General features: G+C 32.5%; 11 protein-coding genes and 1 long non-coding RNA gene across 30 annotated transcripts in view; 5 read left to right on the top strand and 7 right to left on the bottom strand.

Moving 5' to 3' along the window:
* The first annotated feature begins 1,008 nt into the window (after positions 1 to 1,008).
* Positions 1,009 to 8,424, top strand: LOC107898079 (protease 2). The gene is made up of 11 exons (XM_041090879.1): positions 1,009 to 1,356; positions 1,979 to 2,262; positions 2,377 to 2,571; positions 3,373 to 3,719; positions 4,491 to 4,782; positions 5,638 to 5,796; positions 6,325 to 6,690; positions 7,209 to 7,274; positions 7,438 to 7,486; positions 7,667 to 7,790; positions 7,983 to 8,424. The coding sequence occupies exons 1-11, from the start codon at positions 1,056 to 1,058 to the stop codon at positions 8,065 to 8,067; spliced, it is 2,268 nt and encodes a 755-aa protein (XP_040946813.1). The 5' UTR covers positions 1,009 to 1,055; the 3' UTR covers positions 8,068 to 8,424.
* A 35,109-nt stretch (positions 8,425 to 43,533) lies between these two features.
* LOC107898882 (receptor kinase-like protein Xa21) lies at positions 43,534 to 45,838 on the top strand. Its single transcript, XM_016824448.2, has one exon. The coding sequence runs from the start codon at positions 43,848 to 43,850 to the stop codon at positions 45,615 to 45,617; it is 1,770 nt and encodes a 589-aa protein (XP_016679937.2). The 5' UTR covers positions 43,534 to 43,847; the 3' UTR covers positions 45,618 to 45,838.
* Positions 45,839 to 53,518: 7,680 nt separating this feature from the next.
* On the top strand, positions 53,519 to 60,935 carry LOC107898881 (helicase-like transcription factor CHR28). 4 transcript variants are annotated; one of them, XM_041090876.1, is made up of 11 exons: positions 53,519 to 53,728; positions 54,669 to 54,857; positions 54,975 to 55,594; positions 56,036 to 56,107; positions 56,234 to 56,311; positions 56,426 to 57,332; positions 57,666 to 57,796; positions 58,536 to 58,793; positions 59,248 to 59,838; positions 60,007 to 60,216; positions 60,501 to 60,935. In XM_041090876.1, exons 2-11 carry the CDS (start codon positions 54,740 to 54,742, stop codon positions 60,606 to 60,608), a joined length of 3,093 nt encoding a protein of 1,030 aa, XP_040946810.1. In that variant the 5' UTR covers positions 53,519 to 53,728; positions 54,669 to 54,739; the 3' UTR covers positions 60,609 to 60,935. The 4 variants fall into 4 exon arrangements, with proteins under 4 accessions (XP_040946810.1, XP_016679936.2, XP_040946812.1 ...); XM_016824447.2 differs by having other exon boundaries at positions 54,669 to 54,878; XM_041090878.1 differs by having other exon boundaries at positions 53,520 to 53,728; positions 55,232 to 55,594.
* A 3,644-nt stretch (positions 60,936 to 64,579) lies between these two features.
* On the bottom strand, positions 64,580 to 66,328 carry LOC107898880 (protein ASPARTIC PROTEASE IN GUARD CELL 2). The gene has a single exon (XM_016824445.2). It carries the CDS (start codon positions 66,201 to 66,203, stop codon positions 64,749 to 64,751), a length of 1,455 nt encoding a protein of 484 aa, XP_016679934.1. The 5' UTR covers positions 66,204 to 66,328; the 3' UTR covers positions 64,580 to 64,748.
* A 3,965-nt stretch (positions 66,329 to 70,293) lies between these two features.
* On the bottom strand, positions 70,294 to 76,028 carry LOC107898879 (probable protein arginine N-methyltransferase 6). Its single transcript, XM_016824444.2, has 13 exons — positions 75,571 to 76,028; positions 75,026 to 75,091; positions 74,648 to 74,716; positions 74,178 to 74,213; positions 73,814 to 73,879; positions 72,654 to 72,722; positions 72,427 to 72,504; positions 72,146 to 72,224; positions 71,902 to 71,996; positions 71,519 to 71,603; positions 71,093 to 71,298; positions 70,736 to 70,854; positions 70,294 to 70,642 (listed from the first exon to the last, which is right to left on the bottom strand). The coding sequence occupies exons 1-13, from the start codon at positions 75,841 to 75,843 to the stop codon at positions 70,600 to 70,602; spliced, it is 1,284 nt and encodes a 427-aa protein (XP_016679933.1). The 5' UTR covers positions 75,844 to 76,028; the 3' UTR covers positions 70,294 to 70,599.
* A 2,015-nt stretch (positions 76,029 to 78,043) lies between these two features.
* Positions 78,044 to 82,910, top strand: LOC107898877 (mitochondrial import receptor subunit TOM40-1). The gene is made up of 11 exons (XM_041090865.1): positions 78,044 to 78,516; positions 79,287 to 79,368; positions 79,472 to 79,571; positions 79,683 to 79,778; positions 79,891 to 79,941; positions 80,192 to 80,257; positions 80,613 to 80,714; positions 81,320 to 81,388; positions 81,466 to 81,549; positions 82,265 to 82,360; positions 82,553 to 82,910. Exons 1-11 carry the CDS (start codon positions 78,375 to 78,377, stop codon positions 82,604 to 82,606), a joined length of 942 nt encoding a protein of 313 aa, XP_040946799.1. The 5' UTR covers positions 78,044 to 78,374; the 3' UTR covers positions 82,607 to 82,910.
* A 2,794-nt stretch (positions 82,911 to 85,704) lies between these two features.
* On the top strand, positions 85,705 to 89,917 carry LOC107898878 (transcription factor SRM1). 10 transcript variants are annotated; one of them, XM_041090869.1, is made up of 6 exons: positions 85,705 to 85,810; positions 85,906 to 86,024; positions 86,296 to 86,375; positions 86,966 to 87,096; positions 87,242 to 87,652; positions 89,062 to 89,917. In XM_041090869.1, exons 5-6 carry the CDS (start codon positions 87,276 to 87,278, stop codon positions 89,549 to 89,551), a joined length of 867 nt encoding a protein of 288 aa, XP_040946803.1. In that variant the 5' UTR covers positions 85,705 to 85,810; positions 85,906 to 86,024; positions 86,296 to 86,375; positions 86,966 to 87,096; positions 87,242 to 87,275; the 3' UTR covers positions 89,552 to 89,917. The 10 variants fall into 10 exon arrangements, with proteins under 10 accessions (XP_040946803.1, XP_040946801.1, XP_040946804.1 ...); XM_041090867.1 differs by having other exon boundaries at positions 85,760 to 86,087; XM_041090868.1 differs by having other exon boundaries at positions 85,810 to 86,024.
* A 972-nt stretch (positions 89,918 to 90,889) lies between these two features.
* On the bottom strand, positions 90,890 to 94,715 carry LOC107898876 (transmembrane protein 53). Of its 3 annotated transcripts, XM_041090863.1 has the most exons (7): positions 94,529 to 94,700; positions 93,927 to 94,008; positions 93,641 to 93,752; positions 92,571 to 93,455; positions 92,349 to 92,454; positions 91,590 to 91,795; positions 90,890 to 91,363 (listed from the first exon to the last, which is right to left on the bottom strand). In XM_041090863.1, exons 4-7 carry the CDS (start codon positions 93,305 to 93,307, stop codon positions 91,096 to 91,098), a joined length of 1,317 nt encoding a protein of 438 aa, XP_040946797.1. In that variant the 5' UTR covers positions 93,308 to 93,455; positions 93,641 to 93,752; positions 93,927 to 94,008; positions 94,529 to 94,700; the 3' UTR covers positions 90,890 to 91,095. The 3 variants fall into 3 exon arrangements, with proteins under 3 accessions (XP_040946797.1, XP_016679931.1, XP_040946798.1); XM_016824442.2 differs by lacking the exon at positions 93,927 to 94,008 and having other exon boundaries at positions 94,529 to 94,715; XM_041090864.1 differs by having other exon boundaries at positions 92,571 to 93,752; positions 94,529 to 94,680.
* Positions 94,716 to 99,540: 4,825 nt separating this feature from the next.
* LOC107898875 (FAD synthetase 2, chloroplastic) lies at positions 99,541 to 102,163 on the bottom strand. Of its 5 annotated transcripts, none has more exons than XR_001684513.2 (7): positions 101,743 to 102,163; positions 101,481 to 101,533; positions 101,260 to 101,395; positions 100,973 to 101,148; positions 100,053 to 100,861; positions 99,923 to 99,992; positions 99,541 to 99,826 (listed from the first exon to the last, which is right to left on the bottom strand). XR_001684513.2 is itself a non-coding variant. In XM_016824440.2 (5 exons), the coding sequence occupies exons 1-5, from the start codon at positions 101,979 to 101,981 to the stop codon at positions 100,344 to 100,346; spliced, it is 1,122 nt and encodes a 373-aa protein (XP_016679929.1). In that variant the 5' UTR covers positions 101,982 to 102,163; the 3' UTR covers positions 99,541 to 100,343. The 5 variants fall into 5 exon arrangements, 1 of the variants encoding a protein (XP_016679929.1); XR_001684511.2 differs by having other exon boundaries at positions 99,923 to 99,981; XR_001684512.2 differs by having other exon boundaries at positions 99,541 to 99,992.
* Positions 102,164 to 102,835: 672 nt separating this feature from the next.
* LOC107898874 (50S ribosomal protein L15) lies at positions 102,836 to 106,420 on the bottom strand. The gene is made up of 4 exons (XM_016824439.2): positions 105,073 to 106,420; positions 103,807 to 103,890; positions 103,635 to 103,724; positions 102,836 to 103,275 (listed from the first exon to the last, which is right to left on the bottom strand). The coding sequence occupies exons 1-4, from the start codon at positions 105,463 to 105,465 to the stop codon at positions 103,015 to 103,017; spliced, it is 828 nt and encodes a 275-aa protein (XP_016679928.1). The 5' UTR covers positions 105,466 to 106,420; the 3' UTR covers positions 102,836 to 103,014.
* Positions 106,421 to 116,052: 9,632 nt separating this feature from the next.
* Positions 116,053 to 118,135, bottom strand: LOC107898873 (kirola). The gene is made up of 2 exons (XM_016824437.2): positions 117,658 to 118,135; positions 116,053 to 116,543 (listed from the first exon to the last, which is right to left on the bottom strand). The coding sequence occupies exons 1-2, from the start codon at positions 117,848 to 117,850 to the stop codon at positions 116,278 to 116,280; spliced, it is 459 nt and encodes a 152-aa protein (XP_016679926.1). The 5' UTR covers positions 117,851 to 118,135; the 3' UTR covers positions 116,053 to 116,277.
* A 24,300-nt stretch (positions 118,136 to 142,435) lies between these two features.
* LOC107898352 (uncharacterized) overlaps positions 142,436 to 144,179 on the bottom strand; it is a 2,322-nt gene continuing 578 nt past the window's right edge. Inside the window, exon 2 of the long non-coding RNA XR_001684373.2 lies at positions 142,436 to 142,880. This is a non-coding gene — a long non-coding RNA (uncharacterized lncRNA). The remainder of the gene's footprint in view (positions 142,881 to 144,179) is intronic.

The following is a 144,179-nucleotide window of genomic DNA, read 5'->3' as shown; positions in this document are numbered from 1 at the left end:
AAAAATTAAGTCCAAAATATTTTTGTCCTCAAATAATAATCCAAAGAAAACGACAACTACCCAATGGCTAATTTTAACTTATTTCTTAAAAACATAAAATATATTTTTTAAAATTAATTATTTTTCCAGCCGTGACAATAAATATATAGTGGTTTTCTTAGTCGGCGATACACGGATTTATTTGTATGTATTAATTAAAATATATTTAAATTATCTTATAATTTTGTATAAATTCAATTTTATGATTAATATTATTATAAATAAATTTAAATAATTTTATAATTCAATATTTAATTTGAAAAAAAAATGTTTAAAATTATTATAAATGAATGATATATACAATTTTCTAGATTAAACATAGATGAAAAGTGTTTATGGAATACATTAATTTGTTGTTTATGAAATCTATCTATAATAAATTATTTAAATATTTAAAAAATATTTTATTTTTATCTTTTTTAGAAATTCAGTCCTATAAATAATCCTTATTATAATAAAATCTAATTAGCATAAAAATCTTTAACTAATAACAAAATTTTAAAAATATTAATTAACTTAAAATATAAATAATTTATATGACAAAAAAATTAAGTTATTCACGTCAATTGGGATAATGAATGATGTGGTAAAACATATATATTCTTTTAATTGGATAGGATCATAAATGATGTGGTGGAAAGATCTATAAATAATTTCTCAGTACAGGAATTTTTAGATCGGACAAATATTCTAATTAATATTTAAAATTTAAAAAAAATAAAATTAAACACATCTTAGTTTTTTTGGGAGGAATTTAAAACCCGACAAATATTCTAATTAATATTTAAAAAATAAAAAATTAAAATTAAAACACATCTCATTTTTTTTGGAGGAATTTAAAACCTGACAAATATTCTAATTAATATTTAAATAAAAAAAACACATCTCATTTTTTTCGAGGAATTTAAAACCTGACAAATATTCTAATTAATATTTAAAAATTAAAAAAATAAAATTAAAACACATCTCAGCTTTTGGAGGAATTAAGAAAAGATTCCATTTGGCGACATTATTATATGAATTCTAATTGCATAGGCGGAGTTCTACATCTCCGGCTACTACTCTTCTCTACTTCTCATCGCATCCTCGCCGCCCATCCGAAGATCTCCGCCTCACGCCGCCTATCAACGGCCACCATGGGCTCTCGATCTCAGCTTCCATCTCCGCCGTTGGCCGAGAAAGTGAAGCACGAGATGGAGTTGTTCGGGGACGTTAGAGTTGACAATTACTACTGGCTTCGCGATGACTCTCGCAAGAACCCTAAAGTCATCTCTTATCTTCAACAAGAGAACGCCTATACCGAGGCCATGATGTCCGGTATGTATATATGTATATCGATTTCCTTAACTTTCTGTTTGCTTCTCGGAAATGTTAAAAAGCAACTTTGATCTGGAACTCTATTGAGTTGCTTTCAGTTCTTCGGTTGTTAGATTCATCTTTCATTTTGAACGTAAGAATACTTCTGTAGGAACCAAAATATTCGAAGATGAAGTTTGATACTGAGACTTAGAGGTCGAATCAAAGCTATATATATGTATATAGGCATATGTATATCTATTCACTTCCTCAACTATCTATTTGTTTCTTGGAAGTGTTACTGTTTTGATCTGATTTTTTTGAGTTGCTTTCTCTTCTTCGGTTGTTAAGTTACTCTTTTATTTCCATAGCATTTTATTGGATGAAAGAATACTGCTGCAGGAACCGAAATATGTGAAGATGAAATTTATGCTGTGATGTGATTTAAAGGCCGAATATATATATATTTGTTTATGCATATCTACCGGCTTAGTCAACTTTCTATTTGTTTCTCGAGAATGTTGACAAACAACTTTGCTACCGTTTTGGTATGATACTTTTTTGAGTTGCATTCACTTCTTCGGTTGTTAAATTGCCTTTCCATTTTCGTAGCATTTTATTTAACGTAATAATGCTGCTGTAGGAACCAAAAAATTTGAAGATGAAATTTATGCTGAGATTAGAGGTCGAATCAAAGAGGATGATATATCTGCTCCTCTTCGGAAAGGACCCTATTATTATTATTCAAGGACTTTGGAAGGAAAGGAATATGTTCAATATTGCAGGCGTCCCATTCCTAATCGCGATGCTCCATCTTCTGTTCACGATACTATGCCCAGTGGGCCTGATGCTCCGCCCGAGCATGTAATCTTGGATGAGAATGTTAAGGCTCAAGAACATGGTTTTTACAGGATTGGTGCTTTTAAGGTCAGTTATGACCCGGCTTCATATTGTTAACTTGGTTTTGAATGGGCTTGCTTTCCTTTTGTTAATGTTCATATTTTTTTCTTATGAAGTCTCTTTATGCAATTTGTTGTTCAGGTCAGTCCAAATCATAAGATGGTTGCATACGCTGAAGACACTAAAGGAGATGAAATTTATACTGTCTATGTGATTGATGCAGAGACTCAAGCTCCAATAGGGAAACCACTAGTAGGTGTAACGTCAAATCTTGAATGGGCTGGTAATGATGCTTTGGTTTACATTACAATGGATGAGATCCTTCGGCCAGATAAGGTATGGGTTTTCAGTTTCCATTCCTTAAAAGGTTTTTGACACATTGGGATCCTATTAAAGACAGTAGTCCTTTTTTGTTTTGCACGCTTCTTAATGTTTTAACTAAGCTTTCTATTCGTTCCCACTTTTTCCCTCCATATTGTTTTGTTCCAGTAGATTCTATATCAGTACCACTGTCCATCTTTTATCGTGCTCATTATAAGGTGAAAATAATGACACTTACATATCATAACCATATACGCGACTAATTCAGAGTCCCCTATCTGGGATTTTTTTTATGTAGTCTTTGATGTTAATAAACTGTTTTTGAATTTCTTCCTTTCCGTTGATTTCTTGTTAGAAATCAAAAGTCTATATAATTCTTTAGACTCATGGCTTGAGTCTTTTGAGTTTCAAAAGGATGTTTTTATCCCTACATGACGCAGAGAAAAAATCCTGATTTTTACAAATAATATCCCTGTATCATGTACCTTTATACAAGATCGCACATATCTTTTCTTTTTCACATAATTCTTTTCTTTTTAGAGTCTATGTACATGTATAATATTCATCAGATCTTTCCAGTTGTCCACATGATTCTAGGAAAAAATTACAGTTGCATAACATATTAGTGCTCAAATAGGATCATGTGCCTTCTTCAAGTCCAGGTAGAGTTTTATTCTTGTTACCTTTAGCTTGTTGTTCTTCTGTGTTGGCAGGTAATTGTTAAATTCAGTTTAATCTAAATATAAATCCTCTCCTTTTGTCGTTCTCTGAAGTACAACTACATTAACCTCCCTTTTCTTTTATTTCTCATGATAGGCATGGTTACATAAGTTGGGAGCAGACCAATCCAATGACTCATGCCTTTACCACGAGAAGGATGACATGTTTTCCCTTGGTCTTGAAGCCTCTGAGAGTGAGAAATTTTTGTTTATTGCATCTGAAAGCAAAATGACAAGATTTGTCTTTTATCTTGAGGTTTCCAAGCTGGAAGAAGGCCTTAAGGTTTTGACGCCTCGTATAATTGGCATTGATACCTCTGTTAGTCATCGTGGAAACCACTTCTTTATCCAGAGGAGAAGTGATGAGTTTTTCAATTCAGAACTACTAGCTTGTCCAGTGGATAATACATCTGCAACAACAGTTCTTATTCCTCACAGGGCAAGGTCGTAAGGAATTCTAAAGTTTTCCACGACCTTTCACTAGTTTCTTGTATATGTTGCTTTTATTATTACATTACTTTGGGGGGGGGGAGGTTGTTTGGATTATGATGCTCTTTCAAACATATAATGTTCAACATGGAAACACCTTCTTGCTTGTTCTTTTTTTTTTTTTTGGGGGGGGGGGGGGGCGGCTTCAATGCAACTATCTAGTTTGTTTCTGAAATGATATTTTACAATTTCAAACCTAGAAAAATTATGTATGTCTGAGTAGACAGGATTAGATGAGGAAATCTTTTTTTTTTCGATACTTATAATCACTTGCAATGCATTTTTGTAATTATGCTTAATTATTTGTTTTCTGTTTTTGGGTTATTGTCAGATCTATGATGGCTGCTTTGCTGGAAATTATGAGTTAATCATTTAATGATTCCAATGATGTATGCGCAAGGAGCTATACTGCTTTAACCATTGATGTTATCAGTTCACAACTGTGGTTATTTTTAGTCATAGCCTGTGAAAGAACAAGTTAAAATTTAGCTGAAACTTTTCTGTTTGGTTGGGTGTCAGATTGTATAGTTTATGTTTTTATTGCATTTTGCAATTGTGAATGATGCTTCCTAAGAAGTGGAAATGATGATTTGTTACTCCCATGTGGACAGGTGCTTTGTTTGATTGGTTATCAATCAGTTTACCTACTATTTTGCAAATTCTTTCATTTGTATGCATCTTTTATACTGGATGGCAGCTTACCATTTTATTTTGTTTCTTCTTCAGTGTAAAGATTCAGTATATTAAACTTTTTAGTGATCATCTTGCTGTCTCTGAGCGTGAAGAAGGTTTGCCCAAAATTACTGTTTACCATCTTCCGGAAGTTGAAGAGCCACTCATAAATCTTGAAGGGGGTAAATCAGTTCAATTTATTGACCCTGTATACTCAGTTGATCTATCAGTATCACAGTTTTCCTCCACCATTTTGCGGTTTTCTTATAGCTCATTGAGGATGCCTAATTCTGTCTACGACTATGACATGAATACTGGGGAGTCTGTTTTGAAGAAGATTGAAACTGTAAGCACTACTGTTTGTTAACATTTGAACCATGATAAGAAATGAGTTGATAAAACTTAGTGTAAATAAGGATCTAAAATAGTAAAACTAGTGATATGTACAGTGTGTTACTTTACATGACATGATCCGATTACAAGCAAATTATAGGTATAGTTGTCTTTACCTAATTGTCTCGATTGCTTTGCTATCCATGGTTTGCTTTTCCCACCTTCATGTTGGAGTGATCTTCCTTTTCTAGAATTGGTCTTTTCATGTACTACCAAGAGTCCTTATGCAGAATGTATCTCATTCAAGTAGCACCTTCTACATCATACTGTGACATGTTTTTAGTTTGTTTATTCCGGTTAGCTAAAAGGAATCGGAGGTTTTTATCATAAAAAAAAGGGAAGTGGGGCTTCTGATGCTAAACTGCTATTCTCCCATAATTTTGGTCTCATAGTTAAACACTGCACTTCAATTCAAGCTGTCATGGTTTCATCCAAGGACTTAAATTTCAACGTGGACCTTCCAAGATCAGAATTTCAGAATACTTACAATATTTGATTTCCTGTTTCTGACCTTTTTGCTCGGGTCCTCAAATATATTGAAAGTTTTCTTCTTTTCCTGACAATATCCTTCCCTTTTCTCCTGAAGATTTTGCAAAAAAACCATTTTAGTTCTTAGGACTTGATCTGTTCATAAAATGGTATTGATCAGATTTTGTTAAAGAACTTATTCTCCCTCCAGAAACCACAATCTGTTTTTACCGGTCAAGAATAAAAATAGTAGGTTTATGAATTTATATTTCATTATTACTTTTGGGTCCTATGTGTGCATATCATGCTGGATTAATTTTGTACGTTGTCTCTTTTTCAGGTTTTGGGAGGGTTTGATGCATCTAATTATGTCACCAAAAGGAAATGGGCTACTGCTTCAGATGGCACTGAAATTCCCATATCAATTGTGTACCAAAAGAATCTTGTCAAGCTTGATGGATCTGACCCGATGTTGCTTTATGGATATGGTTCATATGAGGTAACAATTCATTCGATGGGATCAATTATTGTGAGAGGTGCTAATTACGAGTTGGAGTTATTATTCTTCTATTTTATTACAGTTTTGCTAAGACCATGTTGAACTAATGAGGAAGTTTATCTTAATGTGATGTGAAGGCAATTTCCGTGCTTGTATAATCTTCCTTGATTGTACACTATTTTGTTTAGTCTCTGGTTTTTCTAGCCTTTTCTGGATTTGTGAATACTATGAAAGTCTCAAAAACTTGTTCAGTTTTGTTTTACTTCTAGGGGTGCCCTCTCTTACCCTTTTTCCTCCTTCAGTTTCTCAAAATTATGCATTCAGAAAGTTAAGTGATCTTTCAAGAGGGCACTTTACATTCAAACATTTTTTTTCTTTTTGCAAACTGTTGGAACTATGACTTTCACATGTCTATGATTATGTGCTGCATCATTTTGGAGTATCCTTTTAGTTGAATGTGTACAAATTTCGGTGTATAATTATTGAATTTCAGTAATTTAATATAGTGTTACATGTCTGTTAGCGCAGATATGTATAGATCCTGACTTTGAGGCATCAAGGCTGTCTTTATTAGATCGTGGGTTTATCTTTGCAATAGCTCATATTCGTGGAGGTGGTGAAATGGGGAGGCAATGGTATGAGAATGGGAAATTTTTAAAGAAGAAGAATACTTTCACAGATTTTATCTCTTGTGCCGAGTATTTAATTGAACAGAAGTACTGTTCAAAGGAAAAATTGTGCATAGAGGGAAGAAGTGCAGGTGGATTGCTTATTGGTGCAGTTCTTAACATGAGGCCTGATTTGTGGAAGGCTGCTGTCGCTGGAGTGCCTTTTGTAGATGTCCTGACTACAATGCTCGACCCTACTATCCCTCTTACAACTTCAGAGTGGGAGGTATTATCTTTCTCCTTACAAAATTTGATTTTCATTTTTTGCATGACCATTGAAACAATCTGGTACAAGTGGCTACTGGCGCATTAGTATTGAATTGCATTCTCATCTTGGCAAACACTTTTCGGGGATTGATTTGATGTAGTTCCTTAGTGACTGCCATGATGAATCTTTAACATGTTTAAGAAATCTGAGTGTTGTAATTTGATTTTTGTAAATGGTTTGAGTTTTCGTGTTCTATAACCTGCCAAATACAGATCTGCACTATATAGAAGCACAAACTCTATTAGTAATAATGAGTCAGTGACTAAACAATCCATTTGGCTTATCGGGTTGGTAAATTTATCCTTAAACTAGATGTATGTGATTTTTTCTTGTTTTCAGTTATTGTAGGATTCACCCCAAATTTCAATTGTTTTTACTGAAGATTGGATAAGCCTTATTTGTTTGAAATTAAATCGTTTAGTCCAGTACGTTAACTGCTAACCATGTTATCCTTCTTTCTGTTTTTGTTACAACAGGAATGGGGTGACCCTCGAAAGGAAGAGTTTTACTTCTATATGAAGTCGTATTCCCCTGTTGATAATGTACGACTCTAATACTGCTGTTTCTCCAGGCTTTTGCGACTAGCATTCTATATGACAACTAACTATTTCTCAGTCAAGCATGAACATGGAGCGCTGAATATTGATCATGTATCACTTTAAATTTTTCATTATGTTTAGGCTCTAATATATCTATGTTTTGCAGGTGAAGGCTCAAAATTATCCGGATATTCTCGTTACAGCTGGCTTACATGGCAAGTATAAAGATCAGTATAATACATGATATTCTCTTTTTGTGATCATATAGTAATGGGTTGATTGCTTGTCCCTCCTCGATAATAATTCTGCACATTAAATGTCTGCCACTGGAAATATCTAGTAGCATATATTCTCCACATACTGCTATTAACCTATTTTGTATACTATTGTGGCAGATCCGCGTGTTATGTACTCAGAACCTGCAAAGTTTGTAGCTAAACTAAGGGATATGAAAACGGACGATAACATGCTATTGTTCAAGTGTGAACTTGGTGCCGGCCATTTTTCAAAGTCCGGAAGGTAGTTCCTCTTTCTTGGTTCCCCTGCTGAAAGCTATTAGCGTTCTGAATATTTCATCGTTAAGTTATAAATATCAATATATATTCCAGCTTTATATTCTACGAAAACCTCAATATCACATGAAACTGAGCCATAGATTGTCCGGTATTATAAGATACACGAATGTTTAAACAAATATGTTGTTGAATGCAGATTTGAGAGGCTTCAAGAAGATGCCATGACATATACTTTTATGCTGAAAGCTCTGAATATGATTCCCGCCTCTGGGTCCGCGTAAAATCCGATAAAATCAAGAGGTAATGCCAATTAGATAATCTATATGCTTTGGCTTGGAATTTCTGCCATGGTGGTGGTTGAAGTTTTTGGGGTTTCTACAGTGCAAACTTTGCACAAGTGATGATTGCTTTTAGAGTCGATATTCACTTGTTTCCTTACAATCTTAATTTTCATTACCCCATTGTTTTTAGTCATTGTTGGGGAAAATGTTGTGCCTTTTGTTGGTAAACATTACCCAGGCATTGTTTGAATCTAATCAAATTGAACTCCCAACTTTAGCAGAGTATCTAACTCTAAAATGTCATATTATGGTTTTAGTCCCTATATTTTAATTTATCATAATTTAATCTTCCTACTATTATTAATGTTGTGCCTTAGCTCAATTAAGAAATTCCATCGGTCAACTAGGGGTGATTTTGGTTCGGTTTTGTTTGATTGATTTTTTTTGAAATTTTTAAACCATCCATTCGGCTTGGTTTGGTGGTTGATTTTTTCCCATAATAATTTTGGATTTTATTGTTTTACAAAATGACATTATTTGATAAAATTTCATAGTCTTTTTCATAAATATTAGGTAAAAACTAATATTAATTCATTTCACGAATGGAACTATATATTTCAAAAAAAAAAAACAATAAATACTCGTCGTAGCAATGAAGAATAAATTTCCATCAGCACAATAAAAGTTTTTAAATGACAATAAAAAGAAATTAAAATTTTACCTTTTTAATCAAAGTTTAAGTATAACTGAAGAGGATAGAATGTTAGAGCAATATATTTAAAAATTGATACATGCTTTGGTCAATTTTGATAATTCATAATCAAGTAGGAAATTTAAAATAATAATATTTGATTATTTATTTATTCGATTTAACTGTAAGTTTTCGGGTTGAATTCTAATCCTTTTATAATTTAACTTTTGTTTTGATTTAAGTAACTCTACGTTCATTGTCAGCTCCAATGGAGAGTCCAATTAAAAGTAGCTTACCACCCTTAATACCACTTTGCTTACATCTCTCTCCTCCTATGTCCTCCTACATTTCTATTTTAAACTTTACAAATATAATTCCAATTACTAGCAATATATATCCTAAGAGCGAAAAGAAATCAATATTTAAAGTTAAATTAAAAGAATTCTAAAAATAATCTATCATTGCGGAGATTTAAATAATATTAAATTTAGAGATAAATTATACATAATTTAATAAATGGAGAGTCTTTGGATAGACGGTACATTTATCTGTGGTTAGTGTAAAAATAGCGGTGGCTGTGATATTAGATACTATAGCAGTGAGACAAAAAAAAGAAACTAAACGCACCATACTAAAAATAAACGTCCATCCAAGGGGCCCAAACTTGCAACATCAATGTCATAAGACTCACAACTTTTAACAACAATATCAAAGCTTTGATGACACGTACACAAAGATTACCGGAACTATATATATCAAGATGTTTAATGTTATATCATATAAATAATTATATAAATCAACTATAGCGGATTCAAAAAAAAATATAACTATATGTGGAAGTTGTTAATGTGATTTTGGTACCGTTGACAAAGGCTGTAAAACTTTGTTATATTAATGTCTTAAGTTCGACTCTTATTTTACATAAATTATATGTAGATTGTTTTTAAATATATATTTTTTTATTTGGTCGAAATTAGGGTACCGATTGTTCCTTTGTAGTTAGTTGATCTTAAAATGTACTTATCATTTGCATGGACAAAAATTGAATCCCTAACTTTATAATTAAAGGGTGAGATGAATAACATCGCACCACATAATTATTTTTAAATATATATTATTACTTATATCCCATTAAATTATTCTAATTTAAGTTCATATATTCCAACTATTAGTATTTATAATATTATATTTTAATTATAATCGATTGCAATACATTAAAAGGAAAAACTATAGTTGAAATATGATATCTTCTTTTTAGATATGATGTTAAGGAAGAGAGAGAGAGCATTAACAAGTACAAAATTGATGAAAGGAGGGAGTGGGAAGAAAAAGAAGTCAAGACGTGGGTGGGAGTAGGTGAACCGGCCAACTTGGTTTAACCCACATGGGGCCAGGGAGGGGCGGTTCCCATGAAGCAGCCCAGAGGTGAATATATCTAAGAGGTACTTTACGGATTTGATTAAATTAATCTCTCTACTATTAAATATATAAAGTCTTTATATTATTAAAAAAATTAAATAAGGTTAATTTAGAATAAAGTTAATATATATTGTTTAAAAGATATCATGTGTTGTTTAACAGAGTTAATATTTTTCTTAAAGTTTTTATGATTTTGTAAATGAAATATTTTGTTTAAAATTGAATTGCAATTGAAAAAAAAAATTTAAAATATTTTTTATAGAGTAAATGTTAACTCTATTACAGTTGGGACTTATTTGATTCTTTTTAATAATATAAAGACTAAATTTATTCATTTAATAATAATAGAATTGATTTGATCTAGTCCGTATAATATTGGGACCTCCCCAGTGCTTTAACCTTATTAAAAAAACATCAATTTTTATTTTAAAATAATTTTCAAGTTATTTGACTCGAAAAAAGATTTAAATTTGACCTGAAAAAAGAAACAAAATGGATTAGAAACAACGGAATAAAGAGAAAAAACAAAGCATCAAAAAATATTAAGGTGAGATAGAAAAAATATTGAACGGAAGAAAACAAAAATAAGATGATGATGGAAAGATTGTCCCCTTGAAGAAAAAAGCTTCAATAAAAACAATTGATGGTGATAAAAGTCAATGTCCTATGAAACCATTTGAAGAATGATCTTCGACAAACTCCACAAATGACTCTAACTAACCCCCTAAAGCTGAATCCTAGTAAATTGGAGGGTGAAGAGTTATCCAACGGCTTTAAAAAGAAAACAAGAAGAAAATCTACTTCTAAAATAAACAAAAGAGAAATATCACAAAGAGATATAGACTAACTAATTATATCAAATAAAACTCTCAAGTATAATAAAACTCTAATTAATCTAAAAAAACAATAGTTTTAATTAAAACAAAAGGGAATGACCGAGGTAATGCAAGAAATAATAACAAGAAAAGCTCAAAGTATTGAAGAACGTTTTTGATTACTGAAGAAACCAAAATTACATTAGATAAAATGACATATAAATAGCTTAACTACATGTAATGTTAAAAGCTAAAAAAAAAACCTGCAACTAATAGCCCACTAAAACCTCAACTAACAAAACATAATCTGATAATATCCCTATAAAATAGGAACCAACTTATTTGATAAATAAATTAAAAATCCAGTAAGATGCACTAATTTTTAACACTCCCCCTTAGTGCATGCTTACGATCAAGAACTCCAAGAGCATCTCTAAATTGCTGAAACTTAGGCTTCACCAAAGCCTTAGTGAAAATATCAGCCACTTGATCGTTGGTGCGAATATTTACAAGCTCAATCTCTTCACTTAGAACCTTTCCTCGAACAAAATGATGTCGAACCTCGATGTGCTTCGTTCGAGCATGAAAAACCGGGTTCGATGCAAGCTTAATAGCACTTTCATTATCACACTTGATTTTTACTGCATAATCAACTTTGCATATGTCTCCAATCAACCTCTTCAACCAAATGCACTCTTGTGCAGCCATAGTTGCTGCCACATACTCGGCTTCGATACTCGGCAAAGCAACAACACCTTGCTTTTTGCTACACCAAGAAACCATTGCTGAACCGATACTGAAACAATATCCCGAAGTCGAGTGACGATCGTTTGTATCTCCAGCCCAATCGGCATCAGTAAATCCACTCAACATAAAGCTATCACATCTCTTGTATAAAAGACCATAACCAATAGTTCCTTTAACATAACGCAAAATCCTCTTTGCTGCATCCATATGAATAGTTGTTGGATTCTGCATAAATTGAGAAACAACACTAACAGAGTATGAAATTTCAGGCCTCGTAATGGTCAAATAGATTAAGCTTCCAACAAGTTGTCGGAACTTCCTTGCATCTTCCAACGGCCTCCCATTATCTTTCTTCAACTTCAAATTCGGCTCCATCGGAGTAGCTTTTTCTTTCGACTCCCCCATACCGAAACGCTCCAAGAGATTCCTTGCATAGCCTTTTTGAGAAACAAAGTAACCTTGATCTGATTTTTCCACTTCTAGACCAAGAAAACATCCAATCTCCCCCAAAATTTTCATCTCGAAACGAACAGACAAGCCATTCCTCAAATTACAAATTTCTGATTCATTATCTCCAGTTATTATCATATCATCAACATATAATAATACCAAGAGATGTGCACCTGATTCCAATTTTATAAATAAACTAGAATCTGATTCAAAAACTCTAAAGCCACAAAAAATGAGATATTGAGCAGCTTTACCATACCATGCTCGTGGCGCTTGCTTAAGGCCATATAACGCTTTCTTCAAACGGCAAACACGATCGGGAAATTCCTTAAAGACAAAGCCAACAGGTTGCTCCATAAATACTTCACGATCTAAATCTCCGTAAAGAAACGCATTCTTTACATCAAGTTGCCATAGTCTCCAACCTTTAAACGCAGCAAGCGAAATGATCGATCTCACCGTCACCATCTTTGCTACTGGGCTGAACGTCTCCTCGTAGTCCAATCCATAATTTTAAGAAAAACCACGAGCCACCAGACGAGCTTTAAATCTATCAATGGTGCCATCCAATTTTTTCTTCACGCGAAAAACCTATTTGCAAGTGATCGGCTTACAATTTTCTGGTTTATGAACCAACTCCCACGTCTCATTTTTGTTTAAAGCTTTAATTTCTTCAAGGCCAGGACTTGTGGGGATTGGTTGTTGACGCTGATGCAACAATCCCTCCCGATATTCCTGAGAATGCTGAATCACGAAGGAGGTGGAAGGTCAAGTGCGGTAAAGCTCTGATACCAGAAGAGAACGGCATTAGATTCGAAACTTTTCGCCATCTGCTTTGCCAAAGCTTCTTGATTAGAGAGCAAATTCTCTAACTCCTCCACCAAAGGCTGTGTCGACCACCATTGAATAGAAGTGACAAAAGGCCCATACTCCTTCTTCAAACCGCGGATAAGATAACGACGCAAACGAGCTTCACTAACTTTCTCATCCGTATCTATCTCTGAAATTTCAGCACAAATATTTTTAACTCGTAAAAAATATTCTGAAATTGACATACCTCCTTGTTTTAACCCGGCCAACTCGTTCTCCAACAATTGCAACCTTGCGGTATTCTTCTTGGTAAACAACCTTTCGAGCGTTTCCCAAACTTCTTTAGGAGAGTTAACATCACGAACATGATTAATGAACTCTTTGCTAATAGAAGTCCTGAAAACAAAGAGAGCTTTACCGTACTTGACCTTCCACCTCCTTCGTGATTCGGCATTCTCGGGAATATCGGGAGGGATTGTTGCATCAGCGTCAACAACCAATCCCCACAAGTCTTGGCCTTGAAGAAATGCCTCCATACACATCCTCCAATACTTGTAGTTAGTGCCTACAAGCTTCTCCATACCAATCTGATTATTTCCTCCATTTGAAACCTCCATTGCAGCAACTAGCAAAACACCCTTTCACACAATTAACCAATGAATAACCTAGCTCTGATACCATAAAACAAAAGGGAATGACTGAGGTAATGCAAGAAATAATAACAAGAAAAGCTCAAAGTATTGAAGAACGTTTTTGATTACTGAAGACACCAAAATTACATTAGATAAAATGACATATAAATAGCTTAACTACATGTATCGTTAAAAGCTAAAAAAAAACTGCAACTAATAGCCCACTAAAACCTCAACTAACAAAACATAATCTGATAATATCCCTATAAAATAGGAACCAACTTATTTGATAAATAAATTAAAAATCTAGTAAGATGCACTAATTTTTAACATTAATAGTTCTTGCTGACTAAGAAATATAAAACTCCTAAACAACTTTAAGTACTTAAAAATATCCTAAAATTTGGAACAAATAAATAATAAAATAATAAAACCTAATGAATACAATATTGGACTCATTTATCACAAAAATTAAGCCTAAAAATAGAACTCAATATGAGTTAAACTTGAATTAAAGTCCCAAACTGTAATTTCGCGTAATAATACCATCCAAAAATTCTCCTCATGTAGTCTTTAGTAAAATGATCATAACTTGAGCTCCCAGACTCAAAATCAAGTGATTCAAAATGCCTTTCGAAACTAAGAGGTAACTTTTCAAATGCTATGCATACATCTTAGCCGAGAAATGCCTAGATCTCATCCAAAAATTTGCCGCAAACTGATTGATCTTCCGAACTTGAAAATTGATAGTTTGGTTCAATTGACTTTAATAAATTTCACACTATATGTGCATGTATAAATTGACATATGCGTTTTAATTGAAATAGTTAATAATATTAAATATTTAGACTAACTAATGACATTATAAAAGTAGAAAGATCAAATTATGTCGAAAATAAGGTGTATAGATTAAATCCCAAGTTTCAACATAGTATAAGGGTTAAAACTAAAGTTTGATCATTTTTTTATAATATATATATATAAAGCAAAACAAATCTAAAGGGTAGTCGTCAAATATAAAATTTAAGCATAATAGAGGGATCAAAATTGAAATTTAACTATTTTTCTAAAACTACCAAAAAAAGGTAAGCACTTATATAAACCTAAAAGAAATTGGAAGTCATATGTCCATCTCTAAGACTCTTAGGATATGCAAATTATATATAACCACGTAACATTTTAACCAAAAAGTTAAAGATATTAACTATTTGGACTAATTAATAATATTATAAAGATATATGGAACAAATTATGATAAAAATTAAAGTATATAGATTAAATATCGACTTTAAGCATATTAGAGGGACCAAAGATAAAATTTAACCATTTTTGTAAAATGTGTCATCACAAGGAAGGCCATTTATTTGTGTCAAATTATAGAGTTCAATTGGTTGGTACCAGTTCACGGCTCAACTGATTTAATGCCTCTCTCCAGGCTGATACCCCAGCCAATCTAGTCTGATTCAAACAACCATGACTCTAAGTCTCTACTCTTTGTACTTTTGGAATTTAGTCCTCTTACTTTTATTTTTAAGAATTTAATTTCTCTACTTTTTAGATTTAAAAATCCGCTTTCAATTTAAATATATAACCATGTAACATTTTAATTGAAAAGTTAGGTATATTAACTATTTGAATTAATCAATAACATTATCAAAATATGAATACTGAATTATGTTAAAAAAATAAAGTATAAGGATTAAATCTCAATTTTAAGTATATAAAAAGGACCAAAACCGAAATTTAACCATTCTTATAAATGGAAAAAGAAGAAAAGAGCATCGTTTGCGTGCCACGTGTCAGCATAAGGTATATAGATAGATATATTTAAAATTTTAACATATTTTAAGGATTAAAACTGAAATTATACCATTATTTTAAAATCTCAAAAATAGTTTTGTTTGTTTCTTTCTGACACATGGTTTGGACACTACTTTAATATATAGTTATAGATTATATATATTTTTTACTTTATATTAAGCTTAGATAGGAATAATGACGAATGGTGCAAATTTGCATGTTTTGCATTTATTCGAATATTGCAGTTTCAAATATTAATCTATATATATTTTAAATATTAATTATAATAGATTTATAAAAAAAATTAATATTAATTTTTTAAATTTATTTTATTCTTGCAATTAATATATTTGAGTTCGGATATTTATTATCTAAATTTACTTTATTTTTTAAAATTTTTTATTTTAAAATATTTTTACTTATCAAATGAGGATATTTAATGATTTTAGCTATCCAATCTAACTATTTAGTTCATTCGAATTTAGATTAAAAAAATTAACTATCTGACAGGATAAAACTATCTCGATCAAGATGACAGACCCATTTTCTGTACTATCAATAGGATCAATTATAGCAAGTCACACACTCATATTTCGGAAATATAGAAACAAATAAATTTCGTGGTCGAACTACCGAAATAGAATGGGGCACAAAAAATTCGAGAACTAAAAGTTTCACTTTTTGTATTGAAAAGCGAGGTTTCGTGATTCTTGTGAAATTCCATCCAGTAAAACGAAAGAATTATAAATCTCCAAAATAATATATAAGAATATAGCAAATAAAGCCATTGCAACACCCATCAAAGGAGTCGTTCCCCATCCAGGGGCTACCTTACCATATTCTGAATTCAATGGTTTCAAAAAATCCCCTATAACAGTTCGTCTTGGACCAGATTTAGAACTACCCTCAACGATTTGTGTAGCCATAAATCTTATTTTGTATTCAGTGAGATCTATTGACTTTATATATCATTAATCCGCTGTAAATAAACAATCTTATCATAAACCCATTGTGATCTTGAAATTATATAATAATGGAAATAGCAACCTTAGTCGCCATCTCTATATCTGGTTTACTTGTAAGTTTTACTGAGTACGCCTTATATACTGCTTTTGGGCAACCCTCTCAACAATTAAGAGATCCATTCGAGGAACACGGGGAATAATTGAAGTAATGAAAACTCATTTCATTTTTTTAGTTAGAATTTTAGGCGGTTCTCGAAAAAAGATAGCGAAAAATATTATCCCTAAAGTAGATACTAAGAGGAATGTGACATAATAAATAAATTTAGATTCAAAAAACAATACTCTTTATGCAAATAATAAATAAATTTAATACATTGATTATTATTCAATAAATTTAAAAATATTTTCTTTTATTTACCTCATAAATGTCACATAATTTTTTAAAAAATATACCAACAAATTTAAGAATAATTATCCAAACCATCATTATAAAATTGATTGTGGAGACCCACAGACATGGCAATGAAAAAAAACCCTAATCCTTCATCTCTCAACCGTCATGATAATCAGTATAGTCATTTACTCATTACACATTACATTGCCGAGATGAGAAGCATATGGAGCACCACTCAATGATTTTAATACGAAAATATAACGTAAAATTTAATAATAACATAATAATAACAACAATATATTATAATAATATTTTTTTAACATTAATCTTATTATAGATTCTTATTGTATCTATTCTTTTTTATATAATGTCTAGAACCACTGATAATCCCTCTCCAACCCTTAAATAGGAGGATAATACACTTCAGCACACTCAAACTCACATTCTCTTACACTAATAATAATATCAATATTGATCAAGCTAAATCCACAATTATAATAATATTTCATAGTAATATGAATGGTTAGATAATATCTTTGTCTTACAGTAATCTTGCAATCATATCTTTATGACTTATTTACAGTTGAAAGGATGTTTCAGATAGTATAATAAAATTTGTCTGATTTGTGTTCATTTGCTAATATTAATTGGATTGATACGATATCTGTTAAAACTTAGATCAAAATAAATTTAGATAAGTGTAGAATTTAAATCAGAATAAATTCGAATTGATAATCCGTACATATGGTAAATCGGAACATATCCGTACTTAGATCAAAACAAAGCACGATCTTATTGATAACCAATTAAAATTAATTTAAATAAAATCTACACGTAGTGAAGCTTAAATAAAAAATAAATCTAAACTGATAATTATTCTTTTTGACATAATGCTTAGAATTACTCGTAGTCCTTCCCCAACCCATAAATAGGAGGATAATGTGCTTCAACGCACTCGAATCCACGTCCTCTTACATTGACAACAATGTTCATTTCAGCTTGTCCATATATATCGTGAGTGAGCAGTAACAAATAAAATTAGTCAAAGGGGATTTCACTTTCAAAATTGAACAACAATATATCTTGAATAGATTTGGAACCATCCATAGATTCATTGTATCACACTACCACTGTAACTATCAGTTGGACAAGGCTACTGTTAACACCCAATTATTTTGATTGTGCCAAATGCCAACCCCCCAATTCTACCACTAATTACGATAATTAGGCTAAGGTCAAGTTTTGAAGTATTAAGCTATTGAAACTTTAACCCATTTTCTGATATTTTGTGTATTTCAACTTTGAAATTCGAGTTTTATTATGCACAAATATAGTTATTTTTCTAAATTATTTTATGTCACAAAATGTATGAGTAACGTCAAGATTTATTCGGTTTAAATTTATATATATTTTAATTTTCAATTCGTTGTACTTTATATCGAGTTTATTCTAACTCTAATTGATCAGACTATATCATTTAACCTGTGAATTCTTTTTTTTTTTGGCAATATCAAGAAACTAATTCATAAGTTTTGTTATGCATATATGTTCCACCACCAAGTCAGCATTGCCGGATGTCACTAAACCATCTTCGATAGAACATCCCAGTCGCCTCTTTCTTAGATCTTATGGAAGATGCGAGCTACATACTTTTAATGATCAGACCACACCAACAAAAAATCATCACTCACTCACATACCTTACAATTTGATTTTCTTTTGTCACATTGTAATCTAATAGGGAACCGTTGAAGGGATCAGCCAACCTGTCTAAAAGAGGGCACATGGCAAGAGAAGATTAGCCCATATCCTTCTTAACCCTAAAGCTAGGTTAGGTTCACTCCCTACTCTAAAAACCCTAACACCATGTTTGGTTAGGTGTAATGGCTATTTCGTGGGCTCCACTTAATCCTGTGTTTGGTTCGGTGTAATGCCCTAATGCAGGCCTATTACGTTACGGACGTATTCCCAAAATTCCCTGCTTCAGCGCCGATTTGTATTCCCTTCCAAAAGCAAGGATTAGCTATTCAGTCTCTGTTTTACCCTCCCAAGCCGAAATCGACCTCCACCCTCTCCTTCCCAACATCAACAGAAGCTGCCAGCGAACCAAACCTCCACCCGCTCCCATTTCACTTTCATCTTGGCATCTTTCGTCGACTCCACCGTCTCAGATCTCCGGCCCAATTGAAGCGGCAATTGAAGCTGCAATTTCTTGTAGCTTCTATTTTCTCCTGTAAGGGAAGTGTGGTTGTAGTGGCTTCCCAAATATATAGGCCTGTGAGTAATCTCTATTTCTTTCCTCTCTGCATGCATTTTTAATGGGTGTTATTGCAATTTTTTTTATAAATACGATTAGTTTTTGGTGCGATTATTTCAGTTCATTAGTTTCTTGGTAAATCGGCATTTCGTTTCTTGCTGGTTATGATTTTTTTTTTCATTACCGAAGCTAGGATAGAGAAAATTTTGGGCTGGAAATGTATTTACTGTTTTTTATGCTTTATTTTGTTCGTATTTGTGCTTTTTGGGAGAAACGGGGGCTTTCTTGTATAAATACTTTGTCCAGGCAAATAAGGTGCTTTTTTTAAACCCTCATTTTATGGTGTCAGGTTTTGTGTTAACTAAATACTTTATACTTCTGCTCTTGAGGAACAGAAAGTGCAGCACTCTCCTAGACCATATTTGGACCATTATCACGTTATTTGTTTGCATTTTATGATACTGTATTACTTATCAAAGTGTTTTGAATCATGTTTGTAAACTTATGTCTCTGCATTATCATTCTATCTTGTATCTGTTATTGTATTTCTCCTCGTTGTTTGCTTCTTGCAATATTACCTTTTTTGTTCTTTTCTGGTGTTATTCTTTGTTCATGATTCACATATTACTAGCTAGTGTTTTCTTTTTAATGGAGAAGCAATTGTTTTTCTTTAAGGATTAAATACTTTCTGAACTTCATTAGTTTGATATTTGAACATTCTATCATTTTTTTTAAAGCCCCTTGGATCTTAATTTAAATGTGACCGATATCATGTCATTCAATCCTTATTTGGTCCTTTTTTAAGAATAATATGTTAATTGAAATACAGAGAGGTGCACTTTACAGACAACAGCTGGACATGATTTTGCTTATTGGTTCAGTTGCTGTTTTGTGGACTTCTGGTTATAAAAGAAAAACTTTGATTTAGGATTAATGATGATCTTAAACATAATTTTCTTTGTGCATCCGATACTATTTAAGTTGATGCAAGTAGTGGAGTGGGTAATGGTGTCGTGCAAGTTGGAAAATGTTCCACATAGGAATGTTTAGGAGCTAAACATTTCCAAAAGAAAGTGCTTTTGATGTGTGGGTTTAGATAATATCTTGATGACTAAACGGAGTATTAATTTTGATTTACTTGTGTGCAGATTGAAAAAGTCTCAGGGCCATTAATTATTGATTGGGTCATTTGGTCAGCATACTCACATACTAGAATGGACAAGAAGAGCATTGGAACTTGAGGTTAGTTCCATAGTAGGATTATGTTAATTTATTCTTTTTCTGTATAGTAGGATGGTATCAATTCATACTGAGACTGTATAGATTTGTACCTGTACATGGTTATGAATTTTTTGAGACAAAAGTGAGAAAATGAAACATTTGATAGACTCATATTGACAACTGAAGTTGTTGACTTATTTTTTTCTTGGTCTGTAGCTCTTATTTGTTGTGTCTTTGGTGTTGTTTAATTTTCCTTTTTTTTTGTGTTCATTGCACATACTCACACATATTTCCTTTCTTCTTGCCTTTGTTCTTTGCTTTCTCTCTCAAAAAATATTGGTTACAAATCCCTTTGGTTCTATTTTCTTAAGCTACTTTTGTCAATAAGTGACAGAAGATGATGATTTTGACCTACCTTTCAAGCCAAGGTAGGTTGTTTGTATCCTTAATTGGATTTGATGCTGATATATGATAACATGTTTGAATAAATGAAATATAAGTATCCTGTGTTTGTCTTACTAACAGATAGTTATCATGAGTTGTTTCAAATTAAAATTGCCGGAACTCTGGAACAATGGTTAAACCACATCTTACTTTTTGTAATGTGCAGGATTGGGAGCCGTTGTCATTTCATCAAAGGTAGGCATCATCAATAGTTGAAGTTTTTAGGATATTGGAGGAGGTAAGCCATCTCTGGATTTAGGGCCTGTAATTCTCTTATGTGTTTTTTATATGTGGGAATTTCCATATCCATAGATTGCTCTTTGATGCAATAGATATCCTTACCTTAGGAATCTCACCCTTACTAAGTTTCATGAGTGCTAAATAAAAGTTGTAAATGCACCTTCAACCAGGAAAGATAGTAATAACTTTTTTCATGTATTTGAATTCTATTATTTTATATTTAAATTGTAATAATTGAATCTCATTTGCTTAGTTGTATTTGCAGTTTATGGTTAATTGTAACGACAGGTACTATTAAATCCATAGTTATCTATTAAATCGATTCCCTCTATTCTTTATGTGTCTTGTTGGCGTTTTGTCTATATTTGGGTCATAGATCTTGACTTGCGGACAATGCCTTTTTAATGTTGTTTACAGTGATTGATTTTGCTTTTACATCTACTCCTATTTGTGCAAAGTACTATGTGAAGTGTATATGTTGGTGCTTTTAATCAAATAAGTTGGTTCTTTCACATGCCATATTCAATATCTTGAATGGGAGTCTTCAAATGGTATGGGAGACTGCTTTGGGGAAATATATGAAGATTTAAGACAAAAATTCAATTGTGATGTCGTAGTTGACGCACGGCTTTCCTCTACATAACGGACTTTCAAAGTTAAACTATTTTATCTAGTTTTCATTTGGAGACCATGATATCTTTTTAAAATCATTTCAAAATATTTTTATACAATGTAATTTTAAAGATAACTTATTATTGTTATTTAAATACTCGCTCTATTATTATTATTTGAATAAACTTAACATTTTTGTCTGTTGATATACTATTTGTAGGCTCTAGTGCATTTTAAAGGGTAATTATATTATTATAGATAATCTGCTCCAAATAATTTATAAAGATATTTTTGGAATAATTGATATCCAAAAAGAGATTTAAAAAAAGAATGACATGGAAAAAGCAACCTTGTACCTTACTATGACATCGTACTTTCCCTTACTACGACCACCTTACTGCCATATACGCAAGAGATCAAGCGACTGGGAAAGATGCTCAAACAGCCGCTGATATTCTTGAAGAAATAAATGCTCAGGGTGTACTTACTACAGATATGAATGAAGAAAGAAACAAATTCTATGACTGTGAAGCTGACGTCTCTTTGGATGACATGGATGTTTCTGCTACGGAGCCGCGACGAGATAGAAACCAAGGGGGTTCCTCATCTTCAAACAAGAAAAAGAAGAATTCTGATGCAGGTGATAATATTTCTTCTTCATTTAATGAGGCTGCCACTTTATTGGCCGAAAACATGTGGGCCATTGGCGAACAAATCAGTAGGAGTATTGCCTCCGATGTGGTAGTTCAACAGAAGTCAGAAGAATTCCAGATCATCCAAGAAAAAGCTACAAATTTATATTCAACCTTATGTGAAATAGAAGGTTTAACAGTGGATGAGCGGTATCGAGCATTGAGTAAAATTCTAGATCATCCAACTCAAATGCTCGTTTTCTTTAGTTTACCTTCTGATGTGCGGTTAGAATGGGCCAGAAGATTTCTTGCTGACCATTAAACTTCTTATTTCTGTTGATGATATTTTCGTAACTTTTTTCTGTTTGTAATATTTGGGATGGTATGTCATTACAATCTTCTAACTTTTTGATGTTCTAAAACTGTATAACATATGGATTATGACATAAAAATTCATGAATTTCATTTAACCTTTTGTTAATATATGAAAATTATGTTTATGCAAAATATAATTCTCAAGTTATTTATTACTAGTAATATTTTTTTATTGTAGAATAATTAAATTATTTTTTCCACTAATGATATTTTAGCACATTAAAATATGTATTGCAGTTTAAAATTAATAAAGTAGATTATAAATTATATTTAATAATAATTATTTTAAATTATATTTTATAGTATTATATATTATGATTTTAGTAAATTCATATAAGAATATTTAATACTAAGAATTTTATCAAATTATATATTTTTATTAAATTATATTTAATAATAATTATTTTAAATTATTTTTTATAGTATTATATATTATGATTTAAGTAAATTCATATATTTTATTAAATTATATATTTTTATTAAATTATATTTAATAATAATTATGTTAAAATATGATTAAATTATTTATTATTTATATTAATAATCTTATTAAAATTTAATAACAATAACAATAATCATCTACCTAAAAAAAATCTGCTAAGGGTATTCTAGTCATTTTAGTTTTTTTCCTTATGCTATTACACCTCTATTCCATTCAACCAAACACAAGAATTATCTATTACGCCTCTATTCCATTACGCATCTATTCCATTACACCTCTATTCCATTACAGCGAACCAAACGTGCCCTCAGAGTATCTTCTTCCTCCTCCAACCCATCCTACCTCTCAACCCCATTTCTCTAATAAAAACTGTACAACTCTCCGCCCGAAAGGGTAAGTTGACATTCCTCTCCTCCTTACCACCTTTCTTGCATAAAAAATATGTATTATTTGGATTTTATAATTTTTAAATAATTTTGAATATAATTCTTAAAGGAATATTTTACATTTCAATCATTAAAATTCGAAAGTTTCGAGTTTAAATTTGATAAAATTTTATTAGATGATGTAAATTTGGCAAGCAATCTTGAAATGCCTTTCTTCACACTCTCTTTAAGAAGATGAAGACAACTAACTTAAAAGTGCCGTTAAAGGACAATCTTTAAACATACACCTTTTTTACATTATCATATGGTCAAGATGTAACAGCAAATCATGATTGATCATAGGTTGTCCAGCATGGTTGTTGGACCCCTAATATTAATTATGTGATTGGGACCAAATATATGTCCTAAAATTCCAGCTTAAGGACTCCAAAGTCTGAATTTATCACCCTTCATTGAAGTGTATTCAAGAGTGGAAGGTAGAAAAACTTTTTGGAGGGTCCAAAATTAATTATAAATTTTTGGGTAAATTACATAGTTGATCATTTAACTTTTTCGGTATTTTTATTTTGGTCACTCATCCGTTATTATACAAACCGGAGGATGATGTGGCATGACAAGTAATTCTTTTAATCAATTCTTTTTGGCTGGTGTTTTTCATGTAATAATGAAATTATTTTAAATCCATTTTGTTGTCCAATTTTGACCGTATGTAAAAGTCCTAACCCCAATTTTGCCTTACGAGAAAAAGAACAGGGAACGAAGCTGAAGCTTCAATGCCCAAGTATGGAGTTACCCAATTAAATAAATAATTCAAATTACCAATTGTAGCACTTGATTTGCAATTTGATTGGCTCCTCCTCCTATCCATTGCGATCCAACAACTGTTACAAGCAAACCATTAACACCAATGGATCATTGGTAACAACAATGCTAACGAACAAACCCCTAATCACAAGATTCGGTTACCCTAAAATCAATTTTCGATTCAAAAACCCTAATTGGTACCTCTGGTTTTTGGGATTTTTTGTGACCTAAATTTACTTGTTTTGAGATTTTTTTCTGATCAAAATTTCTAAATGCAATTGTTTATTTGCTTTTGGGTTAAAAATTCCAAAACAATGTTGTTTTGTCTGAAAACCAATTTTTTTACCATGTCAACTATTTGGGGTCTTACGTGGAATAAATTTGATTAAAAAATTTATTTGTCATGCCACATCAGCCTTTGTTAGTGGGATAATCGATTGGCGACCAAAATGAAAGTACTCAAAAAGTTGAGTGACCAACTAGTTAGTTTACCCTAAATTTTTAACAACAAAATACAATTTTATCATTGTATTAATGATTTTATAATGTTTAAAGGGATCATACAACAATTTTATCAATTTTAAATTAACAAGGTGCCATCCTAACACTTAACCCCACTTGAGCATATGTTATTCGGACTTTTGTTATAATTGAATATTGTTGATATAAGGTTGGGGTTATGGTGGTTTACGACATTCACCCGATAGACAGAGAGTCATAACTAGTCATGAATGATAAAAGCTTGAGTTCTTATGAACCCTAGAGATCAAGAGGTGGAAGAAAGATGATTGAGAGTGAGAGTGTAGAGATAGATTCATTGCTCCTTAGTCTCTTTGAATCTTAAAGGAACGCCTTTGTTCTTCCCCCCAGATGCGATGTGCCACCCCGACATTAGTTTCGTATTTAGAACCTAATCAACCTATATAAATGCCATGTACGAGTGGCAAATATTCTTCCATGTCAAGAGTGTGGTCCTCACAATGTGTGTTTGTGAGGACATGGCCTCACAAGGTTAATGGCTCGAGAAAACTTGAGCTCACAAGGTCTTGGGCTCCCAGATAACCTAAACTCATAGAGTGACTCATAATTTATGAATATGAGATGACACTGTTCAAAACCGAATATTTTATGAAAAAAAGGACTGAAGTAGAGCTCCAGCCAACAATGTGGATTGATCATGGGGTGGGGTGTTTTAATTTTCTATATCCAAGGCGCAATCAACGCAAACCTAATTCATCCAATCTTTTGAGTTGTGAAACTGAAAAATAAGTAAAGGAATGGCCCATTCATTCACACGACCTGTCAATCTTTTAGTTGCAAAAAAGAAACCAGTAGTAGTACAGTTCATCTTCCACTAAAGGAATTTTGGATTCTCCGAATTTGCATTTATTTGCGTTAAAGTTGTGTGATGTTCTATATAGTTTTCCCATTTTTATGAATATAAGGGGGTCGATATATTTAAGTATATGATCATTTAATATAAAGTATGCCCATATGAGTGTAATCGAGTGCAACTAATATTATAATTCAAAAGAAGTGTAAGAAAGTTGAGGTTTCATTTAAAATTCGGTTTTATTTTGCCGATTGAGTCTTAATTTGATTGCTATTAGTATTGTTGTCAGTACAAGAGGACGTGAGTTTGAGTGCACTGAAGTGTATTATCCTCCTATTTAAGAGTTGGAAGGGGGCTATGGGTAGTTTCAGGCATTGTATTAAAAAAAAGGGTAAACTATCAAAATAGTCATTTTTGTTTTCCTCGCGTTACATTTTAATCACTTATGTTTGAAATGTTACGTTTGAGTCACTTATGTTATCGTGTTGTAATATTTTAGTCACTGAGCATTAATTATCGTTAACGGTGTAACGGTTAGCTGGCGTGACACGTTAAACCATCATTTCAAACAAAAATTTTAGGTTAAATTATACAGTTGGTCCCTATATTTTTTTCCTTTTGAACAATTTAATTTTTTATTCTTTTACGTTAAAAGAGATGTAAAATGAAGAAAAATAAAGGGAAAAAGAGAAATGGAAAGTTAAAAAAAAACCTCTTAAAAGATCAGCAAAATTTTTTTGAACTGATAAAAAGTTGAAAAAGAAAAATTCAGCCTTCATCTTATTCTTAGATATTAAAAAAACAGTAAAATTTGATATTTATTTTTAAAAATTAAACAGAATGTCTTACTAATTTGAGTTTTTGAATTTTTTTTATTGGTATAATATCAAATTCAACTCTTAAAGTTTACATATTTTATCATTTTGACTTTTATTCATTTTTTAAGTTAAAATTGACTATTAATCTTTCAAAAAGAGTCAAATCACTTTTTTGTAACGTAAATGTTGACTAAAACATTAATTTTTTAACGGTGTTAGCATTGCAACTACTGTTAAAAAAATATCAATTTAATTTTTTTTGAAAGATTGATGGTTAAATTTAACTTTTTTAAAAAAAAATTTGAAGACCAAATTTAACTAAAAAAAATTAAATTCAGAAATTATATAAATATTAATCCTAAATTTGACGTTAAATTTTTTTACAATTAAATTCTAAATTGTCTAATGTATACCAACTTAATGATAGTGCATGACCTTATTAATATAAGACAATGGAATATGGATATCTGTACTAACCCCTCACAATGGTAGGGGTGATCATAGTTGGATTGATTGAGTTTTTTTTAGATTTTTTTACTGTCTATCATGATTAGATTTGGTTCAGTTTTTTATTTTTTCATATTAATTTTTTGGTTTTAGATTTTTAGATTTATTTTGGCAAAATGAGCTTTGTTTATGACTTTTGAGTATTATTAGACAATATTTTAAAGTATTTTTTATAAATATTTCTAACAAAAACATTTCAAGAACATTTAAATTATTTTCACTATTTTAAATATAAATCTTTTTATTTTTATATCATAAAAAATTAAAATTAATTATAAATTAAATAATAGTAAAATTCGAGTCAATTTCGAGTAATTGTGATTCCATTAACCGTTCAAACATCTCGATTTGGGTTGGTTTTCAGTTTTTCGATTTCTCTTACTCAACCGTTAAATATGGATACACCCTTATCACAAAAGATTGTCGTATGGGGACCATGACCCGAAAGGGTTGGAACCCTCCTATGACCCGAAAGGGCTTTTCTTGAGGGCGATAAGATGTAGTCGCATATGAGTTTAGGTGAGAGTTTTGTTGTAACTATGGAGTGAATTTTGTTCCCGAGTTAGGACTTTATTTTCAGGGTTTCGGATTGTACATTTAATGCTTTTAGGTTTATTTTTTTCCATTTTGTACTCTCGTTTGTTTACTCATTTAGTGAAAAGTCGACACATCTTCTGCTCGTGGTTTTTCCCTTTTTAGGGTTTTCCACGTAAAATATTTATGTTCGTTTTTCTCCACTTTTACTATCTCGTTGTTTATACGAGTCGATCCCTAACACTTTAGATCATATTATATCAAAGGTTTGTTTTAGATTGTATTTTCTAATTTCATTTTCTAACAAAGCCTAGAGATCCACTTCTTTTACTCCCACTCACACGAGTGCTTCCCCTTAAAGTGAAAGACTTCTTATCAATGTATTTTTAGATTTTGTGACTTCGAGAAATCAACTGATATAAGCTGATATTTTCACCGGAGAATTGAATATTTTGATTTATTATTGAAATAATGTAAACCAATCGATATAATCCAAACTGATATGAAATTCGCTACCTTACTTTTAACCCATTAAAATTTGTTCTATATGATAAAAGAACGAAGTCACGTGTCAAATTTGTGGCTTATCTTAATCCACCATACATGGTTAAAAGCTTGGACATAAACGGCAGGATGGGGACACTCGGCCGACCAGCAAACCACCACCACCACCAGCAAGTAGTTCACTGTCTCCACATTTGAAGATTTTTACGTTTAATTACAACGTGATTCTACAATCTTTTAACTTGTCATTAGCTCATAATTATGCTAACAACCTTTTAATTATGCTTTAATACTGTATAGGTCGTGGATTTAATTTATATATTTTGTTAGGATCGATCCGATTAAGCAACAAGTAAAAAAAATAGCGAAATAAATTGAGAAATTGAACACACAAATTTAACGTGGAAAAATCCCTCCAAAGAGGATAAAAAACCACAGGCAAAGATAATTTTACTATAATGGCAAAAGAACGAAGAGTACAAAAGATGGACATAAAAACTAAACCCCGAAAACACGAAAATAAAAAACCCTCAAAACGTAAACACAAAATTCTCTAAATATTTTTTCTAAGGTTGTAAAAGAATCTATTTATAGGCTAAATTAGTAAGTCAAATAAACTATACTAATAAATGCTAAATATCTTATACTAATAAATACTAAATCTTCTAGAAAGAAAATATATTTTGTTTAACTTGACTTGCAAGCAATCTCTTAGAATTTGGGTCACACAACTCTAACATATTTTAAATTGGTTATTTTTAGTGTCTGTATTTTTCAAATTATGGAATTTTAATCTTGATTCATATGGTAACCGTTAAACTCGTTAAGTTAAATTCTGTTATTTTCATAACCTTATGCATATGTACCGTCATGTTAGATTGCTATTTACACATAATACTTTAAAAAAGCCATGTTATTATAGTTAATGAATTTAACGATCATCGTTTGAGTCAAAACTAAAATTTCAAAATTCGAAAAGTATGAAGACTTAATCCACAACCTAAACATTGTGCGAGACCAATAGCAGAATTTGACTTAAAGGGTTAAGTTGCTACTGGTTGAATCATGATTGAAATTTTAAATTTCAAAAAATACAATGACCAAAATTGTTATGCATAGTAGGAGAACTAATAGCAAAATTTCACTTAAAATCTTTTTATATTTAGCTAATAATTATGAAATTAAATTATTTTATAAATTTAGCCATGTTTGTATTTTTAATTAATTTAATTTTTTTAAGTTAAAATTATCCATTTGCACAACTAATAGTAATTAATTGGGTTTGCCATTTACGCAAGTAAAAGGATACCATAAATGCTTGTAAACATAGCTTTTAACCTACGAAAGACAATAAAAAGATGATAGACCATAAACAATCTGACAGATCATTAAGCTTTGCAAAATTAACCATATATCATCACTTTCCTCTACTAAAGCAGGAAGAAGTTTTCTATATTAGAAATTAGATTATATTTTATTTTTTCTATTAAAAAATAAGTAAATTAGTCTTTATATGTTAGATTAAAGAGTAAAACGAATTTTCTGTTAAAAATTTCATCCATTTCTACTATTAAAAATCTTTATTTGTACGTCAGCATGAGGTATTCGTGTCACGCCATGTGTCGTTGTCTCCAATTTTTAATAGTACAAATTGATGAGATATTTTAACAGAAATGACCAATTTACTCTTTGGTCAATGTATAAGGATTAATTTATCCATTTTTTTAATAGAAAAGGTAAAATGTAATCCAACTCTTAATACAGAGGCCTCCAAAATACTTTTACCTCTATTAAACCGTATCATGATTGATATTATTGTTGTAAGGCCCAATTTTATCCCGGGGCCCATAAGTTAACCCAAAAAACTATACAATACAATACAAACCATTACCCAGCCCAAATTAAACCAAATCAAACCCCAGAGCAAAAATAAAATAAACCAAAAAATAAATAAATGAAACAGTCCAAATTACAATGGGCTCAAGTGACCCAAACACAAATTTAACCCTAAGCCCGAATGGCCCAAAATCAGGCCAACTTTCAGAAAACCCTAACTGTGATATGCTTCCAGCGCCGCACCTAGGTCTGCCCATAGCCGCCAGCCTCCTCGCACGTCCCCTGGTCACCGCCGCCGCTCGCCAATCGATGCTACCCTCATGTCTACTACCATCTGCAACACGCAAGAAGAAGACAAAAAAAAAAAAGATAAAACGGCCGACAAACAAATAGCAAACAAACAAAATAGAGAAAAATAGTTTTGTATTTCGGCTATAAAGCCAAAATCAGATGCTTGTTTATCTTCTTCTTCCTTTTATGAACACTAAGAAATAAAAATCAAAAACTAAGGTGAATTTGCACTTTCGTTTTTCTATTTTCAATATTTATGCGATTTTCTTTTCAATATTTTTATTATTCTTTTATATACATTCAAAAAAAAAAGCAAGGGAACGTACCTATGGCCGGACCGCGCGCCATTGTCGGAGGTCTCCTCCGTTCGCCGAGGCTGCGAGAACCCTCTAGGGTTTCACCTGGGTTGCAATCGACAGGGTAGTAAGGCCGAAAGGCCATTCTTTTTCGTTTTTTTTTTTGCTTTCGTTTCAAAAACACCCAAATCGGTTGGGTACTTTAGAAAATAGGAGTTTTTTAAAAAAATAAAAATATTTTTTGGGTTTCGGACGTCTGTCGGCCTTCCGGCACGGCGGCGCTAAGGCAAAGCTGCGGCGGAGCCACCGCAAAAGCTTGCCGGCGCTCTGGCCGAATTTGGGGAAGAAGAGAAGAGAAGAGAGGGAGAGAGTTTCTAACAGTTTTTTTTTATTTTCTAATGGCAGAATGATTTTTTTTAAAAAAAGTTTACCTTTATAAGAGTTGCAAAATGACGCCGTTTGAGGTCTGTTTCAGTGGCCTCAAAATGGAGCCGTATAAGGCCACCCACATGCGTGACCCGACCTGTCAGAGGGTATCCGTGCGTTTTCCCTTAGGGGATATTTGCGCAATAGATCCCTCCCCTTTTGCGGTTTACCTCAATACAGTCTTTTGGTTTTTCTGATTTTAGCCACAAAGTAATGTTTCTGTTTCGATTTGGTCCTAGGACCATGCGCAGGCACCAGTATTACAACGGCGTCGTTTTGAGCCAAATAAAAAGGGGTATTTTCGCGGTTGGCCCCTCCTTGTTTTATGCGAATTGCAATTCTGTCCTTTTTTAGTTTTTAAATTCACCTATGTAATTTTGCTGCTATTTCATTCTGGCCCACGTTGAACGCTGCGCATGAGGAAAGGGATTATTTTCCCAATCAGTCCCTCGTTCCTGGCGCGCGTTTCATTTCAACCCCGAACCACCCTTTTTTACTTATTTGTGAATTTGGCCCCGAATGTTTAGCCCGATTTCAATTTGATCCTCTGCCTATTGAACCTTAGATTTTTTAATTTATATATATATTTTTAAAAAAATCAGTTTTATTTACTATTTTATTTAATATTATTTACTTATTTATTTTCAATTTTTGGTCAACTTATATTAGTTCATATTTTATTTATTATTCATTTTTTATACATTGGTTTGTGTATTTTATTCTTGCCATTATTATTACTCTATCATTTCATTATTTATTTATTTACCATTTTTAATACTTTCAAATTTTAGATTTATTATTATGGTTATGGTTATTGTTGTTGTTATTATTATTGTAATATTGTCGTTGGCATCATTCTTTTTATTCATGCATGTTAATATTGGGATTTGTTCGCATCAATGCTACGTGTATATTTTTTATGCATATTATTTCATTGTCATTTTAAATGTATATTGCAGCATCGTTATTAGCCACATATGATCCTTTCAAAGTTTTTAAACGATTTCTTTTAAAGCATAATCCAATAAACTACACATGTATTATTCTTAGAGATTCCACCGGCTTTCACCTATTATTCAAAAGAAAAGAAATGTTTTAAGATAAGGCAATATTTTGCGTTTGGAAATTCGAGAAAACGTGCCCTAACGTGCTGGGTTTCGATTTCTCGTTTGACCAAACAGCCAAATATCCTTTTAAAATTTCAAAATAAGGTAATATTTTACGTTTGGAAATTCAAGAAAACGTGCCCTAACGTGCTGGGTTTCAATTTCTCGTTCGACCAAATAGCCAAATATCCTCTTAAATCTCAACCCATGTTATTCAAGTTTTCTTTAAGGATCGTATTTTTTAAAACTCTTCAAAGTTTTCAATTTTCAACATTAGGACATTAACTAATCAACTAGGTACCAATTTTTGGGCGTTACGAGGGTGCTAATCCTTTCTTGAACGTAGCCGACTCCCGAACCTGTTTTTCTGAATTTCATGGACCAAAATCGTTGTTTTAATAAAATCAAATCATTTATTAAAAACAACCACTTTTCGAGGTGATCCAATCACACCTCATTAAAAAGAATTGGTGGCGACTCCCGTTTTTCATTTTCGTTTTTTAAAATCTAAGTCGACCTCGTTTTCACAAAAAAAAATGGTGTCAACAATTGTTATTGTAAATATTTTAAAAGATTTGAGTTCGAATAGGAATTTATAAATTTTTTCGAATAGAAAAACATTTGCTGAACAATGTGTCTGATTATCCATATGATCGAGTTAAGGTTGGATTTGAATATCATTCGAATGGTAAATTCATAATTTTTTTACATAAAATGTACATTTCCAAAGATGGAGTAGTAAATTCATTTTTTATATATAAAAATTAATTAAATGTTGATGTGTCATTTACGTGGCAATCCACGTGTATGCCATGTCAGCAAAGTTACCAAACCTTAACTTTTTCATTCATTTTTGGGTGATTTGACAAAAAATGCAAGTTGAAGGACAAAAAGAGGCGAAAAATAAATGGAGGGCTAAAATGATTTTTTTTTTGTAAAGTTAGAGTGTCGAAAAAGTCATTTTGCCTTAAATATTCAGGGGCGATGCCAAGAGGCTAGCAGGAGCCCGCCCTCTCCTAAAATGGGAAATTTTGACTTCTGGCCTTTTACAATCTATAAAATTTTAAGTTAGTATAGGTAAAATTGCACTTTGACCACCCAAAAATGATAAAATTTCGATTTAGTCATTCAAAAATTATAAACATATAGGCTATTAAAATGGAGAACTACATTTTAACTCTTATAAAAATATACAATTTAATTTTGGCCCCTAAAGAAAAATTTTCTGGCTTCGCCCCTGTATATAAATTTTCTGGCTTCACCCCTGTATATATATATATTTTTTAAATTTACTATACCCAATATACACTTGTTATCAATTCAATCCTATTTATGGAATTTTTAAGTTCCCTTAATAGTGTACCAAATATTCTCTCTTTTAAAATTATATTTGTGGCCAAACAATGATTTTACTCCATATAAAATAATAGATTACATTAAGGGAGAAAGGCCAGGTGAAATACATATCACCCAGTCCACCAAACATGACCAATTTTAATTAAAGTTAGGGGTAAAGCTAAAAATATTTATTAGGGGTAAGGGGGTCGGGATATTTATATAAAGTAGACATTTTCTATGGGTCATGCCTACTTTGAACAAGATGTTTTTAAATTGAGCTACTATTGTTCACTTAAATTAACATTAAAAAAAGCAAAATAAGTTAAATGTTTAATTTTTATTAGATACTGAAATTATTTAAGTTTATTTTTTTTATCAATTTAATAATTAAATACTACTTTATATTTAGATACTTCAATTATTTAACATTATTTTCTTGCAAAATTAAACTAAAAATGTTACCAAATATTTGTCACCAAATTAATGTTTAGATATTACTTTGTATTAGTTTATCAGATTAAATTTTAAATGTTACCATAGTTAATATAAAAATTTATAAACTATATAAAAGAAATCAAGCTAAAAGAAGCTTTAGAAAAGTTTGGAGGGCCAAACACAATTTGTCATATTTTTAGATATTAAGTATAATATTAAAATAAAAATTTTAAGGGACTAAAATGCAAATTTTTAAAATTTAGAGTGAGAGCCCTACCAACCCCCTAAATCCACCTCTAATTAAAGTGTTAGAAATCTTGGTATTGGTATAGCATCAAAAGTTTTGTATGCCCTTTTTTTTCTCCACGCGTACAGCAAAACCTCTCACCAATTGCATTTCATTCCTATAAGGTATAATGATAAATTTAACCCTAAACATTTATATCTTTTGTGAATCTGGTCCATTTTTTTTAAGTTAAATTTGGTCATTAATCTTTCAAAAAGTAGTCAAATCACTTTCTGTAACGAAAATGCTTATTAAACATTAACCATATTGGTGTGGCAATCTATGTGACAGTCCACATATGCTTCATGTTGACATGATACTGTTTGTCTTATATGGCATCAACAAATAATTTAATATTATAAAAATATTCAAAAATATAATAAAACAACTCAAAATTCAAAAAAAAAACATGAAATACACATGGATTGCCATTTGGGCTACCATGTTGAAAATTTTAACATTTTAGTCAATATTTTCATTAAAAATATAAAAATTCGACTCTTTTTAAAATGTTGATGATAAAATTTAGCTAAAAGAAAGAATAAACCAAATTGACAAATAATATAAATATTAAAGATCAAATTCTACGTAGGTTTTCCAAATGGATTTCCAAAGGTTTTGGTCATAGGAGGGTTCCAACCCTTTCGGGTCATGGTCCCTATATGACGACCTTTTGTGATAAGGGTGTATCCCTATTTAAGGGTTAATATAAATATTAAAGATTCAAATCGAGATGTTTGAACGGTTTATGGATATAAGTTTAAAAATCATAATTACTCGAAATTGAATCGAGTTCTATTTTTTATTTAATTTATAATTAATTTTAATTTTTTATGATATAAAAAGAAAGATTTTATATTTAAAATAGAGAAAATAATTTAAATGTTCTTGAAATATTTTTTAAAAATATTTATGAAAAATACTTTAAAATATTATCATAAACAAAACTCTTTTTATCAAAATAAATCTAAAAATCTAAAACTAAAAAATTAATATGAAAAAACTAAAAATTAAACCAAATAAAATTATGATAAACGGTCAAAAAATTTAAAAGAACCCGATCGAACCGAACTATTATCACCCTTACCATTGTGAAGGGCTGTACAAAGGAATCTTCTTTGGTGGGAGTACTTTGGTCTGTCTCAATGGTTCTTTATTCAAATATCCACATCCCATTGTCTTCTATTAATAAGGTCATGCACTATCATTAAGTTGGTATACATTAGACAATTTAAAATTGTAAAAAAAAAAGGTTTAATGTCAAATTAAGCGTTAATGTTTATATAGTTTGTCATTTAACTCTTATTCTTTTTAAGTTAAATTTGACAATTAACTTTTAAAAAAAAGTTAAATTGATATATATTTTTAACAGCAGTTGCAATGCGAACATCGTTAAAAAAATTAATGTCTTAGTCAACATTTACGTTACAAAAAACGATTTGACTCTTTTTGAAAAATTAATAGTCAACTTTAGCTCAAAAAATTAATAAAAGACAAAAATATAAAAATATGTAAACGTTAAGAGTTAAATTTAATATTTTGCCAATAAAAATTTCGAAAGCTCAAATTAGTAAGACATCTGGGTGTTAGTTAAAACATTTTGTTTAATTTTTAAAAAATAAATATCAAAATTTACTCTTCTTTTTTAATATCTAAGCAGTGGCGGAGCCAGGATATTAATCTTGGGGGGCAAGCTAAAATTAGACATGCTACATAACAATTGATTTAAAAGAAGCAATATTTCAAGCTAACAATCGATTTAAACATATAAACAATCGATTCAAAAAAAGAAGAAGCAGTATTTCACCATAACAATCAATTCAAAAGAAACAATATTCTAACATGACATCGATTTAAACATACAAAGGGGCCTACTTATATTTTTGAGAAGGCTATAGTATGCATACAAAAGGAGAAATCGAAAAACTCTTAAACTTTAAGAAGGCTACATATATTTTTGGGAGGATAATAATATATCTACAAAAGATTATAATGTAAAAATTTTAAATCTTGGGGCCAGACCTCTACTATACTCCGCCATTGTATCTAAGCATAAGTCCAAAGCTTGAATTTGATAATTTTTTTCAATTTCAAATAAATTTTGCTGAATTTTTAAGAGATTTTTTTTTTCTTTATCATATTAAATATCGGTTTAAATCGGTCGATTCGACTCAAATTTTTGGAACCGTTAAAAAAAGATAAAGAAAATGGGTGGTGTGTGAAGATGTGACTTGAAAGGAATAGATATTCAAAAATTCAAGAATGATTGGTTGACAAATTAGTGTGAGAATTTCAACATTTCCGACTTTCACATGCTTGTGCTGTGATTATTATTTTTTTATTTTATATTAAAAATCTAGTTTAGCATTTTTTTGAGAAATAGTTTGGAAAAGTGATTTTGAGAAATATTTCTGAAAAGTTTGGTTTAAGATTTGAGTATTTAATATTGTTGTCAAAAAGCACTTTTTAAAAATAAAATGTCCATTTTAGACATGATATTATCAAGTAACAAATATGTATTTAAATAATGTTCAAATTAATTAATATTATTATATTTTAGTAAGAATATAAAAAATAATCTATTATAACTTGTTATTAATATTTTAATATATGAAATATAAATTTTAAATATTTTTAAGTAATAAATATTAATTATTTATAAAATTTAATTAGAATATATAAACTATATTTTAAATAATTAAATATAACCATTAAATATTTGTAATTAGATTAGATATTAACACATTTTTATTATTTTAAAAATACTTTTTTATTTTTAATTAATGATTTTAACACATTTGTAATTAAGCACCAAGAAAAAAAAAGAAAATATCATGTTGTTGGAGGGGTGAAAAAGTAATTAAGCATCAAAATTGCTTTTGGTAGAGGAAAAGCTAAATTTAGCTTCTCTCTTTCAAAAGTATTTTTAAAAATTTTCAGTTAAAAGCAGCTTGTATAGCACAGCTTTTCTTTCAAAAGTATTTTTCAAGCCAAAAGTGTTTTTTCGAGCAATATTAAACAAGGCCTAAGAAGTAATAATTTATAGTTATGCACAAGAGACAGAAATTCAAATCGGATCCAAAATTACCGATTGAGTCTTAATTTGATTGGTATAAGTATTGTTGCCAATGCAGGAGGACGTGAGTTCAAGTGCGCTAAAACGCATTATCCTTCTATTTATGGGTTGGAGAGGGGCTATAGGTAATTCTAAGCATTGTGTCAAAAAGAGTAAATATGATCACAACTTATAATAATATTGTTAAAAAAAATCATATCCAAAATCTATCACATAAAATCTTTTAAAACTTATTATATAACTAAATTAGATTAACATATGATTTGATTATACAAATGAATACAAAATTTGAAGAAAAAGTTTATGGAAGGCAAAGTTGATTATAGATTTTTTGAGGCTTAAAATGAATTTTATTGTTGTATTCAGCGGCAAAGGTAGAAAATCTTTTTAGGGGGCCAAAATTAAATTGTAATTTTTATGATAGTAAAAATGTAATTCCACTATTTTAATAGTCTATATCTTTATAATTTTTAAAGGATTAAATCAAGTTTTTATTATTTTTAAGGGGGCCAAAGTATAATTTTACCTTTATTAATTTAAAATTTTAAAAAGTTTAAAAGACCTAAATGAAAAAAAAATCATTTTAGGGGGCTAGGGCCCTGCTAACCCCTAGCTACGCCCCTAGTTGTTTTATTTTATAATTTTATTGTTTCTAGAAGAATTAATTTGTAACTTTATTATTCTAGAGAAACCAAGGCTTTGTCCTCTAATTTATTGAAAAGATGGATGAGGTATGAGTTTAATGATAAAAAATAGATGGTGAAAATTTTGTAGTTTCTTCATTTGTAAATTTTGTATTCACTAAGGGATACTGAATAGTCATGGTGGAGTGATGAAGGATTTATATTCAAGTCTTTTATTAATATTAATTTTGGGTTCGATTTTTGGATAACTCTTATGGTATATCCTTTTAAAAATATAGGTATAAATTTGAGGGTTTGAAATTTTTAAGAAAGCAAGGGGACATTGAATAGTTTATTTATATTTGTAATTAAGGTTTAAATATGTTAGAAGTTGATGTAATTTTTTGAAATTTAAAATTTAATTACTATACTTTAATTTTGAGACATCAAGTTTTTTTTTTATGCGAAAATATTTGGTACATTATCAGTGAGATTTTTAGACAACACAAGCAAGGTCAGGGGTTAACAAGTAGAGGTGTTCGTGGGCCAAGTCTAGTAGGGCCTAGGCATGATATTAACACACTTTATGTTTGTCCAACCTTAGTCTGATCTGAAATATGGGCCTAAAATTTTACTCAAGCCCGCCCATATTTGTAAATAGCTAACCTAAGCCCATTTTAGACTCACTCATATTATTTTAAAAAAATTAAAGTAAATATTTATATTATTTTTAATTTAATATTTAATGATTTTATATATTTTTATTTATTAAAATAATATATATTTAGCTATCTTAACATTTTGGGTAAACTACACCCATGGTCACTTTTGTTTACCTTAGGTTACATTTCAGTCACTTATGTTTGAAATGTTACGTTTTAGTCACTTATGTTATCGTGTTGTAACATTTTAGTCACTAAGTCGTTAATTGTCGTTAATGGTGTAATGGTAAGCTGATGTGGCACGTTAAATTATCATTTCAAACAAAAACTTTAGGTTAAATTATACAATTGGTCCCCATAATTTTTCATTTTGAGCAATTTAATTCTTTTATGTTCTTTTAACTTTCTTTCTTTCTTTTTCTTTATTTTCCATTCTCTTCTGCTTCTCCCACTGTTTTCCTACCTTCTTTATTTCTTTTAACATACCAGGAAGTCGAATTGGTAGTGAAGAAAGAAGCATAGTATGGGTTTATGGGTTTTGGTTATAGGTGATGACAGTCGATTTCCTACTTCTTTTTTCACTGTCAATTCGACTTCCTAATATGTTAAAAGAAATGGGAAAGGTATGAAAACAGAGGGAGAAACAAAAGAGAATGGAAAAAAAGAGGAAATTTTAAAGAACATAAAAGAAAAAAAATTAAATTACTTAAAACAAAAAAAAATATGGGGATCAATTGTATAGTTTAACCTAAAATTTTGTTTGAAATGATGATTTAACGTGCCACGTCAGCGTTACACCATTAACGACGGTTAATGGCTCAGTGACTAAAATGTTACAACATGATAACATAAATGACTAAAACGTAACATTTCAAACATAAGTGACTAAAACGTAACCTAAGGTAAATAAAAGTGACCATGGGTGTATTTGACCCTAACATTTTTTAATGTTTATATTATAGTAGTATTATATATTACTATATATTTAATTTTTATGTGTTATAAATTACATAATATATAAAAAAATAACATAATACAAAACATTACAAACTTAAAAGCAGGTCAGGTCGGGTCAGGTTAGGGCCTTAAATGTTCAAGCCCAAGCCCGACCCATATTTTAAACGGACCTAATTTTTTACCCAAACCCTTTTTTAGGCCTAATGTTTTTGCACAAACCCTTTCAAATTTCAGACGAACTTTTGAGTTGGGGTAGCCCAGCCCATAAACAAGTCTATTGACAAATATTTTATAAGGAAATAGTAAAATATTAAAAAAATAGATTAGTATTTGGTACACCGGCAATGTACTTTTTTTTATTTCACAAGCGACGCTTATAAATAATATAACCATTACATGATGAATTTTTTTATATGATGTTTAAAACTACCCATAATTACAATCTAATCCGTAAATAGGAGGATAAACACACATCGGTATGCTCAAACCCACGTCCTCTTGCACTAACAACGATGTCAATACAAACTGAGTTAATACTCAACCAGCATCATTACATGATGAAATTGAATTATTTTAGAAAGAAAATATTTTAAAAATTGAATTATTTTAGAAAGAAAATATTTTAAAACTATTTGTTTCTAATTAGGTTTATCCAAAATCTGGGTTAATATGAAATGAATGAATAATTCAAACTTTGAAGACCTTATTGAAGGAGTAAATAACACTTTTTTCAAAATTTTGGAACCTTTTATTTTTGTTTTTTTTTAATTTTAAGATAATTATTTAATAGTTTTAAATTTTAGAAAGTTTAAATTTTTTTCATAATTTTTTGAATTTTTAAAAATTATAAATTTCTATTTTTAAATAGTTTTTTATTGAACATATGAAAAAATTAATTTAGTTTTTTTATAATTTTCATGCCAAAAATGTTGTTGACTTGAAATAGTTTATAAGTCTACAAGTTGTGAAAAACAAGTAACAAAATATGAGCAGAAGTGATTATGAAAATAGGTTTGAATGTTGAACCCACGTCCTCCTGTACTGGTAATAATGTCGATACCAACCGAGATAAAACTAAGTTAGCACGATTACATGATGAAATTAAATTATTTTAAAAAGCAAATATTTTAGATTGTTTGTTTCTAATAGGTTTGTCCAAATTTTGGGTGAATACGAATTGAATGAATAACTGTTAATATAATGATACAATAAGGAAAAGACATGGAGGAAATCGTATTGGTTGTCACAAAGACCGGTTCACCTAGTCAGGGCAGAGAGTCGAAGGTTATAAAGAGTGAAGAAAAGGAGAGTATTAAGGCTAGATGCTGAAGGTTAGTTGGCAGAGTGTAGGTTTGGTATCTTAGGAGAATTGATATTTTTCTTCATTGTTTTTGAGGATATTTATAGGCGAGGGTCCCGTGTAGGATGATGTTAACATGTTGAACTTGTCATTAAGCCATCATTATGGAACTCGTGGGGTGGATGTCTGTGATAGGATAAATTTAGTCATTCATTCTGACTTGATGGCATAGAGCAATTGCACCAACGTGGTATTTGGTGACCAATGGCATAACATTTCTCACGGAAGCATGAGGGTTTGGGCATCGGATGGTCTGCACTTGTTAGGACGGTTGACCCCTTCCATTTTGTTATTGGCTAGTTTGTCACTCAAGCGGCTTTTCGATTGTCATGTGTCTCCATACGAATAGCGGTATAACAAATTCAAATTTTGAGTACTTTATTATCATTCAAAGAATAAATAATACATTTTTTAAAACTTTGGTTTTTTACTCTCTTTTTTTGAAATTTTAAGATAAATTATTTAATATTTTTGAATGTCAGAGAGTTTAAAATTTTTTCATAGTTTTTGATTTTTTTAAAAATTACAAATTTCTATTGTTAAGTATTTTTTATTAAAAATAAGAAAAATTTAAAACTTTTTATTTTTAAAAAAACTAAGGACTAAATTGTTAAAAAATTGAATATTGATTTCTAAAAAATTGTTCTAGTTTTTTTATAATTTTCAAGCCAACAATTTTGTTGACCTGAAACACTAGGAAAGTCTATAAATTGTGAAAAACAAGAAGTAAACAAGTATAAGTAGAAGTGACTGTGAAAATGGGCACGTCTACAAAAACTGCAACAAGTACAATGTAAACAATGGACAACAAAGTTTGTTTACATAATTCGGTTATCCTATGTTTACGTAGCCTAACTTAGTGAGAAGACTTCACTATCCTTCAATCAACTACAATCAGTGATCTTAACTCTAACACACTCCCATAAAGAATCCTCACACTTGTATCTCAAAGACTAAATCTTTCTCCACTAAATTTTCCCCAGAAAATTTTACAATCAAGAATAATGTTCCTTACTTGAACGGATAACTGCTCTCAATAATTACTACATTAACCTATACAAGTCTCTTAAATATACAAGGATTTCAAGACTTGTTAACATAATGAAGATCAATCATAATCCCTTCTAAACAATAGCTAAAATAGTTAAATATAATATTAACAAACAATGTAAAATAGATTGCTGGTAAATGAGTCTTTAAAGTTTCAATCTGATCCAACTTCTTCTATCCAAAGGATTTTGATACACACAATCCAATCCAATCCAGTCTCCAAAATAAGTTTCTTCAAATGAATTGATTTTCGTTGATGGGTTTGATTTATTCCACGATCTCAGCTCAACCCAAAGATGTGATTCAATAAATTACTATCTTCCAAAGCAATGGTTGAGGAAGTGGACGCTTCTCTTGACACTTTAAAACAACTTCAAATATTTCAACAAATGCTAATGATAAAATTTGATAAAGGGGGCAAATTTTTTTAATATGTTTTTAAAGACTCTGAGATCTCAAAATTAAAACACAATATTTATTTTAAAATACAGAATCCTCTTACATATGTTTTTTTACACAATGTCTAGTACTAACCATAGCTCATCCCCAACCCATAAATAAGAGATAATGCACTTCAACGCACTCGAGCCCACATCTTCTTATATTGACAACATACCCATTCCAATTGAATTAAAACAAAATTTACAATCCTCTTCCATATTTGAATCTTGTAATTAATCGTTTGAATATTTAGTGGTAAATCAAGACAAAGTGAAGACAAGAGCGTAACCTTATCACGAGAATTAATGGTGTAAAAACATTGAAGAAAATGGCAGCAGATTTCTTTCCAAAAAGAAAAACAACAAATTGATATTACTATTCCAGCATGAAAATTGTGGACTTACATGCCACAAAATTAAGATAATAAATTCATTTAAGAAAAAAAGTAAAATAATTTCAAACCACACTCGTGATAAAAAATTAAATACAATATTAATACATGAATATTTATATTATTGTTTTAAGTAAGTGATTAAATTAATATCACGAATTTATCCGACATTAATTCAATAAAAAATTAATAAAAAATTAATATTTTAAATAATCAATATAAAATATTATAAGGTATTTCTATATTATCATATATTTATATAAAAATTAATTACAAAAACATATTTGTCATGTCATCCAACCAAAGTTTTATTATTGTTTCATTTCAATTCCGTACATACTTTATATGTGTTGTTATTATTATTAGTTTTAAACTGTACATTTTATTTTTTTATTGTATATTTTTTTAAAATTCATACGCGTATGATAAAATTTATAATATAAATTATTTTTTTCTTTTTCTATATACTTTGACAAATAAAATAAATTTTTACCGACATTTGTTGGCTCGAGTGGTAAATAATTTGATACCATCAATAGCAAAAACAATTTTAGAAAAGCTCCATCCCAACATTTTGGGGTCAAAAATTTAACCAATGTTTAAGGTGATTATCGAATATCAAAAGATTTCAAATATACTACGTAATAAATTTTAAAAAAATAATATAACAATTAAATATGACGTTAATTGAAATGATAAAATTAAAGATTAAAAATTATATTAGTTTATGTTCGAATTTCATAATACATAAGCATTTTTCTAAATTTTATATGTAAAGATAAAATTATCCTTAAAATAATATATTATTTTGTAAAAAATAAAAAAATTTAATGATTTTATAAATTTACATTTTTTGAGAGTACGCCTAGAACTGTACATAATTCCTCTCCAATCTATAATGAGAGGATAATACACTTCAGCGCACTCGAACTTACATATTCTTACATTAACAACAATATCTGTACCAATAAAAGTAAGACTTAATCATCAACTCAAACAAAATTTATATATATAATACTTTCTTATTTTCTTATTTTTGTTAGTACTAGTATAAATGAGGGGGGACATTGTCCAGAGACTGGCAGAGGCCGAGGCAAGTTAATAATTCACATTTCAGTTTTTTTTTTGAATCTTTTTATGCTTTGTTTTTCATCATTATACCTTCCTCTCTACGTGAAGGAAAGAAATAAAACCGTGTCTGCTACCTTTGCTTTCTTAAAACCTTTCTTCTTTCTTTTTCTTTTTTCATGATAGTATATAATTCCTTTTTTTCCCATTCGAAGGTTTCCTTCGTATCAGATCCCAACACCAGTAGGGAAAAACCCTATATATTTTTCAACCAATCTCACTGATCCAATCAATACCCATTTCCCAAAATGCAGCTTTTGAAATGGGTGTTAAACCTTCTTCTTGTTTGTTCAATGCTTCAAGTGTTTCCATTGGCATTAGCTCAAACAATCTGTTCAGAGGCTGATAGGGCTGCACTTCTCGGTTTCAAAGCCAAAATCTTGAAAGACAGTACGGGTAGTCTTTCATCATGGGTTGGAAAGGATTGTTGTGGAGGAGATTGGGAAGGTGTTGGATGTAATCCAACAGGGAGAGTCAATACATTAGCACTTCAAAGACCAGAAAGGGATAGTACCCTTTACATGAAGGGTACTTTGTCTTCTTCCTTAGGAAGCTTACAGTTCTTAGAAGTGTTGGTCATCAGTGGTATGAAGTTTATTACAGGTCCAATCCCTGAGAGTTTGTCCAATCTGAGTCGGCTCAAGCAATTGGTGTTGGAAGACAATAGTCTTCAAGGGAACATACCTTCAGGTTTAGGTCGTTTATCTTTTCTTCAAACACTTTCACTGGCTGGTAACCATTTCAATGGGGTAGTTCCTCTAAGTTTAGGGAATTTGAGAAACCTTGTGATGTTGAATTTAGGGAGGAACTCTTTGACAGGTTCAATCCCTTCTAGTTTCAAAAACCTTGTCCATTTGCAGTCTTTTGATCTCAGTTTCAACTTGTTGTCTGGTTTTGTCGCTGAATTTTTAGGACAGTTTCATAACATTACTTTCATTGACCTGTCCAATAATCAATTATCAGGGCACCTACCTGTTTCATTGTTCAATTTGGTCACTCTGTCAGACCTGTCATTGAGTCATAACCAGCTCACAGGGAGTATCCCTGACCAGGTTGGAAACCTTAAATCTCTCACTAGCCTTTCATTGAGTCATAACAAGTTAATAGGTCCTATTCCAGCATCTATTTCAAGGTTACAAAAACTTTGGTCCCTTAATTTATCTAGAAATGGGTTCTCAAATCCTTTACCAGCTATTTCTAGTAAGGGTGTGCCTTCACTTTTGTCAATAGACCTGTCCTTCAACAACCTTAGTTTAGGGACAGTTCCTAACTGGATCATGGACAGACAACTTTCAGATGTGAATCTAGCTAGTTGTAAACTGAGAGGAGCCTTCCCAAAGTTCAGACCAGATTCATTGAGCTCTATTGACCTGTCAAGTAACTTACTTACGGGGACCATTTCCACTCACTTCACAAATATGACAAGTCTGCAAAAGCTCAAGCTTTCAAATAACCAACTGAAGTTTGATCTTTCTGAACTCAAAGTGCCAGATGGGATTTCCTCTATTGATCTACATTCGAATCAAGTATTCGGGTCTCTCTCGAGCATTTTGAACAACAGAACAAGCAGCTTCTTGGAGGTTATAGATGTGTCGAACAATCTCATTTCAGGCACAATACCAGAATTCACTGAAGGCTTGAGTTTGAAGGTACTGAATATAGGAAGCAACAAGATTGCAGGCCAAATCCCCAGTTCAATCTCAAATCTCATTGAACTTGAAAGACTAGATATTTCAAGGAACCAGATAACTGGCACCATTCCAGCAAGTTTAGGACAAGTGGTGAAACTTCAATGGCTTGACCTGTCTATCAACAGGCTCACTGGGAAAATCCCAACCAGCTTATTGGGCATCCATTCTTTGAGACATGCAAACTTCAGAGCAAACAGACTATGTGGGGAGATTCCACAGGGGAGACCTTATAACATCTTCCCTGCCTCTGCCTATGCTTATAATCTCTGTTTATGTGGCAAACCATTGCAACCTTGCAAGGGAAAGAAACAAGAGATGGTCCAGTGAGTGCCTGACTAATTTGCCAAAAAGTAGATACATTCATGGCCTAATTAGCATCTTCACATGCTAGAAAGAGACAGGCCATGTTTTAAAGTGGTAGTTCTTTTCTTCTTTTTTTCTTTTTTTTTTTCTCCATTAGTAATTTACTAGCTCAATTTCATTAAATATTACCATTATGGAACATACACTGTTTCAATATGCAGCATTGATGCACATTTTAGCATTTACTCTAAGCTTGCAAGAACCTTTTGTTTTCAAAAAATCCAGACACAAGAAAATTTAAGGGGCCAACTCAAAGGCTTTAAAGATCATTTTTTTAATTATCATTGTCAAGATGATTCTAATGAGAAAACAAGATGATTCTCAACATATCCAGACAATTACTAGAATCCATTACCTCAAAAAGGAGATTCAAAAATTTACTGTAGCCCCACAAAGTGACAAGAAAATCCTGAGGGTAGGATGGGGGGGACCTATGTTACCCCAAGTCTTTACTTTTCTTGAAGCACTCGCGTCCATGGATACAAGGATATGATCTTCAAAATACATGAAAAACTTGAAAAAAGTTAAATTAAATATACCAATGTTGAATATATATTTGTGTACGATGCTTACACCTTTTGCTGGCTTTTCAGCAGCAAATATTTCTTTCCCGTGAACCTTCAAACAAGTTATATCATTTTCAGCAAATGACAGAGGGAAAAAACCAAGGGACCACTAGCTCAATCAAATGTTTAACGTTCAAGAACAAGGTGAATGAAGTGTTACTTCTCATTTTCATTCTGTCAGCATTCTTTGCCTCCTTTAAAGCCTACTCATACAGTCATACTTCGCCAGCTATGCTGCTCGGATCCTTCATTCTTTCTGAAATATCCATGTCCAACACTCATCTGACACATGAATATGAGGATATAACTTCCAAAGAACTAAATATATAGAAATAAAAAATCTAACTATGCCGTGTAGGATACATATGTGTAGTGGACACTTGCATCCCATTGCAAGTAACATAGCTGCCTTGTGTTCAGCAAGTCTACCAATGTAAGACGTATTTTCCTGATTTAAACAAAAATTAGATCTAACCCATTGTTATAAACCATTAATCAATTAATTCTTATTAATAATAAGATAAATAAATAAACTTTTTTTTGGCACATTGATGCCAACTTTGGAACTCAAGCTTTGCAAATCATTTTGATACTAAACCAGTAGTTTGATGGCTAAAATTAAATCAAATGAATATGTACAACTTAATTCTGACATAGACTATTCCGTTTCTCATCACCTTCCTTTGCAACCTAAATTTCATCAATCAATTGTTTAATAACTACTAAAAAAAAATCTCAATTTGGCAATTTAGATGAAAGGTTCAAAAAGGAAGCAAGCAAATGAAAATCTGTGAAAGTAAAAACTACCATTCTGCAAGATTGTTTTCTTCTCCTCAGCAGGCTTCTCAATAACTTGAGCATCGTGATTAAACAGCCCATTAATTAAACAAAACTAAAGGGGCCAAAACGATTGATCTAGTATTAATTTTTTTTTTAAAGTGATGAAGGTTATTGAAAGATTAATGATGGTTGGATTTAGGGTTTAGGTTCTGAAAATAATTCAATCGGGAATCAGTTTAAAAGTCTAAATTGAGAGATAATGAAATTAGCATTTGGGAAAAGGACCGCCGTCTTTGGCGCAGACATGAGAGGCGGTAGCAGTGGCAGCGTTCGAGGCACAGTGCACCTTTTGAAGGGAAATTTAATTAAAAATAAATTACTATGGGGGTGTTTTAGCGCCACTTTTGAAAACGCGCGTTTTTTCACGGTTTGTTTTTTCCTTCGTAATTAGTTTAATGTAATTTTTAGCCCTCCAACTTTGTAGCTTGTTACATTTTAGTACTTAAATTTTATTTTGATGTATCTCTACGTGGAAAACATTAAACCTATTTGCTCTAAAAAGTTAACAAAATTATTTGATGTCATCATTAAAAAAAGATTGTATGAAATAGAGACACCACATCACCCTGTATCTCTTAATAATTATTTAATGTCATTTCAACATCTTTTTTCACGTCATTGACACATTATTTTGGTAATTTTTTAAACTTGAACTATGGACGTTTGATTCTGAACCCTAAACCTTGAACCTTGGATACTAGACCAAAGGTTTAGGGTCTAGGGTTTTAGGGTAAAGAATTCAATGTTTAAGGTCCAAGATTTAGGATTTAAGGTTCAAGGTCTAGTGCTCAAGTTAAAAAAATTACCAAAATGATGTGTCAATAACATAAAAAAAATGTTGAAATGACATTAAATAATTGATAAGGGATACAAGATGATGTAGCGTTTTTGTGTCATACAATCCTTTTCTTATCATCATGTGTATGCTGATGTGTAATTACATGTCATGTTTATTTGAATTTCATTTATTTTTCATTAAATATAAAAAGTGATAAAAGTAAAAACTTTTCATGAATTTCTTTCCCACACCAAAAACCTTTCCAAATAACAAAACTCTTCTTTGTTAATGAAATAACTTTACAATAATTAGTTTTATTTTATCTTTAAATTTTTTTTTAATTTCTTAAGAGATCTAGATACACAAGTTTAAATCTCAAAAACTTGGCGTTAGAACCACAACATTGATCACCTTTCAAAATCACTTACAGACTCATTTCGACCTCCTCCAATGATCTAATAGTTTAAATTTCTCAAAAACTCTCTCAAATATTCAAAATCTCAAGTTAAATATTCAAAATTTTCAACTTTCGATCTCATATATCATTACTTTGAATCAACCTAAATTTGAATTATGTTGTTCCTTTCATCCTTCTCCATTTCCTCGTTATTAGGATCTTCATAGTACTGCCTATAACCTCTCGAAAACCACCTTGGTCAAATGGCTAACCTTCTCTTTTTTTTCTTTCTATTTTCATTTTTTTTGTTGCATGGAATGTTTTTATACTTGAGTTCGACTAGAAGTTCAAAGCTAAATATTTGGCTCAAGCTCAATTGAACATTTGTTTTTATATTTGAGCTCGGCTTGAGATATAATCAAGCCACTTGAGCTTGAGTTCAGTTAAGTTTGTTTACCTGTTTTTGTACTCAAGCTCGGATTTGAGATCGAGCTTGAGCTCGACTCATTAATTAAGCTAAGGGTTAATGATATATATTACAAACAATAATGTAATTTAACAATATAAAAATATGAAAAGCTTAATAAGGCTCAGGACTTATTCGAGCCAAGTATTACTAAGCTTGAATTCGACTCAACCAATAGCAGAAGTTGCTCAAGCTCAACTCAATTAATTACCAAATCAAGTTTGAATTTCTTTTTAATTCGAACTTGAATAGCTTGTGAATACCAGTATCTCATTTACACCCCAAATCCACTCCGCTATAAAAATATAAGTATATTATATTTTGAATTATAAAATACGTAGTAAAAACTATTTTTTATTACAACCACATGAATAAAAGAAAATCTTAATACTAAAATTAAATTTATAAAAAACCTATTTAATAATTGAGTTATTGGTAGAATAGTAAAATATTTACAAATAAATTTTATCGAGCTCAAGCTTTAAATATTTTAATTGTTTTATTTAAACATTCATATAAAAATAATAAAGGATGAATATATCATGGTATTATTTAAAAATAAAGTTCTTGACTGAAGTTGACTTATGAGACCTATTTAGTTAAGCACATTAAATATATATTAAAAAAACATATATTATAAGGTACTCACAACTTGAATATTATTTTTTACCACTTAATTCTAAATACAATTAACTAGTATTCTTATCATGCGCTCATATGTGTGGACACAATGTATTTAGAATATAAGTGTGCATTTGAATATAATATATAATAAATAATTAAAATGTAAGATTGAAATTAATTAATAATAACACATGCAATATGTACAATATTAAATTGAAAAAACAAGATATATGATGTTTTTAGGGCGAAGCCAGAATTTTTTTAGGGGGTGGAATTAAATTATATATTTCTACGGTAGTAAAAATACAACTTTATCATTTTAATAGCCTAAATCTTTATAATTTTAAAGGGTTAAATCAATTTGTTATCATTTCGGGGGGCCAAAGTGTAATTTTACTATTACTAATTTAAAATTTTATAAATTATAAATGGGCCTAAATGAATAATTTTTCATTTTATGGGGGGTCGGGGGCTCTGCCAGCCCCTTTGGCTCCGCCCCTGGGTGTTGTCATCAGAGTTAATGCTGAGTTGACTTATGACACTAATTTAATTAACAACAATATTAATATATGCAATTGATGAATGTAATGAAGTATGCATAAGACAATGTAAACATTTTATTAAAATAAAACTTTAATTTAGTAGAATATTAATATTTTATTGATTTAAATAACATTGGTTGAAATCCCATTATATGTTGTTTTTTGTTGGTTTTCTTTTAGAAAATAAAAAACTAAAGTACCATTGAATAATACAACTTAATTTAATTACGAAAGAACATTTTAGTAAATTTTTTATTAAGTTGATGCTTAGTTGACTCGTGACACCAATTCATTCAGGGGCTTAACAATAGTATATATACAACATAATAACTAAAACTAAAACTAAAATCAACTGATGGCCACTCAACTAACTATAAATACGACAAATGTAAGTGCACTTATCAAATAATAGTACAGTTTTGGTGAGTAGGGAATATCATATCCACGAGGATTAAAAGTACTAGTAATTATCGTCTTCTTATTATCTAGTCGAAAAATTGAGGTGATGTGCTTTAATCTAAAATTACTAAACTAATTTATCTAACAACGGATAATGAAATAGAAAATAATCAAAGATAACCAATGAGATAGACAATACCCAGAAAAGAATCCACCTAGACTTCACATGTTATTATGAATCTGAATTAAACGATTTTTTCACTTGTGTATTGATCTGTAGAAATCTCTAAATTATGTTAATATCTCTTTCGAGAGTAAGAACAACTGACTCTAACTTGATTAATTGAAATCTCTTTCTAATTAAAGCCCCTATCGTCGTATTAACTCGATTTATGGATTTCCCTATTAGATTTGACTCTAATCCGGTAGATTTATGTCGTTCTATTTCTAGGATTACATGCAACTCCACTCAATTATGCTAGATCTACTATTAAACAGGGACTTTTGCTCCACTGAAATAAGCATATTAAACATGAATTAATATCCCAAAATATTAAAAAATGAAATAAGCATACATAATTGAGATCAAGAATCAAGTATTTATCGCGTAAAAATAGAAAGTAAATAATAAGATTTAGGTTTCATCCTCCCTAGGTATCTAGGAAATTTAGTTCATAATCTTGAATAGAAACATCTCAAAGTTAGGATAACCACAAGACATAAAGAATCTCAATAAAACTTCGAAAGAAATTAATTGGAGATCTTCGATCTTGAGGGAGATTCGCTTCCGAGTTGATTCCGATGGCGTTCTTTGAGTGTTTTCTTCAATCTTCTCTGATTGCTCATTTAGATCCTCTTCTAATTGGTATTTATAGACTTTAGAATGCATAGAAAGCCTAAAAATTGGGTTTTTCCCTGTATTTGGGAAGCAGGGTGCAAAATTGACACGGGCTAACACATGGGCGTGTGGCCAGCCCGTGTGGAAATGCCCAGGCTGCGTGGGTCTTGGAAACAACTCTATTTGTCCGATTTTGACTTGTTTTTCGCTCCATTCGCTCCCCAATGTTCTCCTAAGTATATAAATATGAATTTAAATGATTAAGAGCATCAAATTCACTATTTTGCATAATTAATCATCCAAAAACGCATTAAGAATGAGATTAAAATATATTACTTTTACAACTTATCATCAACATTTTATAAAAGCATAATTGATTGATTACATTAGAACTTATTCGCACATAAAAAGAGATAAATCTCAAAATTACAAATGAATTTTAGTTTAATGTGCACTTTTATATAAGAATTTTGATTTTGTGTAATTTTATGCATGAAATTTTGATTTGATCAAATTCTCGCAAACTATTAACACAATTACCGATATAGCATTATTTTAGGTTCATATACTGAATATACAAATAATTATATTCATTTAATATAAAAATAAATTGATGTATTCATTTCATTAAACGTGTATAATTGAAACAAAATTAAAGTCTTACATAGGCTTAATTCATGATTTGTCCCTTGAAGTATGCACCTTTCACAATTGGTAACTAAACTTTTTTTGTTCCAATTTGGTACTTAAAGTATCAATCACTTCTCATTTTGATATCTAAAGTATGCCTCCATTATATTTTTTAGTCTATTTTTTGATAGACGCTAAAAAGAACGATAGCCATCACAAAGCATCATGTAAAAAAATGTATATATAAATTTTAAAAAATAAAAATAGAAATAAATATATAAAAAAATAAAAAAATAATCTAGAAAAAAACATACAAATCATACAAGAATTGTAAAAATAAATTTTATAATTGAAAAGAAATTAGTTGGAATTAATAATATTAATGCAAAAAATGTAAAAAGTTGTAAAAAATATTTTTTAAAAGTTTAAAAATAAATTTTTATATATTATTTTGATTTTAAAAAATATAATTATATATTTTTTAATTTTATAAAAAAATTATTTTTTATATATTCTATTGATTAATAAAATTTTAATTAATATATAATATTAAAAAAATAAAAAAGGACACATGACATGTTCTAATAGCGCCAAGTGGCAAGTCAATGCCTAGTCAACGCTTGGTCAATGGTTGATCAAAGTTTAAAGTGTTTTTTAATATTATACTTTTCTAATCTTAATTTTAATTTAATATTTTTTATTTTAAATAAATCTAATTGCCACAAGATATTTTTCACTAACCAAAACAAGTCACGTGGCGCTTTTCAATTGGCCAAAGTGGCGTAACATATTTTCTTTAATGACCGTTACAAAATGGATCAAAAATAGAGAAAATTGATACTTTAGGTATCGAGTTGAGACAAAAAAAAAGGTTTTAGATTCAAAGTAAAAAAATAGGTATACTTCAGAGGCTAAATCATGAATTAAGCCTTTTATATATACATTTGAACATTAATCAAACTTTCATGTAAATTCTTATATATCAAGTTGCACGTTGAATTAAAATTTATATTCAATTTTGAGATTTATCTCCGTATAAAAATTACGAAGTCCATGAATAACATTGAATAAACAATTGCCTATTAAGCCTTAATTAAATTGACACAGTTCCTAATAGAGGTGTCATGGGCTGGGTCGGGCCAGATCCTAACAAAATTGTAGGCTTGATTGATAAGCCCAGGTTTGACTCGACCTGAAAAATGGCCTTACATTTTCCCAAGCCCAATCTAGAATATAAATACTAAACCTGAGCCTAGACTAATCCGACCCATATTAAAGCCTATACTATCGATACAATAGAGAACGTATTCATACTTGCTACAAGGTATTGGTACCTTAGGGATGGTATCAATACTTTCTACGAGGTATCGATACCTTAGACATGTATCCGGGCTGGACCGAGTTCGAACTAAAAAAACCTTACTCAAAGCATAACCCATTTTCTAAACATGTCCTTTTTTTTTTGCCCAATCCTATTTTTCGACCTATATTTTTATTCTAACCCTCTTACTTTTCGACCTATATTTTTATTCTAATCCTCTTACTTTTCGAACTGAATCGAGCGGCTCAACCTATGTATAAAAACACATAAATTAGAATACAATTAAATATGTTTTTTCTTTCTCTTATTATAAGTGTAGAAAACGGAATATTGGAAAAGACAGATTTTAATTTAATACAAAATTGATAATAAAACCAAAAGGACCGTGAATCTCATTACTTGAAGATACCCGAAAGCCTTTTTGTAACCTCCATTAAAAACGAAAAATATTGGTTACGCAATAAATATTCACTTTTAAAGCAAACATTTACCAAAATCCTAAACTTTGACGCTCTGTCAATGACCCCCGCCCTCGAAACGCCGCCGTTGCCGCTCTCTTTTTTCTTTTTGTCTCTTTAAGATTCTACAGTTTGCGCGCTTTGCAAAAACTTCGCAGTCGTGGGAAGCAGTCTCACCAACTGTAGCTTTTGCATAATGAAGAATCCTAATCCAAGGTAGGGTTTTCTTTTTTTTTTTAATTTTAAATTTACTTGATCAAGTCTTAATTTACTTGCTTTATTTGCTTTCATTTATTTATTTTTTTGGTGGCAGTCTGTTTTTTTATGTGAATGTGTGTCATGGGTTTTTATGAAGTTTTGAGATTTTGAATTAATAATGAAGTTGAATTGTTTACTAGCTTAGTTTTTCTTTTGTTATGGGCTTTTGCACTTGCATGTTTTGTTTGTTTATTTATTTGTTTGATTTTAGGTTGATAGGAATTTGTTGTTGTTGCTTGGTTTTTGGTGGGGGCATGCCGGGGGGGGGGTAGCAATGGTGGTGCTTGTGTGATTTTGAAAAGAAATTGGAACTTTTTTTAATGAGTTTTTTTATTGATTTAAAGTATTTAATTTGCTTAGAGAATCAGATAAGAATACCCATTTTAGTAGAGGGCAGTTTGTTGAGGAATCTGGAAAAATGATTTAGGAACTATAGGTTGCAACTTGCAAAGTGCAAAATAGTAATTGTTCAAGGAATTGGCCTTCTGTTTATCATAAGGAAATTAAAAGATGAACATACACACGCACGTTTTTTTTTATTTGGTGAAAGGCAGTAGCCCCCTTCCTCGTGAATTCTCATATTGTGCTGTTGGCATAGGTATGCTTCTCTGACTAGAATTGAATTTTCTTCCTGAAATATTGGTGCTGGTCCAATAGCTTGTTGTTTGCCACTGCAACAACCCTAAATGGCTAGTTTTTGAATAATTTCAATAACTTAAGATTGTTAGTGAAAATGGGTGGATTTGCAGCTTAATTTTGATTTATGCTCATCCTGGTTAGCAGAAATATTTGGTTTTATTTTATTTTATTTTATGAAAGGGGGTCGAGGGGTGGGATTGAGCTGTAAGTGTTAGTGTTCCAAAAGCAGTTTCGCTACACTAACTATTTCTTGCTACAGGTTGGGTTTCCTTTGAGGAATCTGCTTTCTGCTTCAATTGAGGGGATACTAGTAACTGTTTTTTTACACTAATGGCTGCTATGAATCCAATAGACATTAGTTCTTCTGATAGTGAGCTTGAAACTGAAGATGTTGGAGACAGAAAAGCCTCATCTTCAAGGATCCTTCCCCAATGGGCGGCTACAAATGGTACTAATTTAAGAAGTCCTGGTTAGTCTGTATTTTGAAAAATTACCATATGGTCTAAGTTCCAAAGCTTGATGCTTGACTCGCACTAGCCCATATAACCATACTTAAAAAATGCAGGTGATGCTAGGGAGTATAAAAAGATTTCCAATCAAGCACAGTTTCTTAATTTAAACTCTTCTGGTGTAAATAATCATTCACGAACTGAAGTCCTGACACATGACCCTGATGATAATGCTAAAGCCTCATCTCAACATATTGCCCTAGGCAATGGTTCTGAAAATTTTACAATGAATGGGAATATTGGTCAGCCTCGGACTGTTAATTCTCGAATTTCTAATGGTTCAGGTACTGATTTTGAGAAACTGACATCTCAGCAGGCTCTAAAGAGGACTCTTCCTCCGTCTCTTCAACTCTCTGGACAAAGTAGTAAATCAGGCAATTTAGTGGAGATTATGAGCAACAGTCAGATTCATGATGCTTATGGAAACTCTAACCATTTGGCTGGACCTAGTTCTTCCAATAGCCAGAGCTATATGAGAGACCATTATAACTGGGGCAATACTGATGGAGCTATGTATGGAAATATTAGTAGGGTCCTTCCTCCATCTTTTATGCAAGGAAAATCTGTTAATTTTTCTCAGTTTTCTGGGCCTGAAAATCCTGTATATCGTGCTGGAGTAAGTGAAGAAAGAGCTCCTATAAATGATGAAAGAATGGTTTATCAAGCAGCACTGGAGGTATTTCTTGTTTGATCTGAGACTTGCCTCATTCATATCATGATTTAACAGTTGATGGTCCACTGCACATTAATTCTTGCATCTTAGACTGGGCTGATGTTATTTTGACGAAAGGAAGCTTTAGCATTATTATGTATGTCTTTTTCTTTTGTGCGTGTGCAAATTACAAACTCTATGGTTATTAAGTTTACAACAAACCTGCTGGACTGTGGTAATTTTCTATTGTGAATTTAATGAACTTTCTTATGCTAAACTTATGGAGTATGAATTTGTCAATGGGTTTCTTTTCTTGTTGTTTTTCCTCGTCTCTTTCTTCATGTGATTCACTGATTTGTGTAAACAGTAATATTTTGTTGTCTTCTTTATTTTGGTAGTTTCTAAATGGTTTCATATTTGATGTGCTTAGAGAGTTTATATACGAAGGGCTTATGTTTCATGCAGGACCTCAACCAACCAAAAATTGAAGCTGAACTTCCCGATGGTCTTTTGTCTGTTTCTCTTTTCAGACATCAGGTCATATTTATATACACATATATTTACATATTATGGATGATTAGTTGTTTTATGTTGGTTATAATGGTTATTTCCTTTTTTTTCCCTGCCATGTTGCACGGGTTATTTAATCATTGAATTTTGCAGAAGATTGCATTACATTGGATGCTTCAAAGAGAAACAAGAACTAGGTTATGTTCAGGTGGAATATTGGCTGATGATCAGGTTACTTGTTTAAATTTCACTATTGTTATTTATTTATATATGATCAGTGTGCCTTCAATGCGTATTTTATAGCCTAAGTTTTCTGCTAAGATTGATCATGGCTTGATCCTACAGGGCCTCGGTAAAACAATCTCAATGATTGCTCTTATACAAGTGCAGAAGTCTTTAGAGTCCAAATCAAAACCAGAAGATCCAAAAAAACGTGAATTTGTAGCTCTGAATTTGGATGATGATGATGATGATGATGATGATAATGGTACTGGTGGGTCAGACAAAGTAAGCCAAAATAAAGAATCTGATGATACCAAGTCAATCTCAAAAGTGAGTACTTCAACCAGTGCATTCAGCAGACAGAGGTTACCAGCAGGGACATTGGTTGTGTGTCCGGCGAGTGTTCTTCGACAGTGGGCCAGGGAGCTGGATGACAAAGTTTCAGAGAAATCTAAACTTTCTGTCCTCATCTATCATGGGGGTAGCAGGACCAAGGATCCTTCAGAACTTGCCAAGTATGATGTCGTTCTTACAACATATTCACTTGTCACTAATGAAGTTCCTAAACAAGCTATTGTTGATGATGATGAAATTGATGAAAAAATTGGGGAGAAATATGGATTGTCTTCTGACTTTAAGAGGAAGAAAACAGCTAATGTTGGTAATAAGGGGAAAAAGGGTAGGAAAGGAATTGATGGCTCCCTTGTTGATTCTAGTGCTGGTGCCCTTGCTAGAGTACATTGGTTAAGGGTGATACTAGATGAAGCTCAAACGATAAAAAATCATCGAACACAAGTTGCTAGAGCCTGCTGCGGTCTTCGAGCCAAGCGAAGGTGGTGCTTATCTGGAACACCTATACAAAATGCTGTTGATGATTTATATAGCTACTTCAGGTTCCTGAGACATGAACCATACGATGTATATAAATCATTTTGCTATGGGATAAAAGTTCCAATAGCTAGAGATTATGTAAAAGGTTACAAGAAGCTGCAAGCTGTTTTGAAGGTAGTAATGTTGCGTCGCACAAAAGGTGGTTGCCTTCTCTTTTTTTTTTCCTTGCAAAATTTAAAAAATCTTCTCTAACAATATTTAGGAGGCAGGATTTTGCTGTTTTAGAAAGTTCATAATTTGCAGTTTGACCTAACAAACTCTAAGAATACTCCATATATTCTCATGGTATTGCAATTTAGGTTCCTACATCCCCTCAATTTGTAGATCCATCCTTGTTATACAGAAATGGTATTATAACTTTTGGTTATGACAATCATCAGTAACTGTAGTATCTAATATAGGTGTGCTGTAGTTGAATTTAAGCTTTGTATCATTACTGCTGTTTTGGCTGATTTGATTATTTTCTATCTAGCAACGTTGATTGACGGGGAGCCGATAATCAAGTTGCCGCCAAAGTCAATTCACATGTCCAAAGTAGAGTTTTCATCTGAGGAGCGGGCTTTCTATAACCAGCTAGAAGCTGATTCACGTTCTCTATTTAAGGTTTCCCTTTCATTCTGCATATGTATTGTTTTCCATAAGTTCCCCTTTCATTCTGCTTATTTGTTCCCGCTTTCTAGTCACTTGTTTGAAACATGTATGACCAGTGTGCTATTTCTAGTTGACTTATCCTTCTGTTTTTATTTGCAATTGGAAGCATATTCCACCTTTTACTTTTTTCAAATCAAAGCCTTCTTTTGAATCCCTGGTTGGTCCATATCTAAACTATGAAGTTTGAATGACTGTACTTCAAAAATTATTATGTTCTATTTCTGCACAAAATAATATAGTTTGGGAAATGATAATTGAATGATTCTAGTAATTATTTTCAGCTTCAACAAGGAAGCTCCACCTCCCATAAATGGTTCTTTTTTATTTTTGTGGTTACTAGTTCAATTTTGAAGAATCTGCAAATTGCTCCACAACATATTTTTGCTGTACAAAATCATAATGATTCTTAAGCTTGTAGAAATGTGATTGCTTAATATTACACTTTACTAGAGTCTAGGATTAATTTTGTAATTTAAAGATTTAATTCATATATGTTGGTGAAAATTGTGTTTTTGCTGTCATTTACGAGCATTCAAATTCTGTTGGTGTTTTGCGAACATATCATTTACGATACCTTGGTCATAATTCGTTTACTCTAATTTCATGTTCTTGTCAGTCTGACTTCATGCTTCAATTATGGAATTCTCTATCATCTGATAGTTACACATCTTTTAACACATATTTCCTACAGGAATATGCAGCTGCAGGCACACTGAACCAAAATTATGCAAATATTCTGTTGATGCTTTTGCGCCTACGTCAGGCTTGTGATCACCCGCTTCTTGTCAAAGGATTCAACAATGATTCCATTCGAAACTCTGACTCTGTTGAAAACTCTAACCCTGTTGGACAAGTTTCTGTAGAAATGGCCAAGACACTTCCTAGAGAATTCCTGATTAATCTACTGAACTCCTTGGAAACTTCCTTTGCCATCTGTCTTGTATGCCAAGTGAGTTTTTCTCGAACATAATATTTTATCTGAATATGGCTCTATTGCACTTCTGAATGTTGTTACAGTAGCAATGACTTAGCTTAGTTTTTATATATGATGGTATTAGTTTTTATATATGATGGTATTTTGAGGAATATAAGCAAAGCTCCCTCTCATGATATTTTTTAATATATTAAGGCCAAAGGTGACAATTGCATTTCAATGTGTTTAACATGGAAAGGTTAATACAACTTTTAAATTATAAAATGAGTAGTGTGGCTTTCTGGAAGATTTTTTTCGCAACTCATTTATGACCTTTTTTTGATTTTAGTCCTCTTTGGTATAGGCGTTAGATGTGAAATATTTTTCAATTCCAATTCTCATGGTATCTGGCTAGTGAGCTGAAAAAGTTTATCATTTAGAGGGAATCTGTAGGATTAGTATAATGCTTAATGTGCTTTTCTTTTTCCAGGATACACCTGATGAACCTGTTGTTACCATGTGCGGTCATGTTTTCTGCTATCAATGTGTGTCGGAACATCTGACTGGCGATGATAATACGTGCCCTGCACCTGAATGTAGAGAACAACTTGGTGATGATATAGTTTTTTCTAAAGCTACTCTTAGGGGCTGTCTTGCAGGTGATCTTAATAGTAGTTCCTCGCATCCCCAGTTCTTTGGAAAGTCAGTGATTTTACAGGACGATTACAGTTCATCAAAAATCCAGGCTGTCCTTGAGATTCTTCAGTCAAAATGCTTATTAAAGAATTCAAGTCCTGAATCACCGAGTTCTATTGGATCCAGTGAAGCTCCTTTTTCTTCTGAACAGACATTTAAAGAAACTGGTCATTCAGGAGGTAGAGCTGTAAAGCACACAACAGTTTATTCAAACTTGCCAGCTGATGGACCGATGAAAGCAATAATTTTCTCACAATGGACTGGTATGTTGAACTTGGTTGAGCATTCACTACGCCATCATGGTATAAACTATAGGAGACTTGATGGAACAATGACTTTAACTGCACGAGACCGGAATGTCAAACATTTCAATACTGACCCAGAGGTTTGTTCCTATCCCTTGAATTTATGTAGATCCCCTAATGCCGTTGGTTATTATTCCGTGAACATGCATGCATATGTGTATTTATTCTGTAAACACTTGAATAAATAAATTATGTAGAACTTGAGTAATGCTCTTTCTTACTTCTCCCATCCATTGATTTTCTTCCAGGTAACTGTGATGCTGATGTCATTAAAAGCGGGAAACCTTGGTTTGAATATGGTTGCTGCTTGTCATGTTATCCTTCTGGACCTCTGGTGGAATCCAACCACTGAAGACCAGGCTATTGATCGAGCACATAGAATCGGACAGACTCGTCCTGTTACTGTAACTCGGATCACCATTAAAGACACAGTGGAAGATCGAATATTATCTCTTCAGGTATTTTCTCTATAACCTGAATTTGCCACTTTTAGTCATGGAAGCCAACTGACTTAGCAACATTGGTTTGGGATGAACTATTAATTCTTTCTGGTGTTGTTGATTTCAATGTCATTACCCAAGGATTGCTGTATAATAATGGTTGGGTATGACATACCGAGTCTTTTCTGGAAATTGCAAGATCTGATACTGTTTTAGCCATTGATGATGAAAATTTTGCTTTGTTAGCAGATTGGTGAAAAGATTTGTTGTCTAAAATTTATCTTTTCATTTAACCTATGTAGGATGAAAAAAGAAAAATGGTTGCTTCTGCTTTCGGTGAAGATCAAAGCGGGGGCTCAGCAACTCGATTAACAGTGGAAGATCTCAGATATCTGTTTATGGGAAATTAGCCAAATCTCATTTCATTGCTTTCTTCTGGCCTTATATATTCGTACTAGAAGTTCCCATCATGAAAGTTCGATATTTTGAAATTTTCATTCAGAATCAGAAATTGCACACATCTGGTGCCAGCTAAATGCTGTCATTCATGTTTTGCAAATTAAGAAGCCGACTTATATGAGATTTTTTAAAGCCGAGCCATTTTTTTGTCCATCAGGTGCAGAAATAGGAAAGCAAGGGTGCCTGTAAATTCTAACTAGTTTTCAATCTACATTAAACCTTTGGTTATTGTAGTTAACCTCTTTTGCTCAATGTAATACATAAATATTATTTCCAAATTACTGTGTGTTTGTTTGTCTCTTAAGCTTTCCTTGTTTCACCTTCAAACCCCCCTCTCATCACCAAATAAAGGATCGTGGACCTAATTTCATCGGAAATATCTGTTGCCTCAAGGCTTTGGCAGAAGACCGACAATGGAAAGTAAAGAGACTTCAGCTTGGACTCAATCAAGGTACATTTCCAACTAATAACTTTTTCAAGTCTGTTGATTAGAGGATATGCCTGTAGTTTGTAGGGAGGACAGGGAAGACGGAATGCAGGCTCCCTTTGAGTCTTTTTATATATATAAAGGAGGGTGTAGAATGGGAAAGAAAGGGATGGCAGATATTGAAATTCAGGTTCCAATAATATGGATGCATAATGACTAGCCTCACTAGGGGGTGTAAATGAGATATTGGAGCTTGCAAGCTACTCGAGTTTAACATGAAAAATTCAAACTCGATTCAGTAATTATTGAGTCAAGGTAGAGCTATTAATTGAGCCGAATTCGAGCTTAGTCATACTTGACTTGAACCGCTCGCGAGCTTTATCGAGCTATTCATATTTTTATTTTTTTATATTGCTTTATTTCCCTTAATATATATTGTATTAACCTTAAGCTTTAATTATTGAGCCGAGTTCGAGTTCAAGTACAAAAATTGGTAAACTAGTTTAATCGAGTTTGAGCTTAAAAATAAACATTCGATCGAGTTCGAGTTGAGTATTGAGCTTCGAATTTTGAGTTGAGCTTGAGCTTGGCTCGGTTTGGTTACACCCCTAGGCCTCACTAGAAAGAGTAGAGAAGAATTGATAGGTGTTTTTACATTTGTCTTTTTTTTTTCCTGCTGTTCACGAGAATATACATATTCCCATTCAAAAGTGGTTTTAATCAACTCTCGTTATCTACCCTCTTCTCTTGTAGTTGTTTTTTATGGATACTATTTAAAACAAGCAATATTCCAATAAAGAAAGCAAAATCATGATGAACCCTTTGCATTAAGGCTTTTTGGGGAGGGCTATGTTTGCAAAAATGTCTTCAAGCCTGTTGAGCTGGTTCTGGGTTTCTGACGATTGAGAAAGAACTCTGGACAGTCATCACTTTTGCTTTTACTTTTTTTCATTTTAAGTCTAGGATTATTGGTATCAAATAGTAACATTGAGTCCTTGACTATTCTGAAAATGAGTGCTGGTTCTGGGTTTCTGACGAGTGAGAAAGAACTCTGAACAGTCATCACTTTTGCTTCTTCTTCTTTTTTTTCATTTTAAGTATAGGATTATTGGTATCAAATAGTAACATTGAGTACTTGACTATTCTGAAAATGAGTTGGGCTATCTAATTAGGCTCAAAGGCTTGTTTGAAATTAAGAGGATAAAAATATTAGGTTCGAAAAATGGGTTTAATTAAAAAATTAAGCTTGTTTAAAATATAGATTGGGCTCGAGTTTGAACATTCAAGGCTTGAGTTGCACCACGAAGAACAGTAGAAGAACGAAGTAGGAACGAACGTTGAAAGATGAACGAAAGCCACAAAAAAGTAAGAACACTTAAGAGAAAAGTTGACTCAACATGACTTATTTTTTAAGCTTGTAATATTTTATATTATGTTATTTTTATATATCACGTAATTTATAATATATAAAAATTAAATCTATAGTATATAATAATTTAAATATTAAAAAATATTAAAATAATTATATATAAATTTTTAATAAATAAAAATATATGAAATTATTAATTATTAATATAATGTAATGTAAATATATTTTTTATTTTTTAAATAATATGAGCAGGCTTGGGGAAATTTTGAAGTTATATATTTCGGGTCCGTCTTGATTTGGAGAAATATAAAGTGTGTTAATATCATACTTAGATTTAGTCTATAAACATCTTTTTATAATAATTATACGAAGTCATGTTGGGTTGACTTGAAAAGGGAGGAAAATTCTCTCGGTGTTTTTTTTTTTTCATTTGTAGTACTCGAACTCAAACATCTTGTTTAAAGTGTATGATTTTAAGTGTATACAGTATTTTTTTTTATAAATCAGAAAGCTCCATAAGTGAAAGTTGATCTAGGCATAGATGGATTCAATGTCAATAATACTTTCAAGTGTGAATACAAATTTTGGGAGTATATCCGAAAGGATTCTGATTTACTGTGCTTGCTTGGCGTTTTACTTTTTCTTTTGTTGATGCCACATCTTTCACCAACTTCACCAAACAAGTGAGTCACATTTGTGGGCCTCTCCTTAAATTGCAGACATATAAACACACAGTAATCACACACACCACTAAGAATTTCTCTGTGATATTTATGCCATCTTAAATCTCACCTCCATTTTCAAAAAGCTTTAGAAAGCAAAAGCTTGCAAAAGTAGAAGATGCCTTTATGAGAGTTCAATGGTTGAACAATATATATTCGTAGGTGAGGGTTTAAACAATGCCTAGTGATGGCTTCACATGCCAACCTAATTAAATGGTGGCTCCCCCCCCCCTCCCCCTCTCATGATTTCAACCCTATTGCCCCTCGTGAGAAAAGAAAAAACAGATCCGCCCAAGGAATCTCCTTATGTGAAAGCTGGATGGCAGTCAGCATTGTTGCAGGCTCAATCAATAATCTCCTTCTACAGTTCCAACCCAAAGCCGATCCATGATTTTTTCAAGTTTGAGTACTTTTAATTATTATATATATGGGGTATAGTAGAAAACAGTGATCTTGGATCCTGTAATCATGTTCAAACAATGGGAGGTCTGGCACACAGCAAAAGATTTTCTTTATGATCCTTTGTTTTTGACTGTCAGCAAATTTGACTCTCACCCTTTTTTAACTTTTGTTTTTTTACCAGTAGGCAAAAACTTTAACCATATTCACATTATATGTATATACTACAGTTAGTTCTTTCACAAAAATGTAAGATTTTAATTAAAAAATATATTTGATGTAATAATTGCATTATATTGAATACATTGTAAAAATCAAAGGACGTTGTATTAAGAATTTTTAAAAGCATGTACTAAAAAAAAAAGAATTTGAAAAGTTGTTGAGGGATGATCGAGTTCTTTGTCAGAGAAGTTTTTAAAGTTTCGTTCACCGAAAGTTAATGGACCCCTCAATAGGTCTAGCATTCAGTCGAAAATATTTATGTTTGGTTTTTTCCCAAGTTTTGTCTTCTTGACTTTATCAAGAAGAGACTTGAGGTTGAGGAGTTCACAAAGTGTTAACACCTTTACCCACTTAGGAAATGTCAACATTTATTCTTGGTAGGATTCGAATTAATGTTTTTATTTGACATTTATGGGAAAGATATATGGAGGTGCTCTTACTCCGTGAACCTTTTAATTGTTAGACGAAAACAGAAGACAAAACTTAAGAACAAAACCGAACATAGAGACCCTAGATTCAATACCGAACTTGTTGAGAGATTCATCAACTCCTAACGAATAACACTTTACAATCTTCTTTCAAAATGAATCCAACTGTCCCTCGACAAAAATAAATATAAATAATTTTACTTTTAATGAGATAATATTGTATGATCATGTGCAAGTTATTTAAACTCATATATTAATCATAAAGTTAATACTTGGGTACGAGTCACGCTAGTCGCGTTGCTGTTAGGGAGTAAAAGGCTAAAAATTAACCATTTCTTCTCCTTTCCATTGTGGCTCCCTTTCCCCTTAAGTTCTCCATCGATAATTTTTAGTAGGACCGATGCTCGTTTAATTTTCTAAGCTTATGTTCATAAAAAAAATTACCCACATATGCTGCACTCCAATAATAATTTAATAATTAAAAAATTAATAAATTGACCTAGCAAAATTCACAAGATACAAGCTCAGCAAACATTGGGGCCAAACCCCACATACCCATTGGCTCCATCAAAGGAAATTTGGATCCCTTCTTGTTGGATATTTCCTATTATTGAAAGACCCGAACCCGAAGAAGCAAATGCAAAGCAAAAAGTCCCCACACTATCAACGGGTATAAGAAAATTGTTTGCGGGTAGGGTCAGTATCGGCCCAGCCGACAAATAAAACGATACTGTCGGAATCCGAACCGTGACAAAACTCGATAAGTTGTAACACGTATCGAATATGGATACTCCGGAAACTCGAGGGAGGTTAGCCGTTTGCTCTATAAAAGCGTCACGGAAAGTGTTATAAGCTATGGTCGGGAACCTTGTGACCGCCGTGCCGGTATCCATAACGACTCCACCGTACCCTAATTCGGTAAGTTGAAAAATGTCTTCGGATATGGGTACCCGAATGCCTCCGATTCCTAAACCTGAAAGCCCGATGTAGTAAAAAGTGGGTGCTTGTGGGTTACGTAGTAAAGGTACCCATGCAGCACCTACGGGCATTGCTTCACGCCCGAATACTAATGACCCGGATGAATTGGTGCCCCGACTTACTAAACAGTAACTAAATGCACCACCGGTTTGACCACCTAATTGACCCACGAGTGACATGGATCCACCTCCTAGACCCAATAACCCGGCTGCACCCACGAACATGCCCTGGTTCACATGACCGCACCCAATAGCCACGTCTTGAACCACGGTTGGACCGAAAGTGAGTGTTTCAAGAGCCAGGGTCCCTTTTGTGTAAGACCCATCACCGTACATGACTTCGTAACGACACCGACCCGCATGGCAACCCGAATTCTCGATCCGGTCACAAACGGAAGAGCTACAAGGGACGCCACCGTATGAAGCGGAATCAGCCGGGTCAAAAACCGGGTCGGATTGTTTATAGCATTGGTTACAGGGTTTACATTGGACCCAAACAATATCACTGCCCGAATCTATAACCATATATTGACTTCTCGGTGGGCTGCCGACACCTATTCGTACGAAGTACTCTCCGCTTCCTTGGTCCATTCCCGAAACCACATCGGACCCAAAATCGTTCACTCCATGAGCCGCCTCTCCGTCGTGGATTACACCGCCGGGGATGCGGAGGAGGAGGCTAGCCACCCGTTTGACGTCCCTTTGAATACGAGCATGGAAACGACGGCTGTGGTTTCGTGAAACGGTGGCGTTTTCGGTGGACAGCCAGTCCCTATGGATGAGTTTCAGCTTCCATTTCCATTGATCTTCACTTTCAGTAACGTTGAGAAGTTCGTGATGATTATATTCAGATGTTTGGAGAGGACTAGGCTGTGTTAACACCCCAACGAGAACTTGTTCCACGTTCAGGAGTTGAAAGTCGGGGAAGGAGGTGGCAGCGTTAGTTAGAGTTAGGTGTACTAGAGCCACCAGGGCCAGCTGCAGTGCCGGAGGAGGTGACATGGGGTTTTGGTGGGTGAGAGGAGTTGAAGGCAGGGTTTTGGCTTAGGGATGCGTAGAAGGAAAAGACATGTGGGGTTTAGAGATATAATTGGAGATTGAACTGATGAAGGTGAGTGGGGAAAATCTCATATCATATATACGGTGCCTTGTTTCTTTCCTTTCTCGCTTTTACGAGTGTGTTATGTTGACTCAGTGGACTGCATTAATTATCTGGATTAACCCTGAAATTTTCTGTAATAGGATTTTACCCGGTTTTTTATAAAAATAATATTAAAAATTAATTAATTAATTAATTACGGAAATGAAGTGATTGTTATAATAATTCTGCGGCACCCCTTGTTTAAATAGAAAAAGTGTTGGAATAACTTTTTGGCCTTTTGTTTTTTTATGAGGCTTTTTTTTAATTCACCATATTTTAATTCTCTACTCTATTTTTGTAATTAATTAAATTTTTAATATTATTTTTATAAAAAATATATTTTATCAATGTAAAATTATTTTCGATAATAAATTTCAGAATATAAAATTATTTAAAAAGTGTTTAGTTCAAAAAAATAATATTTATTTATTTTTAGAATGTACTTATTCATCAGTAAATTAAAATATTTTAACTTTTACGAGTAATAAAAGAAAAATAAAATTTACGAACTTTTTAGGTAATTTTACCTTTAATCAATTAAATAATAAAATTTTATATTTCAATCAAATAAGGATACATTAGATTACCATATTCAATTCATTTGAATGGAATGTGAGATTTTGTTATTTCGATAAAGAAATATAGGATTTAAATGTACGTTTTATTAAATTATCATTGTTATAGAATTTGTTTTGGATAATGATATATTTGGCCTTGTACTTTACCAAAATGTTTAATATGGTACCACTACTATCAAATCTTCTATGACAATAACAACGACACTAACTATAATTAGGTGTAGCAGAGCCAGTATGACCAGTTTTAGTGGTAGAGTAACTTCCATAATACTTTTACTTTTATGGTCAAATTATATTTTTAAATTAATATAGAATATTTTTTGATAGAATATTTTTCATCTATAAATTACGATTTCGAGATCTCACTTAAAAAATATAAAATTATTTATCATTCCATTGTTTAAGTGTTGGTTGAGTTAAACGAGTGGGAAAAATCTCATATGCGGTATCTTCTTTCGAGACTTGTTTTTCTCTCATAAGTTAATTTAATATTTATAAAAATTTTAGTATTAAACAAATAATTATTTATTTTAATTTGATTTTAGTATGAGGGTTATAGGATTGCTCCATTGGGAAACAAAAATAGATTTTATAAATTATCTTTTAAGAAAAAATGTTAAAAACACCTTAATCAACCTTGATTAAAAGGAACAACATGAAGAAGTTCATCGACGCTTAAATAAGAAAAATGGTATTGTTTAAGGATGTGGAGTCGGTTGAGTCTTAGCTCGATTGACGTCAATATTGTTGTCAATGCAGGAGAGAGTTGGACGGGACTATGGGTAGTTTTAATCATTATATAAAAAAACAGATATGATAAGAACCCGAGATTAATGTTTAATGTAGATATGGATGTGGAGAAAATGAAGAACATCGGCAACATTGCTGTAAATTGTTATGTTTGTGTGTGTAAATGGCCGGAAAAGGAGGAGTTATGTCTGGTTGTCTATCATCTTTACACAAGGCAAATGTCATTTGAATAGTCATATATATATATATTAAAATAACCTTTCTAAAAGGGATGGAAAAGTTGTTAAGGTGGCCCCAGTTTGCTCCCTTTTTTTGGCCTTTTTTTATTTTACCTTAACCAAATCAATTAAGCAATTCAATTTAATCATTTAAGTGAATAATGTCCTCAAATTGTTGTTCTTTCTAATGCCATAGAATTGATAAAAAAAATTAGTTAATTTTTTTTTCTAGAATTTTAATAGAATCGTTTGGACTAGACCTGATCATGGGTCGAATTACTCGTTCAAGTCTAAAGGATTCATTCAAAAATTGGAAAGGTTTGAGAAAAATATAGGCTCGAAAAATAACATTGGGTAAAAATAAGGTCCGTTTTCTAAATGGGCTGGTTTTGGGGCATAATTTTTTTTACCTAGGCTCGGTCTGTCCCGAATTATATGCCTATATTTTTTTTATTTTTAATTTATTAGGAAGTATTTATTTTAATATTTTTAGTAAATTTGATGTATTATATTTTTTAAAAAATTTTATATAAAAAATCTAAAAAAGTTTAATACAGTCAAATTGGATTAGGCTCAGATTTAGCATTTTTAATAAGCTGAACTTGGACAAAATTGTAGACCCATTTTTCGGGCCAGATCGGATCCGAACTTAGAAATGGACTTAAACTTCTACATCGACCTGACCCATGATCAAATCTAGTTTGAACCTCCTCACGTTTTCAAGCAACACCATTATCAGCTCAACCAACAATTTATTTATAAATTTACACTAATTTATATTCCTAAAATTTATTAGACTTATAGATGAAAAATGTTTTTAATGTCTTTTTTATAACTCCTAGAGACCCGAACTTGGTCCCAATCACCCCCAAACATCTAGAACTCGTTTTAAAATGTTTCTCAATCATTTTAAATGACTTGAAATTGATTTTAACCATTGTCAAAGTGTTGTTATGATATGCTAATGTTTGATGTTCTTAATGACTATTGAAATGAAATTAGTTCGAGTTGCTTCGTCAACAAATAAAGTGTCTCATACTCAGACTCAGCGATAAGATCGAGTGTGAGGTGTCACATTTGAATTTAATAGATATTGTTTGTATCAATAGTCAAATATTGAACTTTCGAAATTCAAAAAATATAAAACTAAAAATGATCCAATTAAAGAACATGAACTAAACTCACGATTTTATACGTAGTCAAGAACAAATAGCAAAATTTATCTAAATGATTTTAACTGAAATTTTAAACTTCAAAAAATATAAAAATCAAAATTGATCCATTCGGAAAAAGATAAGACCTAAAATTGACTAAATTAAAGTACAAAGACAAAAATCTACAAGAACTAAAAGCAAAATTTCATGTTTAAAAATATATATATATTTGTTATTTAATATTTATATGACTAACATTAAAAAAAAAACACAAACACAAAATAACATAAATAGATGAATAGATGGTTAATTATTGCAGAGACATGGGGTTCTTTTGTTAATGATTTCCAGCATTCAAGTAGGGTAACTTTGCATTCCAAAAAGTCAAAACATATGCAGTTCTTGAGGACAAGAAGTCAACAACTGGTTGGAGTGGGACAACAACCCTTGTTATATAATGCATGTCCAATTTAACCCTCACTCGAATCCGAAAAATATAGATTATAAAAATAAATACATCCTAATCTCAACATAAATCAATTAGATGACAAAAAATAAGATAGAATCCATTAATGAATCTATTTGCATTTTCTTATTCATGGATCGAGCAAGCAATGGCATTTTTATTTTTTTTACATTTACCTTAATCAGGTTCAGCCACCCAAAAACCCATTTTGCTTTTTGAAATAATATTAAAATATTATTCTTGTATTATTTATTAAATAATAGAAACATTAGTCAAGATTTAATCTCTAAATTTGACAATCTTTTTTCAACTTAGTCCCTGATGATATCTCACTATGATATTATACCACATCATTATCTATATATATATTTTTTTAAATTATAATTTTTTGTGTTGACATGAGACAATATCATAGTGTTATATCATCGCATGGACTATCATAGGAAAACTCGTCAAGTTTCAAGACAAATGTGAGAAAAATTGTCAAACTTCAAAACTAATGTGGACCAAAAAATAGTTTAGGGACTAAGTAAGAAGATTTTGTCAAGCTGGAAAATAATTCGTGCTAGGCCAACCTGAATTACAAATGATCATCCAGGTCAGATTCTATACAGGCCAGACGAGTGCCTTAAGGATGGATAAGTCAAAATTCATGAAGATAGAATTCAAGTAGCAGAGGTGGTGTAAGGGAACTGATGATATTTTGCACAGTCAATATAAATTGCAGGTCAAATCTCAGCTAATAAACTAAGGAACCATGTGACAAAGGAATGAATCAGTTGATATCATCACATAGCCATACATGCATATATATAATATATAATAAACTAAAATATAGCAGATAACTTTGTACTTTGAAACGGCAATCTTACACAACCAGCAGAGGTAATATCAAAACTTTTTACCTAAATTTAGTTTTGTTCTTAGTTAAACAAATATCTTCCACCTTTGAGCAGCTTGGTGTGGTAAAAGTAGTCAAATGACTTGTCTGTGAATTCTAGTGTGGCCTGAAATGGTAACTACGGCACAATCGTAGAGCCATATAATCAGTTGTGAAGCTTGAAACGTAATCGGTACGTACCCCAAAGGGATCATCGCATTACGGACTCTTTTACATAGGATCTACCTCCCGAACTGCAAGAGTTAAGATCACAAAGTTGGTGAGAACTATCATTTATCCAACAGAAGCTACTATTTAGGTTAGTGATGTGTAATGCTGTTACTTACGAGTACTCGAGATGAATATTCATAAATCGGCGGTTTTCTTTGCTTTGAGATAGCGTTAGAGAGCCTTCAATGACTTGATCTTGCTCCACCTCTATCGGGTCATAAAAGTATATCAATGTCTGCAAAATTTACATCCTAGACATTAAGGGTCCATTATAGAATACAACCATTAGCTCCATGCAAGTCGTCAGATGTAAAAACGACCAGAGTTCATCATAGTTAAAAGTAAAGTTGACCGCTTAGGACTTTTTTATGCTCAAACCAATAGCATAAACTTAACAGAATCAAATAACTTTGTGCACAGATGTGTTTCTGTATGCAATGTTGACATGTGCAAACTAAAAATTAGTACGGTACCTGTTGCCAATGTGTTGGAGGATCCTCGGGAGCCGTTGAGAGAACAAGTGCTTCATTGGGATTGGCTCGTTTCTTCTTCTGGATACCATCGATATGATTATTGTTAGATGCACCAGTAAGTAAGGATGGGATGTGATTATTTGTAGGAGAATTTGTTGGCCCATTGAATTCAACATCAAACCAAAACGCAAATCCATGTAGTGGAGCTGGGAATCAAGGAAGAATGAATACCATGCTTAAAAATGAATAGACATGTTGAGAGAAGTAAAACTAAACAAAGGCCTAACAGTAATACAAACACGGTATGAAACAAGGGTAAACTGAAAGCCCTTAAAGAGGTCTCTTACATCTCAAATTTATGGTAATATTGACACAGTATGTGAAGACGGCACATATAGAAGGAGGAGATTCAAGGGGAGAACTCACCTCGCATCATTGATTGGAACTTATATCTTGTTGACACAGATTCTAGCTCATCGTGTTGGATAGTATAGCAGTCCACGTGCTTAACCTGTTAATGCTAATAAATCTCAATGCCTTTTGCTGAGGGATTTCTATAAATATGTTCAAATAGACCATGTAATTTGGGCTTATAACCCAAATAAATGCTGCTAGAGAAGAGAATGTCTCAAGCAATGGCCGCATGGCTTTTATATGAGAAATGCAAGAGAATTGCAAGAAGATTTCGGTAGGTTAGGTAACATGACATAAAAGGTATGGTTTACAGAAACTAAACTTCAGTCCTTCCAAGTTCAGAAATCAATTCAGGAAATCAATGGCGGACTAAAGCAAGAGAATTAGAACCTCACCACGTGCGGCCATGTCAAAACATTCTCCCCCGTTATTGTCTCCACGCATGGCTCTTCAAATGCACACTGTTTTGCTAATTGCAACATTGCAGACACTGCAAGAGAAAATGACATTGTATTGCCAAATAATATTCCAAACATAAACAAGCTACAAGTAAAAGGCACGAGAGCTACAATCTCCAAGCAGAGTAGTGAATTTAATTTCACATATATGCATGGAATAAAATAAAACTCTAATACTCACTATCAATTCCATAGACGTTGCGCCAAAATTCAATGCTGTCATTGTATCTGTCAGGATGTGTGATGGGTGCCATGTATAACTGCAAGGATTATAGAGTGAAAATGATTGGTAAACAAATAGTTTTTTATCACACAACTACCCGATTCTGTGATACAACAAAACTTCATATGAATCAAGATTCAAGAGTTAAAAAAGTGGAAAAAGAACAAAGACGTTCAATTACACTGTCAAGCTGGGCATTGAAACAAAGTTACACTAGACTAGTATTAAGTGAAACAAACCGTTGCGTTGGAAGGAAGAATAAGGCCTCCATGTTTTAGCCACCGATCTCTAGCAGTAATAACACTTCCCAACATACTCTAGAAAATAGAAACACGGATAATCACAATGATAATGGAAGGAAAATAATAGAAGGATATAATATTAATTGTCTGAATAAAATCACGCTCTCATCTCAACCTTGAAGAGTTACTGGAAATCTCTAAAAGGTTCAGGATAATACAATCACCTCATACAGAAGCATGTAGCCCATCCATTCTGAAATTATTACATCAACCTCCTCGTCAATTTCAACATCCTGTGGAAATAACAACTAGTATATAAATTGTCTGACATTCGGAAGGAGTAAATTGGTTCAAGGGAAATAAATGTTTCTCAGAACACTGCAAAGAACTTAGCTTCCCCGACCCCTGCCCCCTGGAAGCTTATTTCCAGATATGGATTCCAAACATAAAAATGTACAAATAATCTTTGGCTCTTCATTATCTTAGTAACCTACTTCTTATGTCTAGCCTAACATAGTCTACAATGGCCACAATTTTCTCTTCTTCTCCAAAGAAAGAGATAAACAGCAGAAATATCTTATCAAGTTATCCTGTCATATAGGGCAAGCATCACGGTTATTATCTTATGATCACCATAGATTTAAATGGAGCTTGCATCAAGCATATGATATACGTGCATACTGACTGAATATACCCACAATTGCACAGCTATCTACCAATGAGAACACCCAGAAGGTGCTATGACAATCACTTCATCCAAGATCCAACAATTGGAGAGTTTCCTTATCTATAATGAAATTTAAACACCAACACCAATGTGAAATATTAAAACGTCTGCAAAAGCAAAGCACTGCATACTGGTCCACATCCTTTTTGCATGCAGCAAGGCATAATTCCAACTTAATTTTACACTGCAGTTAGTGTTCCCTTGACCTTGGGAGAAAATGCAGATGAGTTGTCTCTAATGACACAAAAAATGTTGAAAACCAATCTTTGCAGTTCCATAAGATATATAATTCTCAACAACTTTGGAAGCTAAAGAAAGAAAGAAACCTGACACTAGATTGGACTACTGGTTGTTAGTTTCTTTTACATGTGTGTGCGTATTATTAAAATCTTGAGGAGGTTGGAACTGGGAGTTAAATCCAGGACCTTGAGCCTTGTATCTATATGGTACAATGAAGAACTAAGCCTAGGAATGGTGGAAGGGGTTGCAGATGCTAGGATTTTAACTCCAGACTTGGACACTAAGCTCCAAGTTGCCAAGCGTTAACATATATAGGTGCTTGTTGTTTTCCCAAATATGTAAACAGATTAAGCCAGTTAAAACATAGAAACCATTTAAGGAGCATACACATCAATAAGCCGGAGTGGAAAAGCCTACCTCAACTCGTCCATGCAAAACGATGATCTTTTCAGCTAAGTTATTTGCTTTCACAACTTCATTTGCCTGCTTGCAGATAGCAAAGATTAACACATACCCAACAGCCAGTTTTATTTCCAATACTAGAAGCCAGTTAAAGGAAGGAGGAGAGAAGTTTAGAACAATATATTTCCATAATGTTGATAGATAAATAGCCTTCATAATCTAATCGCTCTGTTAACCAGATCTCATTATCTCATTGTCGTAAATAAAACAGAGAGAAAATAATAATGGAGATGAAAAGAAGACAAAGTGCTCAATCTGCACTGTCAAGACAAAATATAAAAATGGATTGGTAAGAAGCAGTTAAGAACTTCTGAAGTACCTGCAACGCAATATCACTTGCATCCACTGCATACACCTGAGAACACATAATCACATCAGATACTAGACAGATGTGTTTTACATGAATCCATCAACATTAACAACAAGAACAAAACTTGGAAGTAGCAAGAGATTTTTAACTTCTAAATAGTATAATAAAGAACAAAATTAAGTTCTATCCATACTGCTCTTCTTTCAATTGTTCAATAGAAGTGTATTGTCTTTTTTAAAGATAAAATTATAAAGTTCACATGGAAAACTAGTTAAGGGACTAGAGGAAATGAAAAAAAGTTAAATCTGAGTTAACTTCTAGCATTCCCCTGCAGTTATTAAAGAAGGCACTCTTCAGAAATTAGTTGAAACCAGTGCCACATGATATGCAGAAAATAGATTTTCAAATAAATGTTCAGTTATACTACTATTATAAGCATGTAAATTATCAAGTGTACAAATCATGTCAAGACATATTACCCGTTTTGCACCAGCTTGAGCACAAAATATTGAAAGAATGCCTGTGCCACATCCAACATCCATTACAACCTGTAAGCATGATCACAAGCAATAGTGAGGAAGAAGAATGAACTAGCTAAACGTTCTTTGGACTTCTGAACACGGTTCTTAAACCGACTAGGGCCTTTGAGATCCAAATACTTCATATCAATGTTCCTATAATAGACAAATGCATTTCACCCGGGTATAAGATTATAGCAGGTGCATTATAATGCTGTGACTGGATGAAATGGGAACCACAATGCAACCAATTATGGTAAAACACACACAATAACAGAAGTATCCTAATGTTATAGATCATAAATAATTTTATAACTGAGATAACCACAATGGTATTACTTTGCCTTCAATAAAACTCTGGTGTTCCATGATTGCAGCCCTGTAAGTGTCAGTTCGAACTCGATCCTGTGTGTTTCAGAGAAAGGTATGATCAGCGAATTGTCATATATTTTATTATATGTACCAAAAGGCCAAAGGTGATCCTAATATGCAACTGATAGTCAGATATAGGCTCACAACTTTGTCAAAAGCATACATCACTTCAAAAACAAAAAACCCTTAAGCAACAAATTATAATTTAAAGAACTCGAAATTTGAAAGAGCTCAAGTCAAGAAATATTCAATCACCAAATAAAGAAAGCAAACTTGAATTCCTATGTTAAAGCACTCACTCAGAGTCACCACCTTGGCAATCCCTACCTCACATTGTGAAAAACCATAAAAATTTCTTCAAATACACTTAAAACCTCCAAAAAAAACAAAAACCAAATGGGCTAAAAGTAGAAGAAAACTCACCCAAGTTCCCGAATATTGAGAAGAACAAAGTAAACCCAGTAAAGAACAAATGGTAGCAAGCAAAATAACAAAAAAAAGGAGGAAAATACCTTGATCATTTCTTCATGGATACCAACGTGAGCATAAGAGTGAAAGTAGGCCATGTCGAAGTCCGTGCAAGGCAGAGGTGCTTTCTGCTCTTGCTTGTCATCGTCGTCATCGTTATTGTAGTGATAGTGATGGTGGTCTGAAACCCTAAATCCGGGAGGGTGGCGTGATCTACGGCCTCCCCTCCTCCGTCGACCTCCGCCTCGCTTCTCTTCCGAACTGTGCTGCTGTTGGTTTTGGTGGTAGCCATTACTGTAACCTGTGATTCCATACATTTTCTTGTTCTTCCTTCTTTTATTTTATGAGGTGGGTAAGATAATCAGCAATTCACCGGCAATGCTTTGGAGAAGGTGGACAACGGCAGCGGTTTTGTTGGGATTTTTGTCGAAAAAAACCCAAACAGAGCAGCAGATTGCTTTTTTACTGTTTATTTGACAGACCAAAATCAAATGAAATAAGGGTTTAGTATTAAAGTTAACTTGGATTATGTTTGAATTGAGAGTTAGGGTAAATTACATCATTAGTCACTAAACTATGGATAATTTTCCGTTTTGGTCATTAACTAAAAAAAAGTTATAATTTCGTCACTAAACTTTTCCAATTTGTTTTGGGTAAACTACACCTAAGGTCATTAAACTATTAGTAAGTTTATATATTGGTCTCTAAACTTAAAAAAGTTATAAAATGATCACTAAAATATTTGAAAGTTTTCGTTTAAATCACTGGACTATTAAAACCACTCTTGTATGACCTTTTTGTTCATACTGCATACACCAATCAAAAGCTCTCATTCCTTTTCTCTTCTATAATTCATGTTTTTATGAAACAATTTTGAACATCATGAATTTGTAAACCAATATTCAAATAACTTTCTTCTACAACCTTCGACACTGACCATCAAATTGACTTTGATCTAAAATATGTTATACTCATTGATGGATATTGTTCCACCGTACCGATTGTTAAATTATTGCTTGGAGCTCATTAGTCGGATTTTAAAAAAAATTAACAACTTGGTGACTTAAATAAAAACTTTTGAATAGTTTAGTGACTTAAATGAAAGTTTTCGAATACTTCAATGACTATTTTATAATTTTTTGAAGTTAAGTGACCAAAACATAAATTTATTAATTGTTTAGTGACATTGGATGTAGTTTAACCATTGTTTTTTTATCAAGTGGCACTTTTTTAGTTGGTATAATAACATTTTAATCCTCAAAATTTGTTTTTTTTGTCAATTTAACCCCAATTCTATATAAAATTTATTAAAAATTTTAGAAAAATAAAATATTGACACTATTTTGTTGAAGAACTAATATGTATAAGAAATAAAGAAAATTTTCATTCAATAGAATACAATAACAAATTAAAAACAAAACAAAAAAACAGTTATCTCATTACACGCTTTCTTAATGTTTCTCGAAACCAAATTAATAATATCTTCAAGTAAAATTCGATGCCCCTGAAACAAATCCTAAACTAATGTTGTAGAGGCTTGTGAAATCAAATATAATACCATTTTTTAGTAAAAAAATACTACAATATTTTATTTTTCAAATTTAATTCAAAATTTCAATTCATTTAAATTATTTTTGAAAACCATACGTAAAAAACAAATTATATTATGAATTTTTATTCTCTTATAACAAAAAAGTCATGTCAAGAAACGAAAAAAATTAAAAAACAAAGAACTAATAACTTTGGTTAATGTTTTTATTTTTTTCCTATATTTTTTAAAGAATGAGTATTGGATATTTCTATACTGATAATACAGAGAAAGAATTTGAGGGTTTAAAAATAATCTTAACTCATTTTTTCTCACTTGATTTATTTTAGAAAATTTTATTTACTTAGATTTTTATTTTAATTATTAGAATTTTCTAATTAGAATAAGACAATTTTTTTTATCATTTTATATATTAAAGTTAAATTAACAAAGTATAAATTTGAGGACTAAATTTATTATTATACTAATTAAAAAAGTGCCACTTAATTCTCTCAGTAATCGAAAAAATAAGGCTTCATGACAAATTTTATATATTTTGTCAAAATGAACCTAATTGTATTTTTGAGCCTTTTTTTGGCCATCAACCTTTGTTCCTTTTTTCAATCTGGTTTTTCCAACAGATGTAATGAATCAACCTGCTTTTTCTAGCATATATAATGAATAAATTAAAGTTTTCAATTTTCCATTTCATTCAAAAGGTTTCAATTTCTGAGAAGTTGTTTTAGATACATTTTTTAAAAAATTAAGAGTTTTTTAATTTAATGTATTATTTATTTTATTATTTTTTACATATAATTATCTGATTGGGTTATTTAAGTAATAAATTACATTTTATTAAAAATATTCCACATATGCAATTTCACATCATCCCTGTTAACTTTTTAATGTAGCTTTTATTAAATTTGTTAGAAAAAACAGATTGAAAAAAAGAATAAGAGTTGATGGCCAAAAAATGCTAAAAACATACAATTAGGGCCATTTTGACAAAACATGTAAATGTTAGTGACCAATTTTTTCATTAAGCCGAAAAATAACCCTATTATAACCTTTTGAATTTGAGTAACTTGTACATTTATTAATAGTTTAATGAGATTGGGTGTACTTTACACCTTTCAAAAACCCTATTGTTAAATAAAATCCAGTGCAGATAAAACCCTGGCAAAACCCATATCAAGCCTTCCCCGACAGCCGCAAACCTGCAACTCCTGCGGTTGTGCCGCCCACCTATATCTTACTACACTCACCGCCGGCGGCTGTTTGATTTGGCGGCAATTTCCCTTACTTTAAAAGGAGAGACAAATGGCGGGGCTTGTACCTCCAGGTACTACCGCAATTCCAGCCGAGGCATCCAAGACGGCACATACCAAAGCTGAGGAGAAAACCGATTACATGAATCTCCCATGTCCTATTCCTTTTGAAGAGCTCCAACGCGAAGCTCTCAGTTAGTCTATTTCCTTTCCTACTTTCTCATCAATGGGGGTTTTTCTCTATTTTCTCTTATTTCTTGATTTGTGATCATGTGTTGAGATTATGACTTATTTGGTTGTTTCTTGATCTCTGTTGGTTTATGTAACTTTTCATGGTTTATCATTTTGAACAGAAATGGTGAAGTTAGTGGAAATGGAAGGACTGTAGGTGTTGCTTTTGGTGTGCTTGTTAAGCCCTTTTCTTTAAACCCTAGTTTAACCCTGATTAGTGAAAATGATTGTTTTTTTTTTGATAAATTTTGCATGAGTTGCTAAACTAGAAACTTAGTTTTCTCTTTTTGATCAAATCCAAATTGCAAAATTTATGAAAGCTTTTGTGATTGGCAGAATTTATAAAAGCTTTTGAGACTGACAAACTACTATGATTTGTTTGCAAGATGTTAAGTACTTGACAGACAATTAAAGGTTTTTTTCCTCCTTGAGTGCTTTGAAATGTATACTTAATTTCTTTCTCTTGGGGCCATTATTTTCTTTTGCACCTTATGCATTCGATGTACCTTGTGATCATGTGTAATGTTGAGGTATATGCACTTAATTTGTTTCTTCTATATCCTGATTATGTTTCTAATCATATATCTATCTCTACATGCTTCGAATTCTAAGGTATTGCAATGCATTTTTAGCAAGGTTATTATGGAGAAAGAAGAATGACCTAAAGTTGTGGTTGAAGTCTGTTGGTTTTTTCTTCAAAACTTAATGTTTCTAGCTTGACTATGTCTGGCAGTGTCTCTGAAGCCAGAAACTTTTGAAGGATTGCGCTTTGATTTCACCAAAGGGCTAAATCAGAAATTCTCACTGAGTCACAGGTACCTTCAACTCCTTTGAGTCCTTGAGTTTTTGCTTTTATTGTATCTTTTCTTTTCTATTTTAATAAATAACGGTAATTATTCAACCACAATCATCTCTCAGTGTGTTTATGGGCCCAACAGAAATTCCATCTCAATCTGCTGAAACCATTAAAATTCCTACTGCTCACTATGAATTTGGTGCCAACTTCATTGATCCAAATGTAGGTTGCTTCTCTCATTATCGCTACTCTTCCAGTTGACTCTGTTATCCTCCTGAATTATTTTAGCTTAACAAGTTGGTTTAAAAGTGGGGTCAATCATGGTTTTCCCAGTTGATGCTTATTGGGAGGGTGCTGACTGATGGTAGAGTCAATGCGAGAGTGAAATGGGATTTGACAGACAATCTTTCTGTGAAGGCTAATGCTCAGGCAATTTAATTTTTCATTCTTTGATCTTCTGTCTTTTTTGTTGCATGCAGAATATATGTTATCTTCATGTGTAAGCTAGTGCTAATTGATAACTTTCCTGTTTCCTTTGCAGCTCACAAATGAGCCCCATATGTCACATGGCATGGTCAACTTTGATTACAAGGTTAGTCACTTGTAAAATATATTATCTTGGTTAGTTGGCTTTGTTCTGTGTATGCATTTTTGCTCCCCATCATTGTGAGTGTGATGCCTGATATTCTTTTTATTTTATTTTTTATTTTTTAATTTTGAGTTTATTCATCATCTGGACCATGGGGAGCTATTTTTGTGCTGGCAAACAAAACTTAGGGTGTTTGCTGCCATGGATACAAGCTTTGTTTTTGTCTTGTGACATCTTTGTTTTCCTTATACAGGGTAAAGACTACAGGTCTCAGTTTCAAATGGGAAATGGTGCTTTATTTGGAGCTAGTTATATCCAGGTAAATTGTATGAAGCCATATTATATTTGTTGAATTGAGCAGACAGATGAAGAACTTAGCAGAATGGACAAGTTACTGGATTTTCAGTACCTAGAAAATTGACTTTTATGCTTAGATTCAGTTTAACATGGATCTATGCACTGCTATGGTTTATCTTCCTTTTTTAAATACAACATACTATAAGATAATATACTAATTATGGTAGAAGCAACCCAGATTTTCTCTGCTGAAGGTATTCTGCATTTGGCATTTTGTTTGCAGTTGCATGCATTGTCAATCTTCAGCTGAATCCACTAATTCTGCAATTGTGATTCCGTCGTTATTAATGAACTAAATCTAAGCCATATTTATGCAGAGTGTGACACCGCATTTATCCTTAGCTGGTGAAGTATTTTGGGCTGGTCAGCACCGGAAGTCAGGCCTTGGTTATGCTGCCCGATATGAAACAGATAAGATGGTAATTTAGCCTGGTTTCTTCCTTTATCACCAACTTGTCAATGTTTTTTGTGCAATAGTTAGTGGGAGTTTTTTTTACTTCTGAATATGTTTCTAGATCTGTTACAGCAGTAGGGATGTTATTTAGATCCCTAACCAAAGTGTTGATTAGGGTTGCCAAGTTGTGAGAACCAGGATCTCCTTTCTTTTCAATGACTTATGACATTTCCAAATAAGGAAGTGGTGGACCAAGTCATTGGAATCAAGGACATGGTTTAATGCTTTCTGAAGGTAAAGTTGAATGAGCATTCAAAACTGGTTAATACAATGATTAATGTTTGGTATATGTGTTATGGATGCCTGAAAAGTATCTAAGTTTAAGGGTTTTACCTCCTCTTCCTGAAGTTCCTAGATTTTCAGATTTACTGTCCCTCTGGTCCTTAGATATTTGATGGCAATCTTCTTCCAGAGCCGAGTTTTAATCAAGAAAATAGTTAACTTGCTTCTCCCCCACCATATGTTTTGCCTTACTCCTGCCAAGAAGAACTTGTTATTTACATGGAAATGAAATATTATTGCTAGAAATATTCAATTGCAATGACTAACCAAAGCACTCTCTGGATCCAGGTAGCTGCAGGGCAAGTTGCAAGTACCGGAATGGTTGCTTTGAGCTATGTTCAGAAAGTTTCTGAGAAGGTAAGAAATCGTTTTTCCTCCTTACAATATTGCAGTTTGTTTCCTAGTTATTCTTATTCAGTTCTATTTCTATCAAGGTTTCTTTAGCGTCAGATTTCATGTATAACTACATGACAAAAGACGTGACGGCAAGTGTGGGCTATGATTACATCCTTAGACAGGTATTTTTGGTTGCTAAATTTCCAATATTAGTGTGCATCGATTTTCCTGCATGTCTATACATGTCAGCATATGTATGTATTGTTTCATCTGTTGCTATATTATCTTCTGGATATCATCCAAAAAGAAGGGTTTTTTTGGGTGAACTACACCCAATGTCACTAAATTATTAGTAAGTTTACGTTTTATCCACTCAATTTCGAGAAGTTACAAACTGATCATTGATCTATTCGAAAGTTTTCATTAAAGTTATTGAGCTATAAAAATCGCCTACATCAATCAAAAGCTCTCATTTTTTTTCTTTTGTGATTCAGTTTTTCTCATGAAATGACTTTTAGCGTCACAAATCTGCGAATTAAAATCCAAACAGCTTTCTTCTTCGATCTCTGATATTAATTGTCAGATTCACTTGAATCTAAAGTATGTTATTCTGCTCATTAATGTGTATTGATCTTCGAATTGTTGCTTAGAACTCATTAGCTGAACTCTTTTCTTTAAAAAAACTTAATAGCCCAGTGGTTTAAATAAAAAAAATTCAATTAGTTCAGTGACGTAGATAAAAACCTTTTTAACTTGTGACCAAAACATAAACTTACTAATAGTTCAGTGACCTTTAGTGTAGTTTACCTTTTTTTTTGGCGGGGGGGGGGTGGTGAGAGAGATGACCAATGATGATTGTGTAATTCATTCCGGTTAATCAATTTGTCACATTTTCAGTGCCGCTTGAGGGGGAAGATTGATTCTAATGGATGCACTACTGCTTACCTTGAAGAGCGGTTAAATATGGGCCTAAATTTCATCCTCTCCGCGGAGGTAAGCAACTTTCTTAAGAAAGAGATCAGCAATTATCCACTTGGAGGCTAGTTTGTTTTCCCTTTTGTCTATTGCTTGTGAATATGATATGATGCCATTAGTCCTTTGTTTAGCTCTTTGATTTCTCTTAGTTGATTCAATCCCTCGGAATCGTGTTTCTTAGCATCTTATGCCGGAATTACATTTTTGCAGATAGATCATAGTAAGAAAGACTACAAATTTGGGTTCGGATTGACTGTCGGGTGATTTGATTTCGACACAAAAAACCCAAACGAAGAAGGTTCCTTTATTTTAGAGTATGGTTGAATATTAAAGAACTCAATCTGTAGTTTGGAACTGTTGTTTGTTAGCGGTTCAGCAGGAAACTGCTGTGGCAATTTTAACTATTGTTTGGTATTGGCAGGTTTAACCCTTTAGAGCTGGAACATTTGCTAAATTAATAATGCAATTTGTCATGTTTTTTTACTTTATACAAAGTGGATTGATGGTAAGGGGTTTGTTGGATATTTACCATTTGTATAAATATTCCAATTTACATAATTGCTTTAAATTCGAATTTATTTATTATTTTAAATTGGATTTGGATTTGGATTCGATTATTGAGAATTTCAGAGTTGATATCCGCTTGAATCTGCTAAAAATAATAATTATAATTTTTTAACATTAATTTCATTACAATTTTTTATCGTATTTGTTTTTTTAATACAATACTTAGAATTACTTATAATTTTTTTCAACCTGTAAGTGGAAGGATAATGCTCTTCGTAATGTTTAAATTTATGTTCTCTTGCATTGATGCTAATCGCAAAAGAATCAAACTTTGTGGTTGCAAAAAGCGAAGAAATACCCCAAAAGTGAGTGAGAAGATAGTGGGGGAAGTGGAAACACAATAAAATGCAATTATTAAAACCATGGGCCACACGTCACGTGGCGATACATGACTGGTTTGTTATTTCTTATTCATGACAACTCAAGATTTTATCCAAAATGTAAATGGAAAATCAATTTACGATGTTAGAATTATAATTAAGCATCCAAACAAAAGGTCAATGTTATAATAACCCAATTGCTCCTCCAACCCATCCGTTGGTTTTAATTATGACTTGAGTTTACTTATGATTAAAATTTTAATCAGACACGTGATTGAAATAAGAATAAGTAAATTATATAAGTACAGACATCCATTGTATTAAATTATATTATCAAAATTAAATATTTAAATTCATTTTTTAATCAACTTTTTACTAATTCAATCAATTTTAAAGCAAAATCTTATGGGAATGTAATAGTTGAAAATTTTAGTTAATTTTATGGGAATTTTATGTTGTTAGAATCGGATTATTCGATTAAATCAGTTAGACTGAGAACTGGTTAGTATATTGGTCTAGAAAAAGAGGTGAATTGATCTTTGAGGGAATCGCTTGAAACTACTTGGAACCAGTTGAACCGAGACAAAAAAAATCAATTGAACCGACAATTGAACTAATTTTATAAAATTTTTATTACTTCTTTAATTATTGTTAAACGATGATTTGACAAGGAATTGGTGGTTTGGTCGATTCGACCACCAATTCAAATTTCAAAACATTGTGGGAATGGACTTAAATTAAAAGATGTGATATTAAAATAAAATATATTTTAACAATTGTAAGTGATGTGACATTTTCACTAAATCCATAATAAATTTAAAAAAAAATAATTGCTAAGTTCACGTACTAAAATGAATTTAATTATCAAATTTAGATTCAAAATTATATTAAGTTTTCATTTAATTAAATCCGTATCATAAAATCAATTTTTTTTTCAATTGCTATAGAAATTATCATTTTTGTGTGTGGTTTTTTAAATTTAACAAATGAGAATTTTTTATGTTCACTGTAAAAATAAAGGGATCAAAATGCACTATATGGTAGATCTATCTATGGGGCTGAGTTTGAAAAAAGATTTTCCATGCTTTAGATTGAGTCAATCCGATTTTGATTTGAATAAAAAAATATTTTTAAATATATTAAACTAAAAATATTAAACTCAAAAGAATTGATTGGATGTTTTGAGTTTGGTTTCTTTTGAAACCAAACCATGGCCCGACTCATGAACATCGCTATTTTACATTAAAAATTTCTCTTTTCACCATTTAGTTAATTAAAGATGATTAAATTTTATTTTCCTATTTTTATTAATTTGAATGATCTAAATAAAATAAAATATAATCATTTCTGTTCCCATCCTTACTTTTCTTTTATTGACATTAAAATTATTGTAACAATAAAAACGTAAATTTGAACGTGCTTAAGTGCATTTCTCCTTCAATTTAAAAGTTTTTAGAAATTAAAGGGAAAAATTAGATTTTGTATTGATTTATTTGAATAAATAGATTTAATGCACAATTCCAAAAATATCAATTTTTTCATTGAGAGGAGTTCAGAAAATTATTAAAATGAAGGCAAAAATGTCTTAGCTTAATAGTATAGGGACTTTAAGTATTTTAAAATATTAGGATTCTCGATATATTAAAATATCATGTGTAGATTTTGATAAAATTTATTTTGGTCTAGGTCTAAATATTATGACAAATCATCGATTCAATCGTGTTTTGTAATGGTTAATTCTGATAATAACTATTTAGAAATTTGTACCTGCAATATGATTGTACTTGTAATTATACTTGAAACTTAAAAAACAACCGTTAAACTAACAAAAAAAATTACCATTTTAGAAGTACAAGTACAATACAACCACAAGTATAATATAATTACAAATACATGTTCAAAGATTTGAAATATAATTAGATAATACCTACCCATGACAATTGCGTACGATAGAACTTGAACTCGAGTACTTGAAGATTCAAGACCTCAACATCCGTGAACAATGTCAAGATTTCATTAACAAAAAATAATCAATTTTCTAAATAAAAAAAACCTTTGAATAATTTAACTTTGGTATTTAATTTTTTTTTCATTTTAGAACTTAAATTATTATTTTCATTCTAGTTTATCCCTAAAAATAAAAGTTTTCAATAAAAACATAACATGTGTCACATTCTTTATTAGACACGGATAATTTTTTAGACGAATTGAGATGAAAATAATAGTTTAAATACCAAAAATAGAAATAATTTAGGTTGAAGTCATAAATAAAACTATTTTTCATAATAAATGAACAAATAATATTTTTTTTCCTGAAATGTGAGAATTACATATTCAAAATCATAAAAATATTAAATTCAACATGTCAAAGTAATTTTATTACAGTAATTTTTTTAAAAAAATTACTATAATAAAAACTATTTAAAAAGTAATTAACAAAACAGGTCCAAATTACTCAACTGCTCATTCATTGCATTTTGACTAATTATTCTCTTTTTTTACACTTTGGCAAAGATTCAAATTTTGCTTTGATTTTTTCTTTTAAAGTTTGTCACTATGCAAGAACACCACAATGGAAAAAGTAATGATTTTATAGTCAAATCATTATAGATGCTCTGCAACTGTTTATGGTTATTGCTGACACCTAAATTTGTTTTTGGTTGTTTGGTGTCTCAGAAAAAGGAAGAAAAAAGACAGGAAAAAAAAGAAAAAAAAACCCAATTTTCTTTGTCAGATATTAATGGGAATTGCAGATTCCATTGTGAGGCAATTTCTATGCCAGTAATCTCATGGAGGTGATGGACCAATTACCATTTCTGCATCTTTCTGGATATTTCATAAGAACCCATCACCATCATGTATAATTTCTTTGTCTACCCTTTGTAAATTTCTCAATAATTATGCCTTTTTTAAAGCTCTTTTTTTTTTTCCCTTTTAAACCATTTTTTGTTTTCTTCTAGCTAAAATTTTTACTGCTGCTACATAATTAGAATGAAAGAAAAAGTGTTTATTTTATATTGGGTTAAAGTGTCAGTATCTTGATAGTGCCATTTCTATGAGTTGTAGGTGGTCTTTCATTTTTATGGCGTTTTCTACTGTTGTTGTGAACACTTTTTAGGTTTAAATAAGGAGACAACAAAGCTGAGGTAAGTTTTTTTATTTTTTGAGTTAAATTCTTGAAGTTACTGTGTAGGTATCTTGAATAAGAATTAAATTACCAGATATTTCTGAAGAAACCTTTATGGCAGTGGTAGGGTTATTTTATTTTACTAGATGAAATTCTGGGTTTTCAGTTTTCTATTTGATTTTCATTTTTGGTTCTGATTTGAACTAGATTCATGGTAATTCTTTCGATTGATTAATTAGTATTGGAAAATAGTGAATGAGTGAACTGAAGTGAAAGAGGATAGTTTTGTTATGTGGTTTTGTGTTGTTAAAGCTGTTGTTATCAAACAAGTTTTTAGTTTGCAGAGATTTTTGTTGAATTTAGAAATGGCAATTTAAATTCTCAGTCTATATGCATAGACTTTCTGGATTTTTTTTTAATTTGGTTTTTGCATTGTCCCTTTCATATATTTCGCAATCGAAAACCCTAATCATGTTATTGTTGAATTCACATATTAATTTCCTTTTTTTTTAAATAATGTCTTGAATTGCCATATGTTATCTTAGATTTTATGGTTTTGAGATATTTTTCTTTGTTTGAACACTTTGTTGCCTTTTCATTCATCAATAGGTCAGCAATCCACAAAAGTCCAATTTTTGAATCGTTGAGCAAAACATTATTGAATTCTTCACATACTTTCTGGGGCTTTCTGAATTTTCTTGGACTTCGAGCTCGGGTTAAGCTTCCTTGGCTTTTTCTGGGTATTTTTTTTTCTCTGTTCTTGCATATCTCATTTACTTGACATCCCTGCTTCCCTTTAACTTAAGTATTCCAAGACCTTTTGGAGATGGATTACAGGCTATAGTAATTTCGACTTTTGGTGAATTCGGTTCTTTCTTCCTGCAGGTGATATTCTGGATAGCTGATTTGACAAGCTTTGATGACCGTGGAGGAAGCCGATAGCAGCTCCAAGTGGAGTAGGGAGCAAGATAAGGCATTTGAGAATGCTCTTGCATCTTATCCTGAGGACTTTTCAGATCGATGGGAGAAAATTGCAGCTAATGTACCTGGAAAAACTTTGGAAGAGATTAAAGAACACTATGAGCTTCTAGAGGATGATGTTAACCGGATTGAATCTGGTTGTGTGCCTCTGCCGCCATATAATTCTTCCGAGAGTTCAGCAGGTGATGAAGGAGCTGGTAAGAAGGGGAGCAGCCATTCAGGGAATTGTAACAGTGAGTCAAATCATGGGAGTAAGAATTCAAGGTCAGATCAAGAACGTCGGAAGGGGATTGCTTGGACAGAGGATGAGCACAGGTGAATAACTTTTAATGGTTTAAAATTCTTTATTTTTCTGTTTTCATTTTAGATTGATTATGTGCCTTTAGAAGAATCTTGATTAAGTTACTTTTCCTTGTAGAACTTTAGTACTTAGTTTTTATACTAGGTGTGCTTGTCATGTATTGGTTGTCTTGGATTCTCCTGTCCTTTTCATATTTAGAATTCTTGATTCCTTTTAGAAAGTTCCCAAAATTTACTTTTTACCAGTAAAAATTCTATTTGATGACTGTTGTTAAGGAAGCTCTACATGCATTTGAAGTCATTGGTATCTGTGAAAGGCCAATAAATGAATAATATATCTGGAAACGATGTGAAATAACCGAAGGGAACATGGAAGAGAGATCTTGCTTTAAAAGAAAGGGAACAAACAAAGACAAACTGATCATAAATCTTAACTTATGGACTACTTGTTATGGTATGGTGATGTTGTCAGTAGCTTGTCATAACGTTGTAGATTTCGAATTAACATGGGCACTCATGGTAGTGCAACTCTCATGGGCTCTGGTTTTGTAACACTGTTAAAACGACTTCCCGGAGGCCCTCCCTTAACTTGCACAATCTTCTTTAGGAGTTGTTTCTACGAGGCCTTGGAAAGTTTGAGATCGGGAGAGCCATTTAGGGGATCCCCTTGAAGTTTTAACTGATATATGCTGAGAGATTATTTGGAAGATTCGGATAGGAAGGAAAAGGTAGGTTCCATGCTTTAATATGCTACAATTAAAGTACCTCCTCCTTTTTGATCTATTATCAGTAACAGTTAGCCTTTTTGAAGGTTGTGAAAATGTATGTAGGGTGATTGGAGTTAAATGTTCCCTGTAGTGGCTCTATTAAGGTATCTCTGAAGAGACAAATTCTTATCATATAGACATTGGTAATATTTAAATACACATTAGGCTTTCATAGATATGCTAGTTTTCTGGGGCTGTCTAGGCTCGAATAATCCTGAGTTGCACTTTGGCTGAGTTAATGCTTAGATTAAGTCAATTTTGTGTTAAGTGATTAGGTTTCTAAATACTGCTGTAATTTTGAACAGCTTGAGATAACTATGGGTTGCACGTGTGGCTTTGGAACATTGAACTTGTCATCAGAATTTGTGTCAGACACATATTCAGACATGAGTATCGTGTATGACCCTCCAAATACGAAAAAAAATTGAACATACCTGTGTCAAACATCTATCCATATCCAGCTTAAAACTAATTGAGGTTTCCCCCAACGTAAACAGCTGTGGGATTTACTCTATCTTCATTTCAATACTGTTTATACTTATCCTTGAATGTGAGACGTCTTTTGATATTAGTTTGACCAATAAGCTTGTAATATTATGATTTTGACGGTGTGTTTAGTCACTGTATTTATTTATTTATTTTAATCTTGAAAAACAGGTTATTTCTTCTTGGTCTGGATAAATATGGGAAAGGTGACTGGCGAAGCATATCCCGGAACTTTGTGGTCACAAGAACGCCAACACAAGTAGCAAGTCACGCTCAAAAATATTTCATTAGATTGAACTCAATGAACAAAGATAGAAGGCGATCTAGCATCCATGACATTACCAGTGTTGGCAATGGGGATGTTTCAGCACCCCAAGGTCCGATCACCGGTCAATCAAACGACACCGCATCCGGGGGTTCTGCAGCAAAATCAACCAAACAGCCGCCCGGACATTCTGTTGCACCACCCTGTATCAGTGTGCATGGAGTTCCAACTATGGGGCAACCAATAGGAGGTCCCCTCATCTCAGCAGTTGGCACGCCAGTGAACCTTCCTGCTCCGGCACATATGGCTTACGGAGTCAGAGCTACATTACCAGGAGCAGTGGTTCCAGGTGCACCCGTGACATACCCTATGCCGCATACATCTGCTCATAGGTAATACGATGATGTTTAGCTACAAAATGTACAAAGAAGGCTACTTTTGCTTGTGCTGATATTAGGTCACACTGTTTTCCATTTTAGCCTGAATAAGAGTTGCTTAATTGCAAGCACAAGTTATGTCTTTTATTTAATCTAAAATAAGCCATAGGGAGAGAATTTACATGTATTTTTTTATAAGAAACTATGAAAAATGAAAATGTAAAATGTGGCAGATTTATGGGTAGGACACCATTTTGGCACCTATTTTTTTTTTCAGTGCAACCATAAGCATTAGACTTAGTGGATGCTTAGGAATTTTATGGGAAAAAATGTTGTATAAAAAAAACTTGGTCGATGCATTATTATATCAGGAAAGTTATTCGAATATGCTCTTTTTTTCGATGTATTGTATTTGTATATCTCAAAAACTTTTTTAATGAAGTTTTAAATGTCTCATATATTTAAATATATATATATTTTATTACATGGACAAATTTGTTTATAGGATGATAATTGAGTGGGATTGGAGAAGATGTTAATCTATCATCACTCTATAGTTGAGATGCTTTGTCCCACGGCCCGTATATATAATTTTGAAAATCACCTTATCACTACATGAATGTTGCTTTTTCTTTATCTCATCCCGCTCCACTTTAAATTTTTAGTTATTTTCAATATTTCAATCTTTTTAAAAGCAAGTGAATACTTAAACATGATTTTTATTTAAAAAAGAAAATAAGACGAGTTATTTTTTAACAAATTTTTACAACTTTACTATTGTAATAGCTATATATATACAAGAGCAAAATAGTATATTAAATAGTTGGACGGGATGGAGTGAGTAAAGCAATTACCATATTTACTCGTACTTACATTCACTTTTTTTTAGTAAAAAAGGCTCCATATAAAAAATTTAAAATAAGTTTAATTAAAATAAATTAATTAAGTAATTATATGATTTTTATTCCAATAATATAAAGAATAAAAATAATACCCAAACTAGTATAGATTCAATATCATTAACTGAAATGATATGAAAACTAAAGTAGAATCTGGAGTCATATACCTCAAAATATTAAACCAATCATTACAAAATAATAATAATAAATGAACCAAAGAGTCGGACAAGAGCCACATGGCTTTCTAGAACTGATGCGACATGATAATGTTGAACTGACAAGACTATGTCGAGTTTGAGGAGAAAAAATATTGTATGAAAGAGGGTAAGTTGCTTACCTTATCCGTTCTCACTCTTATGAAATCTTTGTATTAATTCATTTCTATGTTAAATTATTATGATTTAGCATATTAAAGTATTTTCAAGATACTTAAATTTAATACCAAAAATAAAAAGATGTTACGGAAATTCAAATATGATAAAAGTAGCTTGTCTTTACAAAAACAATTCCCTAAGGCAAAAGAAGAGTATGTGTAGTATTTGACCAGGAGAGTACTTTATGAATGAATGAATTTTCATATAAAAATTGATGGGTTTATTATTCCTCCCCTAATGCCACCTTGTCTATGAATATGGGTTATTAGTCAGTACTTCGATGGTGATACTTAAGAATCTTTGCAACAAGTATGCACACAGTCCTCCAAAAACCGGCTGAGCTGACTTGTATACAGTTTTGGGTCATTTCTAAAATGATCAACATGAGGTGTGGACACGAAGTTGCATGCCCGAACCTCACGCCCGGATCTCTTCTGCTCCTCGATAAACGATTCCACCCGTTTGGCAGGGATGACTCGATCTGCAGAGCTATAGATATATAACTGCGGACAGTTAGGTTGTCCAGATGACAGCAAGCCTAATACATTGGAAAGCCTCCTGCAAGATGAAATGAGATGGAGTCATGTTAGATATAATGCGGAAAGGTTATTCCGGCTAGGATCGTTAGTATTTGTATCAGGCATACTTCTACCCGGAATGAAAATATTGATAATTCTGGCCTAATAAAACGCTTTTTGAATGAACCAAACATCAGATATGGAATTAGAAATAGTGAAATATTCATTCCTTCATTACCAATTTTTGAGGAGATTATTATTACTACCTGTTAACACCAGGAAAATTCAAAACCATCCCAAAGAACTTCTCCAGGACCACCAGCAAAGCAGCTTCAGTTAGTGCAGGCTTCGGTTCTGAGACTTCTTTTTTGCCGACTAACGTCCCCATACCAGGTTCAACTGATCCTGGAAATCCTTTTGTTGCAACACTATGTTTCTTCAGAAAAGCGGCTGAGAAACCTGAAGCCCAGACCTGAAAAATTCGAAAAACAAAAACCAACAAGCATTTCCAATGTATTGATCAGAAACATGAACTCCAAACTTAAAAGCAAAAGAAATAAAGAACTCCAGAAGAATGAATAAACATATAATCTACAATATGTTCCGGCCAATGCCGATGTCCAAATTTCTTGTAAAAAACATTGACAATGTAAGGACAAATCAGGCATAAAGTAGTTTTTGGTTTCTATGAGAACTACCAATGATATAATGGTACAAAACAGAATCAAGAAGAACTAATGTATCACAGTACTAGATGATCACCAACAATTGTACAATATGCTTTTACTTGGGAACACCCACCTAAATGCAAAGCATGATAAAAGGGACACTAGAAACTTATCAACATTAAAGCGTAGACTGGTCAATGACCATAACCTATTTTGCATTTTGATATAAATAAATTCCCATTCTCAAATAGCTTATAACTACCATTTTATTGATAGACTAGATTATTACTAGAATTGAGAAAGTTGTTTGTTAGTCAAGTCAATTATGTATGTAAAACACCTTCAAACATCGTTTACCTGAGGGTCAAGGGCTGCAACAGGGGCTGAATCCACAATGCAACCTCTTATCCTTCCCATTAAGGAAGGATCCTGCTTCTGAAACTTCTCAAGAATAACTCCATATCTGTAACAATTCCAGCCCAAAAATCAGTTCAGATAATTAGCACAAACAACAGAAATCAAATTGTTCCTAATGAATACATGCAAAAAAAAAATGTAGTTATCTGAGTGAAAACTCACGTTAACCAGCCAGTATTGCTAAAAGTGTGAAAAACCAGGCTTTCCCCATACTCCTCTTCCAACCAATCAGCCAAGTGATTAACAAGCATGTCGACGTCCTTCTCAGCTTTCCCACCATCTTGATAATTGATAATATCAATCATTGGAAAGGTGAAGGTAATGACATGATAGCCTCTGGAGGTATACCAATCTGCATATTTCTTGAGATGTTTCTGCTTAGACCCCAACCATCCTAATAAGACTACAGCTGTGCGAGACTTAGCTGTCGAACAATCAGAGTTCCCAGAAACATCAATGGCAGATGGCTCTGGCAAATGCCATCTGTATAAAACATCAGGGGCTGAGGTAGGGATATTGTGTTTAAATGCAAAAGGCTTTGATGCTTTAGATAACTCAGCTGACTGATATAAATTAACCAGCAACGGAGATGAAGCAAAAGAAGAGCTTTTGGGAACAAAATCCCGGGCTGAATTTGGAACCGGAAACTTAACACTAGGGATAGGCACTCGGATTCTAGTAACAAAAGAGAAGTTTGCAAGCTTAGAAGCTGATATATGATCCACAAATGAGGACTTGGGCTCTGGTAAGGAACTAGATGTTGAAGTTCGAATTTGTTCAGAGGTTGAACAAGTATCCCACGATGGAAGCTTAACACTAAAATCGGCAGAGACCGAAGCCACGGCCACCGCAGCAGCGGCTGCTAGAGGACGTTGAATGATTCCTGACAAGGAACCCATATTGAAAACCCAAAAGACGAACTACCATACCAATATGAACCAGCCCTCAAACAAACATTAAAAACCCAATCCAAAACTCATAAAAAAACTCAACCTGATCAATACCCAGAAAGCCTAAACACAAAAGAAAAACAAAAACAAGGATCACCTGCGAAAATAAAGAGAACCCATTTATGACCCCAAGAAATTGAATCAAATAGATAAATAAGAAACGTGAAAAAAAAAAGCAAGAAAATGTTGTGAAGAAGAAAATAAGCAAAAGCCAAGGTTGGCACTTGTCAAAGCAATGGCATATTCGATGGCTATTGCTGTATATTCTTTTCCTATTCTTACCTTGTGTAAATTAAAAAGGGGTTTGAGAAAGAATCGGGCTGTCAAAGAATGGACATTGACAGCCCGAACAATATCAAACACCGACCAAAGAACCCTCCTTTGTAGTCTCCTACTGCAAGAAAAGGAAATTTTTTTCATTCAACCAAAAAGAAATAGAGAGCCACAAAACATGAAAGTCGTTATAATAATTAATTGTTATATAATTTAAAAAAAAACAGCGCGTGCTTAAGGTGTTTTGCAGAATCAGCCTGCTCAAAAATATATCCACTAATTGAACGCCACGTGCCTTTTGTTCAAAACTGCACGACAGGGATTGATCATGTATTGAATGACCCTTTTGCCCTGTTGGTTCCCTTGTTTTTGGACCCCTAAAAAGATAGGGAAAGGGATTTCCATATAGAAAAGTTAGGTTAGGGGTAATATAGGAAAATCAATTTAAATATACGCAGTGACCTAAAGGAAAGAATCATGAATCATTGGATGTAAAGTGACGCGGTCAAAATTACAACTAACAAAAAATAAGAAAAAGGAAAGACCTGTGAAAGTGAAAAAACGGCAACCGAGTCAACTCGGCCACAACTCAGTTACCACCAAGAACACGAATAACCGTATTAATCGTTCATTATTCAATGATTTTAAAAAAGAAAGTTGAAAGGGTTTTTCAAATTGCCAGATGAATTCACACACACAAAAAAAAAAAACAAATGAAACGATGGAAATCGAAACGCGAAGAGAGAATATGTTTACGATGATTGAGAAATCAAATGCAACCCTAAATCATGAAAAAAGAAATGCAGGCCATGGAAAATACAATACAGATTTGGATTAAGATGAGGATTTCAAGAAGAAGACAAGAGAGAGAGAGAGAGAGAAGGATAAAAAAGTCACCTGAAACTCTGAAAGGGTTGAAGATGGTAAAGGCGATTTTAGATTGCTTGGTATTTAAACTTATTTTAATCAAAAGAATAGAAGATTTTTGCGGTTTGGGTTTCGATTTTCGTGACGGAAATAATGCGCCCCCTCTCTCTGTAATATTTGTTGTTTTCTTTTTCCTTTTTTTCCCCATAATTTCTACGCTCTCAATTAAAAAGGTGATTGATGCAAATTTGGAATATATCAATAAAAAAATGATATTAAAATTAAATAAACTATTGAAATAGTCACTTTTATTTTTTCGGATTACATTTTAATCACTTATGTTTGAAATGTTACGTTATCATATTATAACATTTTAATCATTGAATGTTAATTGTCGTTAATAGTGTAACAGTAAGCTGACATGGCACGTTAAATAATCATATCAAACAAAAATTTTAGGTTAAATTATACAATTGGTCTTTATATGTTTTTCGTTTTGAGCAATTTAATTTTTCTCTTTTATGTTAAAAGAGATGGAGAAAGAAGGAAAATAGATGGAGAAGTAGAAGAGAATTGAAAAAAAAAAGAGAGGAAAAGTTAAAAGAACGTAAAAAAAAAATTATTCTAAAACAAAAAAATGTGGGGACCAATTGTATGATTTAACCTAAATTTTTTGTTTGAAATGATGATTTAACGTGCCATGCCAGCTTACCGTTACACCGTTAATAGCAATTAACGACTTAGTGACTAAAATGTTACAACACGTTAACAGAAGTGATTAAAACATAACATTTCAAACATAAATGACTAAAATGTAACCTAAGGGAAACAAAAGTGACTATTTTGATAGTTACCCTTAAAAATATATTCTTATATCTTTTCAATCTTTTTCAATTTTAAAATTGAGAAAATTGAACCCTTAAAACTTCAGAATAATTAATCATTGTCAGCTTTGAAAGTGAGCAATTAAAGATAATTAATCACAACGTCAATGTCTTTTGTCAATTGTACATAATTTTGATTGATATAAGAACAAATTTAACCTCAACATTTACACATTTACACAAATGTTAGAAACTAGTTACATCAAGACAAAATTATCAGAAAATGTAAATTTAAGGGCTAAATTTGTTACTATACCAATCAAAATTATGCACAATTGACAAAAAGACATTAATGTTGTGATTAATTGTCCTTAGATGTTCACTTTCGAAATTGACAAAGATTAAATTTCTCTAATTTTTTTTTTAAAATGACCAATTTAATCAATATCAAAATTAAAAAGGATAGGAGAAGTCCTTTTACCTATATTTTAATTAGAAAAAATCTACTCATCATTACTTGTAAAATATTAAAAAAAATTGGTGTAATAAATTAAAGTTATTATTAGTATTGTGATAATCTATGACTATACTAATGTTTTCTTTATTAGAAAAATAATAAGTATCTAATTATTGGTAAATGAAATTTATACCATTTTCTTTATATTTGATTAAAATTTATATTCCCTGCATTACAACATATTCATACATGAAATTATCGAGAAAGAAGGGAAAAAAGGGCTAAGGTTCCTGATCTATAAATTACCATACATTTGGGTTGAGTTATTCGTTTAGATTTGAAAAGTGAAAAGATTTGAATAAAAATATATATATTTAAAAAATTGATTTGAACAAAAAATAATACTCTTTTTCTAAAGAGGCTAAGTTTTGAGCAAGAATTTTTTGTTTAGGCCCGATTTGAATTTGCTTAATTTTTATCACTACTGTTTACTGCTGTTTTGCTATTGTTTGCTGCCATTTTGATGTCATTTTGTTATTATATTGCTATTATTTTATTTTTATTGTTTGAATATTGTATAATTCTTGTTTTATTATTAAATTTGCTACGATTTTAGACAATATAAATTTTTTATACAAATAGGCCGAGCCAAGCTTAGATTTAATTTTTTATTTAAACTAAATTTAAGCAAAATTTTAAACCTATTTTTTAAATTAAGCCAAACCGAAACCATAAAAACAAACCTAAAATTTTATAGGTTTAAGTAAGAGCAGTGGATGTAGAGGTGCTCATGGGCCGGGCGGCCCGGCCCGGCCCGACGGCTCGCCCGAAATATGGGAGGGTTTGGGTAAAAATATAGGCCCGAAATATGGGCTTGGGCAAAAAAACGAGGCCCGTTTAGAAAACGGGCCGGGCCTCGGGCACCACTTTTTCAGCCCGGGCCCGGCCCGGCCCGATATAATAAATATATTTATTTTTTTAACTTTAAAATATTTTTACATACTTTTTTTAATTTTTTTTTAATTTTAAAATATTTTTAAAATACTTTTTTTTTAAATTTTTTTAATTTTAAAATAATTTTAAATAATTTAAAAATACTTTTTAAAATTTTTTAAAATAAAAATAGGCCGGGCCGGGCCCGGACTTATAATTTTTTTCTCGGGCCGAGCCTGGGCAAAATCTTAAGCCCATATTTCGGGCCAGACCGAAATTTTTTATAGACCCGGTCCGAGCCTGGCCCGACCCGGCCCATGAGCACCTCTAAGTGGATGCCATACTGTTTCTTTAATGTCATTTTTTTTTCCCAATTCTGCTTTGGAATCTTTTGATTATGACATTTCGTTCCTACATGGCAGATGTAGAGAAATGAAACTTGAATGATTCTTATATTCGCTGTACCATTTATGTCATAATTGTTATATTTGTATTGTCTTCGAGAATGCTTAAAAATGTGCCACAAATGACCAAAACCAAGGATGTTTAACAGTTAAGGTGCTCGAAATCAGCTAAATACTGAATATGTATGTGTTTGACATCATAGTATCTACGGTACCCTACATTAGTAGTCATCTAATTACGGTATTATTTTTTCTTTTTGATTACCGGATTATGAAAAATTATAAAATGATCACTTAATTATTCAGTTTTATCTTTTTTTTAATCACCCAACTATCTTGAATTTTTGGCTGTTTTCATTTTTACTTACACACTCATGATTAGACCTGTCCATGGGCCGGGCCGGGTTCGGGCCGGGCCCACAAAAAATTTCAGCCCATTTACTAGGCCTGGGCCCGGACCGAAATATGGGCCTAAGATTTTACCCAGGCCCGGCCCGAATAAAAAATATGGGGCCCGAGCCCGGCCCGACCCGTTTTTAATTAAAATTAAAATTATTTTTTTAATAAAATTAAAACTAATTGTTATTAAAATTAATTGTTAGTAAAATTATCAAATTATTAATTGTTAATTGTATTAATTGTTGTAATAAAATCTAACATTTGATTAGTAAATTTATCAAATTATTAATTGTATTAATTGTTGTAACAAAATATAACATTTGATTAGTAAAACAAACTTGATGTTTTATTATTATTATTTTGTAACACTAGTCAAGGAAATGAAAGTAAATAAACTTAAAATAAAAAACTATTATATTTTTTAAACGGGCCTAAAATTTTGCCCAAGCCCATATTTCGGGCCTATATTTTTACCCAAACCCTCCCATATTTCGGGCGGGCCGTCGGGCCGGGCCGGGCCGCCCGGCCCATGGACAGGTCTACTCATGATAAAAAAAGAAAAAAAAACATAGTTGAGTGATTATTTTGTAACTTTTCATGGTTTGGTGACCAAAAAAGAAAAAAAAAACATAATTAAGTGACCATTTTGTAACTTTTCATAGTTGGATGACCAAAAAATAAGAGTGACTACTAATGTAATTTATAAGGGTGAGCATTCAATCGAATCGTATCGAATAAAAATTTTTTGAGTTAATCGAGTTTTCGAATCTCATTTTATCATCTTAACTTTATTTAAAGTTTTCTTGAGTCGAGTGAGATAGAAAATCGAATATATTTGTTCGAGTTAAATTTTAAAAAATAATTTTGGGTCCTTGTAAACATTGTCACCCATCGTAATAAAATTTGTCCACCTTAATCAAAATTTTTATTAACTTTCATCACCTTATAATTTACTTATTAATTTTTTATATACTGGTTAGCTTATTTGTTTGCTTAGTTGTTTCAATTATCTTCAAATTCTTGTCACTATGTATTTTAGAATTAAAAATATATTAAATATAAAATTATGATTTTTTAATAAAAGTTATTTTAAAAATAAAATGTGAAATTGATACCAATATAAAATTTTAACACGAATATTTTATGGCATAATTAAGAATTCAATTTTAATATAAATATTCAATATGACTAAATAATTCAATAATATAAATAATATAAAATGTGAAATTTAATTTAATAATATAAATAGTATATATAAATAAAATTATTACTATTTATATTTAGTGATTTTTTTGGATAAATTTGATTTTTTATTTGAGAGTAAAAGGTGAGAAGTAAAAGTTTAGGGGAAAAATAAAAAGTTTTGGAGAATAAAAGTTTGAGGGAAAGTAAATAGGGGAATAAAATTTTGGAGGGAAAATATTAAAAAAAAATTGGAAGGGGGAGGGTTTGGGGTAAATGAGAGGTGGGATGGGAAGAGAATAAAAATTTTAGGGGAAAAGTGGGAGGGAGTAAAAATTTTAGGAGAAAATAAAAAGTTTTGAGAGTTTTGGGAGTAAAATTTTGAGAAAAAGTAAATGGAAAGTAAAATTTTGGTGGAAAATGGATTTTAGGTAAATTAGGGGGTTGGGAGGGGAAGAGAGTAAAAGTTTTGGAGGAAAAGTGGGAAGCAGTAAAAGTTTTGAGAGAAATGTTAAAAAGTTCGGGAGTTTAGGGTAAAAATGTAAAATATTATAGTTTCATATTCGAATTATTCGAGTTATTCGAATTCGAAAACTCAACTCGATTCGAACTCGAAATTTGAACAAAAAATTCGAGTTGATTTGAATAACTCGATTAACTCGAATAACTCGATTTGTTTAACTCGAAATTCGAATTTTTTTCGATTTTTTCGAGTCGAATTGAATTTTGCTCACCCCTAATAATTTACCCTTATATTTATCGACTGCGTTTGGGCTATAAGGGGGTAAGGATAAGGGGTCCAAAAATTAAACCCAAAATTGATGTCAAATAAAGACTTGAATATAAGTACTTTGTCACTTCACTTGTGGTTCAATGATAGTAATAACAATGTCATTTACTCTTAAGAGCAAAAGATGACTTATAAGTAACAAACTCCATGCTGTTTTATCAGCAACACGAACAAATAACTGCATGCATAAGCATATTGAACAAGCATAAAGAGCAGACTTGTTCACAAGAACTAATCAACACAAATTCTAAATTAACTTTCAAATACTCCATTCTCGAGTAAACTATATACTTAAAGTGAATCAATGAAGCCTAAGAACTTGCGAAGCCGATTACCAACCTATAAATAAATAATGTTCTCAATAACAAATGAAAACAAGGCTAGTCCTAAAGACCAGAAGTAAACTACAGGATATATATGGTTTCCCAACTTTACCCGTAAAAGTTATACGTCATCCATGAACTTGCTTTTCGTTCCTTCAAACCATCAATTGACTGAAAGCATACTGAAAGATTCATTAGAAACAAAAACCAAGCAATAAATTTAAAGATTCACACGCACTCACCTATACTGTGAAGGTACCGATAGATGAGATCCTTCAAAGCCAATACAAATTCAGAAATAATTTCGAGTCAGCTAACTAATCAATATGATTGAATGAAAGCAGTTCCTGCGAGAGGAAAACATAATTCATTTCCACCATAACAAATTTGATATGAATCCTATATTCAATGATTTAACTGATAAAGAAATACAGATCCTCTCATATGGGGGATATACGTATATGGTAATTGCTCTTAAACATGGCTGAGAGTTCTCACCCATCAAGTACTTTCCTGAAATGAACTAAACGAAATTAACTCTTTAATTCACCAAATTCAATACCCAAGACCTGTGATTTTTGAGAATAGTCATTATCACAAAAATCTACCCGATCCATCTCTAGATGGATATGCGATGTGTCGATAGACACTCTACATGTTACTGCATTTTGTTCTCCAAATAAAAGAGAACAGTTCTCGTAAAAACCATCTTTTGGTGGTAGATTTAGCAAAGAAGATCTTGGTGCTGACATCCTTTGTGTACTGCTAGTACTAGTTAAGCTTTCCCAGTCTTTAATCGTCAATAATAAACGATGCGGGCGGCCTAGAAGCTCTGACACGTATTTCATGTCACCTTCAGCTAAAGCCTGCCGAACACGGGTAGATGATACTTGTCCCCTGTCTTTTAAATCTAAACGGTTCATATTTCTTGCATCTTGGTGCCTGTCCATGACAGAATTTATTATGTAAGCACCCATACCAAACTCATCACAGAGTCTCACCAATTCTGAGGCATCACCAGCAGCTTTATAGCCAAAGCGATAGTTTTCACCTGTGACAATTAGCCATCGAAACGACCTATTTCAAATTATCCGGATCAAGCTTTTACTCGATAATATCGAGATAAACAAAATCCTAAGAGTTGAAATAGCTTTTAGTATACCTGCCACAACTCCACAAACTCCGAGCTCCCTCGCTAACTTCTCTACAAACTGCCTCGGACTAAGATGCCTAACGCTCATAAACTGTACCTGGAATTCCTTGGGAGCCACATTACCACAATATGGAGCCCAAGAGGAAAGAACACGCTCACGATCACATTGTGCAACTACGGGTGGCCTGTCCAAAACCATACTAGGCTTCAGTGTAACGAAACGAAAATAGACAAAAAGCTTTACAGCATTACACAAACATTATATGCATGTATATGTGTATTTATATTAACTTTACCTAGGGTCCCAACCAAGAACTTCAGCCATTCCTACAAATGATAAAAGGTATGGGGTTCCAACCTTTGATGCTTGAATTGCAAGTTCTCTATGACCAATGTGAAGAGCATCAAATTTTCCCAATGCCACTGTCCCTCCTAATATCAACACATGACATAAGTATACTAACACAAAAATATGAGTTATGGTAAAATAGAAGTGGAGAAAAACATGAAAAGAAACCTGCCACTGAGGATAGTGCTTCAGAGGGCTTCTCATGCTCGTCTTCTCGTTGGCTTTACACAAAAATAAAATTTATTTAGATGCTTCGAAAAACAAAAAAACTAATACAACCAATTCAAATAAAAAAGGAACCCTACGTCAAATTTGAACACCCATTTAATTAAATTGATTGAAAAAAAAAGAGATTAAAGCAAACTGCTAAAATTATGTACACCAGAGAAGCTGAAATTACTTGTTAAAAAAGTAAAAGAAAAAAGGGAACCTGAAGGAGACGGGGGGAAAAGGAATGTCGCCGGCGGATTTGGATTGAAGACTAGAGGAAGAAACAAATCGAGGATGAAATCGAGGATTATGAGAATTATTATCAACAATCGCGGCGACGGTGGCGGCAGCGGAGGAGGGAGGTTTAACCGTGAAAGAAGAGAGGTGAAAGATTCCGGTGGAGCAAAATCGTGAACCCAAATTTTGATGAGAGATGCGAGAGCCGCCACAAGCCAACATTTTTTGTCGAACTTTTATTGTTATTATTGTTAAAATAAATAAATAAACAAAGTGTAGGATGTGTTTTGCTCCATAACTACATCGTACTGAAGAAGATGAAGTAACAGTAAGTAGCAACGGGTAGGGCTTTTGCGGCTTTGCGCTTTACACCGTTACTGATTTTATTTTAGGCTATTTTCTGATATTTGTCTTATTTAATTAATTTCAACGAAAAATATTTCTAAATTTTCATCAACATTTGAATCGAATTACACCAATCAATTAAATCCGAAACTTATGTTATTAACAAATTGAAAGAAGATTGAATCGATATAAAATCACTTGTCCAGAATTTAAATATTTAATTTAATTTTTATAATTTATAAATTTTATGATAAATTGAATTAATAGTTGAATCGATTATTGTAATAATTGATGCAAATGTTCGTAAGTGTATAATATCCTCCAATCGGTTAGTATAATTGTAAGACTAGAAAGTTTATACATATAATATAAATATATAGATTTTTTTGTATGATCTATGTATCCTCTATTTTATGATCTATAAATATTAATCTTTTCGACATTCATAATTATTCTTCCTATATTTCATATTCAGTTCTTTTAAGTTTGCTTGTGATGCTGCAATACGCCCTGTAATTTCAGCTACATTAGAATTTTTCACAGAACAAAGACGAAATTCCATTCACAAGTTCATCGTCTCTTGCACCGGATGTAACCACCAAGTTCGATCACAAGGAGAGAGATCAGGCAGCCAGATTCAAATGGATAAGAATCATGGAGATGAACTTGCGTTTTCCAGATTCTGAATCAAGTGCGAAACACAAGTCAAAGATTGATGTGATCAAACCGAGTGCAAAGAATTTTTTTTCACTTATTTTCTTGACATGGAAAGGGATTGCATGTATTGATTAGTTTCCTCTGAAACACGGAAAATCCACAACACTATGAGTCCGAGAAAACAAAATCTGATCGCAAAATAACTCATTATGAATATCAATCTTGCTGTTCAACCAACAAACTGAGCATCTGTCTACAAAGCAGGAGAGGTAGCTGGCTCCTCTTCAGTGAAAAACTGGATAGGTTTTGTTGGAGCAGGCAGGCGGCCAATGCTGTCAACTTTATCCTTCAATTTCGGAGGAGGCCTGGCTGGTTTTGGCAACAACCTACCCTTCTTTTCAAACCACTCGGGTTTGAGCAAAGCTCTCAACCCTAATTTGTTATAATGAACTCTCCTCACAGATCCACCCGCAGTTTCGACTGCTTCCTTTGCTCTAACAGTCACCCTTGACACCTGTAAATTTCAACAGTCAGATCGACTCCTTTTCCCGGTTCCAATCAATCAAGAAAAGGAAACACATGCATAATGAATCGACACACGGAATCTAAAGGTTCACTCAATTCAACATCACAGAACATATTTAACTAGCACCCGAAAAACACTAGTAAAAGATTAGAAGTCTATAAGTGTGATTGATCTATCCGAAAGTAAAACCTATAAAAGATAACGTGCAAGTAGAATTAATAAATACATTAGATGATGCGCGGTTCTTTTAATTATTCTAAACCAACATAAGTTAATTTGAAAAGGGCTAAGAAGAAGAAATGACAAGTCAGCAGTGTAACATGAACGATTTAAGTCAAATCTTTTACCTCGAGATGAATTGGCCATTTGATCTGTTCAGCACCACGACCCATCAACCTTACTCCATCCTCTATCTGTTTCCCGATGGCCCCAGCATCCTACGTAACAGCAATAATTAGTGCGAACATTACCCTTAAAAGGTGATTTAACTTTGAATATCAGAGCAAGAGTTAACTCTACCTTGAGTGTCTTCATCGTGATCAATTCATGAGAATCTATCTTCCCAGCATTTATAAGCTTGGCAATTTTTCTCAATCCTACTGGCTGCCGGAAAAACGAATGTACAAGTAATTTAACAAGTGAAGAGAAAAAGCTTGGCAATTAGTACGCAAATTTTCTCGTTGTCATGAACATCAACACAAGAATTAATTCTCAATGCCAAAAAAGTACAGAACGGAAATTCTAACTTATTTATTCCTTAAAAAGGTAGTGTTAAAGTAGCTAAACAAGATAGAAACCTCCATGGACTAAAAGAAATGTAAAATGAACATCATCCACGGCAAAGCTGACTACAAGCATTCAAGATAATCAATACATAAATTTCCATCTCACATGATACCATATTGGAGATATCAACTGGCAAAAGTATAATAGCACATTTCCCTTTAGAACTTCAATTATGTTGGGCCTCTATATATGAGTTTGCACAAAGGATTAAAAAAGAAAAGAAAACTTTTTTAAAAGTAACAAATAACCCAAAGAAACATCAGCTCGTAAGATGGTTATAGGAGAATCAAAATACATATCCCAATATCCAGCAGCAATGATAGATCAAACCTCAAAATGCGAAAACTATGAGAAAATAATTCTCCTTCCTTTCTAACTTATGAGTAAAATAAGTTCAACATGCAATCGCATTGAGGTGCGGATTGATAAAGTGTGTAGAAATCCTGGTCTAGCTGATTCATTTTCATCTTTTGGCCAAGTAGAAAAGTGTAGCAAGGAACAACCATGATAATGTGCCATGTTTTCTACTCTTAATTCATTCCCCCAAAGAAGGAGAAAGCAAGAACTAGCATTTCACTCACAAATTCACTAGTTACCAACCAATTAGCAAACTTCAACATTTACATACAATTCCCTTTCTTCAAATAAACATAATACACAAGTCAAGAGAAACACTGTAGCAAGGAACAACCATAATAATGCGCATGTTTTCTACTCTTAATACTTTCTCCCCACAAAATGGACTAAGGCAAGAACTTGCATTTCACTTGCAAATTCACTAGTTACCATCCATATAGGAAATTCCATCATTTACATATATACATATATATTTGAAATTGCATATTTTCAGTATCAAATAAACATAACACATAAGCCATGAGAAAGGGGACATTAATTCAACATATATTTCATATAAATGCAACGAAAGAAAACTTCTAGAAAGAAAAGTATCCCTTCAGATTTACAAAATATCTAAGAAAAAATAAAGAAAAATGGTACCTGAAAAGTGAGGCTGAAAGGGTTCTTAAAGCCGCGTTTAGGCAAACGCCGCCGCATAGGGGTCTGCCCTCCTTCAAATCCCAACTTGCCATTACCTCTAGCTTTCTGTCCTTTATGTCCTCTCCCAGCCGTTTTTCCTTTACCAGACCCAATCCCTCTCCCTTTCCTCGTCTTCTGTTTTCTGGGAACATTGTCTCTCAGATCATTCAAGCTCAAAAGACTATAAGACCTAATACCCTGAAACCATAATGACCCATTTTTGTTAATGGGGTTGGAACATTGGAGAGATTGCAGAGAATGGAAATGGTGGAGTGGTGATGGGCTGCAGATGGGTTTGGTCTTGAGGAAATGAGAAGAAACTGAGGATATTGAAGGGAGTATTCTTCTAATCATTGCAAAAAATGTTAGGGTTTCGGGGCTTTCAATCGAATTGGGAAATTTTGATCATGTGTTACGGTAGTGATCTAGGGTTTCGTTTCATAAAAAAGTGATCTCGCTTGTGGGAAATTTTGATTTAAAGGGTAAACTACAACATAGGTCAGCCAACTATTGTCCTTTTCTTTTTTGGTCACCCAACTACCAATTTTTTTAATTTGGTCACCCAACTATTGCCCCTTTTCTCTTTTGGTCACCTAACTATCAATTTATTAAATTTGGTCACTCAACTAATTGAGATTGTTCTCTTTTGTCCATTTCCGTTAAGTGCGATTGACAGGAGGGTAACATGGCAATTGAAAAATCAATATAACAATAAATTTAGCTCTCAATTTTTACATTTTATGTCAATTTATTTACAATTTTAAAAAATTAACCCTCAAAATTTACAACTAATCTCAATTTGATCCTCAAAATTTACCTTCCTCTTTCGCTTCCCCATCTCCACTACCGTCGATACCTCCACCTCCTCCTCCAAGTGGGGCAACTGATTATGAAGATGACCCTGCTTTATAATAAATAAAGAAAATTGGAAAAGGTTGTTTCTTACAGTTGGGCAATAAATTAACAATCAATTGCAATCTTCTAATTGCTGAGATATCAATATTGTTATTAATTTACTGTTTATGCAACTCTGTCCCCAAGTGGGGCGAGGCTCCACCTAACTCTGTATAAACCAAACAGGAGAAAGGTGAAAGTGGAGGTGGAGGCAACAATGATAGTGGCGGTGGGACAAGTGGAAGAAGAAAGGTAAATTTTGAGGACCAAATTGAAATTATTTGCAAATTTTTAGGATTATTTTTAAAATTATGATTAAATTGATATAATATATAAAAGTTAAGGGTTAAATGTGTTATTATATCGATTTTTTAACTGCCAATTCACCCACCCATCAACGGCACTTAATGGAAAGGGACCAAAAAAAGAATCTCAATTAGTTAAATGAACAAATTAAAAAAATTGATAGTTGAGTGACAAAAAAAGAGAGAGCAATAGTTGAGTGACTTGTAGCGTAGTTTACCCTTGTTTAAATTAGTGATGTCACTGTGTTAGAAGAAGAGAAGCTTAGGGATTTTAGGGTTACTAAGAATTAAACGATAACTGTTTTATCTTTGGAAAAAATGTGGGTAAATTTTATAAATAGTCATTCAACTATTAGTTTATTTCTATTTTTATCATTTGGTCTCTCTGTTAAATCTCAAATGGAATGTTGATTTGGCCTTTTTTTTATTGATATAATAACAAAATTATCCCTCCAATATTTAGAGATTCTATCAATTTGATCTTAATTATAAAAAAAATCAATAAATGCAACCAATAATTTTACACATCCTATCAAATTAATATTGATTTTTAGAAATTAAAACTTTTAAAAAAATTTAAAAATAAAAAATATATTTAAAAGTTCTTTTTTTTAAATAAAATACATATAAAGTTATAAAAATATTTATAAATAAATATCTAATTTTCTTATTTTCTAACATGACATTGATTTATTAAAATAGTAATTTTATAAATAAAACAAATTAAGGGAAGAAACCATGAAGAAAACTTAAGCAACTTTTTCCTTTTTTTCAACATTAACGACCAACATATTCATGTTGGGTCAAAAACTATAGCATGAGGTTAAAAAGGGTAAGAATCGAAGTCTTTAGGTTGTTGCCTAGAGAATATGTTGAGTTTGAGGATGCGGCATGATTAGGGATATATAGGCGAGGATGAGGTTTTAGAGGCCGAGTAGGTGGAAGGCTATGTTGACAACTCCACAACTAATTCGTAATTTGATGGCGCAACAACAGAAGATGTGAAAATCAAGGGGTTCAGAGTAAGGGTTATTGGTGTCAGTGATTGTGGATAGATGTGGTTCCCAACACTCAACAAATTTGACAAATACTAGTGAACAAGACTAGAGGTATAACAACTAAATTAATATTTATAAAATAAAAATGAAAAACGAAATTTGAATATGCTTTTAAGTTTTGTGGGCTTTTAAAAAATATTTTATTTATCAAATTAATATTTTAAATAATTTTTACTTTTTAAAAAGTTTTTTAATAGAGTTAATATTTACGGTTTGAAAATTAATTTTCTTTCCTTTGCAATTTATCTCCAAATAAAAAAATTTTTTTTGGTTAAACAACTAATGGTATTTTTTTGAATATAATATGCTAATTAATCCATGTAACTAACATAACTAACTCGTTTGGTTTGAGTAGTAAGGAATCAAACACCTCTTAAATAAGGTTTCAGGTTCAAATCTCGTGGATAGGGAAAATTGCATGAAGAGAGTTTTGCACCTCATTTAAGGGTCTTACCCAACTCGAATCTAAATTTTAGTCGAGGTTTGAAATGACTATCGGATTCTGAAAAATCTCAAAAAAGAAAAGAAAAGAGAAGAGAGACTAACATAAATATTTAAAAATGTGATGGAAAGGGGTTTTGTTGAAGGTTTTTATAATTGGATCAATAGTTGAATCGTTAAAGTACGTCGACTAATTCCTAATCTAATTAGTCCGATCTTGATAACCATAGTTTTACATATTTGTGTTGATAAGCTTACCTCCGGCAACAAAATACCATTGTCTAACCGAACCCTCGGAATCCCAACCACTACCCTCAACAAGTTTTACATCTCTAACGACTTGATTGGCCATTTTTGGCATAAGCTGGGCTTTGGTCTTGTAGGCATCAAAGAACTTATCAGCTGAGGACTTGATCTCGAGTTGGCACTCTATCCTCTTAATTTGAGCCATGATTAACTTCTAGGGAAACTAAGAAACTAACTAACTTAAATCAAACTTGGGGTTGATGGCGATGACTGTTGTGCATAGAGGGACTGCCTTATATAGAGGACTGGTTTGCCTCTACCAAGTGATAAAACAACCAAATTTGGATATTAAAATAAGTAAAATAAAGTCAGGGTTTGGTGCTCCTGCATCAACAACTGATATGATGATGATGGTTCGATGAACATTGGAGAACAATGGCATGGCCTTAGCTTTTTATCCTTTTATTATTCCTTTCAGCTTTTCCCAAAGGAACCTCAATATTTGTTTTCTTTTAATTCTAGTGTATACTGAGAGAATGGAAACAATGAGATTCTTATTCGGATTAGAGATGTTTATGAGTCAAACCAAATTGCCTATGAGGTGCGATTTTAAAAAAAATTATTAACATTTTTTCACATCAAATTATACGTTAACCATTGTGCCATAAGTTAACATCCGTTAAAAGCTTCGAACAAAATTATATTTTAGAGGCACGATTAATTGTTAACTTTCTATTAAAAGCTTCAAATTTGAAAGAGACATTGATATAGGAAATGAGTGGATGACTGTAGGGAATCTTATTTCAATATGGTGATATAAAGATACGACTCGATGATCCTTTCAAGCTTAAAGGTTTATTTGATATTTAGGAGAGTTCAGATAAAAATATTAAATTTTAAAAAAAATGGGTAAAAAGATTAGATTGATTTGAAATAGAGTCAAACTTGGAGTTCAATATTTAAAACCGTCTCACTTTTCAAATTTAGTGTTTAGTTTTGTTTATTTGTTGTGTTTTATCACAATTCATTCACGAAGCAAAGGTACTTACGTTAATTATCATCATAAACATTAGCAATAAGACAAATGCATAAAACATGTGATTTCATAAATGCATTTAAACTCACAATCTCTTTATTGTTGCGATTACAACAATGCTAACTAAACTAAAGCTTAATCAACTACTATAAAATATTAAAGTTCGTTTTTACTATGATAATTCATTCATATAGTTTATTTTAATTTATTTAAGAACGAGACATATTATTAAATTATTGATATATGTTGTTTTCTTAATTACTTAATTAGACATTGAGAAGACAAGTATCGACATTCTTAAACCAATTGGTCAAAAATTTGCCGTACTTGATAGAATCAGAGCCGTCACCAAGCTTCCCTCCTCCATTGGCATCACGTTAGCGGTGGACTTAAAAAGTTTTGTGAGCATTCATGATTTCACCTTCCATCTCGTTGTAAACGATTGTCTTGTTATTATCGTCCATTTTTTTTTACTTAGCAGTCTCGGGCTTACCTAAAAGAGAGCAACAACCATTATTATTAGCATTAGGGTCTGTTTGATTGAAGGAATTGATTTTCCGGAAAATCATTTCCAACTTTTCCAGCGTTTGATTGGCGGAAAACATTTTCCATTTGGAAAATGAACTCCAAAACAAGGGAAAATGGGTTACATTTTAGGGAAAATGTCTTACCCTTTCAATTTCCGTAAGACATTTTCCGTGCTCTCCTCTCTATCGCCTCCTTCATTCCTTCCTTCATTTCCGGTATAAAATTGCTTCTGTTTATCGATTTTCCAGTAACTTGTTTTTTTAATTATTCAATACTTGTTTTTTTAACACAATTACAAATAATTTATTTGATATTAATTTTTTTCAATTTATAACGATTAATATTGTAGCTTAATAATTGAGTATTATTATAAATAAATCATTGCAATATATGTAAAAATAATTTAAAATATAAAAATTTATTAATATATATCAATATATGTAAAAACAATTTTTTCGAAAAATATTTCTAGGAAATCTGCCAAACAGCTGAAAATATTTTACACAGATTCAATCAAACACCAGAAAATATTTTCCAGTAAATCATTTTACAGAAAAGAAAAATATTTTCCTAAAATCATTTTACGGAAAATATTTTACTGGCAATCAAACAGACCCTTAATTTAAAAAGATGGTAAAATTATCAACTAGGTTTTAGTTCGGTTGGAATCAGCATTATTATCAATATAGGAAGATTCAGGTTCAAGTGCGTTTGTCCTCCTATTTTAGGGTTTGGAACTATAGATAGTTCTAAGCATTTATATAAAAAAAAGAAGGTAAAAGTATCAGTCAGGTCCTATTATTATATGGATGAGTTCAAATCAGTCTCTCTACTATTAATAGATTAATTTATTCTCTGTATTAATAAAAAGAATAAAATAAGACTAAATTTTAATGGGGTTAATATTAACTATTTTAAAAAATGATATGAAGATTAATTTTCTTTCATTTACAATTCAACTCTAAATAAAATACTTAATTTGGATATCTATAAAAGCTTTAAAAATATTAATTTTGTTAAACAATGAAGGCATTTAAAAAAAATAATTTAATTTTGTTTTATTTGATTTTTTTACTAGTATAAAGACTAAAGTGATCCATTTAATGGTATATAAATTAATTTAAACCGATCCTAGGGCTGAACAAGAAAAAACGAGAAATTAACTTAAACCGAGGTGTTTTGACGGTTAATAGCATACGAGTTAAAAATGTGGTTAACCAAATTGAACCAAATTCTATTTTTATTTAACTAACAATTAATTTAAACTTTTTATGATGTAAAAATAAATATTTTGTTTTTAAAATAGTGAGTTTAAATTGAAATTTTAATATAATTTTTAAAAAATTCATATAAGAATTATTGATTATTTTTTATTTACTTCAAAAATTATTATTTTTTAGAAATATTTATGTAAAAAAATTGAAAATTTATTAAATAATTTTCAAAAATCCATAAAACAAGCCACATTTTTGTCAAAATAAGTTCAAAAACCCAAAATAAAAAATTAATATGAAAAATTGCGAACTGAATTGAGCCGTACCGAATTGAATTATTAAGAACAATTCAAAAAATTCCATCGAATCGAACTGAACTCACCCTACTGAGACTATAATATAGGGACATGCCAAATACTTTAACAAAGAAAAAAAAATGAACTAACATAACCAATTCCTATTGGATTAAGTGATAAAGAACTCAATACTCTTTTAAGTAATATTTTGAGTTTAAGTCTTGTTGATAAATAAAATTGCATTTGAAGAGCTTTATCCTTTCTTTAAGGATTTGACCTAACTTGAGTCCATATTTAATCGAGATTGAATATCGCTACATAACAACAAAGAGTGTCTCCAAAACGAAAAAAAGAATAACATAAATATATAATTATGTAACGCATCGAAATCAAAATGCCATATTGTGATGGAACATCCCAATCACCACTTGATTAAATTTTTTTTGAACAATCTTATTATAGGTTATAATTATATCTGTTCTTTTTGACACAATGTCTAGAACTGTCTATAACTCCCCCCAACACATAAATATGAGGATAATGCGCTTCAACGCACTCAAACCCACATCCTCCTACATTGACAACAATGCTCATGCCAATTGAGCTAAGGCTTTATTTAGCATTACTTTTTAAAAGTGCTTTTGGGGTCAAAAGCACTTTTCAAGCAAGAAGCAAGGCTAAACAAACAACTTGTGGAGTCAGAAGTACTTTTGAAAAGTGCTTTTGAACCTAAAGATAAAAACATTTATTTTAGCTTTTGCTATTGATAAAATTGCTTTTGGACCAAATGATAGTTTTAACCCTTATAATATATTTTATATAATATTTATATTTTGTATGTAATTATTTTCCTGTTAAAATTTACTTTATATATATAATATTATATTTTTAAATTTTATTGGTTATATTTTATTATTTAAAATATAGTTTATATATTCGAATTAAATTTTATGAATAATTAATATTAATTTTTTTAAAAATATTTAAAATTTATATTTCATATATTAAAATATTAAAAATAAATTATAATAAATTATTTTTTATATTCTTACTAAGATATCATAATATTAACTAATTTGAACATTATTTAAATGCATATTTATTACTTTATAACACCAAGTCTAAAATAGACATTTTATTTCTCAAAAGCACTTTTTGCTAGCAATACTAAATACTTAAATCTTAAACCAAACTTTTCAAAGATAGTTCTCAAAATCACTTTTCCACATTACTTTTTAAAAGCATTTCTCAAAAGTAATGCTAAACTAGCCCTAAGACTCAATCGACATTACTTGATCAAACTTGGTGTAACACCCCAAACCCTGCCTAGTCATTATGGCCAGATCTTGAGGTATTAAGCTTTTCGTTTGAAAACCCAAACTAAAAGCTATCTTTGGAAATCATGTGATTTGAAAATATTATTTTTGGCAATAATCTTATATATTTTTCTTTAGAAAATCATGTGCAAAAATTATTTATTTTACGGAAAAACTCTTAATTTGATACTTAGCTTTGCAGCGGAACTTTTGGAGTTGATAATTTAAAAACTGTGGTTTCGAAAGTGAAAATGTATAATTTTGCCGATTGAGCATATTCTGAAACTTTCATTAAACTCATTTACAATTTACAGCGAAAAATCCTTAGCTTGTTAAATTTTAAAAACCAAACATTTATTTTAATTAACAAAATTCATGCAGAAACCTTTAACTAAATAACAAAAACCCACCACAAAAACTTGGAAGTGAAATTAATCCAAAATTAGTCAAAAATCAAAAGTCCAGAATATTTTAATTATTAATAATTTAAATTATTTTATGCGAGAAAACAAATCCGAGTTCCCAAATGTCGCCCATTCCTAATTCTGTCAATTACATGAAATGGTGAAATGAAAAGGGGTAAGCTATAAAGCTCAATGTGTAACTTAAATCAAACAAAAACACAGATAACATAATAAACAGATTAAAACATCGTAGAGAATTTCATCACATTCAAATGGGCAAAATTGTGCATTCATTGTTATGTCAATGCAAAATTTTCGGAAAACATAATGTAGAATTTTATGAAAACTTCCTACCCAACTTCACTACACACCAAATTGAGTTCTCCAGAACTCGTCTATCCAAAAGCACACCAATAAATAATTATGGATAATGCCACCAGAGTTGCAGTTAAACTACCAGATCAGATATACGTGGTCAAGCCACTATATTGCAGTCAAGCTGCCATAACAGATATGTGATTAAATCACCAGATAATATAGATCATTAAAATGCCAAGACTTTCTCCTTAAAATATTATCTCAACCCCATGCAACGTGACATAGCATACAAATACAGAATCTGAACAGTAAGCATGTTGAACATGCAATCGTATATTTAACAGAATTATAACACCCTAAACCTGGCCTAAACGTTACAAGCAAATCTGGAAGGTTACACTGGTACGTAAAAATTCTACTTTATTGAATGTGTCTTATTATGAAATAAAAAATCAATGTTTATAAAAACTCGTCACAATTCCTTGACAAGAAAATTTGTAATTTCTTAAAATGTTTATGTGAACTTATTAATTGTTAACTAAAAACCCAGCTTTATGAAAACATAACCCTTAAGTCACTTGCTTCGTAAAACTTGTAATTCTTAATAAAACTTTGCAACCGAAAATTTCGAAGTTAATATTAGAAAATTGTAATTTTGACAAGTGAAAATGTTTAATCCAGCCGATTAAGCATATTCTAGAACTTATGTTATTAACTTTCGTAAAACTCAAATCGAACTTTTGGAGTGGAAAAATCTTAGTTTGTTTAATTTTGAAGCCTAGCATTGATTGCTGATTAACATATATCATGCAAAATAACTTTAACTAAGTAACAAAAACCCAAAACCAACATTAAATCCAAGAGATTAATCCAAAAGCCAAAAGTTTTGAAAATCAATTTATTAACCAAAACAAACCATTTTATGTGAAAACCAATTTGAGCTCCCGTATGCTGTCCGATCCTAAATTAGCTGATTACTTGAAAAGATCAATACAGAAGAGTGAGCTAATAAGCTTAGTGTGTAACTAAACCCAAACAAAAACACAAATAACATAAATACCAATCAAACATTGCAGAGAATTTCAACAAACTTGCATGGAAAAACCGTGCATGCATGATTACGTGAATGCAATATTTTCAGAAAACAAAATGCAGATTTTTCAGAAAACTTCCTACCCAACTTTGCTACACACCAAATTAGAGTTCCCCAAAACTCATCCATCCAACACACCAATAAATAACTATGGACAATGCCACTAGAATTGCAGTTAAATTGCTAGATCAGATATATGTGGTGAAGCCACTATATTGCAGCTAAGCTGCCATAACAGATATCTGTGGTCGAGCCACCATAAATGTAGTCAAGCTGCCAGAACAGAAATGTGGTTAAACCACTAGATAGTGCAGATCATTAAATTGCCAGAGCTTCCTCCTTACGATATTATCTCAGCCCCATGCAATGTGACATGACATGCAAATACATGAGTTTATACAAAAACAGAAATCAAAATCCATGAAATTCCATGCTTCGCAGAACAAATATGTCACAAATTCAACAAACGCAAATCAAATTCGTCATAATGTCACATGCATGGTAATCTAGCAAATTTAGAGATATAAAATTTAACATATTCAAACATCATATGTTCATACACAAACAAAACAAAACAAAACGGAAACATGCAAATTCAGAGATATACAATTTAACATATTCAAACATTATGCCATAAACATTTAATAATGTGATGGAAAGGGTTTTATACAAGGTTTTCATAATTGGACCAGTAATCGAAATGTTAAAGTAATCAATTCGCTGATCTGAACATTCAATTAAATAAATCATTAAAAAAATAAAAAAATAAAAAACGAGGTCAATCGATCTAAATCCTATCTCTAGATTGGTACGCTAGTTAATTCCTAATCTAATTAGTTCGAACGATTGGTCCAGTCCGATCCTGATAGCCATGGTTTTACATATTTGTGTTGATAAGCTTACCTCCGGCAATCATATACCATTTTCTAACTGAACCCTCGGAATTCCAATCACTACACTTAAGAAGTTTTACATCTCTAACGGCTTGATCAGCCATTTTTGGCATAAGCTGAGCTTTGGTCTTGTAGGCATCAAAGAACTTATCAGCTGAGGACTTTATCTGGACTTGACACTCCATCCTCTTAATTTGGTCCATGCTTAACTTCTAGGAAACTAAGAAGAAACCCACTAACTTAAATCAAACTTGGGGTCGGTGGTGGTGATTGTTGTGCTTAGCGAGATTGCCTTATATAGAGGTCTGGTTTGATGCCGCTGCATCAACAAGTGACATGATGATGATGACTCGATGAAAATCGGAGAACAATGGCCTCAGCTTTTTATCCTTCTATTTTTCCTTTCACCTTTTCCCAAAGGAACTTCAATGTTTGTTTTCTTTTAATTCTAGTGTATACTATAATTTGAATGAGAGGATGGAAAACCATGGGAATCTTATTCGGATTAGAGATGTTTATGTGTCATGTCAAATTGTGTTGAGGTGCGATTTAAAAAAAAAAATTCACGTCAAGCACTGTGTTAATCATTGTGCCATCAATTAACGACCCGTTAAAGGTTTCTGGGTGTTTTTTCTTTGTTTTTTTCTTGAACAGTTTATTTTTAGTAAAATATTATTTTCCTCAAAATAAAATATGAGAAGCAACCTTAAAACAACCATTAACATCTAAAATTAAATTATATAAATTTAAAAAAATCGAAACATTAATAATAGTAATTTCTGTAAAAAAAAAATAGAAACAAAACTTTATTTTTATATTGTGACAAAAAAAGAGAGCATATTTTTATTTATTTTTGTGTTTACCACGAAATTATCATATAACATAGGAGAAGCATGTACTTTCATACACAAAGCAAAGGTTACATTAATTTTCATGACAATAACATACATACTTGTGCTTTCATAAGTACGTTTGAACTCAGCAAACGTTGCCAACTAAGCTAATGCTTAATCAGCTATTATAAAATATTTAAATGCATGTTTATTATGATTATTTGTATAATTTATTTAAGAACGAGACATATGATCAAATTATTCATATATGTAGTTTCCTTAATTATTTAATTAGACATTAAGAAGGTAAGTATCGACATTCTTAGCCCAGGTAGTTAAAAACTCGCCGTACTTGACAGGATCAGGGACATCATCATTTTGCTTTTCAAATTCCATAGTCCATTTCACCAAACTTCCCTCCCCTATCGGCATCACGTTGAGGATGGAGTTCCAGCTTTTGAAAGCTTTCATGATTTCACCTTCCACCAATTTGTAAACAATAGTCCTGTCTTTATCATTCACCTTTTCCATCATTTCCTTACAAGTCTCAAGCTTACCTGTAAGAGTGATTAACATTAGCATTAATTAAAAATATACATTAATACTCACTCAATTATGGTTTTTTTTAGTTGCCCAATTATGAAAAGGTACAAAAATGTGACTCGAGTATTTAATTGTCTTTCTTGGTCATCTAATTATCTTGAATTTTTGGGTGTTTCCATCTTTACGTTATCTGGCTGGTGATAAAAAAAATAAAATTGAATAGTTAAATGATCATTTTGTAACTTTTCATAGTTACGTGACAAAAAAAAATCCATAATTGTATGACTATTTTGTAACATTTTATAGTTGCGTGACCTAAAAAGAAAAAAAAACACTTATAATAGGGTAACTTCTACTATGGCTTACCTTAAAAAAAAAGTGAAAGTGTTTGCCAGATCCCTCTATTATAATGGTTGGTTCAAATTGATTATTCTACTATTAAATGGGTCAATTTTAGAATTGTACTAGTAAAGAAAATCAAGTAAGTATAAATTTTAATAGAGTTAATATTTACTATTTGAAAATTGATTTTCTTTCCTTCGCAATTTAGCTCCAAATAAAAAAAAAAGCTAATTTGGTTAAACAACTAATGGTATTTTTTAAAATATAATATGTTAATTAATCCATATAGCTAACATAACCAACTCGTTTGGTTTGAGCAGTAAGGAATCAAACACCTCTTAAATAAGGTTTCAGGTCCAAGTCTCGTGGATAGGGAAAACTGCATTAAGAGAGTTTTGCACCTCATTTAAGGGTCTTACCCAACTCGAATCTGAATTTTAGTCGAGGTTTGAAATGACTATCAGATCCTAAAAAATCTCAAAAAATAAAAGAAAAGAAAAGAGAGACTAACATAAATATTTAATAATGTGATGGAAAGAGGTTTTGTTGAAGGTTTTTATAATTGGATCAATAGTCGAATTGTTAAAGTAATCGATTTGTCGGTCCGAACAATTCAATTAAATAAATTATTAAAAAATTATAAAAAATAAAAAATATTAAAAATCAATTGAACTGCAGGTGAACTGATCTAAAGCTTACCTCTAGATCGGTACGTCAATTAATTCCTAATCTAATTAGTCCGATCTTGATAACCATAGTTTTACATATTTGTGTTGATAAGCTTACCTCCGGCAACAAAATACCATTGTCTAACCGAACCCTCGGAATCCCAACCACTACCCTCAACAAGTTTTACATCTCTAACGACTTGATTGGCCATTTTTGGCATAAGCTGGGCTTTGGTCTTGTAGGCATCAAAGAACTTATCAGCTGAGGACTTGATCTCGAGTTGGCACTCCATCCTCTTAATTTGAGCCATGCTTAACTTCTAGGGAAACTAAGAAACTCACTAACTTAAATCAAACTTGGGGTTGATGGCGATGACTGTTGTGCATAGAGGGACTGCCTTATATAGAGGACTGGTTTGCCTCTACCAAGTGATAAAACAACCAAATTTGGATATTAAAATAAGTAAAATAAAGTCAGGGTTTGATGCTCCTGCATCAACAACTGATATCATGATGATGATGATTCGATGAACATTGGAGAACAATGGCATGGCCTTAGCTTTTTATCCTTTTATTATTCCTTTCAGCTTTTCCCAAAGGAACTTCAATATTTGTTTTCTTTTAATTCTAGTGTATACTGAGAGAATGGAAAGCATGAGATTCTTATTCGGATTAGAGATGTTTATGAGTCAGATCAAATTGTCTATGAAGTGCGATTTAAAAAAAAATATTAACATTTTTTCACATCAAATTATACGTTAATCATTGTGCCATAAGTTAACGATCCGTTAAAAGCTTCGAAAAAATTTATATTTTAGAGGCACGGTTAATTGTTAACTTTCCATTAAAAGCTTCAAATTTGAAAGAAACATTGATATAGGAAATGAGTGGATGACTAAACCATAGGGAAACTTATTCCAACATGGTGATATAAAGATCTAATTCGATCATTCTTTCAAGCTTAAAGGTTTATTTGATATTTAGGAGAGCTAAGATAAAAACAGTAAGTTTTAAAACAAATGGACAAAATTTCTCAAAAATAAAAAGACGAAAAGATTAGATTGATTTAAAATAGAGTCCAGCTTGGACTTCAATATTTAAAATCGTCTCACATTTCAAATTTAGTGTTTATTTTTATTTATTTGTTTATGTTTTATCACAAAATTATCATATTACAAGCATGTGCTTTCATTCACGAAGCAAAGGTACTTGCATTAATTATCATCATAAACATTAACAATAAGACACATGCACAAAGCATGTGATTTCATAAACGCATTTGAACTCACGACCTATTTATTGTTGCGATTACAACAATGCTAACTAAACTAAAGCTTAATCAACTACTATAAAATATTTAATTGCTTTTTTATTATGATAATTCATTCATATAATTTATTTTAATTTTTATTTAAGAACGAGACATGTCGAAACCTTTTTTTTTAAATCGACTTATATTTTGAAAACGAAAATGAGAGTCGCCACCAATCCTTTTTATGAGGTGTGATCGGATCACCTCATGATTTGACCATTTTAATAATAGGTTTAATTTACTAAAACAATGATTTTTGGTCTATAAAATCCAGGAAATGAGTTCGGGAGTCGGTTACACACGAGGAAGGATTAGCACTCTCGTGACGCCCAAAATTGATACCTAGTTGATTAATTGATATCTTAGTGCTGAAAATTGAAAATTTGAAGAGAATTTAAAACCCGATTCCACCTTGCATAATGATATTTTTAATTAAAATCACTTAAGTAAATTAAAACAGGTGTAAAAGGCCTTCTTATCTCGAGGTAAATAAAAGGGTCACATCCCGTAAGTTAGGACACGACATCTCGAATCCTCAAAAATAAGCTTGCTCATTATTCGATTATTTAATTAAATCTCATGTATTTTCATTTTAAAAGGGATGTTCAGTTATCTAGGTTCAAAGAGAAAGTCGAACCCTGTAAATTAGGGTACGACTTCTCGAATCTCCAAATGCGGAACATTGCTTTAATTTTAAAAATTTCTCTTTTTTTTGAGTAATAACAAATGTAATATTTAAAAATATGTGTATTTATCTTATGTGGGTAGAATATACAAATGGATAAATGTTTAAACCTAATGTTTGATATAGTAATAATGGAATAATTTAAAATGGCTATGTGGGTAGAAAGGTAAATAATAAGTAAATAAAGGAGTACTATAAGAATAACATAATTATAATAATATTAATATTAATAATCACATCATAAAAAAAAGGTAATTTAAAATAAAAAAATAAAAATGAAAGATGCTTAATAACGAATGCAAATATAAATAATATGAGAATATGTAAAAATATAAATAAATAATGAGCAAAAAATGTACAAATATGAATAATGAGCGAAAAATGTACAAATATGAACAACATAAATTTTAAAATAACAGTAAGGCAATAATAAATAAATAAGTAAATAATAGTAACAAATGCATGAAAGGTTGAAACTACAATAATAAATAAGTAAATAATAATAAAATAATTTCATGAAAGGCCAAGATTAAATAAATAAGGGACTGAATCAAAATTTAAATAAAATTGCAAGTATAAATCATAATAAAATAAATAATAAAATAAAATAAAGGAACAAAGTGAAATGCGCAAAAAGGAGGAGGGACTAACTAGGAAAATATCCCAAACCCTACTAAATGTATCGCTCCTTTGACAAATCGAGGGACTAAATTAAAAATGGAATAAAATTAAGTGGTCCAATCTAAAAGGAAAAAAATAACGGAATTAGGACCAGATTGAAAAAGGATCCAAAAGCGGAAGGGCTAGGGTCATAAATAAACAATTACCTCGGAAACACGCAGATCCTAGGATAGATGGGGTCGGGTCTTCAGGTCGGCTTCAAAACGACACCATTTTGGGTGTTTATTTCTCATAAATGGCCCAAGGACCAAAATAAAAATAAAATAGAATTAAGTGGTCAAATAAAAAAGATAAAAAGAATAAAATAAGACCTAATTGAAACCAACAGCAAAAGCGGAAGGACCCATGGAACAATTAGCCCTCATGTAAAAAACGCACGGATCCTGCATGACTCGGGTCGGGTCAGCAATTGGGTCATGTTAAAACGACGTCATTTTGGCGTATGAGAGATAAGCCCAAAACGATGCCATTTTAATGGGATATAAAAGTAAAAAAATAGTTTTAAAAATAATTTGTATCTATTTTTTTAAAAAAAAAATACTTAGAAACTTTTTTTTCTCTCTCAGTTTTCTAGAGTCCGACCACTAGCGCTGGCGAGTTCCCGCGACGGCCATCGGTCGCCGGCGAAGGGCTTTGCCGTGCCCAGTGGTTGAAAAACCCAAAAGACCCGTATCTTGGGCATTTCGACCCCTAGAGACCAGATCTGGGGTCGGGGTTTCCAAAAACCCGCCAAAAATAGCTAAAAAATGGGAAGAACCTTCCGGGTTCCAGGTCACCTTTTATCGGAGGTAACGACCTCGGCCGTTCACAGTGGCTGAATGCGAACCGTTAGGTACGTTTTTTAACTTTTTCCTTTTTATTTTATGTTTTTATATAAAAAAGAAAATAAATAAAAGAAAAATCACCTTTTGAAATTTTGTGTTAACTTTTTTGATTGCTTTGTCTATATTTTTCTCTTTTTTTTTTCAAAAAGGTCCTTTACAATCAGTTTTCAGGCTTTTTTTAGCCGAATTTCAATATTATTTTTTTCTATTTTTTAAGTATTCTCGCTACTATTTGTCTCTGTTGTGTGTTTGGTTTTTGTCTTTGCAGGTGGTGGTTGATGGTGGTAGAGGCTAGGGTGCGGCGCTGACGTGTGGTGCGGCGCTAGCTAGGTATTAGGGTTTTTGTTTGGAAAAGTTCTTTTGGGCCACTGATAGTTTGGGCCCAGACAGAATTGGGTTAGGGTTTGTAATTTGGGTAGTGGGTTTTAAACTTGGGCATGACATTTGTAAATGGACTGTTTTTTAATTTTTATTTGGTTTGGTTTTGTTTGTTTAGGCCCAGACAGAAGTGGGCCCTTACAGCTACCCTTTTTTCTTATTGTTGTGTAACGAGAATGGAGCAAAGACTTTAAAAAAGGGCCAATTTTGTCTGGTCTTATCGAATCTCGACTTCTTTGGTGGTTTTCATTTTCAAGTAGCTTCATTCTAACCCACTACAACTTTAGAGGTATAAGATTTGTTGCTTCAATCTACTCCACTGTAACTTCAGGGAGATTAGACTTGTAGCTTTAATCTGCTCCACTACAACTTTAGGGAGATGAGACTCGTATCTTCAATCTACTCTATTGCAACTTCAGGGAGATGAGATTTGTAACTTCAATCCGCTCCACTGCAACTTCAGGGAGATAAGTTTTGTAACTTCAATCTACTCCACTAGAGCTTCAGGGAGATAAGATTTACTATTTTTAATCTGCTCTATTGCAACTTTAGGGAGATAAGGTTTGTAGCTTTAATTTGCTCTACTATAACTTTAGAGAGATAAGATTTGCTATCTTCAATCTGCTCCACTGCAACTTTAGGAAGACAAGATTTTTGGCTTTAATCTGCTCCACTGCAACTTTCATGGAGATAAAATTCACCACGATAACTTCAATCCGTCCCATTGCAACTTTAGGGGTATAGGATATGTGGTTTTACTGATCTGCTACACCGTTCTCCCGGGAACAAGACTTGTAGAATCTATTTCATGGGCCTATATTTATGCCAAGCGATTAGGATGTTATGATCAGAATGAATCAAATACTCCTAACTAGATGTGTATAAATGATATTTGCATGAATGCAGAATCTCATTTTTTTGAGAATGATCCCCTTTTAATGCTTAGGTTGAAATTGCTCATTGTTCATCAAGGTTCTATCACTGACGCATTACCTTGCCTTCTTGTTCAGCTGGTATCTTTGACAGAAAACCCAAAGAAATAATCACAATTTAAACTATTCATTCCAAAACATTTCCAACTCTTAGATTTAGTTAGTTCTGACTAGTGGTCCTGTTTCAGGTCCTTGTACTATTTAGAAAACCTTTTAGAGCAATATGTAGAAATCCTTTTACTTGAATATTATTATTCCATTAATCGTTATTTCAATGAAAAGTGTTTGAAAAGGATCGTAACAATAGACAAGATTGAAATTTATTGGGAGCAGAGCTTGAAATGAATAGATTAATCAAAGATAGCAAACGTTGCTAAAATAAAAAATGAGTAAGATGAAAATAGGAGGCCCAAATATCGCAGCATGAGCTTCTCTGCACAAAACTTCTTGAGGACCATTTTGAGCTTGATATGTGTCTAGGAGATCTAGAGTACTTTGTTGATGCCCCAAGATGTAAATTTTCTCCTCATTGTTATTTCTAAGAGGACAAGACTACCACATGCCCCATATTCGATCAAAATTTGAGTTGCCATTTCCTGGGTTTTCAACTCAAAACCCTTTTGGTCTCAAGACACCATTTTGTGTGTTTTTGCCTTGACATATTTCTTAATTGAGTTTGAATTCACAGGATTAGGCAGGTTCTTGTCATCCATCTCGGTCAAAATCTGCGTTCCCCTAGAAAAGGCTTTCTTTACCACATAAGGTCATTCCAAATTTGACATCCACTTTCCTCTGAAGTCTTTTTATATGGGAAAGATTTTTTTCAATACCAGGTCCCCCTCATGGAATTCTCTACGGTGAACCTTTTTTTCATAAGCTTGCATCATTCGTTTTTGGTACATCTGATCGTGACGGATAGTTTTCAGCCTCTTCTCTTCAATCAAGTTCAGCTGATCATATTGAGATTGGATCTGTCCTACTTCATCTAACTTCAACTCTGACAAAACTCGAAGAGCGAATCTTGACTTCAATGGGCAAAACCGCCTCTATTCTATAAACCAATAAGAAAGGCGTTGCCCTGGTGGAGGTCCTGACAGATGTTTAATAAGTATAAAGGGCAAATGGTAACTTCTCATGCCAATCTTTATAAGTTTTAGTCATTTTCCCCATAGTCTTATTAATGTTCTTATTAGCCGCCTCCACTGCAACATTCATTTTTGGACGATATGGTGACAAGTTAAGGTGTTTGATCTTGAATTAACTACAGACCTCCGTTATCGTGCTATTGTTCAAGTTCAATGTATTTTCAGATATGATATTTTTTGGCATCCTATACCAACATATGATCTCTTTCTTCAAGAATTTACTGACTGCCGACTTCGTGACATTAATGTAAGAAGTGGCCTCTACCCACTTGGTGAAATAATCAATAACTATGAAGATGAATTGATGCCTATTAGAAGCTTTTGGCGAGATCGGCCTAATGAAATCCATGCCCTACATAAAGAAAGACCATGGAGAAGTCATAACATGAAGAGGTGAAGGAGGTACATGAATTTTGTCTCCATAAATTTGACACTTATGACATCTTTTGGAATAACTGATACAATCCGCTTCCATAGTGGACTAATAATATCTGAATCTCATGATTTGCCTGGCCATTGTAAAACCTTTAGCATGCATTCTACAAATGCCCTCATAGACTTCTGCCAAAATCTTCTTGGCCTCAACGACGTCTACACATCTTAGTAGCACCTGATCTTTTCTTCTTTTATACAGGATCTCCCCATCTAAGACATAGTCACTGTTTAGTCTTCTTAGCATCCTTTTATCATTCTCGGTTGTCTGCTTCAGGTATTCACGGTTCTTTACATATTACAGTATATCATGGTACTAAGGATGATCATCCTTTTCTTGTTCCTCGATGTTGTAACAATGAGTCGGAACCTCATAAATACTCATCTAGATCGGTTTTACATCCTCTTGTTTGTTCATTTTGACCATGAAAGCTGAAGTAGCTAGGGCATCAACCATCTGATTTTCATCTCGCGAAAGGTAGCAGAAGGTGATGTCATCAAACTTTTTAATTAACTGCAAGACTAGCCTTTTATACTCAATCAACTTGGGATCTCTTGTCTCCTATTCACCTTTGAGTTGATAGATTACCAGTGTAGAATCCCCATATACCTCCAGTACCTTGATCTTGCGTTCTATGGCTTACGGATACCCATTATGCATGCTTCGTATTCTTCCATATTGTTCATGCAATCAAAATCCAATTTACTAGTAAATGGTAATGATCTTTGTTTGGGGATACCATGACTGCCTCGATTTTGTTACCCATAGTGTTTGAAGCTCCTTCAAAATTTAGTTTCCAAGAATGTCCTTTTTGAGCATCTTCTTCAGTGGTTGCAACATACATTAGATTTTCAATCGGGAAATCAAAGTTGAAAGGCTCGTAATCTTCCAGAGCTCTACTGGTTAGAAAATCTGCTATTGCACTCCCTTTTACTGCTTTCTGGTTCACACAGATTGTATCAAATCCGAAAAGCAGAATTTACCATTTGGCCATTCTTCCATTCAGAGCAGTCTATTCCATCATGTACTTTAGAGGGTCCATTTATGAGATTAGCCAAGTTGTGTGGTACATCATGTACTGTCTCAGTCTCCGGGTTCTCCAGATCAAGGTGCAACACAACTTCTCAATTAGCGAATATCTTATCTTACATTCAGTGAATTTCTTACTAAGGTAGTATATTGCTCTTTCTTTCCTTCTTGACTCACCGTGTTGGCCAAGCACGCATCCTATAGAATTTCCAAATACTGTCAAGTACAATATCAACGGCTTATCTGGGCTAGGTGGCATCAATATTGGGGCATTGGACAGGTAATGTTTAACCTTATCGAAAGTTTTCTGGCACTCTTCATCTCATACACCTGGATTGTGTTTCTTAAGGAGACGAAATATGGGGTCGCATTTGTGATGTAATTTAGTCTTCCTAGGAAACCTCAGACTTCTTTTTGAGTGCGCGATGGAGGCAACTCCTGTACAGCTTTGACTTTATTCAGATCAATTTTGATCCCCTTTTCGTTGACTACGAATCCTAGCAATTTTTCTGACCTAGCTCCGAAGGTACGTTTTGTTAGATTGAGCTTTAGCTAGAATTTTCTCAACCTCAAGAACAGTTTCCTCAAGACTTGTATATGCTTCTTTTCTGTCCAGGATTTCGCAATCATATCGGTGACATAAACTTTGATTTCTTTGTGCATCATATCATGAAACAAAGTTAACATGGCTCTTTGATACGTCACTCCCGTATTTTTTAATCCAAATACCATTACTTTATAGCAAAATATTCCCTACACGGTTACAAATGTGGTTTTTTCCATATCTTCAGGATGCATATTAATCTGGTTGTATCCGGAGAAGCCATCCATGAAGGAGAATAGTGAATAATCTACCTTGTTGTCCACTAAGGTGTCGATGGGAGGCAATGGGAAATTGTCCTTTGGGCTGGCTTTGTTTAAATCCCTGTAGTCTACACACATTCGTACTTTCCATCTTTCTTAGGGACAGGGACTATATTGGCTACCCACTCCGAGTATTTAACCACATGTAAGAAACCAACGTCAAATTTCTTCTTGACCCATTGTTTTATTTTTAGCAAGATGTTGGGCCTCATCCTTTGAAGTTTTTGTTGAACTGACTTGCACTCTTTCTTTATGGGGAGTCAGTGCACCACAATATCAGTACTTAGACCAGACATGTCTTGATATGACTATGCGAAGACATCTTTGAATTCTTGGAGTAACTCAACGAGGTCTCGCTTTGTCTTTATGGTGATGCAAGCTCCGATCTTCACCTCTTTCTTTTCTTGTTCGTCTCTTAAGCTCACGATTTCTACTAACTCTCTGTAAGGTAGAATCTATTTTTCCTCTTGTTTTACCATCCTTAACAAATCAAGAGATAGGTTACAATCTCGATCATCTTCAAAGTCTCGAGGTTCTTTTAGACACATATCTTGCTTAAAAGGAGATTCTGAGTCAATAGCAGGGTCGCTCATATCATTGATATCTGGAGACTTGTTATAAGAACGAAGGAAGTCCCAAAGAACAAATGAATCTAAGAATAATTAACTGTGTGGTATGAGTATGAATGAAATGAAAAGAATAAAAGAATATTTGCCGAAATGAGACACAAAGATGTATTTTATTGAAATAAAAATAATGGACATATGCCTTTTTCACAAAATGATTCTTATTGCTCTAAGGCTTAGAGCAATAAATGTGTTTTGAACATTACTCTGAATTAGTTCTAAAAATTACAGGGATCTCTTCCGCAGTCCAATTGTTTATAACACTTCCTGGGATATAAGGAAGAATGTTTGACAGGTTTTCCCCAATTCCTTCTTCGGATATATCATTGATGCTCAAGTTTCCCAACATCCTTCTGAGCTTTCTTTTTCTTCCATTCTTCGTTTAGGATAAATGATTTCTCGTGACATAAAAGATTTGGATATATGGGGAAAGGTTATTGGTTCCCACTTATCTTCTTTACCACTCAGTCACGCTCTTTTCTTTTTTGCTTTTTCTCTAGCTCCTTTTTCTTTTTCCTGGTATTTGGCTTGTATCCTAAACCAAAGTGGTCTCATTTGTCCATAAGCATTGGTGCATTGACTCTCCCTTGTAGATATTTTTGAGTCCTTTTCCAGGTAAGGCTCCTTTTCCAACAGTCAACTGTAGACCCATCCTCGTGGTTTTGGATATTATTGGTATAAGGATCTTGTTTCCTTCGACAATGAAAGTTGCATTAACAAATTTCGGTGATCGAAAGGAACATTCTATTGCCTCTTTATCCACTCCTATGTATGGTGCGTCACTAGTTACAGATGCAATGATATCCTCTTCAGCGTTTATTATCACCAGTCGACCTCCGTTACCAACTTCAATTTTTGGTGTAGTGACGACGGCACTACCTAGCTGAGTGAATCCAAGGTCTATGCAACAAGCAATTATAAGTGGGCTTGATATCCATCACTAAAAAGTCTACCTTATATGTGTTTAAGCCAATTAAATGAGGTATTTCAATCCTTCCCATTACCCTCCTTTTTGTACCATTGAATGCTCTCACTATGTTTTGGCATGTCTTTATATAAGAGCTGTCCACTAGAAATCTATTTAGTGTGGATAGAGGTAAGATGTTTAGCGCAGATCCATTGTCGATTAACACCCCCGGTAACGTATATCCTTTGCAGCGGGTAGTGATATGTAGGGCCTTCGTGGATCCCATGCCCCTTTAGGGTATTTCATCATCATTCAAAAAGATGAAATTGTTTGCATTTATATTGTTAACCAGGTGGTCTAGCTTGTTCACAAAGATATCGTCAGCTACATAAGTTTCATTCAGCATTTTCATCAACATGCTACGATGTGTCTCTAAGCTCAAGAGCAAGGCTAGTACTGATATACGAGTTGGTTGTTTGTGTAGCTGTTCTACAACACTAAACTCGCTATGCTTTAAGAATTTTAGGAATTTCTTAGCCTGATTCGCAGTTACTGACTTGTTAACTGGTAATTCAAGCTTATCCGTCTTTTCTTTCATGTGCTCAATTGCCAAGGTTTTTCTTTTAGTGGGCTCGATTCTTGCACTTGCAGGATCATAGTGCCTCCCAATGCATGTGTAGAAATTGATATATTGGTCCTATTCTAATGTGCCAATCGAGTTCTCTTTTTTTGGGATCATTACGTTGCAGTCATAATTCCATGGAACTCTTTTGCTATCTTTATAGGAAAAGCCACGGGTTTCTGAATTATGACTTTTGGCGCAGCATATATTCCTACTTTATTATTTCTCGACTGTGAAATAATCACCATTGGGTTGTTGACCTTGTGGACCTTCTCCGTTGATCCTTCATTTGAGGCGCAGATGTCTCCTCCTTCTGAGCCTTTGACAGCTTCAAAGAATTCTAACTCCTTGTTTTCCATCAGACTTTGCACCAAAGCTCTGAATTCAGTACGCTCCTGGATTTCATGACCTTCTTCAACGTGGAACTCACAGTAGCTCTTCATCCCTTTAGATACCTTCTTCGAATCTTGAACGACTAATATTACGTCTATCATTTTTTGCCAAACCTATTTTAGTGAGGTTTTGATTTCCACAACATTAGTTTTGGTCCACTTTCTTCCACTCTCAACTATCGCGTTTACCCCTTGATCTGAATGACTGGTTAAAGGATTTCCTGCCAGGTTAGGTCCTAAGGGATCATCGAACCTTATGATCTCTATTTTAATGAACCTTTCAATAAGCTTTTTAAATACAGTGCAATTCTCAATTGAGTGTCCCGTTATTCCTGTGTGGTACTCGCATTAAGCATTCGCAGCATACCATTTTGGGAACGGAGGTTGCATGGGTTTCAAGTAAAATAGAAATACCACATGCGCATATAATAAATTCTGTGTTAGAGTATGCCTAAAGATCAATCATGAGATGGTTGTAATAACATACTTGATTTATCATGTTTATTAATATAAGGTGTTACCATTATTATTTCAGTTTCTTTTCTGTGTGTATAAATAAACTGTTTTATAATAATGTCCTGAGAATATTATGATTATTCTTAAAAGATCCTTAGTCAAGTATTATTGTTGGATAGGACAATGATAATGCATTAAAACTAACATGCAGTTGATTGATGATAAATAGTTGTCATTGATATGGAATGTCAGTATCGATGCATGAATATGTGTGTTAGAGAATAACATATTGGACTGACCCATTATGAGTACGTTTCTTGGATTATTATGTAATTGTCACGACATTACTCATAATGATTAATATGTATATGATCCTCAGACTTGAGATCATCATAATCCCAACATCGTGAGTAGTATATTTTGATACAGTCAAACGTACACCGTAACTGGTTGTTCTATAAAGGCTGATGTTGGATATACCACAATCGATGTAGAGGGATACGGTTGGTCGATATAGAATAAGTCCCTCCTACATAATGAGAGTAATATCTTAGGCCACTTGATTAAGTGAGACTATAAATGCATGGCCATGCTCAAATAAGTTGATATGAGATGTTATACTTATTTGTATATTGTAGTCTGCTTAAGATATCAAGGAACACAGAATGGACTATGCAAGTGTGACTATTCCATGACTTGTGTCCAATCTAGAGATAAAAGACTTAAGGATTATTGCATAAAAGGTTAATCATAAAAAGGTTATGTCGAATCATGATCTCTTGCGACTTAGGTAGCAATGATGCATTGCTAGATGCCACTCATTGTTTGTAACATTGGAATCGTTCTAGTATTTCTGCTAACGTTATAGGAACCTACATGGTCACACCCTATAGTTGAAATGAACGGAATAAACCATAGTTGGTATTGTTTTTGGGTGTCGCTTGAATTAAATTAATTATAGAATTAATTTAATTCGGTAATCAAATTTCCAACACATTATGTACAAGGTTGTTGTACGCATAATAAGGACATGAATTTGGTTAGCATATGAATTCAAATAAATATATGGTTTACCGAAATTATATTATAATTAATGTAATTATAATTTTCGGTTTAAAATATTATTATATTTATTTAATTCCTAAAAACCTAAAAATGAAAAGATATATAAGAATCCCATTTTTCTTTGTTTGCTTCTAGCAGCCGTCAAAGAAAAATCACTTTCAAAACTATTTTGGGGATTTCTTCTGTTCGTAGTCAACTGGGTGGATTACGTAGAGGTTGGAGTCTCGATAGATTGCGGCTTGGTTCGACTGTAGATCAGACTACACGTTGTTGAGAAGTTGCTGTCTACTTTGAATAAACATTAGATAATTTCGTAACCTTTTTCACCCCGATTCGTTCTTCACACATGGATCCGTGGTTAGGGTCACTAATTTTTAAATTTTTCCACTTCGCCGTAGGGGTGCCGGCGATCCAACATTCTGATATAACTCCCTATATTTCATTGGAATAGGTGTAAACTGGAGTTTTTCTATGTTTGGCCTTGAGTTAGATTCTTGCCTTGAGGGGCCTTGATGGTTGTTGTTACGGTCCTTGGTTGGCCCACAGTGATTGATTTTGAATGCCCTTATTATACACATTTGTGGTGTTCACTTCATTTTCTATTTTTCTCAGGGCTGATCTTTTAGCGTTTTCCTCCGCGTCTATTTTCCCACTTCTTACTACATTTTCAATCATTTCTCTGGACATTACAATATTTGAGAAGCTCTTGGTAACACTTCCCAACATATGGTTAATGAACGGGGCTTTTAGAGTATTTATGAAAAGCATTATCGTTTCCTTCTCTGGAAAAGGTGGTTGGACTTGCGTTGTCACCTCTCTCCATCTCTGAGCATACTGCCTAAAGCTTTCACTTTATTTATTCTCCATGTTTTGCAGCGTAATTCTATCGAGTGTCATGTCAATCACTTGGCTGTATTGTTTCATGAAAGCTTGTGCCAGGTCTTTTCATAAGTTGATTTTGGCACGGCTTAACTGGTTCTACCACTTGGTGGCCGACCCGATTAAACTATCCTGAAAGTAGTGAATTAACAATTGGTTGTTATTGATGTATCCCGTCATTCTTCGACAGAACATTGTGATATGGTCTTCAGGAGAACTAGTCCCATTATATTTTTTGAATTTTGGAGATTTGAATTTTGGTGGAAGCACTAGATTAGGGACTAGGCTTAACTCCTTAGCATCAACCCTGCAAAGGTAATAGTATTTTCCATAGCTTTGAATTTCTCTTCCAACCACTTGCATCGATCTTCCAGTTGTTTTGGCAGTTTTACCTTTGCTTTATCCATTTCAGCTATGTCATCTAAATTGAGAACAATTAGATTGGTCGGATTATCCTCGGGGTTAGAACCTGAACTTGTTGGGTAATTCACTGGTGCTGAAGTGCCAGCTTGATATTGTTGAGGTCTTATGGTAACAGGTACCCTTCGTGGATAGGTATCTGGTTGGGCTTAGACATTTACCGGGTTAAAACCTAGGGGGTATATAGGGTCTTCATTATCATCCCTAGAGTTATTTGTAGTACTTTTCCCTTTTTCAGTCCCTCCAGCCAGCAACTGAGTCAACTGGCTTATCATGCTTCGTTGAGACTCTTGTATTTGATCCTTCATGTCTTGCTGTACCTTAGTTAATTATTCTTGCAGCTGGGTTTGCAACTGATCTTGTATGTCCTTCTGCATTTGTTCCTATCTCTCTAACCTTTGATCTGTGACTCTGGTTTTACCGTGGGTACTGTAACGATATTCGGTTGGAAAATTCTTGTTGGTTTTCAGGGTAACTGTCATAAGTTTGATTAATTAAGGTCTTTTTATGAAACTTAATGCATATGAAATGTCATGCTGATGAATGAAAAATGAATCCAAAAAGAGGCATTGGTTCTGATTCAATTCTATTAGAATAACTTGACTAGAAATCGAATCTCTTTCATAAAATGAATACATTTTACATATACGGCCTTTCCCTAATACTCAAAGCCTTGACTTTCCTAAGAAGCCAAGCTAATTCGTGGCCCCGATCTAATTCTGATTTCTTTTTTAAGCTCAGCATGTCGGCTTGAATCGCTAGGGTTTGCATATGTTCAGTTACTTCCGATACTTCGGTCACAGCTTCGCCCATGATGTGATATCTATCTCTAATGTAACCTTGAGAGCATTGGAATTGCTCTTTCCAGTGTTCATTATTCATTTCTAGAAGTTCAACTCAAAGTTCACAATTTTGCAGTGCAGTCTCGAGCTCTTAATTAGACTTACTTTCAACTCTTCAACTCTTCAATCTTATTTAGACTTACTTTTAACTTAATTGCGAAGTTGCAACTACGATATTGACGTAGTGGCCTTTCTAGTTCTGCTATTTGGGCTCTTGATCCAACCTTTTCATTTCGAGTTTCTAACAAATCCCTTTCCAGAGCATCTTCTCGAACTTGAGCATCTTGGAATTTTTTTCCCCTTGATCAACTCTAATATTTTCCTGTTTGATCTCTTGCCGCCATTGCTCTGATGTTTTACCCAAGTTGGCAGTCCTTATCGACAAGCGCAGCTTTTTATAATCTGTTTTTAGACTGTCTAAGTCTTCGTTAACCTTATTCTTTCCTTTTCTCATTTTCTCGGTTTCTAACTTTTGGACGTCGACGTCTAATCCTAGCTGCATCTTTTCCTTTTCCAATTATTCTATCTTTTTCCCTAGCTCCAAAATCCTCTTTTCAAAGTCTTGCATTATGATTTCCAACTTAGACGGGATTACTTGTAAGTGTTCTTAAATTAGCCGAGTGTTTTCTTGACTTGACATAGGGACATTGTCATTGACTCTTTTACTCCACCACCAATCATACTTGGGAGTCGTCATGGGATTTTCGGGAAATCTTTTCTTTCTGTGAGTTTGACTCCAAACGTTCGATATTTCATGAACCTTCTTATTGTAATTATCACCCTTGTACGCGGACTCGCACTGAGCTAACCCTTGAGTTACCGGTATGAACTGCGTCGATCTATACTATCTCAATACAAGTAGAGAGGCGTATCCAATAGCTCCCCATATCCCAAGTAGAGGGACCCAGTCGAAGTCTTCACATCGGTACAAAATCTCATTAGGAATCATCCAAGGAGCCCTCCATTCAACATCTTCGTCTTGGAGACTCTGGAGAATTTCCATCCATTTTTTCTTTGAAGTTTCGTCTCACCTTGGCGTAGCCACGAATTCTTTCAACGGAGAGTAGTTCTCGAAGAATACTCAATGATAGACTTTTTTTACCCTTCAAAAGTGGCTATGGAACCGTGCTAACAAGAGTTGTGCACACCCGATGAATCTTCATTCACCCGCTCTTCGACATGCATTTAAAGATCTAAAAGTTTCGTCCAAAATTATTGGGACAGGCGTGACCCTTTTGTCAAGCTGGTCGAATAGACCTGAAACCACATCATAGATGTACTCTAACGCTTTGCTAAAAATAACCAACTTGTAAATACTAAAAGCGAAGACATCGACCTTTTTCTTCGTATCCGAATGTGCTAAGATCAAATCCCGTAAACTTTTCCAAGGGATGCATTTTCTATCTCCTTTTTGTTTAATCCAGGCCGCGACCTATTGCTCACTCATTCTCATTATGCTCATTAGTCTTTTCAAGAAAGTTAGGACGTTGGCGGCTCTAGAATAAACTTTGTCGACTTGGATCCTCGAGCAACGGAGCAGAGTTGTGTACTCTTCTATGGTGGGCACCAAGTCTACCTTCTCAAAAGTAAAACAACTATAGGTAGGATTCCAATACTAGGCCAAAGCTCAGAATAAGTACTTATCCACTTTGACATCGAGTAGATAAGGTAAATTCCCATAATTACAGTAGAATAACTATTTGGTTTCGTCATCCCATTGGTCCCATATTTCTTTCAATTCTTGGAGATTATTCCGAGTCACACTTATGTGAGTGAAATCCTACAATTTTGACATATATCCCTCTATCAGACTGTCACCCTTCTCTTGTTGTGTCTTCTCGGACCATATCCAGACTGTCGCATTGTTTTCCACTTGATCAAGAAATCCCTTTTCCATAACAAGCTCTCTATTTATCAACTGAACATGAATCAACACCTTTCTATGATGAAAATGGAATGCAATCACAACCAAAACAAAATGAAACAAGTTAGTACATTTCATACAAATCTAGAATTCAAAGCAAGCAAGAGATAATAAATAGAGTACCTATTCGGGTGACTATAGGGGTTTGGTGTGGCTTTACCTAGGGTAAGTTCTTAGGGCTCATTATATGTGGTTCGGTTCTAAAGTAAGGGTACCTGAACCGACAGATTCCTTGATCCTCACCCATTATAGGCTCATACAGACCAAGTTCAGTTCAAGAGAATACATTTCCCTATGGCTATACGGAGATGAAGATCTCACGAAGACATAGGTATAGATGTATCCCGAAAGCGATCCACTATCCTATATAGAGGTGAAAACCTCACGAAAGAATAGTTTTTCACTCTCACTTAAGAAGGAAAAAATCAAACAGTTATGCAAATGAAATATATGGAAAACACACAAAAAGAAACTTTTGAACCAATAAAACATATATACTAGATCGCTATACAACTTGAGATATCAAAAAATGAAGGATGAAATGTAATAAAGGGATCGTAAATTTAAACCAAATTATCAATTTTCAACAAAAAGACCAAAAAGTAATCAACTTGCGGCTTGACTCTCTTATTTTGTCCCGAGTAGAGTTGCCAAGTTGTTGAAACCTTTTTGTTTTTGAAATCGACTTATTTTGAAAATGAAAATGGGAGTCGCCACCAATCCTTTTTATGGGGTGTGATTGGATCAACTCGTAATTTGATCATTTGAATATAAGGTTTAATTTACTAAGGCAATGATTTTTGGTCTATAAAATCTAGGAAATAGGTTTGGGAGTCGGTTACGCACGAGGAAGGATTAGCACCCTCGTGACACCCAAAATTGGAATGAAAAAGAATCCAAAAGCTGAAGGGCTAGGGTGTAAATAAACCATTGTCGCAGAAACACGCAGATCCTTGGACCGATCGGGTCGGGTCTTCGGGTCGGCTTTAAAATGACACTATTTTGGATGTCTATTTCCCATAAATGTATCAAGGACCAAAAAATAATAAAATAGAATTAATTGGTCAAATCAAAAAAATAAGAAGAATAAAATAGGACCTAATTGAAACCAACAACAAAAGCGATAGGACCCATGAAACAATTAGCACCCCATGTAAAAAACGTGCGGATCCTATGCTGTTCTGGTTGGGTCTTGGGTCGACAATTGGGTAGTGTTAAAATGATGTCATTTTGGCGTTTGAGAGATGAGCCCAAAACTACGCCGTTTTAATGGGTTATAAAAGTAAAAAAAATATTTTAAAAATCATTTTGTATTTGTTTATTTAAAAAAACTTAGAAACTTCTTTTTCTCTCTTAGTTTTCTAGAGTCCGACCATTGGCATCGGAAAGTTCCCACGGCGGTAGTTTAGGGCATTTCGAGCCCTTGAGACCAGATCTGGGGTTGGAGTTTCCAAAAACCTGCCAAAAATAGTGAAAAATAGGAAGAACCTTTCGTTTTCCAGGTCACCTTTCATCGGAGGTGACGAGCTCGGCTGTTCACGATGGCTGAATGTAAACCGTCAGGTACGTTTTTAACTTTTCCTTTTCCTTTTATGTTTTTATATAAAAATGAGAATAAATAAATGAAGAATCACCTTTTGAATTTGTGTTATATTTTTTGATTGCTTCGTCTGTATTTCTCTCTGTTTAAAAAAAAAAGTCCTTTACAATCTGTTTTCAAGCTTTTTTATAGCCAAATTTTAATATTATTATGTTTTATTTTTCTACTGTTCTCTCTACTGTTTGTGTCTGTTGCGTGTTTGGTTTTTGTCCTTGCAGGTGGTGGTTGACAGTGGCAGAGGCTAGGGTACGGCGTTGACATGGGGTGCGGCGGCAACTAGGTATTAGGGTTTTTGTTTGGAAAGTGCTTTTGGGCCACTGATATTTTAGATCCTGACAGGATTGGGTTAGGGTTTGTAATTTAGGTAGTGGGTTTTAAACTTGGGCCTAACATTTGTAAATGAACTATTTTTAAAATTTTTTATTTGGTTTGGTTTAATTTATTTGGGCACGGACAAAATTGGGCTGTTACAAGACATATTATCAAATTATTGATATATGTTGTTTTCTTAAGTACTTAATTAGACATTGAGAAGACAAGTATCGGCATTCTTAAACCAACTGATCAAAAACTCACCGTACTTGATAAAATCAGAGCTGTCACCAAGCTTCCCTCCTCTATTAGCATCACGTTCAGAGTGGACTGAAAAGTTTTGTGAGCATTTATGATTTCACCTTCCATCACTTTGTTAACGATTATCCTGTTATTATCGTCCACTTTTTTTTATTTACCTACCTAGAAGAGAGCAACAACTATTATTAGCATTAATTTAAAAAGATGGTAAAACTACCTACTAGGTTTTAGCTCGATTGGTATCGGTATTGTTATCACTATAGGAGGATGTGGGTTCAAGTGCGCTAAAGCGCATTCGTCCTCCTATTTTAGGGTCTGAGACTATGGGTAGTTCTAAGCATTTGTATAAAAAAGAAGAAGGTAAAAGGATCAGTCATGCCTTTTTATTATATGGATGAGTTCAAATTAGTCTCTGCAACGCCATGAATAATTTAAGTCCACTTTTGTGAGATCTAACAGAAATGTGTATCTTCTTCAGCGGTTAAGTGTTTTGGGTGTGTGTTTGAGGTCTTGGGTTCAAGTCTCACATTTGGAAAATTTTGTTGTTTTTGATCCAAGCCTTATCCCTGTTGGGTGGGCTCATATAATATTGTTGTAAACTTATCTCATAATGAGTTTGTTGGTTTAGGTGGTAAGGAGTTAGTGTGTTGGAAGTCCTGTGTTTGAATCCCTCCGTGGGTGTAAGTGTTAATTTTTGCTTCAGTTGATTGAGAGAGTTTGGATGGAATCGAAAGTCTATTTAAATGGGTAGTTATCAGTTAGTTAAGGGTGGATATAATGGGATTTTTAGTTTGAGTTTAATTTATTTTTATTTTTATTTATTTTATTTTTCTCTCCTCAAAATTGTTTCTGTTTTGATGTTCTGTTTTCCTCTTCTTTTTGACTATTGTCAAATTTTTTTGCTCTTCTTTTCTCTTTTTCGATTCGGTAACCAATTATTCATGTAATTCACTGTGTTTTGATTTTTGGTGCCCAATTTCGGTTGGGTAAGTGTGGTTATTTTTTTTGGTTGGTGAATTTTTGCTTGATGGGGTTTCGTTTATGTCGTTTAGGAGAAGATCAAAGGGCTCGGGGCTGTCCATCGGTGCCATAGTTGCGTGAAACCACCACTGTTCGTTTGAAGGTAAGGGTTTTGGTTAAACAAGGGATTGTTTGGTTCAATATAGTTTCAGTTTAACATCGTTTTAGGTGGCTAATTCAGCTTTCTAATGATTAATTTTAGGTTCTAGTGGTCTTGGGAGTGTTTTCACATCAAAACCATACCAGCTATGTACCCTAAACACGAAAAATTGAGGTTCAATCAAAGCAAAAAAAGGCACTGTAGGTGCCACACGGGCATGTGCCTGGCCGTGTACGAGACACAACTGTACGAATGTTAAAGGTGTGGCTGTGCGCTTGACACGGCCGTGTGATGGTGTGAGTGTGGCCGTGTGGGCCACATAGGCTAGGCCAAGTAGGGCATTTGGGCCCACACGGGTGAGCCACACGGGTGTGTGGGTATTGGGCCGGGCCGCGTGGGCCACACGAGCAAGGCTAATCTGGGTGTGTGGGCCCACACGGGCATATGGGCCCAAAATTCTAAAAATTTCCCTAGGGTCTCTCGGGTCAATCCGATCGACTGTGGGCATACTGTAAGGTCAGTAAGGGTTAACCAAAACCTAAATTATGTGATCTGCTATTCTGATAGTCTGATCTGAGTGGGACACTGATATGTATGTCTGACTGTTCTGTTTGAGTATATATATGTTATCTGTATACGAGCATGTTAAGCATGTTAATTATGTATTCCATATCTGTGTTTGAGGTGGGATTTGCATATGTGAAGGAAGTGATCTGTACGACGACCTTTCGCCTATTATCTGACGGCTTGGCTGCATATTATTCTATTATGTGTTGCATCGACACTATATGGTGTGTAGGGATGGGTGGGTGTATTTAACCCCACATGGTGTGATAGGATGGTCGGAGATGGTATGTAGAGGATCGGGGTAAGACTCTGTATATCTATTCTGTACATCTGATTTTGACATCTGTTTCTATTATGGGCTTAAGTCCGAGTCTGTTTCTGACTGTATATGAAATTCTATATATGTTGCATGACTACCTCAGTTAGGTTACACTCCGAGTTTACGAAAACTCACATCTGCTTGTCTGTTCTGTTCAAGTAGTCCACAGGCATAGGTGGGTCGGTACGACAGAGGCTCAGCGGTGACCACTTAATGGAGATTGTTTTCATCATTATAATTATTTAACGGTTTTACTAAAATTTCTAGTTTTCGTGGGAGTTTTGTAAGTTTTGGACTCTCAGGACTTTTTGGACCGTTTGGTTTGAATTTTTGGGGTTTGATTGCGTTATAATTTCTAAACTGCGATGATTCGACAAAATATCAATTTACGCGAACAAATGTTATTTTTGAAAACACGAGCATTGTTTTTGTTTTAAATGATTTCCAAACTTCTGCTGCGAAATAATTGATTAACTTTAAAAGAACAACATGCAATGGTTTCAGTAACATATATGTATAAATGAATATGTTTTATAAAACTTGGATGTTTTATCAAATAACTAAACATTGATTTATTGATGTATCATCGGTTTCAAAACCCTTCTTCGTAACACTCCCTGATTCAACTATAACGTCTAGGCCGGGTTTGGGGTGTTATGGTCTCTCTATTATTAAATAGATTAATTTATTCTCTGTATTAATAAAAAGAATAAAGGAAGACTAAATTTTAACGGGGTTCATATAAACTATTTAAAAAATGATATGAAAATTAATTTTCTTTCAGTTGCAATTCAACTCTAAACAAAATACTTAATTTGGATATCTATAAAAGCTTTAAAAATATTAATTTTGTTAAACAATGAAGGCATTTTTTTAAAAAAAATTTGTTAATTTTGTTTTATTTGATTTTTTTACTAGTATAAAGACTAAAGTGATCCATTTAATTGTATATGAATTAATTTAAACCGGTCCGAGGGCTTAACAAGAAAAAACGAGAAACTAACTTAAACTGAGGTGTTTTGACGATTAATAGAATACAAGTTAAAAATCGTGGTTAACCAAATTGAACCAAATTCTATTTTTATTTAATTAATAATTAATTTAAACTTTTTATGATGTAAAAAGAAATATTTTGTTTTTAAAATAGTGAGATTAAATTGAAATTTTAATATAATTTAAAAAAAATCATATAAGAGTTATTGATTTTTTTATTTAGTTCAAAAACTATTATTTTTTTAGAAATATTTATGTAAAAGACTTGGAAACTTTATCAAATAATTTTCAAAAATCCATAAAACAAGCCTCATTTTTCCAAAATAAGTCCAAAACCCAAAATAAAAAAATTAATATGAAAAATTGCGAACTGAACTGAGCCGTATTGAATTGAATTATTAAGAACAATTCAAAAAATTCCCTCGAACCGAACCAAACTCACCTTACTGAGACTATAATAGAGGGACATAAATACCTTCACAAAGAAAAAAAAAACTGACTAACATAACCAATTCCTATTGGGTTAAGTGATAAGGAACTCAATACCCTTTAAGTAATATTTTGAGTTTAAGTCTTGAGGATAAATAAAATTGCATTCGAAGAGATTTATCCTTTCTTTAAGGATTTGAAGTAACTTGAGTCCAAATTTAGTCGAGATTGAATAGTGCTACATAACAACAAAGAGTGTCTCCAAAACGAAAAAAAGAATAACATCAATACATAATTATATGCACCGGCATCAAAATGCCATATTGTGATGGAACATCCCAATCACTACTTGATCAAACTTTTTTCTGAAGAATCTTATTATAGGTTCTAATCATATCTATTCTTTTTGACACAATGTCTAGAACTGTCTATAGCCCCTCCCCAACTCATAAATAGGAGGATAATGCGTTTCAGTGCACTCGAACCCACAGCCTCCTGCATTGACAACAATGCTGATGCCAATCAAACTAAAACTCAATCGGCATTACTTGAGCAAACTTGGTGTAACACCCCAAACCCGGCCCAGTCGTTATGGCCAAATTTTGAGGTATTACGCTTTTCGTTTGAAAACCCAAACTAAAAGCTATCTTTGGAAATCATGTGATCTGAAAATATTATTTTTGGTATAATTTTGCCGATTGAGCATATTCTGAAACTTTCATTAAATTCATTTACAATTTACAGCGAAAAATCCTTAGCTTGTTAAAATTTGAAAACCAAACATTTATTTTAATTAAAAAATTCGTGCAGAAACCTTTAACTAAATAACAAAAACCCACCACAAAAATCCGGAAGCGAAATTAATCCAAAATTAGTCCAAAACCAAAAGTCCAGAATATTTTAATTATAAATAATTCAAACCATTTTATGTGAGAAAACCAATCCGAGTTCCTAAATGTCACCCATTCCTAATTCTGTTAATTACATGAAATGGTGAAATGAAAAGGGGTAAGCTATAAAGTTTAATGTGTAACTTAAATCAAACAGAAATATAGATAGATAATAAATAGATTAAAACATCACAGAGAATTTCATCAAATTCAAATGGGAAAAATGGTGCATTCATGGTTATGTAAATGCAAAATTTTTGGAAAACATAATGCAGAATTTTTAGAAAACTTCCTACCCAACTACATTGCACACCAAATCCAGTTCCCCAAAACTCGTCCATCCAAAAGCACACCAACAGATAATTGTGGATAGTGCCACCAGAGTTGCAGTTAAACTACTAGATAAGATAAATGTGGTCAAGTCACTATATTGCAGTCAAGTTGCTAGAACAAATATGTGGTTAAACCACCAGATAATACAGATCATTAAACTGCCAAAACTTCCTCCTTAAAATATTATCCCATCCCCATGCAATGTGACATGACATGCAAATACAGAATCTGGACAGTAAGCATGTTGATCATGCAATCGTATATTTAACAGAATTGTAACATCCTAAACCCAACCTAGACGTTATGGGCAAATCTGAAAGGTTACATCAATACGTAAAAATTCTACTTTATAGAACGTGTCTCATTACGAAATTAAAAATCAATTTTTATAAGAACTCGTCACAATTGCTCTGCAGGAAAATTTGTAATTTCTTAAAACATTTATGTGAACTTATTAATTGTTAACTGAAAACCTAGCTTTATGAAAACATAACGCTTAAGTCACTTGCTTCATAAAACTTGTAATTCATAATAAAACTTTGCAGCGGAAAATTTTGAAGTTAATATTAGAAAACTGTGATTTCGACAAGTGAAAATGTTTAATCTAGCCGATTGAGCATATTGTAGAACTTACATTTTAACTTTCGTAAAACTCAAACCGAATTTTTGTAGCGAAAAAATCTTAATTTATTTAATTTTGAAGCCTAGTATTGATTGTTGATTAACATATATCATGCAGAATAACTTTAACTAAGTAACAAAAACCCAAAACCAAAATTAAGTCCAAGAGATTAATCCAAAAGCCAAAAGTTTTGAAAATCAATTTATTAACCAAAACAAACCATTTTATGTGAAAACCAATCTAAGCTCCCGTACGCCATTAGCTGATTACTTGAAAAGATTAATATAGAAGAGTGAGCTAACAAGCTCAGTGCGTAACTAAACCAAAAAAAAAATACAAATAACATAAATACCAATCAAACATTGCAGAGAATTTCAACAAACTCGCATGGAAAAGTCGTGCATGCATGATTATGTGAATGCAATATTTTTAGAAAACAATATGTAGATTTTTCAGAAAACTTCCTACCCAACTCCGCTACATACCAATTTAGAGTTCCCCAGGACTCGTCCATCCAACAAACCAATAGATAACTGTGGACAATGCCACCAGAGTTGCAGTTAAATTGCCAGATCAGATATATGTGGTCAAACCATTATATTAGCTGCCATAACAGATATGTGTGGTCGAGCTACCATAAATGCAGTCAAGTTGCTGGAACAGAAATGTAGTTAAACCACCAGATAGTTCAGATAATTAAATTGCTAAAGCTTCCTCCTTACATTATTATCCTAACCTCATGCAATGTGACATGGCATGCAAATACATGCAGTTGTACAAAAACAGAAATCAAAAGGCATGAAATTCCACGCTTCACAGAATAGATATGTCACAAATTCAACAAACGCAAATAAGATTCGTCATATGTCACATGCATGGTCATCTAACAAATTCAGAGGTATAAAATTTAGCATATTCAAACATCATATGTTCATATACAAACATAACGAAATGGAAACATGCTAATAGAATTGATAGAACACATAACATACATATATAATTCACATACCTTAAATACATCACATAAAGAAGCGTAGTAACAAACATCTTGTTTTCAAATCTTATTTAAGCAGTATGGATCCTACAAAGAGTCTAATTGCTAATCACAGATCAATATAGCCCTAGGTGACAAATTTCTAGAAAATGGGCCCACACGGCCCAAAAGGTCTAGCCTGTGCAGCCCACACGGTCATGTGACGTCACAAGAGAACTTTTCAGTATCAAGTCACACACCTGATCGTTTTTTGATGCCAACACAACATCAGTAAGTTGAGAACCTAAAAACAATATCCCAGAAAGTGAAAATCATCAATCAAACACTTAAAACTGAATCACAAATCAAACAGAAATGCCAAACTTAAGCCAAACCAAACGAAATATCCCTTAATCTGGAAACGTTTATCACTTGCCCTTGCAAAACGACAGCCTAAAGCAGTGTCTATATTGCTAGAGGATTATCGAACATCTCACGACCTTTTCCTAACAACACATTAAAAAATTATATTAGATACCAAAAACCACTTGAAAGGCTACATCCACAACAAACAACTTAATACTCAAACACTCCATCACCCACAAGTTTTCATAATCTTACTTGACAACACAACCTTGCACAACCACACTAGCATAGGTTTTGAAAGTAACAAAAGAAAGAAGTAGAAAAAGAAATTGTGAAGGAGGAAGATGGGGAGAACTTGAGACGTTAAAAAAATGGGGGAGAGAAGAAAGTGAACAAAACGTCAATAACATTAGAATGGGGTGGAGGAGTTTTGGGGAAAAATTTAAGAATTTCAAAAAGAATTTTAAAAACTACCCACTTCTCCCAGTCAATAAATCTAATTAGTTTTCCTTGCCAGAATTCTCCATAGAGTTTAAAAAAAATTCCACTTTAAACACACAGAGGATTCAAACACAAAACCTCTGGGTAAGTTGAAGCCTTACCATTAAACCAGCATGTTCATTCTTGTCATTAGATGAGCGGAAATGATTTATGAACCATATGTTCAAAGATAAGGGTTGGCAAAAAAAAACAAACTTCAAGGGAAAATATTCGAACCCAAAAACCTCACACACATAAGCACAACACTTAACCACTAAATCAAATTAATTCACTTGACATAATTTCCACAATCTTAACTCAAAAATCAAGACGTGACCACTCTTGATTCCAATAACCCAATTTTTGGGATGTGACAAGAATTCACTAGGCATAAGATTTCGTGCTTTGCAGAACAAAAATATCATATTTCGGTAATTACAAATCACTTTAATCAGAATAGCCACAATGTCACATGCCATGAGAATTGGAATAAAACATAACTCTTCAATAAATGCATAAATTTAGCTAATCAAAAACACGCTAACAATGCTCACAATTTTACGTATCATAACCAAATTTTATAAGGCGACATAACTCCAGAATTTATGCAACCATATCAGAACAACATTTTTCATTTAACAAACATCATACATATCACTTAACAAAACCTATAAAATCACTGACCTCGAAGCGCATTTCAAAACACGACCTTAACTAAATTTTACTGAAAATGGGTCATACGCCTGTGTGGCCCACATAGCCTACTTAACCCAGCTCGTGTGGCTTACATAGCCTGGGACATGGCCGTGTGGCTTACACGGTCTGGCACACAGTCGTATGGCGTCGACAGTTAATTTTCGACATCGCGTCATTCATTATTTTTTCGAGATTTTTGTTACACACCTTACTAGTTTTGGGAAATGACGATATGACACACTTTTAGACCTTAAAAACAACAT

This window comes from Gossypium hirsutum, chromosome D04 (genome assembly GCF_007990345.1).
Source record: "Gossypium hirsutum isolate 1008001.06 chromosome D04, Gossypium_hirsutum_v2.1, whole genome shotgun sequence".
Classification (NCBI taxonomy): domain Eukaryota; kingdom Viridiplantae; phylum Streptophyta; class Magnoliopsida; order Malvales; family Malvaceae; genus Gossypium; species Gossypium hirsutum.
The sequence above is the reverse complement of the archived record's forward strand: the minus strand, read 5'-3'. Positions and strand labels throughout refer to the sequence as shown.

Excerpts from the sequence above, each read along its gene's own strand:
- LOC107898873 (XM_016824437.2), bottom strand. The coding sequence starts at position 117,850 with ATGGCTCAAATTAAGAGGATGGAGTGCCAACTCGAGATCAAGTCCTCA. Across the intron at positions 116,544-117,657 it reads ATGGTATTTTGTTGCCGGAG|GTAAGCTTGAGACTTGTAAG; the intron begins GTAAGCTTATCA and ends TCACTCTTACAG.
- LOC107898875 (XM_016824440.2), bottom strand. The coding sequence starts at position 101,981 with ATGTTGGCTTGTGGCGGCTCTCGCATCTCTCATCAAAATTTGGGTTCA. Across the intron at positions 101,396-101,480 it reads AGCACTATCCTCAGTGGCAG|GAGGGACAGTGGCATTGGGA; the intron begins GTTTCTTTTCAT and ends TGTTGATATTAG. Across the intron at positions 100,862-100,972 it reads AGTTTGTGGAGTTGTGGCAG|GTGAAAACTATCGCTTTGGC; the intron begins GTATACTAAAAG and ends TAATTGTCACAG.
- LOC107898879 (XM_016824444.2), bottom strand. The coding sequence starts at position 75,843 with ATGTATGGAATCACAGGTTACAGTAATGGCTACCACCAAAACCAACAG. Across the intron at positions 72,723-73,813 it reads TTTTGCATGGACGAGTTGAG|GATGTTGAAATTGACGAGGA; the intron begins GTAGGCTTTTCC and ends TTATTTCCACAG. Across the intron at positions 70,643-70,735 it reads AATATTCATCTCGAGTACTC|TTCGGGAGGTAGATCCTATG; the intron begins GTAAGTAACAGC and ends TAACTCTTGCAG.
- LOC107898882 (XM_016824448.2), top strand. The coding sequence starts at position 43,848 with ATGCAGCTTTTGAAATGGGTGTTAAACCTTCTTCTTGTTTGTTCAATG.
- LOC107898876 (XM_016824442.2), bottom strand. The coding sequence starts at position 93,307 with ATGGGTTCCTTGTCAGGAATCATTCAACGTCCTCTAGCAGCCGCTGCT. Across the intron at positions 92,455-92,570 it reads AGCAATACTGGCTGGTTAAC|ATATGGAGTTATTCTTGAGA; the intron begins GTGAGTTTTCAC and ends GAATTGTTACAG. Across the intron at positions 91,796-92,348 it reads TTGCAGCCCTTGACCCTCAG|GTCTGGGCTTCAGGTTTCTC; the intron begins GTAAACGATGTT and ends CGAATTTTTCAG.
- LOC107898877 (XM_041090865.1), top strand. The coding sequence starts at position 78,375 with ATGGCGGGGCTTGTACCTCCAGGTACTACCGCAATTCCAGCCGAGGCA. Across the intron at positions 79,369-79,471 it reads AAATTCTCACTGAGTCACAG|TGTGTTTATGGGCCCAACAG; the intron begins GTACCTTCAACT and ends ATCATCTCTCAG. Across the intron at positions 82,361-82,552 it reads ATTTCATCCTCTCCGCGGAG|ATAGATCATAGTAAGAAAGA; the intron begins GTAAGCAACTTT and ends ACATTTTTGCAG.
- LOC107898881 (XM_016824447.2), top strand. The coding sequence starts at position 54,740 with ATGGCTGCTATGAATCCAATAGACATTAGTTCTTCTGATAGTGAGCTT. Across the intron at positions 56,108-56,233 it reads TTTCTCTTTTCAGACATCAG|AAGATTGCATTACATTGGAT; the intron begins GTCATATTTATA and ends TGAATTTTGCAG. Across the intron at positions 59,839-60,006 it reads ATTTCAATACTGACCCAGAG|GTAACTGTGATGCTGATGTC; the intron begins GTTTGTTCCTAT and ends ATTTTCTTCCAG.
- LOC107898079 (XM_041090879.1), top strand. The coding sequence starts at position 1,056 with ATGAATTCTAATTGCATAGGCGGAGTTCTACATCTCCGGCTACTACTC. Across the intron at positions 5,797-6,324 it reads ATGGATATGGTTCATATGAG|ATATGTATAGATCCTGACTT; the intron begins GTAACAATTCAT and ends CTGTTAGCGCAG. Across the intron at positions 7,791-7,982 it reads CATTTTTCAAAGTCCGGAAG|ATTTGAGAGGCTTCAAGAAG; the intron begins GTAGTTCCTCTT and ends TGTTGAATGCAG.
- LOC107898878 (XM_041090869.1), top strand. The coding sequence starts at position 87,276 with ATGACCGTGGAGGAAGCCGATAGCAGCTCCAAGTGGAGTAGGGAGCAA. Across the intron at positions 87,653-89,061 it reads TGGACAGAGGATGAGCACAG|GTTATTTCTTCTTGGTCTGG; the intron begins GTGAATAACTTT and ends CTTGAAAAACAG.
- LOC107898880 (XM_016824445.2), bottom strand. The coding sequence starts at position 66,203 with ATGTCACCTCCTCCGGCACTGCAGCTGGCCCTGGTGGCTCTAGTACAC.
- LOC107898874 (XM_016824439.2), bottom strand. The coding sequence starts at position 105,465 with ATGATTAGAAGAATACTCCCTTCAATATCCTCAGTTTCTTCTCATTTC. Across the intron at positions 103,725-103,806 it reads TCACGATGAAGACACTCAAG|GATGCTGGGGCCATCGGGAA; the intron begins GTAGAGTTAACT and ends GCTGTTACGTAG. Across the intron at positions 103,276-103,634 it reads AATGGCCAATTCATCTCGAG|GTGTCAAGGGTGACTGTTAG; the intron begins GTAAAAGATTTG and ends TGAAATTTACAG.